The 144,179-nt window shown below is 34.9% G+C and overlaps 8 protein-coding genes across 22 annotated transcripts; 2 read left to right on the forward strand and 6 right to left on the reverse strand.

Annotated features, from left to right (window-relative positions):
* Positions 1-14,536: 14,536 nt before the first annotated feature.
* On the forward strand, positions 14,537-22,449 carry LOC132600728 (short-chain dehydrogenase/reductase 2b-like). 4 transcript variants are annotated; one of them, XM_060314064.1, is made up of 6 exons: positions 14,538-14,828; positions 15,891-15,971; positions 16,094-16,337; positions 16,532-16,609; positions 17,818-18,000; positions 21,817-22,449. In XM_060314064.1, exons 1-6 carry the CDS (start codon positions 14,668-14,670, stop codon positions 22,192-22,194), a joined length of 1,125 nt encoding a protein of 374 aa, XP_060170047.1. In that variant the 5' UTR covers positions 14,538-14,667; the 3' UTR covers positions 22,195-22,449. The 4 variants fall into 4 exon arrangements, with proteins under 4 accessions (XP_060170048.1, XP_060170047.1, XP_060170049.1 ...); XM_060314066.1 differs by having other exon boundaries at positions 14,689-14,828; positions 15,895-15,971; XM_060314065.1 differs by lacking the exon at positions 15,891-15,971 and having other exon boundaries at positions 14,537-14,828.
* A 1,135-nt stretch (positions 22,450-23,584) lies between these two features.
* Positions 23,585-104,984, reverse strand: LOC132600734 (homoserine dehydrogenase-like). 4 transcript variants are annotated; one of them, XM_060314081.1, is made up of 8 exons: positions 104,713-104,984; positions 32,914-32,955; positions 32,694-32,786; positions 28,960-29,000; positions 28,132-28,185; positions 27,881-28,044; positions 26,913-26,982; positions 23,585-24,138 (listed from the first exon to the last, which is right to left on the reverse strand). In XM_060314081.1, the coding sequence occupies exons 1-8, from the start codon at positions 104,840-104,842 to the stop codon at positions 24,013-24,015; spliced, it is 720 nt and encodes a 239-aa protein (XP_060170064.1). In that variant the 5' UTR covers positions 104,843-104,984; the 3' UTR covers positions 23,585-24,012. The 4 variants fall into 4 exon arrangements, with proteins under 4 accessions (XP_060170064.1, XP_060170065.1, XP_060170066.1 ...); XM_060314082.1 differs by lacking the exon at positions 104,713-104,984 and adding an exon at positions 34,093-34,557 and having other exon boundaries at positions 32,914-33,001; XM_060314083.1 differs by lacking the exon at positions 104,713-104,984 and adding an exon at positions 33,749-34,549 and having other exon boundaries at positions 32,914-33,001.
* LOC132600733 (uncharacterized) lies at positions 36,800-43,437 on the reverse strand. Of its 5 annotated transcripts, none has more exons than XM_060314076.1 (4): positions 42,741-43,437; positions 37,909-38,386; positions 37,586-37,827; positions 36,800-37,520 (listed from the first exon to the last, which is right to left on the reverse strand). In XM_060314076.1, exons 2-4 carry the CDS (start codon positions 37,977-37,979, stop codon positions 37,042-37,044), a joined length of 792 nt encoding a protein of 263 aa, XP_060170059.1. In that variant the 5' UTR covers positions 37,980-38,386; positions 42,741-43,437; the 3' UTR covers positions 36,800-37,041. The 5 variants fall into 5 exon arrangements, 4 of the variants coding, with proteins under 4 accessions (XP_060170059.1, XP_060170058.1, XP_060170061.1 ...); XM_060314075.1 differs by having other exon boundaries at positions 40,260-43,437; XR_009567295.1 differs by having other exon boundaries at positions 36,800-37,817; positions 37,909-39,243; positions 39,334-43,433.
* LOC132600730 (agmatine hydroxycinnamoyltransferase 1-like) lies at positions 55,897-57,456 on the reverse strand. The gene has a single exon (XM_060314068.1). The coding sequence runs from the start codon at positions 57,366-57,368 to the stop codon at positions 56,043-56,045; it is 1,326 nt and encodes a 441-aa protein (XP_060170051.1). The 5' UTR covers positions 57,369-57,456; the 3' UTR covers positions 55,897-56,042.
* LOC132600731 (short-chain dehydrogenase/reductase 2b-like) lies at positions 91,964-99,818 on the forward strand. Of its 4 annotated transcripts, none has more exons than XM_060314069.1 (6): positions 91,966-92,259; positions 93,320-93,400; positions 93,523-93,766; positions 93,961-94,038; positions 95,247-95,429; positions 99,186-99,818. In XM_060314069.1, the coding sequence occupies exons 1-6, from the start codon at positions 92,099-92,101 to the stop codon at positions 99,561-99,563; spliced, it is 1,125 nt and encodes a 374-aa protein (XP_060170052.1). In that variant the 5' UTR covers positions 91,966-92,098; the 3' UTR covers positions 99,564-99,818. The 4 variants fall into 4 exon arrangements, with proteins under 4 accessions (XP_060170054.1, XP_060170052.1, XP_060170055.1 ...); XM_060314072.1 differs by having other exon boundaries at positions 92,120-92,259; positions 93,324-93,400; XM_060314071.1 differs by lacking the exon at positions 93,320-93,400 and having other exon boundaries at positions 91,964-92,259.
* Positions 100,918-116,658, reverse strand: LOC132600732 (uncharacterized). Of its 2 annotated transcripts, XR_009567294.1 has the most exons (13): positions 116,440-116,658; positions 115,214-115,364; positions 114,726-114,803; positions 114,147-114,262; positions 113,127-113,180; positions 110,174-110,261; positions 109,954-110,046; positions 106,280-106,320; positions 105,443-105,496; positions 105,192-105,355; positions 104,995-105,095; positions 104,224-104,293; positions 101,403-101,471 (listed from the first exon to the last, which is right to left on the reverse strand). XR_009567294.1 is itself a non-coding variant. In XM_060314074.1 (12 exons), the coding sequence occupies exons 1-12, from the start codon at positions 116,533-116,535 to the stop codon at positions 101,346-101,348; spliced, it is 1,131 nt and encodes a 376-aa protein (XP_060170057.1). In that variant the 5' UTR covers positions 116,536-116,655; the 3' UTR covers positions 100,918-101,345. The 2 variants fall into 2 exon arrangements, 1 of the variants encoding a protein (XP_060170057.1); XM_060314074.1 differs by lacking the exon at positions 104,995-105,095 and having other exon boundaries at positions 100,918-101,471; positions 116,440-116,655.
* A 1,835-nt stretch (positions 116,659-118,493) lies between these two features.
* Positions 118,494-123,856, reverse strand: LOC132600735 (non-specific lipid transfer protein GPI-anchored 2-like). The gene is made up of 4 exons (XM_060314085.1): positions 123,350-123,856; positions 120,428-120,484; positions 119,422-119,466; positions 118,494-118,798 (listed from the first exon to the last, which is right to left on the reverse strand). Exons 1-4 carry the CDS (start codon positions 123,765-123,767, stop codon positions 118,698-118,700), a joined length of 621 nt encoding a protein of 206 aa, XP_060170068.1. The 5' UTR covers positions 123,768-123,856; the 3' UTR covers positions 118,494-118,697.
* A 2,915-nt stretch (positions 123,857-126,771) lies between these two features.
* LOC132599532 (GDSL esterase/lipase At1g71250-like) lies at positions 126,772-134,130 on the reverse strand. Its single transcript, XM_060312880.1, has 5 exons — positions 134,091-134,130; positions 129,908-130,156; positions 128,387-129,013; positions 127,507-127,748; positions 126,772-126,955 (listed from the first exon to the last, which is right to left on the reverse strand). The coding sequence occupies exons 1-4, from the start codon at positions 134,104-134,106 to the stop codon at positions 127,516-127,518; spliced, it is 1,125 nt and encodes a 374-aa protein (XP_060168863.1). The 5' UTR covers positions 134,107-134,130; the 3' UTR covers positions 126,772-126,955; positions 127,507-127,515.
* Positions 134,131-144,179: the final 10,049 nt, after the last annotated feature.

Below are 144,179 nucleotides of genomic sequence, written 5' to 3' on the forward strand. Positions count from 1 at the left end.
TTATGCCATTATGGGCCCTTGATGTTTAGTAAGATTCAGTTATGAGAATAGGGGTGTTTGGTCGCTAGAGGTCAGACTCCCGTCACGGCTCATCGGTTTGGGTCGCGACAGAAACACAAATAGACCTCTAAATACTCTTTTTTTTTTAACTTAACTTCAAATATTATTATTTTTCAAATATCATCCCGTTTATGTTCATAATCTGCCTACTTTAAAAAAGTTACGTGTCTAGTTAAAATACACATAAAATAAAATAGAAAGAATATTAAATATATGGAAGTTAATCTGTAGCAATGAGAGAGTTTTAGCACGTTTTAGAAAAGTCACAAAGAAACCAAAAAAACAAATTTACCTAACGAAAACATCTATATCACTCGAGATGGGAACCACAAAATTGAACCTTCACAGAAAAAGAATATAAGAAAAAATAAAATAAGACATTAATTTTGTTGGACCAGACAAAGCACGTGTAATCATACTAATTGCCACAAAATGGGAATACGCCTTACTCAGGTTATAACTTATAACTAGTAGACTTATCCGCGCGAAGCACGGTCACCAAATATCTCGTTAAATATGGGGAAAAAACTAATTTTGATTCTTGCATATTAAAAATAACTAAAATTTGAATTTTGTAAAATTGAAATACATCTTTAAAATTTCATTGAAAATCAAAACATACAAGTTTTTATTTTTTATTTTTCTCAACATACAAAATTCAAACATCCTCATTCTAAAACCAAGAGTTACCGGAAACCTAAGATTCTGTATCGATAAATAAAAGAAGGAACAAAATCAATTGACATGTCAAATTGTAATTTTGAACTTATAAAGTCATAAAAAGATCTTTACATATCGGTTATTGTTTTTCTCCACTTAGAGTAGCCTTCACTTTACGAAGAACACATGCATCTCTTCATGTTTTTACTTTTCTTTTTTGTATGCACATGTTGCTTACAAATTATTTACTTGGGTTGAACAAATTCGTATATGCTATACGACAAAACCACTTTTATTCATCTTCATAACACATGAGATCCTAGAAAAAGATCGAATTAACTCCTTTTGTTAGGTACCATAAATTCACATTAGATATTAGCTAGGATATGAAAAAGGTTTAATGCCAGAAAATGAATATTTTAACATTTAACTACAATTCTAGTGGAAGATGGAAAGTCAAGCAGTTAGATTTAAGGACTTTCGGGGCTCTTGAAATTGTTAAAATGCAAAAAGTGGGAGTAAAAAAGGAAATAAATAAGAAAAAATTACACGATATACAACCTAAGAAAGATATTGCATGCATCAATTTCTTAAGACCAGAATCATATTATTCTATACATAAATATACTAATACATAACTAATCACATCACAAGTGTATCCTCAATTTAGTAACCAAAAGACAACAAACAAAAGTTATGGCATAAAATAAAATCAACAGAGTCTGGTTCTTGAAACCTTGTTTGGCTCTAAATTACACCTAAAGTACAATGAAACAGAAAGATGAAAGTACTCCATAGTATTTTCTATCTCTTAGGGACCTCATAATATTTCTCAAATTCCAAGTAAAATAAAAGTCGCTCTCCAACAATATAATTGTAAATTCAGTTAAAAAATTATTTTTCAATTAAAAATCTGATAAATACAGAGTTTATACATGAATATACAAAATTAAGATAGAAATCGCTTAAAAAAATAAAATAAAGGAGCATATACAAAAAGTTGGCTCCCAGCTTCGCCACACCAAGATATATATGGCTTGGTTGCCTTCATGCTTAGATTATTGTTGGATATAATTGGATCACTAATCACTCCACAAAAATGAAAGTTAGAGCTTTACCGAAAAACTACAATTTGAGAATCCGAAACTAAACCTTCTTACAGGTTAAGATGTACTGCTGGCCATAATTATTTCTATGCACATAGCATTGATGAGCAGACATAGATTCACATATAAGCATGTTTTGAGTTGTTGGTCCTCTCCAATTCTTTCAAAAAGATTTGTCACGTTCTTTGTTCGTTGAATCAATTCCAAATAAATACTTGAGCAAAGGGTAAAGGAAGGGGAAAAGTTGAGAGTAATCGGTGATGTTTTATGATGAATCAAATTGTGGAAGAAGTGGTAGAAACGTTACAAGCTCACAAAACGGTTCTGGATTAATTCTTGATGGTCAATAATGCCTTTTCTTTTTAACTGAGCAATGAATGTGCACATTTAAGGATTTATTGATAGAGCATTTTTTAATTTTCAGCAAAGATTTTAAGGAAAATGTAAGAGAAAAAGGTCAAAAAAATGACAAAAAAGATAAATACTATTGGAGGTCTAAGAGAGGTGTCACATCACCTTATTTATGCATAGCTTTATATTATATATAGATTAGGGACCCCTTATAATTAATTGCAATAATTAGGCAATATGCCGGTCCTAACTCCTAATCACGATTGTAATTAATAGCATAATTAGTAATATGTGCTTGTCCTAATAAACGCGTACCCACAACTGTCTTAGATGTGGTCTTTAACTTTAATTTTATTTTTGTAAATGAGAGGGTTTACTTTCTTAATGCTCGTTAATTTTGACTAAACTAGCATATTGAATAATCTTGAAATAGCGTAAAAAAGATTGGATATATATATATATATATACTAGTTTGCTTGAGATTGAACAAATATTAAGCCCTCTTCTTTCATTTATTCATATTCCAAATTGAGCTCGGGTCCAGTCCACCGACAGCCTTGAAAATAAATCTTTCTCGATCTGATTCTCTAGAACCACTCCATTCGGTAAAGAAAGCATCTGAAGGGTTATTTTACTTTGGTGATCACACACTGACCCGGACAATCACTAGCTACAGTTCAGGTGATCAATTTTATCCATTGCGTCTAAGCTGATGTATTGTATAATTTCATGATTACAACTTCAAATTTATTAACACCTGTTATGAGTTGACCATATAAGTTAAGTATAATATGAGAATGATAGTTGTACAATATTGTTGCGCAAATATATAAGTATGTGATGCATTATGTGAAGTATACGGATAGATATTGACTTACCGATGAGTAACTTTGCTTCCTCTAATAAGTGGTATATATGTCGAGGGAATACATTTTTTTTTTTTGAAGTCTGTAAAGATTCGCGGCCCAAATGATGGTGGCTGACCCGACCCAGTTGTTATTTTAGTTTAGTGCTAGCTGTGTATATATTTTAGTGAGTTGTATTTTTACATTTGATTTTTTCTATTGTATTGTATAGCCTATAAAAGGACGCGAGATATTTTCAATAACTGATTTTTGCATTTTCTTTTTACATCGACTTATCTCTCTCTCTTCTTTTCCTCTTTCACTCTCATTTCTCTTTTCTAAATTTTCGCAGATTCATCTATAAATCTCAATCTAACATGGTATCAGAGCGGTGTATCGGTATCACTGTTCTCCAATCTATTTAACGATGGTCAAATTGATCGGTGTTTCTAGTGTTTGCTTATTTCATCAGAGTTAAGTTTTTTTTTTTTCGATCGAAGCTCAAAATTGGGTCATTTCTTGATTCTTCTTGATTTTATGTTATGAAGGTTATTAATTGATCGTTAGTTCGTTGAATCAACGATTTTGCAGGAGTTTTTGCGATTTTTTGTGGTAATTTCAAGTTAGGGTTTGCTGTTTTGTCGAACAAGACCTTTCTTCTTCAGGTTTAAGAAGAAGTGTGGTATTTTTTCTCCTTATTGTCTCTAGTTTATCCTATACTAGTGGATATTGCATTGTTATTGTTTAGTTGAGAAGTTGATGTAGTCAATCTGGTGTTGTTAATCGATCTAGTATTGTTGATTGTTGTTTCCATCTGGGTTGTTGTATGTGCTTGTTTAGTTTGAACAATTTAGTTTAGCCTAGTGTTGTTCATTGGGTTTGTTGATTGTTGAACTCACACATCATGGGCAGTGTTACGAATGCAAATGTTGCTAACAGAGTTACGCATGCTAACAGAACTACGAATACTGAGGGTTTTTTCCCTTTCTCTCTCGATCCATCTCATTGTTTTTATGTACACCCTTCAGAAAATCCGAGTACACAATTAGTATTTGTTCCCTTCAATGGCAATGGCTATGTAACTTGGAGAAGTAGTATGTCAACTTCCCTTTCTGCTAAGAACAAGTTAGGACTCATAGATGGAAGGGAAGCCACTCCAACCTCAGACTTACCATACTTTTCCTATTGGGAGAGAAACAATGATATGGTGAAATCATGGATAACCAATTCAGTATCTAGGGAAATAGCCACAAGTGTAATGTGCCTTAAAACTGCTAGTGAGATCTGGAAAGACATTGATGATAGGTTTGGTAATTCTAATGGGTCCAAATACATCCAAATTCAAGAGAAATAACCTGCACTATTCAAAGTTCATCTGACATAGCTTCTCACTCCACCAAACTGAGAACTATATGGGATGCGTTGAATTGTGCCTCTGTAGGGCCAGTTTGCTCTTGTGGTGCTTTATCCAAATTTATAGCTGATCAATAGCTTTTCCAGTTTCTAAATGGCTTGAGTGAGTCTATACTGTCAAAAGCACTATTTTAATGATGGACCTTCTCCCAACTGTTAGTAAAGCTTACTCACTCCTACAACAAGATGAGAGTCAGAAGGATGGACCTTCTGCTCCAAATTTCTCTAGTGACTCTTCTGCTTTCTTTGTTCCCTCCACATCCAAGAAAGATGACGGTTCTCATTTTCCCAACAGCACAACAGTATATAGCCAAAAGGTGAATTTTGATCCTAAAAGAGGTTCAGGGTCTGGTATTACATCAGGGTCTAGTGGTTTGTTTTGCAAGTACTGCAAAAGGAAAAATCACAACATTGATAAATGTTATAGGCTTCATGGGTCCCCAGCTGATTTAAAGTTCACCAAAAACAAAAAATCAGCCAACTTTTTTCAGACTGAGACATTCAATGCACCTTCACTTGTCTATCCACCAGCTGCACCTTCTGCTTCTCAACCCATAGTTGATGTCACTTATGCTCATGGGTTCACTCTAGAACAGTACCAACATCTCTTGACTATGTTCCACTAAAATCAGATCCCTAATGATCAAAATTCAGCAGACAACACTGGATTTGCCCATTTTGCAGGTTTATTAATTGCTTATGCTGCTAATTTTGTAGATTCACATAATTGTGCAAGTTCCCATTTAGGTGTAAATACTTGAATTTTGGACTCAGAAGCTACTAATCACATGAACCCTCACAAACATTTGTTGTATAACCTTATCCAAACCTTTCCTTGTGACCCTTCCCAATGGATATAAAGTTAAGGTGTATTCCACTGGTTCTTTAAGACTCAAAAGCGATATCACCTCACTTGATGTCCTACTTGTGCCTACTTTTCACTTCAACCTCATTTCTATCCATCAACTTATTTGCCAATTAAACTGCATAGCTATTCTAATTAAATTTAACTGTTTTTTACAGGGCCCTTCTCAGAAGAGGCCTCTGGTTATTGGTAAAGTAGCTAGAAGACTATAGTACCTCCATCCTTATGATGCCTTATTTCTAACTATATCTTCCACTTTCACTATTCCTGGTAATAAAGTTTCAAATCCTACTTGTAATATAGTCTCAGATCCTACTTGTAGTATTGTTTCTAATTCTAGTTGTGCTATTGTACCTCTTGTTCCCAGATGTAATCACCCATATATTTCTTCATGTAATTCCATTACTAATATGAATAAAATGGATCTTGGCATCAAAGGCTAGGGCACATGTCCTTTCATAAAATGAAATCTATTTCTTTTATTTCTCCTCAAGTTTCCCCTAAACAACCTTTCTATGCCACATTTGCCCTATGGCTAGGCAACAAAGATAACCCTTCCAAGATAGCACAATTCGTTCTAAGGTTCCTTTTCAGTTGGTACATGTTGATATTTGGGGTCTTTCAATACCAGAACATATAGTGGCTTTAAATATTTTTTTAACTCTTGTAGATGATTATTCTAGGGCCACTTAGACCCACCTTCTCTCATGCAAGAGTAATGCCCTGTCCATTCTTAAAGCTTTTACTTCCATGGTTAAGGTCCAATTTGAATCTTCAGTCCAAACTTTCAGGTCAGATAATGCATTTGAATTAGGTGGTAGTTCTGAAGCTTCTACTTTCTTTGCCAGTCAAGGCATTTTGCATCAAACTACCATTCCTCATACTCTACAACAAAATGGGGTTGTGGAAAGGAAACAAAAACACCTTCTTGAAATCTCTAGGGCTCTTCTCTTTCAATTTCACCTTCCTCTTAAATATTGGGGTGACTTTGTACTCACAGCCACCTACCTTATTAATAGAATGCCTTCACCTATTTTGAACAATCTCATTCCTTTTGAAAAACATCAAAGTCATCCACCTTCTTATACACACCTTAGATCCTTTGGGTGTTTGTGTTTTGCCACTACTCCAAAGACTCGCAGAGACAAGTTCCAACCAAGGTCTGTTTTTTTTTTTTTTTTTTTTTTTTTTTGTCTTTTTGGGCTATCCACCTAGTAAAAAGGGTTACAAACTCCTCAATCTTACTTCCCATTCCATTATGTTTTCAATATATGTTGTTTTTCATGAAAACACTTTTCCATATAAGAATAATACTTCCCCATCAGTGTTCCCTTCTTCATCTATCCCTGATTTTGTGGACATTGCTTCTGCTCTTCTTTCCGATACCACTACTCCTTCTACTATTCCTAATTCCACTTCTAGTCTTATTCAACCATCATTCTCTATGCCTTCTCCTATTGTCTCAAACACTGTTCCATCTCCTTCTGGACAGTCTGCTAGGCCCAAACAACAACCTGCATACCTTTCTGATTATTCTAGTGGTTATGTTCCTTCCAAGGTTTCCCATGGGTTGCATGGACCACAGTTTTATCAGCAGACTACTGGGCATCCTTCCTGGCAGGAAGCTATGACTAAAGAATTCCAAGCTCTTGATGCAAACAACACTTGGGAAATTGTTCCTCTTCCCCTAAATAGGAAGGCCATTCCTTATCAATGGGTTTACAAGATTAAACAAAAAGTTGATTGTTCCATTCAGAGATATAAATCCAGATTTGTCATTGGGGATGATACTCAAAGTGAGGGGATTGACTTCACTGAAACTTTTTCACCTGTCATTAAACTTACAACCATAAAGTGTTTACTCACCCTTGCTATAAAAAGAGGCTGGACTGTTTTCCAGCTAGATGTGAACAATGCTTTCCTTCATGGGGATTTACATGAGGGGGTTTATATGAAGGTGCCACCTGGTCGTGACATTTCCTCTTCTTCTAGCTCTTCACCTTTAGTTTGTAGATTGAAAAAGTCCTTGTATAGACTCAGACAGTGGTTTTCCAAACTGTCTGGAGCCTTACTTTTCATCTCCAAACTGTCTGGAGCCTTACTTTTCATGGGATACACATCCACCAAAAATGACTACTCATTATTTACCAAGTCTGTTTCTGGTTCCTTAATAGTCCAGGCAGTCTATGTTGATGACACCTTTTTGTTTGGTAACAATCTTCATGAGTTGAATTCCCTAAAACTGTTTCTTGATAACCAGTTCAAGATCAAGGATTTGGGATCAGTTCACTATTTTTTTGGTTTATAAATTTCCCCTCATCCTCATGGTTATACATGAATCAGCATAAGTACACTTCTGATTTGCTCACTGAATTCAAATATGAGCATTTCAGTCTTATTTCTACCCCATTGGACCCTTCTATCAAACTCACTTTGGACATGAGTGCTCCTATTGATGATCCTACTTTGTACAGAAGGTTAGTGGGTAAATTGAACTTCTTACAACACACCAGACCTAACATTGCTTTTTCAGTCCAACACTTAAGCCAATTCTTACAAAATCCTCAAGTACCTCATATGTTGGCTAGTTTGCATGTCCTTAGATATCTCATGAAGGATCCTGCTCAGGGTATTTTACTCTCTAGTTCTCCTGATTTTTCCCGCAATGCTTATTCAGACTCAGACTGGGCAACCTGTTCTATGTCTAGAAAATCTGTTACTGTTTTTTTTTAATCACCCTTAGAGGTAGTCCTGTGTCTTGGTAAAGCAAGAAAAAACCTACCATTTCATTATCATCAATTGAGGCTAAATACATAGCACTTAGAAAGGTGGTTGCAGAGATTTCTTGGCTTGTCCGTTTACTTGGTGATCTTGGTTTATCCATTTCCAGTCCTGTGTTTGTATATTGTGACAGTCAAGTTGCCTAAACCTAGTTTTTCATGAATGTACAAAGCATATTAAGATTGATTGTCATTATGTTCATACTTGTTTGACTGATGGCTTAGTTTCATTGCATTATGTTCCCAGTGCTAATCAACTGGAGGCTTTATCTGGTCCTCTTCACTATGGTATTTTGTCCAAGCTTGAAGTGTTCTTCCCTTCCAGCTTGAGGGTGTGTGTGAAGATTTGCGGCCTAAATGATGGTGGCTGACCAGACCCAGTTGTTATTTTAGTTTAGTGCCAACTGTGTATATATTTTAGTGAGTTGTATTTTTACATTTGATTTTTTCCATTGTATTGCACAACCTATAAAAGGACATGAGATATTTTCAATAACAGATTTTGGCATTTTCATTTTACACCGACTTATCTCTCTCTCTCTCTTCTTTTCCTCCTTCACTCTCATTTCTCTTTTCTAAATTTCCGCAGATTCATCTATAAATCTCAATCTAACAAAGTCAAGGGAATACAATTGAAGAGTCAAAACTTCAAAAAACTTAATGAGTATTTCAATAAATAGGTTCAGAAATGAGAAATATGAAAATAAAATAGCTTGCGTTTATGAAATTTGTGGAAAATGTCAAGTAATCTATGGGCGGGGACGCAAGAGTCAATGCCCTAAAGGATTCAATTTCAAGATGATGGTTGCATTGAAACATTTGTAGGAAACAAGCATCAAACATATACAAAGTTAAAATATATGCTCAATTATTCAGGTACCAAAATGTGTATAATTTCAAACGGGTATAGCTTTTGGATATTGAGGTGGCCCCGTTTAGTAACAATTCAGTTAGCATATCGTTACATCATATGTCATACATTATTTCTTATAAAATAATTGTTTTAAACTTTTAAGGATCGGTCGATAATGCTTATTGATATATACTTTTGAAAAAAGAGAGGAGTTAGGAGTTTAATATTGGGAAAAAGCCTCTTTTTTTTTTCTTTGAAAAATTGAGTTAGCTGGGTTGATTCCTTGTTCCCGGTATGTTATGAAAATATTTAGATGACTTTCTTACTTTACGTACAATTTTTTAAGAAAATAACAGCTTAAAGAAAAATAATTTTGTACCAGACGAATGACTTTCTTATTCATGGACAGAAGTCTAGCAACTCTGACTTCATTTTCCTTATACGAAGAACAATATTTTTCCTGCACCATAAAAGACTGAAAAATAAATTAAAAAATCATTTAATTTTTTGAAAATGGAAAACATTTTTCTTCATATAAAACATATAATAAACAGAGACGGAGTCAAGATCCGAAGTTTGTGGGTTCGGGGTTCTAATTTTTTAAAGTTATTGGGTTCTTAATTAATAATTTGTACATATTTGACAAAAAAATTTAATACAAATATATGGTTCGGACAAAAGCTACTGGGTTTGACCGAACCCACATCCGAAGGGCTGGCTTCGCCGCTGATAATAAACATCTTCTTTATGTTATAATTCGTGCGTATTAGATAACCAAAGTCAAGATAAATAAAATGTTTATTGTTAGTTTTTGTATTTGGGGTTCCATCTACAAAACAACCTCCCCCCCCCGCCCCAAAAAAAGAAAAGAAAAACAGACATCTTATATATTTTGGATAAGAATATATATTCTTATAAATTTCTCATGAAAAGACATGCAAACTTCCCGACAAAGGTTATGATGGAATAGATAGAATCCCTCGATCCTTATTCAGAGGTCTTGAGACTTTGAGCCATTAGGATGAAACAAAATCGGTTATACGGAGTGCTTTCCTCCTTAATTTGGCCCTTAGCTTAATCGGCGCAAATTTGAATTAATCGGAGCTCTAGTAAGGTGTACGGATATCGAACATGGAATAAGAGGACATCTGAAACTTGTTTTTTTTCTAAGCAATAAAATCATTAGGAAGAGGAAAGGGGTGAGATTGACCTGACCCATTAAAATCTTTGATTGCTACATGGTTTCAATTTAATCACGTTTCAGTATTTTTTTTTCTTTTTTTTTTAATTAAAAAAACAAAGATATGCACCTACCTCCGATATTGAATTGCGTGAACTTCAATGTTTAAAAATAGAGCAAAAAATACAGTATTATTTTTCTTTAACGATGGAGGGCCATGAAAATTTACGATGCAGAGAAGAAAAAAAATGTGTGGCCTGATACCATGTAGAAACTATACAATCTTGACTTATTTCATTCATTCACCAAGAGAAAATATATATAGGATACAATCTTGAACCCTTGTGAAACAAGGAAACTAAGATCCTAGTGAAACAAGGAAACTAACTAATATATGATAATTAGTGAAACAAGGAAACTAACTAATATATGGTAATTATCTCCCTACAAATATGCTACTAAATAATATCAAATAATACAAAGATAGTATACCGCAATAGAGTTTAACTTGTGTGTATCTTGACTATTACACAGATAATAGTTCCTTCACATCAACACAAGTACCACATATAATTATTCTGCTCACTAAGGCTTAGTTGGATGAGAAAAAATCACTTAATTTTTTTAGTTTTCCATCCAGGACTCCCTATCAATATGGGCCCCGACTAAATTCCGCTTTGCGTTGAAAAGTTCCATAATTGGGGTAAAGCAATTCCTACCGATGACGATTTTATACCCATGACTCAAATCTGAGACATATGATTAAGGATAGAGAATACTTACTACTTTACCTGCACCATCCTTAATGGTATATTTTCTACTTCGACTGATATTAGAAAATACACTTCTATTTATTGGTTCGTTAACAAGGATCACATTAAAGTGAAGGAAATCAAATTAAAACGTTAACCACATGTATTTGACGTTGTTGTCTTTTCCATTATTGGTAAATATTGACTTCTTCTTTTTACCATTTTATTTATATGACAAACTTTGAAAATTAAAATATAATAGTCAAGTGACTTGATTTTTGTTTTTGCCGCGTGGTCCAACATAGTAGGTAAAAGCAATGTTTACTCTCCATTTTTGGTCATGTTTTTAAAAATACGGAAAAGGTCCAAAAATACCCCTAACGTATGGGAGATGGCTCACAAATACCCTCCATCCATCTATTGGTCCAAAAATACCCCTCCATCCACCTATTTGGTCCAAAAATACCCCCAACCTATTTTTTTGGCTCAAGAATACCCCTCAAACTAACACCCTAATTTTGATGGTATTTTTTCAATTTTAAAATGCCACGTGGCTTGTTTTGATTGGACACATATATTATTTAATTATTTTTTTTTTGCATTTCGTGAATAAAAAAACGAAATAGGAAATTAGATTTTTTTTTTTTTTGCATTTCGTGTATTAAAAAAAGAAATAGGATATTTTTTTTTTTAATTTCGTTCATATAAAAATGAAATTGGAATATATATATATTTTGCATTTCGTTGGTATATCTACGAAATAGTATTTTTTTTTTTTTGTATTTCGTTTATTAAAAAACTAAATATGAAAATAATTTTTTTTGTATTTTTGTATTTCGTTTATATAAAAACGAAATAGGAATACATATATATATATATATATATATATATATATATATATATATATATATATTTCATATACCAATGAAATAGGATATATATATATATATTTTGTATTTCATTTATATAAAAACGAAATAGGAAAATAATTATTATTTTTCGTTTGAGGGGTATTCTTGAGCCAAAAAAATAGGTTGGGGGTATTTTTGGACCAAATAGGTGGATGGAGGGGTATTTTTGGACCAATAGATGGATGGAGGGTATTTGTGAGCCATTTTCCATACGTTAGGGGTATTTTTGGACCTTTTCCGTTAAAAATATTTACTAATAATGAAATTTTAAATTTTACAGGTGAGACTTCACGATAACGACTTGAGGTTTCACGTGTGGAATTTAAAACTTTATGACAATAGTTATTTTTCAATTATAGAGGCTGAAAAGTAACAATTTGTGAATTTGCTTTCATGAAAAGCTTAGAATAGTACTTCCTCTCTTTTGTTTTATATGATGGAATTCAAAAATCGAAGTATGATACTTAATTTTCATTGTGAATACAAATGTGGGTTCTTCTGGTCTTTTAAAGATAATAGACATGTATAGTAACTAATACTATAGTAACTATACATGAAGTACTATCATTCACAGTATTGATATTTTTAAATATTTTTAAAATACTCGTGTTATTCAAAATCACGAGTTTAACATTTTTTTAAATAAAGATCATGCATTGATGTTATTGATAATATATAGGCTATATTTACTTGTATTTTATCCCTACTTTGGTGTGTATTAAGTGCGTTAAAGGTGAAAAAGCAGTTATTTCCCATAGCAATCTTCATTGTAATAACAAAAAGCATAGTTATTTACCATAGCAATCTTCATTGTACATAATTTTATTCTATCATATAATTTGAATAGAGGGTGATGTACAGAACACAGTAGTATTGAGAACAAGTTTTTATTCATTTTAAAACCAGATAAATGTTTTAGAGTATATATAATTTATAAAGGATGAATCCTATCTCTAGTACAATGAACCACATATTTAATAAAAATGCATGTCGAGTTCCAATGTATTTTTTTGCGCGGATTGTCTTTTTTTTGGGGTGGTCTTTAATTTTTGTCCCTCAAATTGGTGGTCTTTAATATTTGTCATTCGCTAACACCCAGAGATTCTGGGTTCGAATCCAGGCTCAATTAAAAAAATAAAATAAAATCGCAAGACATAGGTTGGGATTCGCAAGGCATAAGTTTGACTTACGGCAAACTTTTACCCAAAATTAGGCCTTAAGGCAGAGGTTTGCAAAATTCCGGCAAAATATTTTTTTCCCTTAAGGCAGAGTTTGAAACCCAACTTATGCCTTGCAAATTTTTTTTAAAATTTTTGATTAAGCGGGGATTCGAACCTGGAATCAAGGGGCTTTAATGAAGGCCAAAAATTAAAGACCACTGATTTGAGGGCCAAAAATTAAAGACCACCCCCAACGAAGGGCAATCCTGCAAATTGCCCGTCCAATGAGGTGTAAAATGTGGGAGATTTACATAAATAGATCTCATCATTTAAAGGTCATTGATTAAAATTTGTCCATGTTTAGAAAATTTGCAAAAATAACATTGGTAATACACATTGGAAGAATGAAATGTTACCTCTAACAAGTTACGGTCGATGTGACAAAATTTTGGTACAACCTTCCTCCCTACCTATCTTGTTAAATTATTGGTAAATTTTGCTGGATTGACAAATCTTGCCTTGTTTACAAGTTATATTGAGCGTGATACAGTCTTCGTTTAACCTAATTGTTAAATTGTTCGCACATTTATAAGTCTTGTCGGATAGATAAATCTTATCATGTTCACGAGTTATGTTGGGCGGATATAATTTTTGTACATTCTTCGTTCTACCTGGCTTGTTAAAATTGTTCACAAATCTTATGTGAGTAAAAGAACTTGCATATATTATTCAATTATTCACAGTTTTTACCGTACAGACAAGACTTAGATATATTCAACCACTTTGCTGGTTCCTTCTTAGAGCTATAGAAAGTATCACAAATGAAATCATTGTAATAGAAATTTATATTTTCATGTGATAAATTCTTGTTCAGAGCAAGCATGGAATATTCAATTCAAAGAATTTGACGAATTCTTCAACTCATTGAGAAAGGGTTTTTGAGGAATTGTATTATTTTATACTCCCTCTGTTCCATAATAAGTGTTATCTTAGCAAAAAAAAAATTATCCCATAATAAGTGCCACCTTAGGAAATAAAAACATAAATTGGCTAATTTTTTCATCTCTACCCTTATACAAAAATTACAAATTAAATTAACATCTAAATGATGATTGAAAAAAGCCATATAGTAACTTCGTATTGTTGGATTCCCAATATCAAAAGGTTTACTACTTGTGCATGCTCTAATCAAGAGGAAAAAATAGTTTATTTTATTATATAAGGGAAATTTAGTAAATTTCACATTTCATTATTGGTTTCTTAATATGCATGTTTTTTGCTAAGGTGACACTTCTTATTAGACGGAGGAAATATTATATTAAAAGTGTCGATTAATCTGACAGTTCTTATTAGATCAAACAAACAAAATTTGTTAAATATTTGACAGCGGGTGAATTAATTAAATGACCCTCTACAAAATATAAAAAAATCGCCTATGTGTTATGTCAGAATTGCCCATATATAAGAGAGTCATATACCTCTATTCATTTTTGTAAAAACCCTTTTAACAAATTTAAAGGATCACAACTGTTCAAAGGATATTAGAGGGATTATTTCGAACCTTACCCCAAACATAAAGGACCATTTTGTTACTTTCTTGATTTTAGTTTATAGTACAACACTAGCTATTGTACTCTGAGTTTGTTTTCCTTACAATGAAATCCAAAGAATGAATCTTGAAAAAGACAGATGTGAAGGCCCACAACATTTTAGCAACAAAAGATTCTTGAAATGGCTTCATTTGCATTTGGTATTTGTACTAATTTTACTTGTACTACTAGCAATAGTAGTAGTACTATACTCCCATTACACACCAACCCCGCTTGTAGATTGTCATTCAAGAACTCAGTGGTTAATTCTGCAACAAATTCATTCTGTTTTTCTCTTTGCAGGTGAGTCAGCTTTTTATGTTTGAATCTTGAGAAAAATGAGCTTTTCTTGAAATGGCGTTTGATGTTTTAGTATAGAAAGTTTAGTTTACTGTTGCTGGTCAACAAGTTGGATTTCCTATTGGTATTAATGGAAATTTTCACCATTTTTTCTTCTAAGGTACTTGGTAAAAATTAGAAGTGAAAAGACATGAGGTTTATTCCTAAAACTTGGCTTCTTTGCTGATATTGTGATGAACTCGCACTTAAATATTTATACATATCCTAATATAAATATGGAGTCTAAGCAAAAGCTACTAGGTTCGTTCAAACGCGTACCTAATATTGCAGCTCCGCCCCTGATTACCATATGGTTCTGTTTAATTATTACAATGAAAAAAATGTAACAATACATCAGGATGAATGGAGTTGTCCAAAAAGGACTTACTTTTGATCCAAATAAAAGCATGTTTTGTTTATAGTTGTTTTCCTTTTCTTTAGTGTTGCCTAGGAATTAGCATACTCTCAGTATGGCGAGAGATATTCTTTTTTGTATGTCTAATGACGGTGGTGTCCGGGTCAGCAGTTGCCTCCTACAAGTACGGGTAACTCTGTCAATTAAGGCTTAGGTAGCTGAGAAGAATTCATCGTTTGTCTCTGTTAGTTTTCAGTTGATGGTCCCCAAGGTTGTTATTTTAACTTTTGGACTGCTAGCCTATGCCTTGGGGCCCTGTGATAGAGAGGGGTAAAACTCTTCAGCTGACAAAATGATCGCTAAGATTTTGAAACGGTTTCTGATAGAACTTTCTAAAACTTTAAGATGTATTATGTGGTAAAATGGTAGTAGGTTGTGTACTTGAAAATGCCTAAATCTTACCAGTCCGGGCGATAATTTTGCCTCATCAAGGAGCTTATCCCTGTGCTAACTTTACAAGTAAAACTAAAGACAAAAATCGAAATATGCATGGACATATATCATAATAGCACTTAAGATAAAGTGCTCTTACAACAAAATGTAGATCATAACATGAAAATTTAGTCTTTGATAACGCCGATAGAACATGATTATTCGTTGTGTTGATAAAGTCAGAAGGCACTTGCTCAGGCGATCGTCCAACTTCAAAGGGTTCTCGCGATGGCAGTTAATGTAGAGAAGGCACCTGAAAGGTACCTCTTTCTTCCCATCATCTCAGTTTGGTTGAAATAGTTTTCTTTTTTCTTCACCCCACAGGATTCTAAAGGAGAAAAAGTTAGAAACTTTGGACTGAAGTGATGGGAGATGCTTGTAGGTATGCAGTGGTTACAGGGGCAAACAAGGGAATTGGCTTCGAGACCGTCAAACAGCTTGCAAATTCAGGTGTGACGGTTGTCTTAACAGCCAGAAACGAAAAGAGGGGAATGGAAGCAACATCCTTGCTGAATGAACAAGGTTTTCCGAATGTTGTTTTTCATCAGCTTGATGTTCTAGATGCTCAGAGCGTTGAGTCCTTGGCAAAGTTCATACAAACACAATATGGGAGGCTTGATATTCTGGTAAGATTATGAACGAACTGACCAATTTCTCGTGAGAGCTGCTTAGTGTTATTGGAGATATATTTCCGTCTAAGCACGTAGTGTGAGATAAACTTTATATGGTAGCATAAGGTTCAGTGACTTCAGGTGTAGTGCTCTTTATTCGCTATATCTTGAAGCACATAATAGAGAGTTGCTGATATAAATTTCTGCAGGTAAATAATGCTGGAGCTTCTGGAGTTGTAGTTGATGAAGATGTCCTAAGGGCCTTAAACATAGATCCTGAAGACTGGGTAAGATAATTGCTCAGTGCTTAGGTCTTGGTTTATTATGGATTGCACATGGTAATTGAGCGATGTGCGATTCAATCTCATATCTAATTGAAAATTTGGTCCTTAAAATACAATTTCTTACTCTCTCTGTCCCAATTTATGTGGCACACTTTCCTTTTTAGTCTGTCCCAAAAAGAACACCTTTCTATATTTGGAAACAATTTAACTTTATGAGATGATTTATAGCCACACATTTATCTAAAATTTGTTTTGGAATACATATTTCAAAAGTCTTCATTTCTCTGTTAAATTCCGTGCCTAGTCAAGTGGTGCCATATAAATTGTCTAGAGCAGGTCTTTCTTGTATATCCCTCGTGTCGAGAGTTACTTCCTCGAATATCAACGCAGGGAGCCGTCCAAAATGGAATTAATTGTTCTATTACGGAAGTTGGGATCCCACACGCTGGGTTAATTCTTCTTTTGATTTGAGACGAATTCATTTTTCTACGGAAAGTGCTTTTGATAGGGAATAGGGAAAAGCCTTGCCTTATTCAAGAGTAGCCGACTCGGCCTCAGCGGCTTCGTGCCGCACTGGAGTAATCCCCCTTCCCTTTTTTCGGAAGAAGGGTGGGATCGAAGGCGCAATCGGAGCACTAAGATCATGGGGTGAAGGGGAAAAGGCCAATTTGCACCACCATCCTTCCCCAAAGATTCGGTTAGTGTGCATAGACTTCTACTTTCCTTTTTCTTTTAGGAAGAAAAAAGGAGCGGATTAGGTATTATCTGTCTCGCCAGGAAAATGGATATCTCCAGAAAAGATTTTAAGTTCAATGGAGTATTTCGCATTGAAATACCTTAAGAAAAGAAATGATTCGTGGTCGCGAAGGTTAGAGTAGCCAAAGCCCTTGGAATTTTTATTTTATACATTTGAAAAAATCCGTACATGTGCCAACAGTTCATCACGGAAGGACTCACTACGTCGGGATAACTAACTACTTCTAATCTAATATAATAGTCTAATATATCTAATGTAATAGAAAATAAATAAATAGATTGTATCAAAAAAAAAAAAAAGAATAGAAAAGAACGGTCTTTTTTGTATACTTTCCTGGTTTTGTTGCTACGGCGGGCTTTACGCAATTGGTGTCATGCACTTACCATTATTTTTTATGGAGTAATTATTATAATGCTGTAAATCGGATTTACTATATGCTTGTTATTGCAAACAGTTAGCAGGGAAAGCTGTTAATGCCATTCAAGTTGCGATGAAAACAACCTACGAAAGTGCCAAATTATGCTTGGACACTAATTACTATGGTGTTAAGAATGTTACTGAAGCTCTTCTTCCACTGCTTCGAAACTCATCTTCAGCAAGAATTGTTAATGTCTCCTCCCTTAGAAGTGAATTACAGGTAAGTATCACCATCATTCTTATCATTTCTATAAATATCCATGTGAATGCATTTATGAATTTCCTTATAGAATTGCCAGAGCAAAGTTTAGTATCCATTTAGTACAAGCCCGTGTGTATAAATAACTTATCAGCACTTACACAATTCCTGTTCTTCTGTGCTTTTAGTCTTTAGCTTTCGCGCTAGTTTTTTTTGGCTAATATAATATCAGAATCCAACGTTCAATTTGTTTTAGTCATCTAGTTTATCCTTGTTACAGCTTAAACTAATTAAACAAAACCCCATTTGCCCTACACATCTTTGCTAACCACTCTCTTAAGCACCTTCGATCTTTCTTTAGACCATATAATCGCATTGTACCTCTTTCAATGAACAGTGGTTTTTTTAATTTCCACGGGCAGAAATTAAATTTGTTTGGATTATTTCTTTCAAAAAGAAGTAACTTCAAAAAGGATAGGAGGAATTGGAAAGGCGGTGAGTTAATCATTTATTTTCCAATTCTTTGACCTCGTTAAATTTTCTCTGCATGTATGGAAATTGAAGGTTAATGTGCTAAGCATAAATAAAGGGACTGTAGTTGAAATTAATGTGCTAAATTGTAGATATACTAAGCCTAAGGGAGTGACCTTGTGATTGAAGAGTTTGCGCGACAATTTGGAAACCAAGGTTCAAATCCAAGCAGAGTCGATATAAAGTGAAGTCTTTCCATTTGCCTAATTAATGGGGAGCAGAGTTACCCAGTAAATGTGATGATATAAGGCAGCAGGTTGCCTGCACACCATCGTTAAATTAAAAAGAAGAAAGAAAAATAAGTTGCAATTGGAGCAGTAACAACAATTACCCTTTTTTTTTGGAGAAGGTAACAGTAACAATTTCCTTTACAAATTTGATTTCTGTTAAAGATATAATGAGGAAAATCTAGATTTTGTCCTAATGATAGCTTGTTATCTTTCAAGGGATTGTATTTTAATTATTTCAATTAACTTCCAGACCCTACGATGTGGGATTTCACTGGGTTGTTGTTGTTGTTGTTGTTCCAAAGGACAAGAACTTTATAATTCTTGAGTCATTTTCAGTACGAAAACTAAATCCAACAGATATTAGAAGGTTCATATCTTGGATTTCTATAGGAATCTGTTTAGTGAGCCTGAACATTGGAGACCAATCTGGGAGGATGAAGGAATAAAGAAATTGTCGGAGGAAGAAAAGGAATGGGTGGAAGGGCCTTTCACAATGGAAGAACTGGAAGTGGTGATTAAATCTTTTAAAGGAGATAAAGCTCCTGGCCCTGATGGTTTTTACTTATGTTTTTTCCAAAAATGCTGGAGTATAGTAAAAATGGATGTTTGGAGGGCTGTGGATATTTTTTTTATAAAAAGGGCTCTTTGGTCAAAAGTATGAATGCCGCTTTTATTGCTTTGATTCCCAAAAAGAAAGGAGTAGTGGAGGTTAAAGATTTCAGACCGATCGGTCTCTTGGGGAGTGTTTACAGAATCGTTTCTAAATTGCTCACAGAGAGACTTAAGGCAGTCATTAGCAAGTTGGTCTCTCCTAATCAAAATGCTTTCATTAAAGGAAGACAAATAGCCGATGCTGCCCTGGTAGCAAATGAGAGTCTAGATAACTTGTTTAGGAGAAAAAAAAGGGGTGGCTTGCAAGCTTGATTTAGAGAAGGCATATGCTCATGTTAATTGGCACTGCTTACTGTATTTGTTGAAGTTGATGAATTTTGGTGAGAAATGGACAGATTGGATAAGATTTTGCATCTCAACAGTGAAGTTTTCCATTTTAATCAATGGTAACCCTCAAGGATTTTTCAGCTCGCAAAGAGGAATCAGACTGGGAGATCCTCTTTCACCTTATCTTTTTGTTTTGGTAATGGAAATTCTCAGCAACATGTTGAGGAAGGCAGAATCTCTAGGTTGGATTAGGGGCTCAAAATAGGCAGAAATGACCAGGAGGGTATGATACTTAATCATATACTGTATGCTGATGATTCTCTCTTGTTTTGTGAAGCTGATAGAGATCAAATTCTACATTTGAGAGGGGTTCAACTTTGTTTTGAGGCTGTCATTGGGCTAACAGTTAACCTGGCTAAAAGTAGCATCTTTAGCATAAATGTTGATGAGGATATAGAAGAGCTGACAGACATTCTGGGCTGTAAAGTAGAGAAGTTTCCTACTGTCTATTTGGGGCTGCCTTTAGGGGCAAAAAGAAAGGACAATAGCATTTGGCAAGGGGTCATTGTAGGTGCATGAATAAGCTCACTCCATGGAAAAAACAATACCTATCTTTTGGGGGTAGGTTGATTCTTATTAACAGTGTGTTGGATGGGATTCCTACATACACTATGTCTTTATTCAGTATGCCTACAACAGTTGAAAGAAAATTAGACTCTATAAGGAGAAACTTTCTGTGGGATTGAAACCCAAAAAAAAAAAAAAAAAAAAAAAAAAAAAAAAAAAAAAAAAAAAGAAGAGACTCATCTGATCAAGTGGCAAATTGTTATTAAAGAGAAGGATGGTCGACTGGGGGTAAGGAATCTGAAAATGCATAATAAGAGTTTACTTTTTAAATGGCTCTGGTGATACAGTACGGAAAGTGATGAGATTTGGCAGCAAGTTTTGGATGCTATATATGGTGCAAAGGTAGGGTGGAAACAAAATCCTTCACAATTGAAAAGCTGTGGGGGAATCTGGAAGGTGATTAGTAGCTGGTGGGATGAATTTCTACAGTTCACTAGATTGGAAGTGGGAAATGGTAGGAGGATTAAATTTTGGATGGACACATGGTGTGGAAATGAGTTTCAAGAGCAAGTTTCCCGACTTGTTCAACTGTGCTTTGAATGAAGAGGGTTATATTGTAGAGTTTAATTCAGCAACTGGATGGAATGTTACTTTTAGAAGAAATCTAAATGATTGGGAAATAGACAGTTTTTGCCAACTACTTCAACAATTGAACTCATGCTCAATAGAACAAGACAGAGCAGACAGACTAGTTTGGGTCAACAGCAAGGATAAGGCATTCTCAGTCAATAACTGCTACAAAATGTTGTTGCAACAGTTTAGTCAAGGAATTCCTTATTGGCCATGGAAGATGATTTGGAAAACCAAAGCACCTACGAAAGCAGCTTTTTTTGGTTGGTTAGCAGCTAGGGACGCTAGCCAAACACAGTGCAAGTTACAAAGGAGAGGGTTTTCCTTGTGTAGTAGATGCTATTTCTGCAATTCAGAGGAGGAAACAGTTGAACATCTTTTCTTGCATTGCAGATTTTCACGGCAATGTTGGGAGCTTTTCTTTAGCATAATGGACATATCTTTGGTGTTACCAGAGAAAATTAGTAGCCTTTTGGAAGTGTGGCAATCTCAGGAGGTTAAAAAGAGCTTAAAACCAATATGGAGAACTATTCCCAATTGCATAATGTGGACCTTATGGCTGGAAAGAAACAAGGCATGCTTTGATGGGAAGGAGTTACAGATTTCTAGAGCACAAAACAAATGCATTAAAAATCTGTACTTTTGGTGTAATAGCAGTACTATAGATAGGATGGAGAAGTATTTGGACTTTTTGCACTTGCTAGGGGATAATATGTAATATGTATTAAAGAGTTTGCTGCTAGGTGCTGTACTTTTTTTCTGTACTAACTTGATACTTTCTTAATAAAATCTTTAAAAAAAAAAAAAGAAGGTTCATTTTGTTTATCTTTATAGGTAATCAAAGCAAAAATTATAATCCAACTATTACAACACAACAAGATGAGAACATAATATGTTAACATTTCATATTTGTTATCTGAGTTTTTTGTCTCTCATGCAGCGAGTTCCAAACGAGGAGAGGAGAAAGGAGCTTGGAGATATTGAAAACCTGACAGAAGATAAACTCGACAAGATTCTACAGAAATTTTTGCATGATCTGAAACAAGACTCTCTCGAAGTGAACGGTTGGCAGATGATGCTACCAGCATATAGCATATCAAAAGTATCACTTAATGCTTATACCAGAGTTCTTGCAAGAAGGTACCCGAAAATGCGCATCAATTGTGTGCATCCTGGATATGTCAACACGGATATAAACTGGCATACAGGAACAATGCCTGTTGAAGAAGGAGCTGAAGGACCCGTCAAGCTGGCTCTTTTGCCCGATGGAGGACCTTCTGGTTGCTACTTTGATCGTACAGTAGTAGCCGAGTTTTAGATATAACAACAACTATGCCTCAGTTCCAAACAAGTTGGGGTCTGTTGCCAAGTTTTTAATCCGGTGGTGATAAGTGAAAGACACTATTTATTATAGCATCTCTTGGTATTTGGTTGGATTTTTGAGCTGGGTTGGTGTCTGGTGGTTGTATTAGTAGTTGAAATGAGGGAGACAACAAATAAAATTGGTCCTTTCATTTGTTTGTATCACCGGACACTTGTTTTAGAATGAAACATCCTTAGCGTTTTGGTTTAATTTGTTAGAGCCCGTTTGGATTGGCTTATAAGTTGCCTCTAAGCTATTTTCAGTTTTTTTGAGTGTTTGGATGGCCAGCTTAAAGCCATTTTGTGCTTAAAATAAGCCCAAAAAATTAATTGGATTTGTTTGGCTTAACTTATCTAAAGCAGCTTATAAGCTGAAAGCAGCTTATAAGCTAAAAAAAATATGTTGGTGTAGTCCAACTTATTTTTTTTGGCTGGCTTATAAGCTGCTTTTTTTAAGCCCATCCAAACAGGCTCTTACTCCCTCCGGATCAGAAAAAGAGTTCACTTAGCTTTTTTTTCTTGAATACAAAAAAGAGTCCACTTAGCCTTTTTTTCTTGGATACAAAAAAGAGTCCACTTAGCAAATCAAGAAAGAATTAATCTTATTTTTGCCATATTTGCCCCTATTAAGTGTTATATGATCAAATCCCAATGCGTATTTAATAAAGGGTAGTTTAGTCAAATTATCTATTTTTATCTAGGAGTTGGTATTTTCTTAAGGGGTGTGCAAATGACTAAGTGGACTCTTTTTGATCCGGAGAGAGTATCTTTTAAGTAGTTACTTTTTTATGCTTGATATCCTGAATCAAGATTACTATTTGGTTCTCCTCGGATAAAAACCCTTCAAACAACTGATACACATATTCAACTAAAAACGATTGCAGAGTGTTTTTGGTATCACGCAAATATTTTACATTGTTTGGTTGGTGAGTGAAACACATTTTCTGACAAAACATATATATTTAAGTAATATATGAAAGTCTTGAGTTCTAAAGATTAATAGTAATAACGTATAAGTGTTACTTAGAACAAGTAGTATAAAGTTTAAAGTTGATAACTTTTTTTTTTTTTTAATAAAAGAAAACTAACTTTCACCAGTAAGTGGGGAAAGTTATTCTCTGGTAACCAAACACCAGAAAAACATTTTCTGTCGTACCAAACACCCCTCTAACTCGCTTATTTTTCTTGGCATAATTATGATGTTATTGTTGTTCCTTGTCTCTAGCTTTATGAATGCAAAACTAAAATTTCGATGCAAAAGATTCCTGGAGTAAAACATTTGAACAACTAGTTATCTTCATTAACTTTTCTGTTTTAGGATAATGATTATCAGGTAAACTCCGAGATTATATACATCGAAAATCATAATAACTAAGACATGGATCTCTAAAATAGTGATAACATCATGGCCATGTATCAAAATGGGCATTACAAAATAAAATTATAAGCTGAAGTGAAATCCTGAAAACTTGTCCAGCACCAAGGCCAACATTTTGCAGCTATGCCATTCACTCTTTTAATGTCCTCTATATGCAGTAGTTCCATACTTCTTTTTGAATCGTTATGCACTAGTGACAAGAGAGGCGAGAGAATTCGCATTATCATTAACTGTAAACTAACAAGGTACTCTCGTTTGTCAAGAAATTTTTCAAAATATGCATGTGCTAGCTGAAGCCTCATTTCAATCTCCAATCTGGAAGAAGCAGATGGACAAGAAGAGTCGATCTTTCGATCTTTGAGGACCAGATGTTAAATCTCAGTGTACGATACTCAGTTAAGGGAATAAATCTTGAATGTCAAGGATATCAGCTAGGACACCAGCTGCTGTGGTGTCATTTCCTGCTCCAGCACCTTGGATAACCAAAGGTTGTTTCTCGTAACAACGGCTGTATATCTCCACCTGTAGACAAATGAATAGAGATAACTCAATCTTCATGGGCATTCTTCGACAAAAGCAGTCAGTCCAAGGGGCACATTTTAAGATTAAGGCGTAAAATGTACAAAGTTTTGCAGGGCAACACCAGATGATTCGTAAAGACAAATTAAGGCTTTCGCCTGGGAAAAGACCCAGCATTTTGTGACACCAATGCTAACTATGAATAGGCTTCAAGACTCAGGGGTCGTTTGGTTGGAAATAAGTTATCCCAGGATAACTTATCCGGGCATTAGTTATTCCACTCTCCCACGGGGATAAAATAACACTACAATCCCGGGATTAATTATACCGCGATTTTATCCAACCAAACGTGGGATAAACTCATCTCAAATATAATCCCAGGAATTATTTATCCTTATTCCTTGTACCAAACGAGCCCCTAGTGTGTATAAGACATGCACAAAAGATGTCTTCATATTCTAAGAGATGAAAAATAAGTGATGTCTGCATCTTCCAAGAGATAAAAAAAAATAAGTATTCTTCAAAATCATAGCATGATGGTATTATATAGTTACGATATTGGGAGATCGATAGGAGGAGACTCGGAGCACTTTCCACTGGGAGCATTTTTATTTGCCTTGGTGATGGATGGATTGACGCGACAAATTCAAGGTGAGGTGCCATGGTGTGTGTTGTTCGTAGATGACATAGTCTTGATCGACGAGACTCGTAGCGGAGTTAGCTCTAAGCCAGAGGATTGGAGACAGACGTTAGAGTCTAAAGGATTCAGGTTGAGTAGGACCAAGACAAAGTACTTGGAATGCAGGTTCAGTGACGCAGTGTTGTTAAAGGCGAGCGCCATCTCGCCTTTGGCGAGAGGCTTGGCGAAGCGAGGCTGCAGTGCCTTTTATGGCTGTGGCAAGCAGCCCTTCAAAAGGCGCGCCAAAGGCGAGAAAGGCGCTAATGGCGCCAAGGCGAGGCGCCCAGTTATGGCGAGGCGAGATGCCTTTTTAAAAAAAAAAAAGCAATTAAAAGAAGTGGAGGACTTCAATAAAAATAGCAGCTAGGGTTTTTTTTTTTGCCTCCTCCTCTCTTCTCCTTCAAGGTTTCAGGTATGTCTCTTTCTCCATCTTCTTTTTCTTCAGTTCTTCTTCTTTCTTCCTCCTGTATTTTCGACTTCTGCTTCTTCTTCTGTTCTTCTTCTTTTTTTCCGGCGACAACTGCCCTATTTCCGGCCACCTCTGCTTTTTTGTTTTTCCTTCTTCTATTCTCTTGTTCTTTTTCTGTTTTTTCTCCTCTGTTTTTTTACCCTCTGTTTTTTGCTCTGTTTTTTTTTCTCTGTTTGGACCAGTGAGGCAGTGGTTGTTTTGCTCCTATTTTTTCTGTTCAATAATTGTTGAATTGAAATATTTGCTAATATGTTATTGCTAGTGAGATTTTGATTATTTACATATGCAATTAAATATTTTAATTTTTTGGTATTTATTGGCGCCGCACTTTCAAAAGGCGAGCGCCTCGCCGCGCCTTAAGGCGAGGCAGGCCCTTGTCGCCTTTTGTCGCCGCACGCCGTCCAAAACACTGCAGTGACGTACCTCAGGAGGCTGACGTGGAAGTAAAGCTTGGTACCCAGGTCATTCCAAAGAAAGGAGGTTTCAACTATCTTGGGTCTATTTTACAAGGAAATGGGGATATTGACGATGATGTCACACATCGTATTGGTGCAGGATGGTTGAAATGAAGGCTCACTTCCGGAGTGCTATGTGACAAGAAAGTGCCACCAAAACTTAAGGGCAAGTTCTACAAAGTGGTGGTTAGACCGACTCTGTTGTACGGGGCAGAGTGTTGGCCAGTCAAGAACTCTCACGTGCAGAAGATGAAAGTCGCGAAAATGAGAATGTTGCGGTGGATGTGTGGGCACACTAGGAGAGATAGGATCAGGAATGAGGACATCCGGGACAAAGTGGGAGTGACATCGGTGGAGGACAAGATGCGGGAAGCGAGGCTGAGATGACTTGGGCATGTGAAGAGGAGAAACATAGATGCCCCGGTGCGGAGGTGTGAGAGGTTGGCTATGGACGGTTTTAGGAGAGGTAGAGGAAGACCAAAGAAATATTGGGGAGAGGTATTTAGGGAGGACATGGGGCAGTTTCAGATTACCGAGGACATGACCTTAGATAGAAGGTTGTGGAGGGCTCAGATTAGGATAGAAGGCTAGTAGGTAGTCTCGCTTTTTTGTCGCACTAGTAGGCGTAGTTTTACTCTACTTTTATTACCCTTTGATTCCTGCTTTTATGTGTTGGGTCTTGTCTTTCCATGCTGTTTTATCATGATTTCGTTGGTCTTGTTATTTCTCATTTTCGCATTGCTTTGATTTGCTTGTCTGTATCTGACTTTTTTCCCTTATTTTCTTTTGAGCCGAGGGTCTTTCGGAAACAGCCTCCCTACCTTCCAAGGCGGGGGTAAGGTCTGCGTACACTTACCCTCCCCAGACCCCACACTCTGGGATTCAACTGGGTATGTTGTTGTTGTTGTTGTTGATATTGGGCGATCGATTAAATGCACAAAGGCATTAAAAAGGGAAAACAAAATATCAGCAGCATCATGTTTACATCACTACACTAACTGACATCACAAACGAGCTTTGAACAATTAAAAATGTTTTACCTTGATAATCTATTGAACAGTGCATACGATATGGTCGAACACCCACAGCAATTTAAAAAAAGTCCGAATGAAGCAAGAAGAAGAGAGGGACCAAAGAAACAGCAAAACAGGAGGTGAAAGTGCAGAATGCTTACCACATTATCACTTCCCCTTAATCTTCCTAATGCAGAATCTTTTGGAACTTCTTGGGTGCCAACTTCACATCTAAAAATGAGAGATGTTAATGCCATGTACACGGAAGTGCTTTCAATAATTCAATGTTTACATGCAGCAGATCCTTTCTTCTGCGCTATTTGTTTTCAGGTCGAGCTGTTTATAGCAGTTGATTTTGCTAGAACAAATCATAATAGTTCAAAGTAGGACTCGTTTTTGAAAATAGAAACTTTACAACCAATAAACAGGCATATCTATTTTTTTCTTCAATCAACAAGTTAATAGACACTCCACGATGTTGTTCTAAACAATGCAAGAAATGAAACCTCAAACGTTAAAAGGTGAGACCAAACCCCTTAAAAGGAAACCAAAGATACATTCTAAATTTCTAATAGTATGGACAACATAGCCATTTTGCATCCAAACAAAGCCATCATTACCATATGAACAGGTCAGTGAATTAATCAAACAAATCCAGGCAAAGGCATTAGGGTAGAATGAGCCAAATAGTTTTTGCTTACCAATTTTCAAGCTTATAACAATTTTGTCAACATAGGTCTCGAGAAAAATATGATAATTCTGCATAGCCATCTTTCCCATCCCAAATACATGGGAAAAAAAAGAAGCTAATTAATGAAAATATACTATCATTTAAAGATATTTCAATGTTCCCTCATCTATGTCCTTGCAGATTTGCACTTCTAACTTTGAGAATATAATCTTCATGGCTCATCAGTACCTTGATTCCTTACCTACTTTAAAAGTTAGTGGCAGAGAAATCCAGCCATGCTGTTAAAAAGTCATGTAGAGAACTTGCCAGAACACTCCATCAGTGAGCAAGCTTTTCTTTACGCTAGTCGAGGTGCAGTAACACGCAGAACATGATTAAGATAAAAGATCCAGTTGTAATTATTCGATAAGCAAACTAGAAATAAAATGAAAGAATTACCTCGAATCATCAATGAAGCAAACATAACGCAGAACATTCCCATTTGCAGAAGCTTGATTGATCCTATCTTCAATATTCTTATCAAGTAAGGGAAGGCCATTCCGTAGAAAGTCTTCCAGAGGCATCACATCTGGTCCCATTTCTTCAGGATACAAGCTTTCGATCTGAAAAGGCATTTGCAAATGCATCAGGTTTCGGAAGCTAATTAAATTAGTAACCAAACAAAGAGACATAGCGACCCGTATCCTGACCTTCATATCATCTAGGTTAAAATGCCGTCCAAGGAGTCGAGCAAGAATTAGAGCCTGTAATGAAGACAACAAAACAAATTTTGTTATGAGGGATGTTCAACTTCTCAAAATTTCCAGAACCAATTAGAACTAGGAATGTTTCATGAAAGGTACCGAGAAACCAAGTATTAACCTATGTTGCTCGGACTCTCCAAATCTGGTTACACATGGCGGAGGGGTTTGTACAGGTTTTTAGGCTATTTCACACATAACTTTTTTTTTTTTGAGAATGGTAACAGTTACTCTATATATCCACAGGTATACTACATCAAAATATGTAGTTCCCCTTCAAAAGTGTTACAGCTTGTTCCCCTATATTTTTTCTTCTTACAGATAGACTAAAACATCAAAATATCTTCTGTTTGCACTAACATTTCCTGTTTACACCAAATATACTAAAGAGCTAAGCAATTCATTTTGAACTTCTGTAGGTCATTCTTTTTGTCTTCAAAACATCTCTGATTTTTTTAAAGATCAAATTTCAAGTGATAGTGCAAGATACACAATCTATGATATTGTCATGGGTCCATTCTGCTAAATTCCTATACTCATAAATGGATAATTCAGTATAAGAATATCACAGAAGGAAGATACTCCCTAAAAACACTTTCTACAGTGAGCATATAGCAGATGAAACATTATGTCTTAATTATGCAGACTGTAAAACTGCAGGTAAGTTCAGATAAACAAGAAAGATAATGCTTTTCTCATCAAAAATAATTTGGTAATATAAATGGATTGAAATCCTCGGACACTGTAAGTTTAATCAGAAGAAAGATTTTTGCTAACCTTTCTTGCTACATCCATGCCACCAAGATCATCCCGAGGATCTGCGGAGAAGTATAAATACATAAGAATAACTTCATACTTTAAGTATCCTAATGAGAATTGAGATGAAGTCTAGTCTCAGCTTTTAAATTCTTTTTTCCACTAATGCTATTTGGGATGGATGTATGGTTCCTGTTAATTACTGCTCAAAAGTAGATTGCCACTTGACAATGCATTGAAAACATTCATGTTATTTTTTTGTAAGAAAAGGAACCAGGATTTCCTTAGAAGTTCTGGAATGGGTCCAAACAGAATTACGTCTTCACAATGGATTAAAATAGTAATGTATCTCTTTCTTAGATAAAGCACCAAAATCTTGTAAAAGTTTACTTGCTACAAACATTACATCTCATGTACTTACATCCTACCTGTCTCCATCAGACGGTGTAACTTCTTCCCAGAAATTGAAAGTAAATATTTGGATTTTCATCACCTTGGGAGAAGGAGGGACTTGGTAAATTATTCATTCAAATGGATGAGATGGACTCTAATAAACAGACAAGTCCTCTAAAGGATTTCAAATTGATAGAGGCGCAATATTAAGACTAGAACCGTCTTACTGCCAGTTTTGACACAATGTTTAGTAGTATTTCCTCAGCATAAAATATATCCATTCAAAATTAGCAGTAAACCTAAACGTGAAGCAGAAAGGGAAGAAGATCAATTTAACCATCCTTGGACAGTAATGTATCAGAACAACAAATACCATTTTCAAAGGCGATTTTACCTCTCCACCTAATGCATGTCTTGCATCTCGAAACAGCAGGATGAAGAACTAATGGACAAACTTAAGTGTAATGTAAAAGTTGTATCTGTATATGGCCACGCATAAATGTAAGAAGACAAATATCCTAAAAGGTGAACATAAAAGAATTCAGGGTGTAAGACATTTGTCTCATGCATTAGCTTAATCTTTGTAGTTTATCTTATTTCTCACATAGTGTTATTGTCTTGATGAGAATTACACGTGCATTCACGAGTACTTAAATCAGTCGGTGGAGTAGTGTAGCTCTCGTTCCAGCTCATAGGATGTCTGTGACAAGGTTCTTACCATTTTGGAGAGTTGATAACTTCTTTTTAAGTAACTCATCTATGTTTCGTCCAATTTTGGTGATCAAAACCCTACCTAATAACTATTGACAAAAGCAAAAATCGCCAAAACAGCGATAAAGCCCACTTGGGGCTTAAAGCGCACTTCAAGCGTGAGCTTCAGTGGAAAACGCACAATATGAATACAACAACTACGCCCCACTTGGGGCTTAAAGCGCACTTCAAGCGTGCGCTTCAGTGGAAAACGCACAATATGAATACAACAACTACGCCTCAGTTTAAAACAAGTTGGGACGGTTATACGAATTCAAACTGAACATGTTTCTCCATTAAGCACCATTCATCGTAAAAGAGAACACAATATGAAAAGAAAAAAAAAATTAATCTGTGTGCGCTAGCGAGCATAATAGCACGTAAATAGTTAATATGTTAACTTATAATGAAGCAGAAGCCTATCAAATCATCAACTCAATATGAAAGGCTAAAGTATTCTACACCTAATCACTAATATAATCATATTTATCTATGTTACCTTCCTTAATAAAGTTACTTCACTTGTATCACTTAGAATTATATCATTCAATCTCTTTCTTCCTCTAACCCATCAGAAACAATTGCATCTCCTAAGATGACATGTGGAGCTCGATAGGTCAAAGCATTGGTTGTAACAATTCCTGATAGTCTCTTTGGTCGCCTTCTGTAAATTAACATGTCTTCACTCCACGATGCTCTTGCATAATCACCCAAGTTTAAGCATCATCAAACACCAATTCATTTTTTGCATTAGCATTAACATTCACCTCTCCAACCGATCACCCATTACTATGATCAATATAATTCAATGACATTGGATCAATGATACTCCGCAAGTCGTACATGTTTTACTTAACATACATCTGTTTATTCAATCTTTGATGCTCCAACCTATTCCTTTTTTGTATGGGTTATCTGAATGTTAGTATTTCAGCATATTGATTAGCTATGTAAAGAAACCAATAAACAAAAGTATATCACCAAGAGATACTAAATGCTCAAACACGATCTAATTACACCCACACCCAATAAAATGAGTCAGTAAACCCATAATTATAAAGGTTAATTTTTTAAGATAGTTGAATTCTATACAAATTCCACCATTGCCTCCAAAAGCACTGATCCGTACTAAGAACACACTAAGAAGTTTATTCGAGTTCTTTGTTTTTTTGTCTGGCAATCCATATGCTGCAGTGAAACATTCATACTTCACATATTCTTCCCTATGCTTGTTTACAATTTCATTTGACAACTCTACCTCCTTCTTAAGTAACATAACCTGAGACCTCATGATTTTCAACCCACTTCATTGGCCACTAGGCCACACCCTTGGGTGCTTTAATAATTAGTTTTATGTTTAAAATTCTAATTGGTACTCACACTAACTTTTAATTAATGACTGTCTACATAATACTTTTTACCATTGAATGGTGGAACTTATATGGAAAATCAGCTCCCCATCTCCAGAAATTAGCCATTAGAAGTTTGGGTTTAACAATTCATTCTGCTGGGTGTGAGCGTAATTTAAGCGTGTTTGAGCATGTATTTACTCATAGTAGTGTACATCTTATTTATTCGCTTTCTTTGCATAGTTATCAATTAGACTAAATTACTAATGTTAAGATTTATCCATGCAACTGCTCCAAAAAAAAAAAGAAACTGGATTGGAGCATCAATTTTTTTATTTTTTTTTTAGAATGGTAATGTTGTATTCCTCAGCATCAAGGACATGCTGGAGACCTCCATTGGAGCATCAAATATTGAAAGATCTAATGCATGTCAAGTACCAATCGTGCTTTAAAAGTTTGTTCCGACTTACTTAGTGTCATTGATCCAATCTCATTGGATTACATTGATCATAGCAATGAATGGCTGATTGGGAAGTTGGGTGTTAATATTGAAGCAGAAGATAAATTGGTGTTTGGTGATGACAACTTAACTTGGGGTGATGTTGCAAGAGCGTCATGGAGTGAAGATGTGTTGACATATACAGGGTGATAAAAGAGGTAGTCAAGAGTTATTACAACAAATGCCTCAAGCTCTCGGGCTTCACGTTTTTGACGTAGAAGATGAGATTGATGCAGATGAGTCATAGGAAGAAGAGATTGAAGGCTATAATTCAAGTGATACCAATGGGAGTCACCCTATTGATGTAGATTATATAGATGAATATGATTATAATAGTAATTACAAGTAAAATGGGTTTATCTTTTCATATTAAGAATGAAATTGATGATTTGATCAACTTATACTTCATCATAAGCAATATATATTTTAGTATTTATGTGTCTATTACATTCTCTAAATATTTTTTGTGTGTGTCTATGTGTGAGTGTGTACATACATATATTTAAAAAAAATCTTCACATTGCGCTTTTATTTCACTAAAGCCCACGCTTAAAGTGTGCTTTGCGCTGTAAGCCCAATAGGGCTTTATTGCTTTTTTGCGCTTTTCGCTTTGACAACACATAAACAAAAATGTAAGACTCTACATTTATTTATAAATGGATAAATATCATATTTTCAAGAACCTCTTTTCTGTTTTTGTAACTCTATCTTCAGTACTTGTATGGTAATTTTACAATATTAATAGGGTGGTTGCAACTTATCACCTGGTTCAGTGTAGCCAAGGCTTTTAGCAGCAGTAACAACTTGGCTGAATGGCATTCCATCCTCAACCTCACTCATTACATACCCCAGGGTACCTGTTAGATCAAGATATATGGCATCTTACCATCAAATTCTTCTGGTATTTATACTTTATAACGAGCAAGATATAAGGACAATTAATTACATAGCTAGACTAAATGATAAATGGTCATAAAGTATTACCACTCAAACTCCCAATAATACGGTAGACGGGATCTCCTGATGAAATTATGCGATTTAAGGATGTTATGACAGGAAGGCCAGCACCAACCTACCACACAATATACCAATTTCAGACACCTTTGCTTGGCCAAGTATAAACTGAACTACGACAAGTCGACAATACTATCCTTTGTATACCACAGAAGCTAAATTGGATGAATTGGACAAACACAATGCACTACAAATCCCATATCATTGTTCGGGAAGTCAAACAAGAAACACACAGCAATTTCAACATGTTAAAGCTTTTAAAGCAGAAGAGAAAGGTTCAAAGTGCATGAAACATTTAAGAATCTCAAACACAAGTGAAGCTGATTTTTACTAAACTAGTACTTTAGATATCAGATAAACCAAATGACATCCATAACCATACATATGATCACTTATTTGTTTATCCTCAAATGTATATTTATATATACATGCCTAACTACATCCTTCTTTCAGCGAACGGTGGGAGGAAATCCGAGGCAGGGATATTGGAATTTTCATAGTTAAGAGAGTAGGTAATGCCTTCTGATCTGGATGAGCCACTCTAGATATGTAATATGACATTTTTTTCATCATAGCCAGTGAAGAACTCATCCAGCTACTCTGTTATATTTTGGAAGGGGATTGGGGCGAGGGAAGAATACTTAAATAACTACTCCCTCCATCTAGGGGTGGGCATTTGGTATTTTCAAATTTCGGGTTCGGTAATCGGTAATTGAAAGTAGATGCCATATGGATGCAGTATATAGACCTGGCCATTGGTTTCGATCAAATCAAACTTTAAAATTGGGAATGGACTGAAGGTGACCTTTTGGAATGACAAGTGGTGCGCTCAAGAATCTCTGAAGCAGCTATATCCAGATCTCTACATCTTAAGCCAAGCTCAACAGGCTACAGTTGCTGAAATGTGGACAGGTCAGGGTTGGAATTTACAATTTAGAAGATACTTGAATGACTGGGAAATGCCAAGGATAGCAGACTTCTACAACACAGTTGCTCACTTTAACAACTTAACAGAGGAGAGTGATACTTTGGTATGGAAACTTGATAGCAAAGGGTGCTTCACTGTCAAATCTGCATACAGAGACTTGAACTCAACAAATACTCAGGTGGAAGGGTGGCCTGGGAGGATGATTTGGAGAACAAAAGTACCTTACAAGGTAAACTGTTTCTCATGGCTATTAGCAAAGGAGGCAGTTCTGACTCATGAGAATTTGAATAAGAGAGGCTTCCAACAATGTTCTAGGTGTTACCTATCTGGAGAACAAGCAGACAGTCAATCATCTTTTTTTACATTGCAAGTGGACAGACCAGCTTCGGCAGATCTTCGTCAAGATGAGGAAAATTAAATGGGTGAAACCAGGTAACATAAAAGAGGTGATGAAGTGTTGGAACAGAGATGGAAATGCAGCAAAGAAGGAGGAGAGATGGAAGATTTTCCCAGCAAGTATATGGTGGACAGTTTGGAAGGAGAGAAATCAGAGATGCTTCGAAGACAAACAGAGTAGCATGCACAGATTGAAGTTAAATTGCCTAGGATTATACTACTTTTGGTGTAAACAGGAAATGCTAGATCAGACAGTAGATATTTATACAGCTTTAGATTGGTTATGATATAATGTAATAGTCAGGGCAATGTAAGTTGTAACACTTTTGGATGCAGTAAACTAGAGGATATATAGACCAACTGTTACCATCTCCAAAAAAAAAAAAAAAAAAAAAGGGTAGATGTCAAATTAGTTCGGTAATCGGTAAATCAAGCTTCGATTCGGTATGGTATTTGGTAATACCGTATTGAATATGGACGAGATAACTTGTAAATACAAATTCCAAATCTTTTGGTCAATATATAAAAAGAATAATTAAAGACTGATGTACTCTGAAAAACATGGCATGCACCACCGTAACACTTAGAAACTCTAAAACACAAATTAAACTTAATGAATCATCTTTATATTCATAATTATAACAATAATGATGTATACTTCTTCTCAATGAACCACATTTGGCCTCAGCAAGACGTACTCTGAAAGACGTTGTAAGGCAGTCAGAAAGGTGACTGTGTGAGAGTACTGTTGAAATCGTCTTTGAGGCTAAGGATTAAGATCTTTTTTGGGCCGACTATTGTCTATTGATGGGCCTGGTAGTGCTACATATATGGGTTATAATTAGGGGTGGGCCTTTATTGTATAAATAATTTGGTATTCGGCAAATACCGAATACCGTAAGGTATTAATATCTCGTACCAAACCCGAACCAGAGTCCCGCAATTCTGAAATTTTACTCCCGAATACCATATCAAATACCGAACTATCAAATCCCGAATTGCCGAAATCCCCGATTCGGTTCAGTAATTCGAGTTTTGGTAATTTATGCCCAGCCCGAGTATATTTTTAGAGTTACCTTAGCATAGGGAAAGTTTTACGCTCTCTAGTATTAAAGATCCGTAGAATACGGTTGACCTACGAGCTTCAATGTGTGATTAATGTATTATTTGTTTAAAAGCGTTTAGTTTTGGCAAAATGTCATTCATTTCTTTATCATAAACTCAAGAAAATTTTGGCAAAAAATCCCCTTTAAAAAAGGGGGATTTGGGTTTGAAAATCCACATAAGTATTCAACTCACTTTATTGCCAGACTAGGACACACCCGGGATTTCTCCCGAGTAGAGTCGCTTTTATTCTAGTTCTAATAAAATGGGATTAGTACTTATGGGTTTTATATATAGAGAAAATATGGATTATATCTCCGTTTTATATATATTATATATATATATATATATATATATATATATATATATATAAAGGAAAAGAAGATGGTTTTTGTTAAGTTATTATTTTAATCATTTTAGAAGCTCATATACTCAACTCATATTTCGAGTCCTAAACCCGTTATTCTCAAGTCGGTCCAACTAAGTTTTTTCTTTGTTTTGGTCCATAACATTTTAGGCTTCTGGCCGGTCTAAATTAAAGATTCAGATTCTGGCCTTTACAAAAAATGACTCAGATTTTGCTACTTTTTTTTCTAAAAAAAAAAAATGTCCCATTTGACACTTCTTTAAACCAACCGAATAGTCTAAGTTTGCAAATAGCCCCCTTTTTTTTTTTAGTAATTTGCAAAAAAAATAAAATGTTTTTAGAGTCAATTTATCCCTTAATCTCCAATTCCCAATTAATCCCAAAGCAGTAGATGGTTGACGATTTTATTTAAGGCCCAAAACAGACTCCTTATCAAGTTTTTGCTAAGGACGGAAAGTCCAAAACTGTTTGTTGTCCATTTAAATCATTTAGAGTCTGTTTGGAAAGCCACCTGGTAAGGTGTAATTACTAGGGTAGTAATTACACAGCCTGGTAATTATACAGTATAGTAATTACAATGACCTGTTTGTTTGTCAGAGTGTAATTACAGTGTAATTCCCTCTGTCCTGTTTGGTTGGACAAATGTAATTACACAGCTAAGCTAAAAAAAAAACAGATTAACATATAAATAATTTTTACTGTATATATATAAAATATTTATTGTGAGGTATTTAAAATAAATATTTTTCTGCAAAATTATATTAAATAACTATAAATAATATTATTACTTAACCGAATTAGCCGGGCTCTAAAGCAAGCATCTAACACCCAATAAAAAACCAATGTTTTTTTCCAGCTATCAATCAATTTTGCACTATAGCCACAGAAGTTACTATATGTATCAAAACATCTGGTGCAGTTAAAATGCCATAACATTGGATTGACAATATCTATTACAAAATGAATAGAAACTTTACAGTAATGAAGTCAATGAACAGCTTGTTGGACACTTCTTAGATGACTTAAAGATACTTCTAAACAGAGATGGGAAGCCACTTCCATTTCACTGCAAATCCACCCTTCTATTAATATCAAGATACTTATGCACCAGTAGCTTTTATCAGCAAAAAACAAAACAGAAGGAAGAAGAAAAAAGGATATACAATGAAGTTTTACACTGATAAACCTTGCAGCCTTTAATTACTCTACCTCTTACATCTACCTATTTTACAAAATAGACTGGTGGCTATAACCTTGCTTCAAGTGACAATGACCTACTCTGTCCATTTCAACATATGCTATTCTACCTTATTGCTCTAGCATTCCATATCTGTTGAGCTATCCTATCTCTTAGATTGCACATATATTGTTTGTCAACATCTGTCGGTCCTCGTCCAAGTTCTTCTTCATCTGAATCTGAATCAATATCATCCAAATTGTGGGAATCTTCTATTTCCTCTTCCACGTGTTCTTCAAAATATGAATCGTCCCAGTTCCACTTACGAATGAAATTATGAAGTATACAACATGATAGCACAATCCAACCTTGTTTTTTGATGGAATATGGAGGAGGAGTCGTTAATGTAGGGAATCTTTTTTTCAAAACAGCAAATGTCCTCTCCACGACATTTCGAAGCTTTGAATGTCTCAAGTTAAAGAGTTCACGAGCATTTTGTGGTGCTTGTGTTTGGCTCCATTCTCTCAAATGATATCGTACACCACGATAAGGTGCTAGAAATCCCTTTGTATTTGCATAGCCTGCATCAACTATGTAATATCTTCCTACAAAATTACAAGCACCAACTTAAGTAAATAAATAATGGATGTCTGAATTAATGCTAAATTACCATTTTGAATTTTCAACTTATTTTCTGATCTCTCCCAAACAGCATTTCTTAAAACTCTAGAATCTGAAGCAGAGCCTTCCCAACCAGCAAGCACGTATTGAAAGTTCATATCAAAATCTACCACAGCAAGGACATTTTGAGAAAGAACTCCTTTACGATTTCTATATCTTGGTTGCTCTTCCACGGGAATTAATGCAGGAATGTGAGTTCCATCTATAGCTCCAATACAATCCTTCAAAAAGCTTACAATGATTTTAAGATATAGGACAGAACAATTAATAACTTTTAGTTAGTAAAAGTAAATTGTAATGCTAAAAACTAACCTTGAACCAAGGATAGAAAAGTGGATTAGAGGATATTTCTTGCGGGATACTTCTTCCTGCCTGCTTGACATAGTGTTTTCCTAAACGTAGACAAGCTTTCAAGCACTATTTAAAATACCGACTAATTGTTTCTCCTGAATGTTGAAAACGATTTTGCACAACTCTATTCCTCTCATTATGAGCAAACGTAAATACAAATATTGCCAACTGTTCCTCAACTCTAACGGTTCTTGAATCAGTTAATAGACCTCTTGTTTTCATCTCATCTACAAGTTGTAAGAAACATCCAACACTCATACGTAGTAGGTCATAACATCCACGAGGATGTCCTTCAGTCAAATCTTTAATAAAATCTGCTCCAGTTAAAATTGATCGGTGTACTCTTTCTTTTGGTCCAACACCTAAATATTTTCCAATAATGCTAACTAAAAGTACACATTTTGCAAGAAACATCATGAATTGATCTTCATTTGCCATCCTATTTGACATAGAAAAGAATTAATTTTCCAACTGTAATGGCATAAGAAAAAGCATAATACTCTTATAATGTCAACTTGGAACAAAATGTAGCAGAAATTCAAAACAAAAAAGAGATAACATAATATTTTCATGTCAAACTTCAACAAAACATATGATAAGTTTCCAGCAAAACTCTAGGAATATATAATCCAAAAGAGAACAAGATACTAGCCCATAACATTGCTCAAACAACAAAACATGCTTTTAACGACATCACTCAAATAAAGCAAGTTTGCTCATGGCCCATTTCTTCCGAAGTTCTGGAGCCATAGCAGCAAAGAATTCAGCATTTCTCTCATTTATTAGGAGGTCAATAATTTGTATATTCCATTCATCACACAAGCCTAGTTCCAATATCAAAGGCATTAATTTCTCCGCAGACGTGTTTTTTGGTTCATGTTGTAGCCTTATTTGTTCCTCAGCTATTGATGTCCATCTATCAACAGATTTAGCCAAGCTGCTTCCAATAGAGTTTCTAATTCTTTTTGGACGTGATGTCAAAGTTGGTTGCTCAGCTAAATGTCGTTGTCCTGCTCTCTTATCTTGATTAGATGATTGAGTTACTTCATTACTCGTAAAGTTTATATTCTGATCAAAACATCCATGGTCATTGTCCACAAATTGTACATCTTCAGAAGCAGGTGTAGTAACTTTTTCAGCAGTTATATCATCATCGGAAAACTCATTTTGAAAATCCTCAGCATCATTAATTTCACACCCATTCCTACCATCAGCAACGGTATCTCCAAAAATCAAAGCCAAAGTACTATAATCTGGCAGCTTCTTCGTTTTATATTGAGAATCTTTTGGGTGAGCCTATTATATAATCAATAGTCTTAAATCAGAAAAATGAATAACTTAAATTCAAACTCATCTATTGAAAAAAAAAAAGAATATATGACTCACTGCAAGGTACTGCTCCCAGACATCATCTTCAGCATCAACTTTTCGAGTTTCCTCATTCCACCCAAATCCACTATGTTGTATCATTCTCTTCATAGTAGCATATGTTTTCTTCAATGTCCTCATCCTATTTTTCATTTTAGTCTTATCTAACTTGTCCCCGTACAGCTTATTCATTTCTCTTTCTATACCATCCCATCCTTCGGTCGTTAATCCTCCTTGTTGCGTTCTTCCCAACTTAACTTATTCAGAAATAAAATAAATGAAATGTTCGTCTTGAACTTCACTCCATTTGGTGTATGGTTTTCGAACCTTAGGTGGTTGGCTAGTTGTCATCCTACATAAATGAAATTATAAAGGAAAGTTACCTAATTTATTTGTTACCCATTGCTCAAATACAGACAATATTTAAACAAGTTCCCCTTTTGTACTCTAGCTTAACCTATTTGACATTTGCACCATGAAGACTCACAGTATAGAAGCTAATAATTTAAAATACAAAGAATTCCATTCAACCGAAAGCTCACCTCATTGTAGTCAATTAAAACTAAATCAAGTTTTCCCCTAATATCATCCAACGTCATATAGCATCATAAGAACAGTGAGGATCTTGCTAATTTTAGAGCTAAAGAATGTCTGTAGAGCATACCTATGCTTAAAAAAAAAAATGTACATAGATCGTACTGAGATATCTCATCAACATATTTTTTATCAAATAATAATCTACTTGAGACTAGGCTTAGGTAAATAAATTTTAATATTTTAAAAAATTATTTCTTATATTATTATCAGAAATTAGAGAAAATTTTAGTTCTTGAATTCTATTCTTCAGGAACAACATATAGGAGAAAATACAAAGATTAGATACATAAATTAGCTACCAAGAAATCAAATATATGAAATAAAAAAGGGGAAAGAAAAGATCTTACCTGGGGGTTGAAGTGAAGAGCAGCGTTGCTACTTGGTGGAAAGAGAAGATATGTCCTTTTGTTTTCCAGATGAAATAATGACAGGAAAAAGATATCTGAAAAGTTAGGCATGTAATTACATGGTGTAATTACACCCAATTCTCAACCCCCCCCTTGAGAATTGGAGAGTGTAATTACACCCCTCCAATTACACTCAATTCCCTTTTAAGAATGTAATTACCTGGCTTGACAAACATGCCAGACAGTGTAATTACACTCAATTACACCCAATTCCAATTACATGGGTGGCTTTCCAAACAGGCCCTAACAATATTAGCAATTTGGATACGGTTTTAGAAACCTACTGATTTAGTTTTAAGAAATCAGTTCATACTAAATAAGAAATGGTCAAGTTTAAAAATATCTTAGGCGACCTTCCTAAAATACTACGTTTTTCCTACGTTCTAACACGCATAAGGGTTTCACTATTTTACATACTTGTCAAGTACACAATGCAAATAAATATGTAATGTAAAGTTAAAGGGAAGAGTACTTTGCTGCCCGTACTTAGGTTGTAAACTCTCACTGCTCTCTGTCAATTACCCTCGATGTACGCCCACCATTGTAGGGCCCGTACAATTTTTGCAACTCGTACAGTCACCGGTTCAAAGGGAATTTCCATCCCAACATACTCCGTCTTGGTTTCTTAGTCTCGAATCATGAACGTAGCCTAGTTTAAGGTACGAGGTGTTACAGAGTGGATTTAACTTATGGGCCCACCCAAGCCCATCAGTGCCATTTTCACCCATGGCTGGGCCTTCAACATATTAGCCTGCCTTTCCTTCTTCAGACTCGATCAAGAAATGATGTTGGGCCTCTGGCCCAACAAGGATTAATGCAAGTAGAGGGGCCCGAGTGGCCCAGGATTGAATTTTACATGAAACACATAAAAGGATAATGATTAGGACGTGTCTATGTATTTAAACTAAGGCATAGATAGTTCATACTTAAGCAAGATAAATATACAAATCAAATAGATATATGACAAAGAGGAAGTAGAACATTTTTTAGAAGAAACTCAAGCCCAAATCAGATAACGATGAGGAGAGTTCAAGGCCCAGATGAGTTATTTTTAAGTTGAATTAGATAGGCTGGCCCAAACATGACAATATAGGAAAACCATGGTCCAATAACAAGATATAAGGGAAAGAGGCCCAAAATTTAAGCAAATAGCAACAACCCATCAACACTTATAGACCCACATAAGGGATACACCAATTATATACTAAATATACTACTTCTTATACACCTGTGTATATAGGACTGGGTATATCTTGCATATCTAGGTATATTCATGAAGAAAGTCAATCACACAGAATGGAAAACAAGAAGAAAACACATCAAGACCTTTAACCTTTGGAGTTCCATTTGGACTCAGTCAAACAGAATCAGAGAGGAGGGGTAATATACAAGGGAAAACCAGACAATATACATGCTTAGACATGACTTTATGCTACCAAATACCAAACAGTCACTTACAAGTCAAGTATGGATCAGGTCAAGCATCAAACATGCTACATAAGCATTTTGAGCAATTCTGACTAAACAGGATGTCCAAGCTAGCACAATTTACATCAAACTAATCACTTACACAATTAAACAAATTCCTAATGGACAGTATGCTAATGAGGGAAAAGAAACAATATGCTCTTCCATACTTTACATGAGCTCATACAAATGCAAATAGGGCCATACACATGTTGATTTTAACTCATTAGTCTCACCAAATTAACTAAACATATGGCCAGACTCAGGTGATTTAAGCAACAAAATCATGAATCATGCATAAGTAACTACCACAGACTGTACCTCAATACCATTAAACTATACAGCAGGTGTTTTGAACTTAACAAGACTAAGCATGATATATAATACTAAACTAAACATGTAACATACACCAAAATTAAGACATGCTAATCACATCGTTAACAAACTGAACCCATAATCAGACCTATTAGAGTGGACTACTCAATAAGACCATAAACTAAACTTGATTACCTTATACCCTCAACTTGAGACTAATAGCATTAACGCAACTACCTACCATCACATATCACAGACAAGCATGGTATTGGTCCTTGTTAGATTTAAACCAAATGAGATTCAGACCAAACACATAAAACATTATGATACAGGGGGGTAAGCATTTTGGACATGATCAAACTATCAAGACAAATGACATGATTCAAGGCAGGCTAAGACATTTAACTCTACTACATTTAAACCATTTATAGCACCACTTTATAACACTACGACAAATGTACTAACAGGATCATAGTAGGAATACAACAAATGCCCAAGAAAGCAATAGGTAGAAATGGAACCAAACATATACTTAATAAAATTTAAGACTAATAACATAAGCTAAAACATAATCAACCACAAATAACTAAAAGAAACAGAACAAAAATGCAAAAAAAAAAAAAAGGAAAGGGGAATTACCTTTCTTATGTACAGCCTTTGAATCAAGATTTGGACTTGGAAGACTTCTAGGCCTCCTTTCCTCAACCCCAAATTGCTCAAACAGCCACCAAAACCCACACAAGAACAGAAAATAAACTTTAAAATTTGACTAAACTCGAACCCTTAAAATCTAAAAGCAAATTGCTTATAAATTTAGGTATTTCGAGTATATGCGTGAATATGTATGATATTCTGTCTGTAAATTTATTGGATTGGGGCTCTTTATATAGAACCCCCAAATTCATGAGAAACCCTAGTTCCCCGATGTGGGACTGTGTCAAAACCCTCAATACAACATTCAACGAATACGATTTAAAGTAGATAATATACCAAGGGTCAAATTTGAACCCTAACGGATCGATCTACTTAGTTCCGCACGAACTAATAAAATTCATGGATTCAAAATCGCAACAAGATAAATTCCATTAAGGAATTGGTCCTTGGCTGAGCAGAAAAGCAAAAGAAAGCGAGGAATGAATTTTTTACCTCTTTGGTTGGTGAGAGAAGGCAAGAGCATTAATTGCTCTTGCACGAAATGGCCACACCATCCTGTGGTAACTTTGACTCGCCTGAAAATTTTTCATTTCCGGTAAGAGGAGACGTAGAGCGATGATAATCGCTTGCGGCGGCTAGGGTTCCTTACCCTTTTGCCCCTCAAGTGTGAAATGAGACCCGAATAGGTCTTTGGTATCGATATAAAGCTATTGGGCTGGGTCTGGTCCGATTTGGACTACACATGTATATGTATACGGGGGGGGGGGGTAAACATGCAACTCTTTAACAGAGTGGCCGAAATTGAGACCATGCCCATTTAATTGAACATTTCAATTGTGACCAGTTTGCAACTAATTGACCAATTGAGAGCTAAATTGCAAAACTGACCTTAGTTAAATTAAACCAATGAATTTGGCTATCTTAATTAAGGCCATAATTGAGTTAATCAAACAACTAGGGGTTATCTTTGCAATAATGACCTGAATTGGGTTAAACCATGGAAATTGATCTTCAATTAAGGTTATAATTAAACTAGCAATTTATTATTTCAATTGTAGCCACTTCTAGCCATATAACAAACAATTTATGGAATTAACCACAATTAAACACTTAATTAATTATGATAATTACCAATTTAGGCATTGAGGGGTAAAATGATTAATTCGTTCAATTAATCAAATTCCTTAGATTAAACGGAGTAAAATACTCGCTAATTGATTTCTAATAATTTAAATAAATAATTATTTTAAATTATTTCCTTGATTAAATTTAGCAAATATATCCTATTTGTCGCAAAATATGTAAATTAATTTCTAAATGACTTATAATGTTATAGAAATTATTTTACCAAATAAGAATGGTAAAATATTATCTAACTAATTTTATAAAATCATTTTGACTTCTAAAAATACATAATTCACTCTGTTTAATATCCAAGGACTCTGGGTAATTAAAATAAATTATGGGAGGTCAAAAATTAGGTGTCAACAACTACAGCATCATAATCATGATATATAACTAACCATCAATATCCTATATCTCAACACAGCGACGAGCCAACAAGTACATAAAACAGATAAGTCTACAACGCAATGGGGTGGCTAGCCCCCAAATCATACAACAAGGCCCAACCTAAGGCAAAATCTATCCCAAACTTCATACCCGAAGGTTTACATGCATTCTCTGATAATATCATCTAAACATACACTTCGCTAATCGAAGTCTCACCATAAGGTAAACCGCAACCTACCTGTAAAGCCAAACAGCAAACTCGAATGATCTAACCTTAGTCTTTCCCATCCTTTGTGCCTCGTGATAGTAAAAGTCTAATCATATCCGAATAGGGAATTAGAATCAATACTCACAACCTTATTTCTATTCAAGTCCCAAATTCTAACTCATGGAATGGGAAAACGAGCCTTTCAAGGGTAAAATAGGAAATTTGAAGGCTAAATATGAAATTCATACTCTAGGTGATCAATTCTCATCAAACATTAGCTAGATTAACTCATAGATTAGGGAAATTCGGATTCTAGATGAAACTCCCAAATTTGGTATAAACCCTAACTTAAAATCCCACAAATTGGTCACTAGTAATGAAGGAATCATGCTTATGTAGTTACTAATCAACAATTTCAACCTTAATCAAGCCGAATCCACCAACAATTCAAGGTTTTATAATCAAAAACTCATTAGAGGAAGAAACCCCAAAACTCTCTTTAATCTTCAAGTGAATCACCAATAATGGAAGGTATAAGCTTATCAACAATGAATTCATCAATTTTCTATGGTTAAACTAACCAATTTCATCATCAATTCCCATTAGGAAGGCTAAACCCCTTTAAAGAAGAAACCATAAAAACCCCCATTTTATTCATCATGTTCTATGAATTTACTACCATGGATTCATACTTAGGGCAGGTAAATGAAAGGAATAGAGATTAGGGAACTTACCCTCAAGAAAAATCGGACCCAACTCTCCACAAATCGCCTCCAAGATTCTAAGGAATTGTTATATTAACAATGGGAGGAATAAGGGTTTCAAAAGCGAATTTAAATAAGAAACTGCCCCATCGGCCCCTTTTGCGGCACCGCTCTCGCGGTCAAGAGGCCGCCCTTGCGGCACCGCTATTGTGGTTCCACCACCGATTTTGCGACTACCTGACACCAGAAATTTTTGGTGTCTTCCAAACTTGGAATCGACACCCAGAACCTCCCGGACACAAACCAAATATGCATACACATGTAAAATCGTGCTACGAACTCACCCGCGCACGGAATTCTTAAAAGAAGCCTCGTTGAACAAGTCAACCCCCAAAAGCCTAAGAGCAACTTTCCAACCCATGTCCCAAAATGCAACCGAGTGCATTGGGAACCGAACCAAACCCACCAATCAGTCACAAATGATCATTCGGACCTCTCGGAATTGACGAATTTTCGAAAAATGTCCGTTTACCCAAAAGTCAACTATGAGTCAAACGGTTTTCACTTAAAAGCCAACTTTTCCAAAAGTCACATCACAACTCACTCTCATGCCTAGGGAACCGTGCCACCTGTCCCCGCAGGTCAAAATTTACTAATAAAGCTCGGGGATAGGTCAACAGGGGCAAAATGGTCAAAATGTAATAACGACCAAATGGGTCGTTACAAGAAATGATATAAATTCTTTAGCTAATCATTGAGAAGAGGGGAAAACCTTGAAATGTGGTGGTATGATGTATATGATTCCTCCATTTTAATGAAAGATTTCCGATCCGAGTTATGATAATGAAAAAACTCGGCAAAATACATCAAATCACCCTTAAACTATACCCAAAATGTCAATATCACACCCAAATTATACAGGCGACCTATTACACACCTGAACATCTAAAAATTGAATTTATTTGCACCCTGCAAAGCATTATACCACTTTTGCAGTGTGTGGTGTTCCACACGCGCATCCACGTCAGCGCCACGTGGAAATAAAATAAATTTTATTACTTCCAATACTGTTTCTTTTTTCTTTTCTCTATTTTTTTAATTTACACTATTTTCTTTTTCCTTAATTTGGGGAAGAAGATTTAGAGAAGAACGATGAAGAAGACGTAGATGCAGAGACAAACAAAGAAGAAGAAGATGTAGAGAGCAAAGGCAGATTGCAAGTTGAAGCTTGAATTTCAAGAAGTGTAGTACTGGAATCTTACCTCAATTTGTTGATTTTACTGGATTCAATAGATCTATGGAAATTGTTGGATGTAGATTGGTGTCTTTACAGCTAGAAGAAAGGAAAAATTCTGGCAAGCAGCTGCTACTCTTGCATCGCCACTCTGGGAGGACGACAACTCCGGTGGTTTTGGTGGAAGGTGATGAAATTGATGATGGTGATCGACAATTTCAGTGGTGGCGGTGGTGCTGCTATGGTATTTGGTGATGGGTGTTGAAATAGGTGATGGTGGTGTTGTGACTTTTGGTAGTGGAAGGTTTGGTAGTGGTGAAATTGGTATGATTTTGGAAGGGTGGGGTTCATAGGGGTAGTGAAATCTATGGTGGGTGTGTACGGATTTGATTGTGGATAGTGAAAAAGATTAAGTTGGTGAAGTTGTAGTAACATGGTGAATTTTTTCTCTATGGATTGATGAAGAATTGTGAAGATCATTATGAATTGATGAAGTTGTTGTAGAGAATTGTGATTAAAAAAAATGAAGTAGAAAGAATGTAGGGTGGGTCGTGAAGAAGAAGAGAGGGATGTGGTGGTGGTGGTGATGAAATGGAGGAGAGGCGGGTTTGGGTGGTGGTGGTGAAAATGGAGAAGAAGAGTTGAAAAAAATCAGTTTTTATTAAATTAAAAATTATTTTTACTAACTTCACTCTCCTATTTATTAATTATCATTACTTTTTGCCACGTCAGCTTATAAGGTGCAAATAAATTCAGTTTTTAGATGTTCAAGTGTGCAATAGGTCGCCCGTATAGTTTAAGTGTGATATCGACATTTTGGGTATAGTTTAAGGGTGATTTGATGTATTTTGCCAAAAAACTCTTAGAAAACATCTCTCCAATAAGCTTTTATTCAACAACAACAACAATATGTCCAATGTAATCCCACAAAGTAGGGTTTGGGGAGTGTAGAGTGTACGCAAACCTTATCTCTATCTGAGAAGGTAGAGAGGTTGTTTTCGAGAGACTCTCGGCTCAAAGAAAGAACAAAAAGATGCAATAACAACAAGGCAAGAACAATAGGAAGATAATAAGGTAACAGAGGCTAAAGAAACAACATATAGTAATAAAAATATAAGAATAAGAACAAAGCGAATACAAGGCTAATGCTAAAACTCTAGGAATGGAAAAGAAATGTGCGCGATTATATAGCCACTACCTTTCTACCCTAATTCTCGACCTTCATACCCTTCTATCAAGGGTCATGTCCTCAGTAAGCTGAAGTCGAGCCATGTCTTGCCTAATCACCTTACTCCAATACTTCTTTGGCCTATCTCTATCCCTTCTCATGTCCATAACGATCAACCTCCCACACCTCCTTACCGGGGCATCTGTACCTCTCCTCCTCACGTGCCCGAACCATCTCAGCCTCAATTCCTGCATCTTATCCTTCGCGAGGGCCACTCCTACCTTGTCCCGAATATCTACATTCCCAATCTTATCTCTCCTGGAGTGCCTTCACATCCATCTTAACATCCTCATCTCTATTACTCTCATCATCTGAACATGGGAGTTCTTGACTGGCCAACACTCAGCCCCATATAGCATAGTTGGTCTAACCACCACTCTGAAAAACTTATCTTTAAGTCTTGGCGGCACATCCATATCACACAAGATACCGAACACGGCAATACTATGAGTGACATCCTTTATTCAACACGAATTCTAATTCAATGGGACCTTCAAATAATTATTAGATACTAAGTGGAAAATAAAATATGAGGGTGGGGGGTTGAATTAAATAGCAATAAAATTTTAATGCATTTATGACGAGTGAGACTGATCAGTAATGTGAATCTTGAAAGCATATGCCAGACATTACCCGGTTCTATCTCGTTCGCAATTATTATACAGCAACAACGTGGAGTCAGAGCTGTGAGACAACCACTTCATGATAAAATCACGTGAAAGCCATTAGGAATAAATTAGAGGCCTCAAAGCCCCCAACGAAAATGACACACGAACACACAATGTTATGTGGTCTTCTTCTGTATATTTTTATGGACAAAGGTGCAAATATACTCCTTAATTTTGCGATTTGGAAAAGATATATCCCCCATTATAAAAATGGCATAAATATTCCCCTACCTTTACAAAATGGTGTAAATATACTCTTTTTGCTGATGGATTTTTAAAAAAAAATTATTTAATTTATTTTTTATTTAAAACAAATACCACGTGACTTTAAAAAAAGTCTACTCATTTTTTTTTTTGAGTAGCCATATTTTTCTAAAGCCACATAATAATTTTTTTCTGTTGGGTCGGGTTTGGTTTGTTGAAAAAAAAATGGGTCGACTTATTCTTTTTTATGGCACGGAGATATTTTTTAAACGAACCAGACCCGATCCACCAGAAAAAAATTATCATGTGGCGTGAGAAAAATATTTCTACTAAAAAAAATGGGTAAACTTTTTCTTAAAGCCACATGGAATTTTTTTAATTAAAAAAATAAGGTAAATAATTTTTTTCTAAAATCCTGTTTGCGAAAATGGTATATTTGCACTATTTGTGTAAGGGCAGGGTATATTTGCATCATTTTGTAACGACAAGGGTATATATACACCACTTTTTAAACGGGGGTATATCTGTTTAAATCCCAAACTTGAGGGGTATATTTGCACATTTGCCCTATTTTTTATTTTTTAAGACAAGTGAGTCCTAAACATTACTTTCATATAATAATAATAATTGTAATATTATGTTAGAAATTTTACTAAAAGCGGGCTAACAATAACTTGATTATTGTGGTTTATTAATCGGACTATATAGATATAACTGGTGCACATGACTTGAGTCGATTATATTAGATTTATTGATGTGGGCTGACAATATTATAGGCTCTGTTGAAAACATAATAAAGTATGTTATGGGGAGACTTATTAGGTCAAGGCTTGATGCCTATAAATAAATGGTTAGGTCTCTCTCACCTCCTTAAACTGAAGGCAACCAACCCATTCAACTGCCAGTAATAAGAGAAGCAATGAGAGTAAGACGTAGTTAAATGTTTCACAATTCTGACTTATGAAACCTGCTTATCCATTTATGAAAAAGTGAGTCTTAATCTCATTTCTGGTGGTGTTCTTAATTTATGCAATATTCCTAAGACTGTTATAAATTAACTTACAAGTGGTACATCTCATCTCTCATAATCAATAAATTTTACGTTCTCATACACTAATTCTTTTAGTTGAGGTGGTATGAGTACGTTCCCTCCATTTTTAAATAGAATTTCCGAGTTTGCACCCGAAAATAGAAAAAATATATGAAGTATTTTTTTTTAATATATGAGCTACACAGTATAAATCTAGACTAGTCATACCCAAAAATAAATACAGTACTGAACAAAAAGGGAACTAATTGGAAATAGAATTGTAGACAAGTATTCTCCAATCACTTAAAAATCAGAAAATGCAAACTTACACTATGCATTCGTGATTGGTGAAACGCAGCTCAAAAGGAAGTAAAAAGTAGTAGTAATACAAATCACATGCTCTAATAACCAAAGTTTAAATATTTTATCAAGAAAATAAGAGCCCAAGACTTTTGTAACCCCAAAATAAATTTTTGGAACCAAAATAATTCATTAAAAAAAAAGAACGTAAATAGGCTTCACGCACAGATTATGTGCGTAAAAGGACCAAAGTGTAGTTTTACACTAAAGTCCTTTTACGCACAGAATATGTCCGTAAAAGAGCCAAATACCCCACCCCAGCCTTTATTCTTTAGAAATCAAACTGAAAATTAAGCTTTTCTCCATACTTTGACTGAAAATTAGTCACGTTTCAAAACACCGGAATATAAATATTTTATATAGAACTTAATATTTTTTTTAGCGTACAATAATGTCGGCTCATTACATCAGGTATACCTATATGTTTGGATCGTCGTTTTAGGGGTTATAAAGTGCTCCGAAGTAAGTTTGGAAACTTGTTATCTTTAAGTTTTTTTTGGTACTTTGACCGAAGATTAGTCACGTTTCAAAACGTCGGAATATAAATATTTTATATAAAACTTAATATTTTTTTTAGCGTACAATAATGTCGTCTCATTACATTAAGTATACATATATGTTTGGATCGTCGTTTTAGGGGTTGTAAAGTGCTCCGAAGTAAGTTTGGAAACTTGTTATCTTTAAGTTTAATTGTCATATTTTATAGGGTTTTAATTAATCTAGGACCTCGCATGAGTTATTAATAATCGACAACAAATACTAAAATAACTAATTATCATTAAAAAAATAATACCCAAAAATATATATAATATTAACATAAAATGTACATTTTATTTATAAATACACAATCTCCTAACGCCTAAGGCCAACCCCACCACCCTCACTATCATCAGGATCCTCTCTCCTCCTCTTAATGATAGGATGATCTATGCCATGATCATCATTTCTTCCCTTCTTCAGGTCCTGGGTGAAAATATGCTTCCTGTAGGAGATGATGGCGGTCGAAACCTCAGTAGCCTCAGTAGATGACTCAATCGGAGGAGACTGGACCACAGGAGCAGAAGAATGAACCTGAAATAACATATAAACAATTTAATGTTTCATAAACTAAACATGAAATAACATATAAACAATTATTTAATAAATTATTTCTTTGTAAAAAAAACAAACCTGTATGTCGACGGCCTCCTGAGATGGCTGGTCAGAGGGCTCCTTAGCTGGTTCCTCAACTGTATCCTGAGCGCTACCCAGAGCTGTAGCTGGAGGTGGAGACGGGTCAATCTGGATAGGCGGAGACGGGTCCACAAGCGCAGAAGAATGAACCTATAATACATGTAAATAATTTAGTTTAGATTAATAAAATAATTAATTAATACATTATTTTATTGTAGAAAAACAAACCTGTGTGTCGACGGGCTCCTGAGATGGCATGTGAGAGGGCTCCTGAGCGGCCCGCGGAGCCGGAGATGCAGATGGTGTCATAGGCCCGGCTGTAGAACGAAGAAAGTAGTCATCGAAAATAATATCCAAGTCCTCATCTCCGCTTCCCATATGCAGATCACCAACTGGCACCTGCGGAAATGATGCCCAAGGATCATAATGTGGGAACATCTCTGGCGTATATCCAGGTCTCTGTGAAGTCGACGGCCTGGAAGAAGAAGGGGTATCTGTAGCCGACGGAGCCTGACGGGCTATATCGTCAGGCTCATCTACTAGACCTCTGCCAGCCCGACCACCTCCGCCAGCCACATCACCTCTGCCAGCCTGACCACCTCTGCCAGCCCGACCACCTCTGCCAGCCAGATCACCTCCGCCAGCCCGACCACTTCTGCCAGCCCGCCCACCTCTATCAGCCCTACCACTCACAGAAACACCCTCTGGTACATCCTCATCGACACGATGCCACTCTTGTGCCTGTGTCATACCAGTGTCGGTAAGATGAACTATCCGTGCTGCATATGCCGCTATCCCGGAGTCGGTGGATTTCGTAAGGGGAATGCTCTCATGGCGTATCATCAGAGTCATCCATAGCTGCATATATTTACAAATTTTAAGAATTGAATAAATTCATAAAGTAATACATAATAAGACGACGATTGAATAAACTTACCAGCGCCTCGTACGCTCCTGAGAGTGATGCATATCCTCGGCCATCAGGACGAGGCATCGAGGGGTTGGCAATCAAGGAGCGATTGATATGCATGTACCAAGTCATGTACTCATGGATCAGAGTGTCATGTCCGACCGCCGCTAGAGTCGTCATCCTCACATTCCATGCATTGACTTCCTGGTGAATATGCGCCCGCCATGCCGCACTGTCGATCGAACGCTCGTCCCTGGTGTAGTGATAGTTCTCCCAATGTGTAGCCGCGGGTATGTTCTGCACATGCCCAAACTGCCGTAATACACGGTCGGGTGCGTGATGCTCAACGATATCCATATGGATCAATGGACACCGTGCAGTCCACATGTGCTCACCAGCCCTACAAAACGCCGGCAGCTGACCCAAAATCTAATCATACGGCGTCCATATGAAAGCCTATAATAGGATTTCAACTAGTTAACAATAAAAGACTAACAAAAATAACAAACTAATGTTAAATTAAAAAAACTTACCTCGGTCACCGTCATGCGGTCCAACTGATCCCTAAACAAGAGAATGACATGGTGCGTCTCCACACCTCTGGTACAGCCCCGCGACCATCTCCGTACGTATGGCATATCTTCAGCAACATAATCATCGGGAGGGTGAGCAGCTATGGGCTGAAAAGGTCTCAACCTAGTCCACACCCATATCTGTCATAGTCATCAAAAAAATTATTTATCAGTCGTCGTTTCGAAAAAATATATTTAGTGTTTTATCTACACACACTTAAATATATTACCTGAAGAAGAGGGCTAAATGCAGCGACCTCAAGCCACTCGCCCATAGAGGCTCGATCAAATCCTCTGTACATGTAAGCCAGGACAGCGACGCCCCAACTATAACATCCCAGCTACTCTAGGTCCTCAATAAAGAGCAGATACCTAATGCTCATATCTGCACCCGACGTGTTCGGGAACATGATGCCCCCGAATATGATGAAAAGATATAAGCGAGCATGTCGGTCAACATCAGCCTGTAGCGTCGCCTCGCTAATCGGATGCTGCAGATCTACGAGGCGCAAGTGAGCATGAAGGGAGGACCGCAGTAACCGACTCCGTCCACGCATATCCCCCTGTAGAGGCTCGAAACCAGTGAGCCTAGCCATCTCCTGACGATACGGCAGCATCTCCGGAGGCTCCACTCTATACAATGCCTGTCCATCAATCTGTAGACCATAAATCACCTCGACATCCTGTAGGGTGATGGTAGCCTCGCCAATGCGGAGATGAAATGTATGGGTCTCCAGTCGCCAGCGCTCAATCATAACTGTCACTAAAGCCCTATCGTGCACAAACCGACCAACCTCGATGCACCGGTAGATACCGCCCTGACATAGTATATCTATGACACGGGGATGTGAGGGAATAGCCTCTAGAATATCTCATGCTGACTCCCCCAAACGGGTACGGACCACTCTATTAGAGGATACTGGTGCATCCCATACATACCCTACCTCTCTGTTGTCGAAGGGTCCCGGCTCCATGGTAGTGTCCTATTTATTTTAGGCATTTTAAATTAATCATTAATAAATGAAGTAAGGATTAAAGTGGTATATTTTTAACGCATTTTAAATTAATCATTATTTTTTTAATTAATCTCTAATACGTAGTATTAGTTATGTAATCTTTTACCGAGAAATTATACAAAGGATTGAATCCTAAACTAAGGATTTTCAATTTCTAATTAGCAAATAAATAAATTAACAATTAAAGATATAAAGATTAATAATTAACAAATCAAAAAATTAACAGTTAGCTAGCAAACAATTAGCATATAATTAATAAATAAACAATTAACTAACTAATCAAATAATAAAAAATTAATTAGCATATAATTATTAAATAAAGCGAGAAACTAACTAATCAAATAATTAACAAATTATTAACAAATAAACAATTGGCTTAACAAAAACTAAAAAAATAATTAGCTAGTCTAACAATTGAAATAACTAATCTAACAATTACCAAATACTAAATAAGCAACTAATAAACAATTAACATTTAGCAACAACTAAACAAAAAACAAATTAAAAAAATGAAAATACGAGCTGAAAACAACCCTTTTGCGCACAAAAAAGGTGCGTAATTTTTTTTTTTTAGTCCATATTCACACAATAGTAATGCTTAGGTTAATAAATTAACAATCAACAACAAATGAAGAAAAGAATTAAAAAAAATGAAAAACGGGCTGAAAACAGCCTTTTTACGCACAAAAAAAGTGCGTAAAATTATTTTTTCGCTCACATAGTAATGCTTAGGTTAATAATGTAATAGAAAAATGGTAGTGAAGTACCTAGATTGACGCTTTGATTTTGAGTTTTTGAATTGAATTATACGCCGCTTTATTGCGAAGAAACTTATTCCTAGACTTCAATATACCACTTTTGGGTTGGAAATCAACAAGAAAATGATGTTTTTGATCGCGTGGGACCTCGGAAAGGGACCTTTAATGGTTGATTTTCGTTTTATTTTTCGAATTCGGGGGGGCCAGTGGGGAAGACGACGGGCTCGATATATTTGACTCTTTTACGCACATAGAGCCTGTTTGGATGGGCTTATGCCTATAAGCTGCAAACAACTTATAAGCTAAAAAAAAAGTTGGGATAGTCTAACTTATTTTTTTTTTGGCTTATAAGCTGTTTTCAGCTTATAAGCTGCTTTAGATAAGCTAAGTCAAATGGGCCCAATTATTTTTTTGAGCTTATTTTAAGCACAAAATGACTTTAAGTTGGCCAGTCAAATACTCAAAAAAGCTGAAAACAGCTTATAAGCAACTTATAAGTCAATCCAAACGGGCTCATATTCTGTGCGTAAAAGGACTTTAGTGTAAAACTACACTTTGGTCCTTTTACGCACATAATCTGTGCGTGAAGCCTATTTACGTTTTTTTTTAATGGGTTATTTTAGTTCCAAAAGTTTATTTTGGGGTTACAAAAGTCTTGGGCTCATAAAATAATAGTCCAAAAAGTTACTTCATTTGACTTTTCAAATAGTGTAGTAATTATGTCATTGTAATCAGTGACGGAGCCAGAATTTTCATCTAAGGGATTCAAAAATATGAAGTAAATACACGAAGAAGCCAAGGTGGTTCGACATCTATTATATATACATAAAAAAATAATTATAACCTTATATATACACTATAATTTTTTACCGAGGGGTTCGGATGTACCTATGTAACTAGCCTACCTAGCTCCGCCCCTGATTGTAATGGTAACATGCAATAGATGGATAAAGTATAAATGCATTGAATCTTGTGTGGAACTTCAGTTTCTTTGTACTGCGACGTAGGAAAATTGATCGGGGTAGACAAACTCATTTAAAAAAAAATAAAAAAAATACATCAAGTGAAATAATTTCAACCAAGAAAAGTGGTGCATGGTTCTTTATAAATTCCTTTTCTCTTTCAAAAGTTTTTCATAGCTCATAAGTGGGGGCCAAATGACTTCAATTTCCAGTGTTTCACTACATGAAAATCAAACATGAAGGTTTTGTCAAAGAAGGAAATAGCCTACGCCAGTGAGGGGGGAAAAAAATCTTTCTATCCTTCATAAAAGTTTTGGGTTCAATCTTTAGAAAATAATATACTGGTAGCAGTGACGGAGCCAGGATTTCCGCCGAGGGAGTTCAAAATATAAAAAAGTAAACATACGAAGAAGCCGAAGGGATTCAATATCTACTATATATATATAAAAAATAATTTTAATCTTATAAAAATAGTATTTTTTTCGGCCTTAGACAAGTATTCTCCAATCGGACACCAAATATAAAACCAAAATAATAATAAAAAGGAAGAAGGAAATGACCCTGGGAATATATAGAAAAACAACCAAGCACTCTTTCATCACTTAATAATCAGAAAGTGCCAAACTTACATTTATTCTCCAAGATATACTGAACATCAACATGACAACGCACATAATAAAATAAAAAAATCAGTGGAAAAATTAATAACCAAATTGTTAATAGGCTACAAACAACACAAGTTTGCTTCTCATTTTGCTTTCAAATCAAGAGAGTAGCAAATTTCCTTGAAATTTGCCAAGTTGTCTTGATATACAGCAATAAAAGCATCAATGCTTCCATCTCCAATAAATGATGGCACAAGAAACACCAGCCCTTCTATTGGATAATAAGAAGGCATGAACACAAAAGGGCAACCAGTACCAAAATCCAAGTCATAAAATGGAAACCTCAACCAACTCTCAACTTCAAAATTGGGATAATATGAATCTTTCTCGATGTCTGCGCTTGGGATTAAATCTTGTGTGACTTTGTGATTTGCAAAGTCAATAAATGACTTGAAATACTTGTCATCTACTTTAGTAATTGCATCATGAATTATGTTTGTTGCATACTGAAGTGGCTCATCTAGTAAGTCTTTCACTTTTGATGTTGGAAATGCCCATAGAACTAAGTTGCCAAAAAATTCATCCGGAACTCGAGGTATAATTCTTCTACGTCCATCGACCGAGATTCTTATTTGGGTAGTTTGTAACGCATCTAGTCCGCGTGATTTTGTAATGACCCTCCATAAATGGGCCATTAGACTTTCGAACGTGCTATAAGCCCACCCTTTTCCATTCATGAAAGAGGCGTTCGCCTTGAGTTTCCCTAGGAACTCAAGTGTGAAATGGACTTTGTGCACGATTATGGTTTTCTCTTTATTTTCATTGTTGACGTTGACCAACGACTCCTCCTTGTTTACTAAATTGGACACAAACTCGGCCCCCACATGGTTGTACTCGATGAGTGGAGGGTCCCGTGGGCGGAATATAGTGCGGTCATTCAATGGGAGGGGAGTAATTTCGACCCTGCGGCAAGCTTGACCCCACGAGACGAAGAAGTTACTTGCCGCGTGGCCATCAGCTATCATGTGGTGGCCGGTGAAACCAACCACCATGGAGCCACACGTGAACCTCGTGACTTGAACTTGGATCAACTCCACTACATCCTTTAAGCTAGGATGTAAGGAGAGCATAGAAGGGGAAGGTTTTAAGGGCAACACTTCATCCAACGTGGCGTCCATAGATGCCTCGATGAATCGAACACCCTCGTCATTGAGAAAAACCCCACGGTTCCCCTCCTCGTCTTCACCTATTCGCCCGGCCCATTCCCTATAAACCGCTAAAGTTTTTCGAAGTCCCATTTCAATAATGGAAGTTGGAGGGGTAGGTGGCCTATAGGCATAAATCAAAGCCATTAGAGTATCAAATGTGATATTGTCAAAGACATTGAAAGGAATGTGAGTTGTAGTTGAAGGTGGAGTTCCTTCATACAAAGGCTTGATGATTCTTGAACTCTCAATTTTCACATTCATGGTTACTAAGTTTTTTTTTTTTTTCGGTGCTTTCTGTATAGGGGTTTTTTTGTTTTTTTTTGTTTTTGTGATGTCAAAATTCAAGGCGCTAGTTGGCTTTTTATATAAAAAGATGACACCCTTTATTTGGGGGGTCCATTATTTTTTTTTTTTTTTGAGAAGTACAATCAAATAGAAGAAATGTTTTTTTTTTTATTTCCTCAAAAAGATTGCTTTAAATATTGGCAACAATTAGAAAGTTTGGCTAGCACTTGTAGATGGAATAACTGTAGTTTTGTACTCCACTAAAATGCCAATTCCAAAATCACGTGTTTGAATTATCACCTCAAAGCCACCTCCTTCACCAACTGCATGTTACATTCACAAACTATCATTTGAATATTCACGAATAAAAATTTAAAATTTATCTTTTGCGAAATATAAGTTAGAATATACGTGTTCTCGTGGTTATAATTTAAACTCGGGATTGTCTTTAATAACACGAAATGGTCTAATTGTCTTTAATAGCACGAAATGGTCTAACTTTTCCCAATTAAATACTCCCTCGGTTTCATTTCATTGTCCAATCAAAAAGCATTTTCTATTTTCCACATCTACTTGCAGAAAATTGTGTCTGGCCATTTTTCAAGTGGGAGGGGAACATAAGAAATTAAGAGAGTTGCTAAATGGCCACAATAATTTGACCCAAATTTGGCCACATTTTTGTAAAAATCATCATAACCTCTATTGTACAATTTTAAATTAAGATAAACTTTGAGAAAAAAAGATAGAAATGACATTAAGTAAGCATAAATTATTAAATTTGTCCTAAATAATCATATGAATTTATCTCATTTGGGTCATTGTGGCCAAAATAGTGTGGCCGAAAGACCTTTTCGATAAATTAATACTAATTCTATCAAAATTTGATTTCAGCCCTATGAAATAAATAGTGCTCGTTCAGAGTGCAATGCTCCTCATAGAAAAAACTTTTGTTACAATTTTCAAAATATAATCATCATAACAGATCACAAGCGTTCATTTTTGACAAACTTATTAGATCGAAACTGTTCAAACGTATATTATTTAAGGGATCCTTTTAAGTATATTCGCAAACATAAGATAACATTTTATCATTTTCTCTATATATCATTAAAGATACGAAATTACACACACAAACATATGTATATGTTACCTTCTAAACGTGTCTCAAAAAATTCACTTACACCCCTAAAATTTACAGATATTGATTTCCTTACCCCTCCTATTGCATGCAATTGACCAAACTTATATCAGCAATAGAGATGGAGTAATACAATGTGTCAAACTTAAATGGCTAGCACAGTTTGCTATATTTTTTTTTCCATCCGTTGTTAGGTACTTATATATTTTGAAACCTGACTAATATAAAATTTCGATAAAAAATTCCACTTTAATGGGTAAATAGTGGGGATGCTTAGGTTATGCATCAAGTTTAGAAATAATACATTGGAGTTTTCTTAATCCGTTTATAAATCCATTAAAATTAAGACTTTGGTTTTAGTGACATCCCGAAAAGAAAAAATTTGAAATGGAATCCAGAAAAGAAAATTTTAAAAATATTAGTATAACAAAATTGAACAGGAAAGCCAAACAACATAACACGTACTATCACCAGTGGTGGAGCCAGAATTTTCACTAAGAGGTGTTAAAATATAAAGAAGTAAATTCAAGAAGAAGCCAAGAAGTGTCAATATGTAATATATATACATAAAAATAAAAAAATTACCTAGTTACACAGTGTAATTTTTCGACGAAGGGGTGTCAGTTGACACCCCTAAACTACATGTGGCCGCCACTGACTATCACATAAGCTTTCGTACATGATTAGCCAGATACAAGTCTAATACAAACACATCTCAACCTTAAGGTTAGTGCAAATTCAGAAATTTTGCTAAGCATATTCAAAATTTAGTTTACACTAAATAAAAGGAATAAAATTTAACCTATACGTATAGTTTAATTATTTTATAAAAGGTGTTCCACTGCCGGTTATTGTTCCAAAACACTGAAAATTGAGTAGAACATAAAATTTTAAAACTGAATCAAAATTTGGATTTCAGTTATTTTAATTTGTAAGATCATACGAATGATAACGCTCTCTAGCTAGTGTCCAGTAAGGGAGGAAAACCATAAAAGGTTGTGGTAGGATGCGTAATAACATTTCTCTTATTTTTAATCAGAGGTTTCAGATCTGAATCTTGATAATGAAAAAACTCTTATAGGGAATATTTTTTCTTTAATGGACTTCACCCAACGCGGATTTGAATTAGTTGGAACCTTAAAATATTAGCGGATACTGAGTGGAAATAAAAAGGAAAAAAAAAAGGGTGGGGGGGGGGGGGGGGATAATGAAAAAACTCTTATAGGGAATATTTTTTCTTTAATGGACTTCACCCAACGCGGATTTGAATTAGTTGGAACCTTAAAATATTAGTGGATACTGAGTGGAAATAAAAAGGAAAAAAAAAAGGGGTGTGGGGGGGAGGGGAGAGAGGGGAGGAAAGGGGTGGGGATGGAATTGAATAAGAATAAAATTCAATTTAATGTGATTATGACAAGTGAGACTAATGAAATGTGAATCCCCAACTACCATGAATTATTTTATTCAATTCAAGATTTTAATACATAGTTTTTGCTCTAAAAGTAGCGGTATAAAGCAAGTTAATCCCTCCTAAAAATATCTTCCATTCGGAGTTAATAGGAAAAGTAATATTCTTCTTTTCATCCCTCCTATAAATATCTTCCATTCGTTTTTTTTTTTGTTTTTTTACAAGAGTCTTAATTCCGTTGAAATTGTAAAAAAGGAAGTGATTACTCTCTCTATTCTAATCTATGTATATTATTGCTTTTCATTCATTAAATACGCAACTTTTCAATTCCAATATATGACATATTAAGATCATAAGATTCATAGGGTGTTATATTTTACTCTTCCTCAAATTTTTTTGGTTTAGAAGAACAAATGCAAACATTTTCGTTATTTTTTAATCTTTTACTATCAATATAATAATAATAATAATAATAATAATAATAATAATAAAACGGAGTTAATATTAGATAGTACTATGCGGAAGAAATCTTTAGCAATGATGAATTTAAGATACTAAACCAAGAGGAAGTTTTAGAACGTTTTGAAAAAGTCACAAAGAACTTTACCCCACATTTTTTTAATAATAATTTTACCTTTTTTCTACTTTTCTTTATAATATTACAAATTAATTATTTAAATTATTAATACGTCGGATAATGTAACAACATAAAATGATCAATGTCGTAACATTATATAATATAATACTCGCCATGAAATAATGTGTTAGAACCATTCAAACAATCTGTGAAAGCATTGAATGCTGGCTTTATTTTCATCCACTCTTTTTTACACGTTCTAGCACATTAATTATATTACCGTCAGTCACTTCTGTATCGGGATTGAAATAAGAAGACGTCATGCGGAAGCTAACAATTATAAACATTAACAACGCTAAATCAGAAACAAAGAGTTATACCTAGAGAAGCATAATATTTTAATATGTCAATTGACCTACATATGAAAAACTAATATAAAAGAAAGTATAAAACTATCGAAAGAATGATCTCCTCCCTTAAAAGACTCGTTAATACTAAAGAACTACTTCGTGAATGTTATTGTGTTATTGTTTGAGAAGAAAGGACATTCAATTTATGAAATTCCAAAACTTTCCGTCCATGAAAAGAATTAGTATTTCTTTTTTAAAGAAATACAATTATGGTAAACTCTGGTATTTAAGGTAGAAAATTCAGGACAAACTCTAGTAATTTCTTTGTATAGTATATCCATATTGTTATTTTTAAATACAATGTTTGTTTTGATTATACTTAAATTTTATTGCATTGTATCGTTAAATCTATCGTTTTGTAAAATAACGTCTCATTTTGTATGAGGACTGATCTAGTGTGATCGCGTCGTTACTTTATTTTATTTTTTCATACATTGTTATTACTTATTACTAAATGATTTTGTTTTAATCTTTACCCTACCCATTTTTTTGGTTAATATAATAACTTTACCCTGTCCTCTATTTTTTTATAATATTATAATTTATTTTTAAATTACTGAAGCATGACGTTACTTAAAACAGAAAACGATTTAGTATCCTGACATTATGTTGATCAAAATAATATAATATAATATAATACTTGTCGTGAAATAATGTGCAGCAACCATTCAAACAAGTTGAGAAAGGATTGAACGGTGGCTTTCTTTCACCTACTCTTATTTAGATGTTAGTACTAGCGAGAGAGCATATTATCACCAGTCATTTCTTTGTCCTTTATTTTAAAAAAATGCAGTCTCTACTCTCCACATCCTGTAGAAAAATGATTGGTCATTTGCCTATTGTGAGGGGAACATAGTGAAAGAATTGTCCACGTTATCATGGAAGGCTGTGATAAAGTGCTAAGGGGTTGTTTGGTTTGAAGACAAGTTATATTGAGATCAATTATTCTGATATTATTTTTTATTGGCTATTTGATAAATTATATTAAAAATAACATGCATTGCATAGTTTCCAATAAATAGTTGTTTGTTTACAGGAATATCCTTCAGTCTGACAGGCAAAGAGGGGTTTGAGGGACCTAGGGGTATTTTTGTCATTTCGTTGTTTTCTCCAGGAATTGGTAATCCGGTACTATTATTCCATCCTCTTGAAGTTTTAAGTTATACTATGGAGTGGTCTTTATGTTATACCGGAATTAGTAACCAAATAAAGAATAAGACAGTTTAAATTTTTTTATCCCAATTATGTCTATACAACATACCAAACGTTCCCTAAGTACTCGTTGGGATTAGAACGAATTCATATTTGGAGACGAAGATTTACCTTTTTATGTTAATTATTCCCCTACCCAAAATGAGCTAGTTATTTTATTCATTTCCTTCAAAGCGTATGACACTGAGAAAATTATACAAGAATACAAGTGATAGTGATAGGAAATGCTGAATCTTCAAAGCATAAACCAATGGGAAGACTTGCCCTTTTCACAAAGAAGAAGTAGAGACACGGCTGTCTCATTAATCGACTCCCCAACTACCATGAATTATTTTATTCAAATTTAAGATTTTAATATAAATTTTATACACTTTAAAAGTAACGTTATGAAGCAAAATATATTAACTAAATCAATATCAAAAGGACATGATAAAAAAAAATTACGAGAATCTTCTTCTCTCTCTCATTTTTTTTTCACCCAATGTTCAGTACCTGTATTGAAGTCGCGACTAATTTAGATTCGAGCGCATAAAGTTCATTTAAAGGAAAAGCGCTCCTTAACAAAAAAAAATCGTACACAGAATCGAATACGAAATCTCCGATTAAGGATGGAAAGACCCTACGCATCTACCACAACCCTTATCGGTAGAATCGTCTCTTTATCCATTCGATTTTTTAATGACTCCAAGAGAACCATAATATAAAAAACCTGCTCTTTCTTGGTTGAAGATCATTAGTTGTTTTCCTTTTATTTTAATTAGTTTATAATTACAACCTTCGGATTTCATCTTTTATATAGATAATTAGAATTAATTTAATTTAATTGACGGTTGATCACAAGTCCATGTGGGTTCGACATCTAATTTCTAAAATTACTATATTTTTAATAGTGATGTCTCCCAAGTGTCCCTCTTTGTCTTCTCTTAGATTTCCAATCATTACACATCATAAAATCAATTAATCATGACTAATTCTATTTTAGTTTTTTTTTTTCCCCCTTCCATTTTAGGAGGATTTATAGTGTTTTCACACTTCCCCTCCAGTGTGACTCGAACCCAGGACCTACCGGTCGTGAGTGAAGGTGCTTAATCACTGAGTCATCCCTCACTTGTCCTATTTTAGCTTTAAACTTTTGCTGCCACGTTTTTTTCACTTCTAAATTCCTTGTTCTTTTTGCTTCTTACTTCATCCAATTTTGCTATGATATCTTCATCTTCGCAACGACGTAGTTTTCACGTAAAGTATCTAAATTCAACGGTAACACACATGTATTAGTTCGTAATGCAAAATTAATAATTAGTTAGGTGTGTTTAGCTTAATTCGTCCTCTAAACAACATAAAACATGGGTAATATACGGCGGTTAAGCGTATAAATACGCCTAACATTAGTTACATAAAAGAAAATAAGTAATTGCTCACTTCATTTTAACATATGTGTTCTTTTTAAATTAATTTATAGAAGAATGTCACTTTCTATAGTTAATATATACTACTAACTCTTTAATTTCAATATCTGATCACTTGACATGTTAAGAATCACACGAGTATACATTAGACACATATTTAATTTAAAATCACAAGTAAAAAGTTTTCAGGAGTGGTTTGTCCATAGATATTGTATAAAAAAATTTGAAATAATATTTGAAAATTATTTCAACTATGTGATTGTTGATTAAACTGACCGATTATTTCAACTTGAAATATGAAATTTGAAATCTGAAAAATAGATTTTCAATTATGTTTTCACTTCGAAACACAAATAGACCTCTAAATACAACTTAACTTCAAATATTATTATTTTTCAAATATCATCACGTTTATGTTCATAATCTGCCTACTTTAAAAAAGTTACGTGTCCAGTTAAAATACACATAAAATAAAATAGAAAGAATATTAAATATGTGGAAGTTAATCTGTAGCAATGAGAAAGTTTTAACACGTTTTAGAAAAGTCACAAAAAACAAAATTACCTAACGAAAAGGCTTTAGCACGTTTTAGAAAAGTCACAAAGAACCCAAAAAACAAAATTACCTAACGAAAACATCTATATCACTCGAGATGGGAACCACAAAATTGAACCTTCACGGAAAAAGAATATAAGAAAAAATAAAATAAGACATTAATTTTGTTGGACCAGACAAAGCACGTGTAATCATACTAATTGCCACAAAATGGGAATACGCCTTACTCACATGTGGTTATAACTTATAATTAGGGACCCCTTATAATTACTTGCAATAATTAGGTAATATACCGGTCCTAACTCCTAATCACGGGCAATTGTAATTAATAGCGATAATTAGGACACTTGCTATATTTTTTTTTGTTTTCATCCGTTGTTAGGTACTTTTATATTTTGAGACCTGACTAATATAAAATTTCGATAAAAATTTCCACTTTAATGGGTAAATAGTGGTGATGCTTAGGTTATGCATCAAGTTTAGAAATAATACAATGGAGTTTTCTTAATCTGTTTATATATACATTAAAATTAAGACTTTGGCTTTAGTGACATCCTGAAAAGAAAAATTTGAAACCGAATCCAGAAAAGATTTTTTTTAAAATATTAGTGTAACAAAATTGAACAGGAAATCCAAACAACATAACACGTAATATCACATAAATCTTCGTACATGATTAGCCAGGTATACACCAGTCTAATACAAACACCTCTCAACCTTAAGGTCAGTGCGAATTCAAAATTTAGTTTACACTAAATAAAAGGAATAAAATTTAACCTATATGTATAGTTTAATTATTTTATAAAAGGTGTTCAACTGCTCTCTATTCTAATATATGTATATTATTGCTTTTCATTCATTAAATACGCAACTTTTCAATTCCAATATATGACATATTAAGATCATGTAAGATTTATAGGGTGTTATATTTTACTCTTCCTCAAATTTTTGGTTTAGAAGAACAAATTCAAACATTTTTGTTATTTTTTAATCTACGATCAAATTAATATATATATATATATATATATATATATATATATATATATATATAATAAAACGGAGTTAATATTAGATAGTATTATGTGGAAGAAATCTTTAGCAATGATGACTTTAAGATGCTAAACCAAGAGAGAGTTTTAGAACGTTTTGAAAAAGTCACAAAGGACTTTACCCCACATTTTTTTAATAACAAATTTACCTTTTTTCTACTTTTCTTTATAATATTACAAATTTATTATTTAAATTATTAATACGTCGCATAATGCAACGACATAAAAATTAAAATGATCAATATCGTAACATTATATAATATAATATAATACGCGCCATGAAATAATGTGTCACAACCATTCAAACAATCTGTGAAAGCATTGAATGCTGGCTTTATTTTCACCCACTCCTTTTTAAACGTTAGAGCACATTAATTATATTACCATCGGTCACTTCTAAATCGGGATTGAAATAAGAAGACGTCATGCGGAAGCTAACAATTATAAACATTAACAATGCTAAATCAGAAACAAAGAGTTATACCTAGAGAAGCATAATATTTTAATATGCTAACTGGCCTACATATGAGAAACTAATATAAAAGAAAGTATAATACTATCGAGAGAATAATCTCCTCCCTTAAAAGACTCGTTAATACTAAAGAATTACATCGTGAATGTTATTGTGTTGTTGTTTGAGAAGGAAGGATATTCAATGTATGAAAGTCCAAAACTTTTCGTCCATGAAAAGAATTAGTATTTCTTTTTGAAATAAATACAATTATGGTAAACTCTGGTATTTAAGGTAGAAAATTCAGGACAAACTCTAATAATTTATTTGTATAGTATATCTGTATTGTTATTTTAAATACAATGTTTATTTTGATTATACTTAAATTTTATTGCATTGTATCGTTAAATCTATCGTCATGTAAAGTGACGTCTCATTTTGTATGAGAACTGATCTAGTGTGATCGCGTCGTTACTTTATTTTATTTTTTCATACATTGTTGTTACTTATTACTAAATAATTTTGTTTTAATCTTTACCCTACCTTTTTTTTTGTTAATATAATAACTATATCCTATCCTCTATTTTTTTTTATAATATTATAATTTATTTTTAAATTACTGAGGCATGACATTACTTAAAACAGAAAACGTTTTAGTATCCTTAACATTATGTTCATCAAAATAATATAATACTTGTCGTGAAATAATGTGTAGCAACCATTCAAACAAGTTGAGAAAGGATTGAACGGTGGCTTTCTTTCATCCACTCTTTTTAAGATGTTAGGTGTCGATTGGTGCATGGTAGGCTGGGATATCCCAACACTAATTTTTTGTATCATATTTGGTAGGAAGTATAAATTTATCCAGAGATAAATTTATACCTCCTACCAAACATAGTACAAAATGAAGCATAATCCTAAGAGTGGGATATCTCACCTTATCCCACTTATCTCGGAATTATTTTATAACATCTTTTAAATAGTATAAAATAATTCTAAAAAATTGAATAAATTAATCCCGAAATTATAATTTTGGGATAATTTTAACTACCTACCAAACGAGCACTTACTACTAGCGAGAGAGCATATCATCATCAGTCATTTCTTTGTCCTTTATTTAAAAAAAACAAAAAAATGCAGTCTCGACTTTCCACATCCTGTAGAAAATTGATTGGTCATTTGCCTACTGTGAGGGGAACATAATGAAAGAACTGTCCACGTTATCATGGAAGGCTATGATAAAGTGCTGAGAGGTTGTTTGGTTTGAAGATAAGTTATATTGAGATCAATTATGCTGATATTATTTTTTATTGGCTGTTTGATATGTTGTATTAAAAATAACATGCATTGCACAATTTATAATAACTAGTTGTTTGTTTATAAGAATATCCTCCTGACAGGCAAAAAGGGGTTTGAGGGACCTCAGGGGTATTTTTGTCATTTCGTTGTTTTCTTCAGGAATTGGTAATCCAGTACTATTATTCCACCCTCTTGAAGTTATAAGTTATACCATGGAGTGGTCTTTATGTTATACCAGAATTAGTAACCAAACAAAGAATAAGACAGTTTAAATATTTTTATCCCGGTTATGTCTATACAACATACCAAACGTACCCTAAGTACTCGTTGAGATTAGAACGAATTCATATTTGGAGACGAAGATTTACCTTTTTATGTTAATTATTCCCCTACCCAAAATGAGCTAGTTATTTTATTCATTTCCTTCGAAGCGTATGACACTGAGAAAATTATATAAGAATACAAGTGATAGTGATAGGAAATGCTGAATCTTCAAAGCATAGATGAATGGGAAGACTTGCCCTTTTCACAAAGAAGAAGTGGAGACACGGCTGTCTCATTAATCGACTCCCCTTTAAAATTCTGATTTTTTTTTCTAAATAGAAAGATATTAACTTTTTGAAATTGACTAAAACAAAAAGTGCATTATATAAATTGAAATGGAGAAAGTATCATTTTAAGATTTATAGATACTAATTAAAAAATATATAATAATTTTAATCATAAGAATATTATTTAAATTAACTGTCATTTCTATGTAAAGGTCTCAGTTAATAATCTACTAGGTGTAATAGTAAGGGCAAAAAGTAATACTTTTCAATTTTTAAATCGTCAAATATTTTAAAATAACTCAATCTGTCCTGATGATTAAAATTTGAAAATAAACTACTAATTTTATAATAAAATATGTATTTAATATTGAACAAATGATTTCATCACTATAAATAGATATAGATATGACCTATTAACATACTTTTGTGTCACGTCAATGGATAATGAATTTACTTTGAACAAATCTAGGCGTAGGTCATAGGAACCCCACAATTTCTTAATTTGCGATTGTCAAACGTAGACAAGTTGGATGAGGTAATTGGTATTATCCCTTTAATTTTCTGGTTGGTAATATAAATTTTATATACTTTAAAAGTAACGTTATAAAGATAAATATATTAACTAAATCAATATCAAAAGGACATGATAAAAAAAAAATTACGAGAATCTTCTTCTCTCTCCCATTTTTTTTCACCCAGTGTTCAGTACCTGTATTGAGGTCGCGACTAATTTAGATTCGAGCGCATAAAGCTCATTTAAAGGAGAAGCGCTCCTTAACAAAAAAAAAAAAAAATCATACACAGAATTGAACACGAAACCTCTGATTAAGGATGGAAAGACCCTACGCATCCACCGCAAACCTTATCGGTAGAATCTTCTCTTTATCCATTCGATTTTTTAATGACTCCAAGAGAACCATAATATAAAAAACCTGATCTTTCTTGATTGAAGTTCATTAGTTATTTTCTTTTTATTTTAAATCAAAGCCATTAGAGCATCAAATGTGACATTGTCAAAGACATTGAAAGGAATGTGAGTTGTAGTTGAAGGTGGAGTTCCTGCATACAAAGGCTTAATGATTCTTGAACTCTCAATTTTCACATTCATGGTTACTAAGTTTTTTTTTTTTTTTTTTTGGGTGCTTTCTCTAGAGTTTTTTTTTTCTTTTTTTTTTTTTCTGACGTTAAAGTTCAAGGCGCTAGTTGGCTTTTTATATAAACTAGACGGCCTATGCCCGTGCGCAACAGTTTAGATTATAGTGCATCTATGTGTATGTAGTTGGCTTTGAATAGTGATTATATATATATAGTATATATTATGTTCAAAACACGATTAATATAACATTGTAGTTTGTGCTCCGTATCTAAAATTTTATTATATTAATGTTTGGTAAATAAGTGTTGTAAGCACTTGTTTTCTGTCAAAATGACTGAAATACCCTTAAAGCTGTTAACACCATAATAAGTTGATTTAAAATATTTTTAAACTCTAAAGTTGATTCAAATCAAAAGTAATTTATATTTTAAAATCACTTCCACTATAAAATGTTTATTTAAGTTAATTTTTTATAAATACATGTTACTTAAGGGGGGTGCATGAGCTAAAAGAGACACTTATTTTGAAATGAAGGGAGTAATATCTTCTTGATTTATTTCATTACCAGTGAAGTTGCCCGCGCTTCGCGCAGGTACGAAAGACAATGATTTTACAAATTGACACTTTTGAGTTTTTTTTTTCTTTTTTTTTTTTTAGAAAAGAAGAAAATAATTTCTCATATAACCTGGATTAATCTTATATTTATTTTAATATTTTCTTTTCTTTTTCTCTTTGAGTTATACATTTGACTTCAATAACCATTCAATCCAAGTCTAGGAATAATAAAAAATAAAAGTAAAATATGTTAAGAAATATTTGGAGAAATGCAATGTCCGATGTTGGACTTCATTCCAACTTTTTCTCCCTTTATAATGTTTTATCCTTTATCTCCTATGCGTTCTTATAATGTTTTATCCTTTTATCTCCTGTGCGTATCTCCTATGCGTTTTCATTACTTATTCTTTCTCTTACTCCCCTATTTTTTTGCCTCACGTTTACAGAAATCTTTATTTTTCGTTGTAAAGACAACGTAATTATATAGGAATTAACACTAACACTAGAAGCAATTTCTTCGAAACCAACGAACTTAGATACTAAAATGAAAACACAAAATCAGTGATTTACAACGAGCTTATCATCACTGATTCTACTGAGAGTTTCAGCGTAGAAAAAACACAAGTATGCAGAAAAAATCCACACGCAAGATGAAATAAAGCTAAATTACAATTTGTAGAGCAAAATCAAAGAATAAGGAAGAAGAATACCTTAGATCAGTAGAAACTTGAAGAACTCAAGCGATTTTCAACATTAATTTTAGATTTACAACCTTACATTTTTTAAGAACTCAGCGATTTGGGGAAATTTTAGAGAGAGAAAGAGAGTGAGTGTGGGAGTGAAGAAAGTTCTGGGTTTTGTAGAAGATGATGAACAGAGATCGTGGAGGCTGCGTTGGTGTAGAAGAAATGAGAACAAATCGTGAATTTTAGGGCTTTAGCTAAGAGGGTATTTTGGGAATTAAAATAAAATATAAGGGATATAAAAGTAATTTTCATGGTCAACGAAAATGGCTTTAAGCCCTAAAAAAAAAAGTTAGGATTTCCAACTTTTCATTTTTGGGTGACTTTAAGCACTTTATAACTTAAATTTAGCATTTTAAGTTGGTAGCCAAACACTACAATAAGCTAAAAAGGGCTTATAAGTTGATTTGACCAACTTATAAGCCCATCCAAACGGGCTCTAATTCTATTTTAGCTTCAAACTTTTGCTGCCACATTTTTTTCACTTCTAAATTCCTTGTTCTTTTTGCTTCTTGCTTCATCCAATTTTGCTCCAATATCTTCATCTTCGCAACGACGTAGTTTTCACGTAAACAGTGGCAGACCCATGTATAACTTTTGGGTGCTCCAGCACCCATTAAACTCAGTCACGGAGTGTATAGCTGTATAAAAAATATAAAGGAAACAGATATAAATAGTTAATAGAACACCCCCGAACTCAAAATTCCTGGGTCCAGCACCCCCGAACTCAAAATCCTGGGTCCGCCACTGCACGTAAAGTATCTAAATTCAACAGTAACGCACATGTATTAGTTCGTCATGCAAAATTAATGATTAGTTAGGTCTATTTAGCTTAATTCGTCCTCTAAACAAGATAAAACATGGGTAATATACCGCGGTTAAGCGTATAAATACGCCTAACATCAGTTACATAAAAGAAAATAAGTAATTGCTCACTTCATTTTAACATATGTGTTTTTTTAAAATTAATTTATGGAAGAATGTCACTTTCTATAGTTAATATATACTACTAACTCTTTAATTTCAATATCTGATCACTTGACATGCTAAGAATCACAAGAGCATACATTAGACACATATTTAATTTAAAAGCACAAGTAAAAAATTTTCAGGAGTCGTTTGTCCATATATGTTGTATCAAAAAATTTGAAAATTATTTCAAATATGTGATTGTTGATTAAACTGACCGATTATTTCAACTTCAAACATGAAATATGAAATTTGAAATCTGAAAAATAGATTTTCAATTATGTTTTCACTTCGAAACTGTTACATCCCTCGTGTTCATTGTAGTAGGACCCATGGTTTCCTAGTCGGGTATGCCCTTGGAATAGAGACCCGAGTCCGAGTTTAGAGGTAGAAAATGTCTTACCCTGTGTACGAGGGTACTAGCAGATATTCCTGGCAATTTATAGAGTTAGAAGTTGAACGAATCGAATTGACGTCACCTGAACTGAATTAGAAAAACCTGCAGGACACCAGTCATGATCGACGGGTCGTCGAACCTGTCGACGGGCCGTCATTGTGCGGCGTCTACAGGGTTCCGCAGCCATGCATTCTGCAGGCGCAGGTCGACGTGGACCGTCGACACGTCGACAGGTCGTCGACCCGCTCGTCGAACCGGACCACTGAAGCATTTAATTCTCTGAGTATAAATACGTGGTCCACGACTTTATTTCATATTTCTCCCATTCACAGATCAGAAAACCCTAATATTTTTATCTCCCAACATTTATGGCATATTAGTGAAGATTTGACAAGACTCGGACCCCGTAAACCCGAGCTTGTGAAGAAGAAGGTTGTTTCTAGGGTTTCTCCAAGAATGGGGAGCTTAGTGAGTTGAAGTTAAAGTGATTCTTGGGATTCTTGACCCCTCAAGGTATGTAAATGATTCCTACCCTTGTATTTGTGTTTACTATCAAGAGTTTTAGTGATTTTAGGTAAAGAGAAGGTATTTGTGGAATTGATAGATTGATGGAGGGCAAGGTAGTGACATGAAACTATTTTAAAGAAATGATTGGGGATGGATTTACGTGTATTTGGATATATATATATATAGGTGTTATCATTGTAAGCTTATAAAGGAGATAGTCGTCTATAATTCGTTAAGCTTTATACGTGCTCGGGGATGATTAGTAAGCAAGGCAAGTAGCCTAATTAAGGCTTATGTTATCGTAATTGTAGATTTATAAGTTCAGAAAGTAGAAGTTGGGCGATTTGATATACGTCAAGGTATGTTAAGGCTATTCCTTCTTTTCTTTGGCATGATCCTATGATGTGAATCGATAACGAGTAAATGATTTTCCATATAACTCTATTCTTATAAGCACTAGGAGAAATACAGTTTTGATGTTTCCATATCCCGGCTATGGTATTTCCCTATATGGAGATCCTGTGATTTCATGTCCTAGTAGTATGAGTTCAGTAAGGCCCATGAGAGGCCAATTGTCGTTATATTGTTTTGAGAATCCGTTCGTTCAGTTCTATTTGTACTATGCATTCACTTTCAGTTCTCATGAGTACGAGCGAAAAGCACACTTGACAGGGGGTGAGGGTGCGACCTGTGATATTACGTTTTATATGTGAAAGGCACGCTTGACAGGGGGTGAAGGTGTGGCCTATGAGTGGTCCATGAGTGGCCTATGATGTTGGGGTATATATACACAGGTGAAAGACACACTTGACAGGGGGTGAAGGTGTGGCCTGCGATGTGGCAATGAGGTGTGTACCCACTAGATATATATGTATATAGATGCATGTCCATGCTTTCCGACATACAGATTTAGTCAGACGCAAACAGATAGTAGTTTATACATATTCATGCAGATAGTCATTTCAGCTTATGAGTTCAGATCTTATTCATGATTTTTATATATATATATATATATATATATATATATATATATATACATGTTGTCTTTATGCCTTACATATTCAGTACATTATCCGTACTGACTCCCCGTTGCTCGGGGGGCTGCGTTCATGCCCGCAGGTACAGGCAGACAGGGAGGTGGTCTAGCTTAGTAGGACCCTTATCTAGCAGAGATTAGTGCACTCCATTCGATCTGAAGTGGCAGTCTATTTTGGGTAGGCCATTCTTTTAAGATGTATATATAGATGGGTACGATGGGGCCCTGTCCCGTCCTTTCTACAGCTTTTATTCCAGTAGATAGTTGTATGTAGTGGTCAGATGATGTCGCCTTGTCGGCTTTTGTTCTTTTGTGTACAATATATGTAGCAGCCTAGATGGCTTGCACTGTTTTTTCGCATGTTGTGTGTATATATATGCAGATTGTACAGAGTTCTGATGTTCCCTTTTTATGAGATCAGTTTATGCCATTATGGGCCCTTGATGTTTAGTAAGATTCAGTTATGAGAATAAGGGTGTTTGGTCGCTAGAGGTCAGACTCCCGTCATGGCTCATCGGTTTGGCTTGTGACAGAAGTGGCATCAGAAAGAAAATACACCCTTTATGATCACAGGCGATGGAGTACTCAGGTATCGAGGTAGATTGTGTGTCCCTAGTGTTGTAAGACTCCGTCAGCAGGTTATGGAGAGGCACATTACTCCCGCTATTCTATTCATCCAGGCTCAACAAAGATGTACCATGATCTCAAGGAAGTTTATTGGTGGGATTGTATGAAAAGAGATATAGCAGAATTTATCGCTCAGTGTCCGAATTGTCAGCAAGTCAAAATAGAGCACCAGAAGCCTGGAGGTCTATTGCAGGCTATGGAAATCCCAACATGGAAGTGGGAGGAAATTAATATGGACTTTATCACAGGCTTGCCTTGTACTCAGCGGAAGTATGATTCGATATGGGTCATAGTTGATAAGCTTACAAAGTCAGCTCATTTTCTGCCTGCCAGAACTACTTATGCAGCCGAGGATTATGTGAAGCTTTATCCTAAGGAGATTGTATGACTTCATGGTGTTCCCACGACCATTATTTCAGATAGGGGAGCACAGTTCACAGCTAAATTCTGGAAGTCTTTTCTGCAGGGATTGGGGACTCAAGTGAGTCTTAGTACTGCATTTCATTCGCAGACAGATGGGCAGGCATAGCGTACTATACAGACCCTTGAAGATATGCTTAGAGCTTGTATACTTGACTTTCGAGGCAGTTGGGATGATCATTTGCCTCTCACTGAGTTTGCTTATAACAATAGTTACCATTCCAGCATTCAGATGACTCCTTATGAGGCTTTATATGGGCGGAGATGCAGATCGCCCATAGGATGGTTCGATGTCGGGGAGAATCAGTTAGTAGGCACAGACTTAATTCAGCAAGCAGTTGATAACGTAAAAGTTATTAGAGAGAGGTTGCTGATAGCTCAGAGCCGACAGAAATCCTACGCAGATAATCGACAACGTAAGCTAGAGTTCAAGATGGGCGACTGGGTGTTCCTGAAATTTTCGCCTATGAAGGGAGTGATGAGGTTTGGTAAGAAGGGTAAGTTGAGCCCTCGATATATTGGGCCATATAAGATCATTCGTATAGTGGGTGCAACGGCATATGAGCTAGAATTGCCTTCGGAGTTAGAGTCGGTGCATCCAATATTTCATGTATCTATGCTTCGTAAGTGTATCAGAGATCCTTCAAGAGTGGTACCAGTGGGTGATATCTAGGTGACCGAGCAGTTAGCGTACGAAGAAGTTCCAGTGGCTATAATGGACAGATAGGTCCGTCGGTTGTGGACCAAGGATGTAGCCTCCGTTAAGGTCTTGTGGAGGAATAAGAATGTTGAGGAAGTAACTTGGGAAGCGGAAGAGGCAATGAAGACCGAGTACCCGTATTTGTTCCCAGCAGTACAGGAGGTTCAGTCTGAGGCATCATCGCTTCCAGGTATTATTTCATTTCAGTTATCGTGATTGGTCGTGTGAGGCCATAGTATTGTGTGTTATAGTATGTGGCCCTGTGTGGCATTATTTTGGGTTGTTGCGTGTAGGGTGGATTGGTATAAGTACAGAGGAAACTCTGCCGAAATCTTTATAACCTAAGGATTGTTCGAACATTCGAGGACGAATGTTCTTAAGGGGGAGAGAATGTTACACCCCTCGTGTTCATAGTAGTAGGAACCATGGTTTCCTAGTCGGGTATGCCCTTAGAATAGAGACTCGAGCCCTAGTTTGGAGGTAGAAAATGTCTTACACGTGTATGAGGGTACCAGCGGATATTCCTGGCAATTTATAGAGTTAGAAGTTGAACGAATCGAATCGACATGATCTGAACTGAATCAGAAAAACCTGCAGGACACCAGTTGTTATATCCCGTATTTTTGAACCTCGGAGCATCTGTTGGGGTGGGGCCCACATACCGAGATTTTTTTTTGGAACATCTGAAAAGTCATATGAATCACATATGTAAAGTTAAACACAACTCATGAAGTACCTTTGGACCAAATCAAAGTGGAAACCCTCCAAACGAATATTTTTAAGAAAACGTTTTCGGGTGACCTGACTTTGGGGGGCAAAAAACTGTATTGTAAGTTTGGAATTTCGAAAATACCTTAAAATAGAAGTTGTAGATAATTGAATTAGCTTTCAATCCATAGGTCGTGGGTTCCTACGTGACGTCGGTACAAGGAGTTATGAACGTTTTAAGGTCGAAAGGTCAGTGGGCTAGGCCCAACTCGGGACCAACCGAGTTGGCCCAAAAAAAAAAAAAAAAAATTAGGCCCAATGTTTAAGGGGTGGCCGGCCAAGTGAGGCCCAACCCATGGCTTTAATGAATATTTCCATGTGCTAATTAATTATAAAGGGATCACTATCCCTTAGAAGGTTCAAGAGACTTAGAAGAGAAAGAAGAGCAAAACAAGAGCAAAAAAAAGAAGGCATTTCGGGTTTGGTGTGGAAAATTCACCACCAAAAATCTTGCTCCTAAAATTTTTCTTTTGTGGTTTTCCTACTAAGTTAAGGTTCCTTTGTAACTTGGTATAGTTGGATTGGAGTGGGGAGCATTAGAATCACCAAAGTGATCACATCTCCAAGTGAAGAAGACTTGAAGAAAAGGTAAGAATTTCTACCTTTTTATTGTGTTATGAAGTTTTGATTGTGTTGTAGTATATAGAAATGTGTTGATTGTATGGAAAAATGGAAGTTTGCAAAGTGGGTGTGTGTTGTAGGTGTGTAGCCGTGGGTATGCACAATTGTATAGCCACAATGTGTTGAATTTATGTTATATTCTAGTTGTGATTGTGATGAAATGCATATGGGAATTGAAAGTTGGATGAATTTAGTTGATATTGGAAAAAATAGGCATATGGTCGTAGGGTGTATATGGTTTGGGATAGAAAGGAATTGAGTTGTTTAGTGTGTTAAAGTGTTGTTGTGATGTTTGTAATGTAAATGAAGTTAGAATGATATAAGTTTGTATTGAATTGGAATGTAGAAACTTATGTCGTTTTAGTATGATTTTCCGACATTAAGGAAATGAAGTTGTTTGGTTGCTAATAGTGATGATCATTGATGAATTTGGAAGTTGGAAACTTGTTATGAAATTGTATGCCAAAGATTTGATGTTTTGCATAAGTTAAGACTTTGGCGGAAAGTTGTATATTATGTATATCGAGTGTATATCTTAAGGCAAACGATATGAAATGTATCTAGAACTATATGGTGATGATCTTGATTGTTGATGACTGTGAAATTATTGATATTAGTGGAAGTTTGTATTGAAATGAACGTTATGTCAACTTGTGAGAAAAATGTCTAGTTGAAGGATATTTGTGTTCTTAATGTTCTTTGTTGATGTTAATGTTGTCGTTTGGGTTGTTGTTGATGATTTCTAGCCGAGTTGAATTCTCGGGGTGCCATATGTATAGGGGAAGTGCTGCCGAAATTTCGGTAGCCAAATATGCTTAAAGTTGTAATAATGGCATTAATAACTCACAATTGGTAAACTTGACCAATTGCAGTTTTTCGACGAAACGGGAAGTGAGTTTGGAAAGGCTTAAGGGGCGTGAAAGGTATGTAAAGCAAACCCAATTCTTCCCTTGGCATGCCCTTAGTGTATTAGGGTCGGATCCGGGCCTCGAAGGACCTCTTGGCCCTCGGAATCCGCAAGACAAAATTTCAGTTTTTCTTTCAGTAGAATTGAACCATTTTGATACGCTTTTTCTGAAATTATGCAATTTTGCTCTAAATTATTCATAAAGTCATAGAATGTCTGTATAACCTTTTTAGGTGATACCATAAGCTTAGAGGGCATAATTTGAGCCCGCCGCCTTATTTGTCCCGAGGCGGGCCCACTATTCCCGGTTTTGCCCTTAATGTGTTAAAGCTTCCATTTTAAGCGATTTTTGAAAGAAATGTTTTAATTACCCTACTAATCGCTTAACGAATATTATTTTAAATATTCTGTTAAATATTATAAATTATTTTGACACTCGGAATGACTTCGGGAAAGTTATACTTCTGTAATTTATTATGATATCCGAAATACATTTATTATGATTCCGTCCGACTCCATTGGATTGGTTTGTCTTTGATACGCTTCATCGAGTCTTTGAAAACATTTATGATATTTTTAAATTGCATTAGTCTCTCACTACTCCATTCGTGGATGTCCCAATGTTTCCCACACTGAGCCCGGGCCAGGATATGTTGTCAAGCGTAATTCTCTGCATTGTTCGCCGCGTCCCGATGTGAGGGGGCAGGTATACGCGTACATGGGTCTGTGGAGTATGATGTGCCATGTCCGCCTATTCTGATCTGATCTGTTATGGCCATTTTGATATGATATTATATGATACGGGGCCACGCCCCTTTTCTGATTCCTCTGTATTGTGGCACCAGTGTCGGGAGGGTGATCACGTTCTGTCTGCCGAGTCCCGTGGCAGGGATCGGATATGATATGACATATGTTTCTGTACACATTCTGTCTGATTTGGAAATATGCATTTGACACTCTGGATTTTGTACCCATTTTCTGTAATCATTATGATTTGACTTCTGTGATTCCGCTTTACATATTCAGTACATATTTCGTACTGACCCCCTTTCTTCGGGGGCTGCGTTTTCATGCCGCGCAGGTACAGACGACAGGTTTGCTGATCCGCACGTTTAGGATCCCATTTCTGCTATTTTGGGGCGCTCTCTTCTACAGAGCCCATCTTTTGGTACAGTCTGTCACTGCTATCTGGATATGTACTTTGTTCAGGGTATGACGGGGCCCTGTCCCGTCTTATGATTATGATATGTTCTGTAGAGGTCTGTGGATACATCTGTGTGGGTTCTGTACATATGTTTGGGATGTTTTGTTTTATGATAGCCTTATCGGCTTCTGTGTGCCAAGTCTGCTCTTCGGCTAAATTCTGTAGCATCCTCTAATGTTATTATTATATTATTATTCTGATAATATGCTAATTTGGGTATCGGGTACGTATAGGTGCCCAGCTAGGGCACTGGTCGCGGCCCACGGGGTTGGGTCGTGACACCAGTCATGATCGACGGGTCGTCGAACCTGTCGACGGGCCGACATTGTGCGGCGTCGACAAGTTTCCGCAGCCATGCATTCTGCAGGCGCAGGTCGACGAGCACGTCGACAGACCGTCGATGGGTCGTCGACCCACTCGTCGAACCGGACCACTGAAGCATTTAATTCTTCGAGTATAAATACGTGGTCCACGACTTTATTTCATATTTCTCCCATTCCCAGATCAGAAAACCCTAATATTTTGCTCTCCCAACATTTATGGCATATTAGAGAAGATTTGACAAGACCCGAACCCCGTAAACCCGAGTTTGTGAAGAAGAAGGTTGTTTCTAGGGTTTTTCCAAGAATGTGGAGCTTAGGGAGTTGAATTTAAAGTGATTCTTGACCCCTCAAGGTATGTAAATGATTGCTACCCTTGTATTTGAGTTTACTATCAAGATTTTTTGTGATTTTAGGTAAAAAGAATGTTTCTATGGAAGTGATAGATTGATGGAGGGCAAGGTAGTGACATGAGACTATTTTTAAGAAATGATTAGGGATGGATTTACGTGTTTGGATACATATAGGTGTTATCATTGTAAGCTTGTAAAAGAGATGGTCGTCTATAATTCGTTAAGCTTTATACGTGCTTGGGGATGATTAGTAAGCAAGGCAACTAGCCTAATTAAGACTTATGTTATCTTAATTGTAGATTTACAAGTTCAGGAAGTAGAAGTTGGGCGATTTGATATACGTCAAGGTATGCTAAGGCTATTCCTTCTTTTCTTTGGCATGATCCTATGATGTGAACCGATAACGAGTAAGAGAGTTTCCATATTACTCTATTCTTATAAGCACTAAGAGAAATACAGTTTTGATGTTTCCATATCCCGGCTATGGTATTTTCCCTTATGTAGATCCTGTGATTTCCTGTCCTAGTAGTATGAGTTCAGTAAGGCCCATGAGAGGCCAATTGTCGTTATATTGTTTTGAGAATCCTGTCATTCAGTTCTAATTGTACTATGCATTCACTTTCAGTTCTCATGAGTATGAGCGAAAGGTACACTATTTATTTTAGTTTAGTGCTAGCTGTGTATATATTTTAGTGAGTTGTATTTTTACATTTGATTTTTTCTATTGTATTGTACAGCCTATAAAAGGACGCGAGATATTTTCAATAACTGATTTTTGCATTTTCTTTTTACATCGACTTATCTCTCTCTCTCTTCTTTTCCTCTTTCACTCTCATTTCTCTTTTCTAAATTTCCGCCGATTCATCTATAAATCTCAATCTAACATGGTATCAGAGCGGTGTATCGGTATCACTGTTCTCCAATCTATTTAACGATGGTGAAATTGATCGGTGTTTCTAGGGTTTGCTTATTTCATCAGAGTTAAGTTTTTTTTTTTCGATCGGAGCTCAAAATTGGGTCATTTCTTGATTCTTCTTGATTTTATGTTACGAAGGTTATTAATTGATCGTTTGTTCATTGAATCAATGATTTTGCAGGAGTTTTTGCGATTTTTTGTGGTAATTTCAAGTTATGGTTTGTTGTTTTGTCGAACAAGACCTTTCTTCTTCAGGTTTAAGAAGAAGTGTGGTATTTTTGTCCCTATTGTCTCTAGTTTATCCTATACTAGTGGATATTGCATTGTTATTGTTTAGTTGAGAAGTTGTTGTAGTCGATTTGGTGTTGTTAATCGATCTAGTGTTGTTGATTGTTGTTTCCATCTGGGTTGTTGTATGTGCTTGTTTAGTTTGAACAATTTAGTGTAGCCTAGTGTTGTTCATTGGGTTTGTTGATTGTTGAACTCGCACATCATGGGTAGTGTTACGAATGCAAATGCTGCTAACAGAGTTACGCAGGCTAACAGAACTACAAATAACAATAACAACAACAACAACAACCCAGTGAAATCCCATAACGTGGGGTCTGAGGAGGGTAGAGTGTACGCAGACCTTACTCCTACTAAGGTAGGACGGCTGTTTCCGAAAGACCCTCGGCTCAATAAAAAAGCATAAAAAGAGGTCAGATAAGGCTAAGAGATTTAAAGCGATATGGAAATGAAATAACGCAAGCGACACAGATAACATAGGATAATCAAAGCAAAGGAAATAACAGATAATATCAGAAATCAGAGCACAAGAAATTATACTGCGATAATGCGACTACTAATAAGACAGGATAACGAGACTATCTACTAGCCTTCTACCCTAATCTAGGTCCTCCAAACCCTCCTATCTAAGGTCATGTCCTCGGTAAGCTGTAACTGCGCCATGTCGTGTCTAATTACCTCTCCCCAATACTTCTTCGGCCTACCCCTACCTCATCTGAAACAATCCATGGCCAACCTCTTACACCTCCGCACTGCGGTATCTGTGTCTCTCCTCTTCACATGCCCAAACCATCTCAATCTCGCTTCTCGCATCTTGTCTTCCACCGAGGCCACTCCCACCTTGTCCCGAATATCCTCATTCCTAATCCTGTCACTCCTGGTGTGGCCACACATCCATCTCAACATTCTCATCTCGGCAACTTTCATCTTTTGAACGTGAGAGATCTTAACTGGCCAACACTCCGCCCCATACAACATAGTCGGTCTAACCACCACTTTGTAGAACTTGCCCTTAAGTTGTGGTGGCACCTTCTTGTCACATAGCACTCCGGAAGCAAGCCTCCATTTCATCCACCCTGCCCCAATACGATGTGTGACATCATCGTCAATCTCCCCGCTGTCTTGCATAATGGACCCAAGATACTTGAAACTACTTTTCTTCTGGATGGCCTGGTACCAAGCCTCACTTCCAAGCCAGCCTCCTGAGGTGCTTCATAGAACTACAAATACTGAGGGTTTTTTCCCCTTTCTCTCTCGATCCATCTCATTGTTTTTATGTACACCCTTCAGAAAATCCGAGTACACAATTAGTATTTGTTCCCTTCAATGGCAATGGCTATGCCACTTGGAGAAGTAGTATGTTAACTTCCCTTTCTGCTAAGAACAAGTTAGGACTCATAGATGGAAGGGAAGCCACTCCAACCTCAGACTTACCATACTTTTCCTAGTGGGAGAGAAGCAATAATATGGTGAAATCATGGATAACCAATTCAGTATCTAGGGAAATATCCACAAATGTAATGTGCCTTAAAATTGCTAGTGAGATCTGGAAAGACATTGATGATAGGTTTGAAAATTCTAATGGGTCCAAATACATCCAAATTCAAGAGAAATAACCTCCACTATTCAAAGTTCATCTGACATAGCTTCTCACTCCACCAAACTGAGAACCATATGGGATGCGTTGAATTGTACCTCTGTTGGGCTAGTTTGCTCTTGCGGTGCTTTATCCAAATTTATAGCTGATCAACAGCTTTTCCAGTTTCTAAATGGTTTGATTGAGTCCTACTATACTGTCAAAAGCACTATTTTAATGATGGACCCTCTCCTAACTGTTAGTAAAGCTTACTCACTCCTACAACAAGATGAGAGTTAGAAGGATGGACCTTCTGCTCTAAATTTCTCTAGTGACTCTTCTGCTTTCTTTGTTCCCTCTACACCCAACAAAGCTGATGGTTCTCATTTTCCCAACAACACAACAGTATATAACCAAAAGGTGAATTTTGATCCTAAAAGAGGTTCAGGGTCTGGTATTACATCAGGGTCTAGTGGTTTGTTTTGCAAGTACTGCAAAAGGAAAAATCACAACATTGATAAGTGTTATAGGCTTCATGGGTCCCCAGCTGATTTCAAGTTCACCAAAAACAAAAAATCAGCCAACTTTGTTCAGATTAATACATTCAATGCACCTTCACTTGTCTATCCACCAACTGCGCCTTCTGCTTCTCAGCCCATAGTTGATGTCACTTATGCTCATGGGTTCACTCTAGAACAGTACCAAAATCTCTTGACTATGTTCCACCAAAATCAGATCCCTAATGATCAAAATTCAGCAGACAACACTGGATTTGCCCATTTTGCAAGTTTATTAATTGTTTATGCTGCTAATTTTGTAGATTCACATGGCTGTGCAAGTTCCCATTTAGGTGTAAATACTTGAATTTTGGACTCAGGAGCTACTAATCACATGACCCCTCACAAACATTTGTTGCATAACCTTATCCAAACCTTTCCTTGTGACCCTTCCCAATGGATATAAAGTTAAGGTGTATTCCATTGGTTCTTTAAGACTCAAAAGTGATATCACCTTACTTGATGCCCTACTTGTGCCTACTTTTCACTTCAACCTCATTTCTATCCATCAACTTATTTGCCAATTAACCTGCATAGCTATTCTAACCAAATTTAACTGTTTTTTACAGGGCCCTTCTCAGAAGAGGCCTCTGGTTATTGGCAAAGCAGCTAGAAGCCTATACTACCTCCATCCTGATGATGCCTTATTTCCAACTATATCTTCCACTTTCACTATTCCTTGTAATAAAGTTTCAGATCCTACTTGTCATATAGTCTCAGATCCTACTTGTGGTATTGTTTCTAATTCTAGTTGTGCTATTGTACCTCTTGTTCTCAGATGTAATCACCCATATATTTCTTCATCTAATTCCATTACTAATATGAATAAAATGGATCTTGGCATCAAAGGCTAGGGCACATGTCCTTTCATAAAATGAAATCTATTTCTTTTATTTCTCCTCAAGTTTCCCCTAAACAGCCTTTCTATGTCACATTTGCCCTATGGCTAGGCAACAAAGATTACCCTTCCAAGATAGTACAATTCATTTTAAGGTTCCTTTTCAGTTAGTACATGTTGATATTTGGGGTCCTTCAATACCAGAACATATAATGGCTTTAGCTTCTTTTTTTTTAACTCTTGTAGATGATTATTCTAAGGCCACTTAGACCCACCTTCTCTCATACAAGAGTAATGCCCTGTCCATTCTTAAAGCTTTTACTTCCATGGTTAAGGTCCAATTTAAATCTTCAGTCCAAACTTTCAGGTCAGATAATGCATTTGAATTAGGTGGTAGTTTTGAAGCTTCTACTTTCTTTTCCAGCCAAGGCATTTTGCATCAAACTACCATTCCTCATACTCCACAACAAAATGGGGTTGTGGAAAGGAAACAAAAACACCTTCTTGAAATCTCTAGGGCTCTTCTGTTTCAATCTCACCTTCCTCTTAAATATTGGGGTGACTTTGTACTCACAACCACCTACCTTATTAATAGAATGCCTTCACATATTTTGAACAATCTCATTCCTTTTGAAAAACATCAAAGTCATCCACCTTCTTATACACACCTTAGATCCTTTGGGTGCTTGTGTTTTGCCACTACTCCAAAGACTGGCAGAGACAAGTTCCAACCAAGGTCTGTTTTTTTTTTTTTTTTTTGCTCTTTTTGGGCTATCCACCTGGTAAAAAGGGTGACAAACTCCTTAATCTTACTTCCCATTCCATTATGTTTTCAATATATGTTGTTTTTCATGAAAACACTTTTCCATATAAGAATAATACTTCCCCATCAGTGTTCCCTTCTCCATCTATCCCTGATTTTGTGGATATTGCTTCTGCTCTTCTTTCTGATACCACTACTACTTCTACTATTCTTGATTCCACTTCTAGTCCTATTCAACCATCATTCTCTATGCCTTCTCCTATTGTCTCAAACACTGTTCCACCTCCTTCCGGACAGTCTGCTAGGCCCAAACAACAACCTGCATACCTTTCTGATTATTCTAGTGGTTATGTTCCTTCCAAGGTTTCCCATGGGTTGCATGGACCACAGTTTTATCAGCAGGATGTTGGGCATCCTTCCTGGCAGGAAGCTATGACTAAAGAATTCCAAGATCTTGATGTAAACAACACTTGGGAAGTTGTTTCTCTTCCCCTAACTAGGAAGGCCATTCCTTATCAATGGGTTTACAAGATTAAATAAAAAGTTGATTGTTCCATTCAGAGATATAAAGCTAGATTTGTCATTGGGGATGATACTCAAAGTGAGAGGATTGACTTCACTGAAATTTTTCCACCTGTCATTAAACTTACAACCATAAAGTATTTACTCACCCTTGCTATCAAAAGAGGCTGGATTGTTTTCCAGCTAGATGTGAACAATGCTTTCCTTCATGGGGATTTACATGAGGGGGTTTATATGAAGGTGCCACCTGGTCGTGACATTTCCTCTTCTTCTAGCTCTTCACCTTTAGTTTGTAGATTGAAAATGTCCTTGTATGGACTCAGACAGTGGTTTTCCAAACTGTCTAGAGCCTTACTTTTCATCTCCAAATTGTCTAGAGCCTTACTTTTCATGGGATACATATCCGGCAAAAATGACTACTCATTATTTATCAAGTCTATTTCTGGTTCCTTAATAGTGCTGGCAGTCTATGTTGATGACACCTTTTTGGCTGGTGACAATCTTCATGAGTTGAATTCCCTGAAACTGTTTCTTGATAACCAGTTCAAGATCAAGGATTTAGGATCAGTTCACTATTTTTTTGGTTTAGAAATTTCCCCTCATCCTCAGGGTTATATATGAATCAACATAAGTACACTTCTGATTTGCTCACTGAATTCAAATGTGAGCATTTCAGTCCTATTTCTACCCCATTGGACCCTTATGTCAAACTCACTTTGGACATGGGTGCTCCTATTGATGATCATACTTTGTACAGAAGGTTAGTGGGTAAATTGAACTTCTTACAACACACCAGACCTAACATTGCTTTTTCAGTCCAACACTTAAGCCAATTCTTACAAAATCCTCAAGTACCTCATATGTTGGCTAGTTTGCATGCCCTTAGATATCTCATGAAAGATCCTGCGCAGGGTATTTTACTCTCTAGTTCTCCTGATTTTTCCCGCAATGCTTATTCAGACTCAGACTGGGCAGCCTGTTCTATGTCAAGAAAATCTGTTACTGTTTTTTTTATCACCCTTAGAGGCAGTCTTGTGTCTTGGTAAAGCAAGAAACAACCTACCATTTCATTATCATCAGTTGAGGCTAAATACAGAGCACTTAGAAAAGTGGTTGCAGAGATTTCTTGGCTTGTGCGTTTACTTGGTGATCTTGGTTTATCCATTTCTAGTCCTGTGTTTGTACATTGTGACAGTCAAGCTGCCTAAACCTAGTTTTTCATGAATGTACAAAGCATATTGAGATTGATTGTCATTATGTTCATACTTGTTTGACTGATGGCTTAGTTTCATTGCATTATGTTCCCAGTGTTGATCAACTGGCAGATATCAAGGCTTTATCTGGTCCTCTTCACTATGGTATTTTTTCCAAGCTTGGAGTGTTCTTCCCCTCCAGCTTGAGGGTGTGTGTGAAGATTCGCGGCCTAAATGATGGTGGCTGACCATACCCAGTTGTTATTTTAGTTTAGTGCCAACTGTGTATATATTTTAGTGAGTTGTATTTTTACATTTGATTTTTTCCATTGTATTGCACAACCTATAAAAGGACATGAGATATTTTCAATAACAAATTTTGGCATTTTCATTTTACACCGACTTATCTCTCTCTCTCTTCTTTTCCTCTTTGACTCTCATTTCTCTTTTCTAAATTTCCGCAGATTCATCTATAAATCTCAATCTAACAAAGTCAAGGGATATAATTGAAGAGTCAAAATTTCAAAAAGCTTAATGAGTATTTCAATAAATAGGTTCAGAAATGAGAAATATGAAAATAAAATAGCTTGCGTTTATGAAATTTGTGGAAAATGTCAAGTAATCTATAGGCGGGGACGCAAGAGTCAATGCCCTAAAGGATTCAATTTCAACATGATGGTTGCATTGAAACATGTGTAGGAAACAAGCATCAAACATATACAAATTTAACATGTATGCTCAATTATTCAGGTACCAAAATGTGTATAATTTCAAACTATGGTATAGCTTTTGGACATTGAGGTGGCCTCGTTTAGTAACAATTCAGTTAGCATATCGTTACATCATATGTCATACATTATTTCTTATAAAATAATTGTTTTAAACTTTTAAGGATCGGTCGATAATGCTTATTGATATATACTTTTGAAAAAAAAGAGGTAGAGTTAGGAGTTTGATATTGGAAAAAAGCCTTTTTTTTTCCTTTGAAAAATCGAGTTAGCTGGGTTGATTCCTTGTTCCCGGTATGTTATGAAAATATTTAGATGACTTTCTTACTTTACGTACAATTTTTTAAGAAAATAACAACTAAAAGAAAAATAATTTTGTACTAGACGAATGACTTTTCTTATTCATGGACAAAAGTGTAGCAACTCTGACTTCATTTTCCGTATACGAAGAACATTATTTTTCTTGCACCATAAAAGACTGAAAAATAAATTAAAAAATCACTTAATTTTTTGAAAATGGAAAACATTTTTATTCATATAAAACATATAATAAACAGAGGCGGAGCCAGGATCCGAAGCTTGTGGGTTCGGGGTTCTAATTTTTTAAAGTTATTGGGTTCTTAATTAATAATTTGTACATATTTGACAAAATTTTTAATACAAATATATGATTCGGACAAAAGCTACTGAATTCGGCCGAACCCACATCCGAATGGCTGGCTCCGCCCCTGATAATAAACATCTTCTTTATGTTATAATTCGTGCGTATTAGATAACCAAAGTCGAGATAAATAAAATGTTTATTGTTAGTTTATGTATTTGGGGTTCCATCTACGAGACAAACCCCTCCCCCCCCCCCCCCCCCACACACACACAAAAAAAAGACATCTTATATATTTTGGGTAAGAATATATATTCTTATAGATTTCTCGTGAAAAGACATGCAAACTTCCCGACAAAGGTTATGATGGAATGGATAGAATCACTCGATCCTTATTTAGAGGTCTTGAGACTTTGAGCCATTAGTATGAAACAAAATCCGTTATACGGAGCGCTTTCCTCCTTAATTTGGCCCTTAGCTTAATCGGCACAAATTTGAATTAATCGGAGCTCTAATACGGTGTACGGATATCGAACACGGAATAAGAGGACATCTAAAACTTTTTTTTTTTTTTCTAAGCAATAAAATCATTAGGAAGAGGAAAGGGGTGAGATTGACCTGACCCATTGAAATATTTGATTGCCACGTGCATGGTTCCAATTTAATCACGTTTCAGTATTTCGTTTTTTTTTTTTTAGGAAGAGGAAAGGGGTGAGATTGACCTGACCCATTAAATTATTTGATTGCCACATGCATGGTTCCAATTTAATCACGTTTCAGTATTTCGTTTTTTTTTTTAGGAAGAGGAAAGGGGTGAGATTGACCTGACCCATTAAATTATTTGATTGCCACATGCATGGTTCCAATTTAATCACATTTCAGTATTTCGTTTTTTTTTTTTTTTAGGAAGAGGAAAGGGGTGAGATTGACCTGACCCATTAAAATCTTTGATTGCTACATGCATGGTTCCAATTTAATCACGTTTCAGTATTTCGTTTTTTTTTTTTAAAGATATGCACCTACCTGCGCTATTGAATTGCGTGAACTTCAATGTTTAAAAATAGAGCAAAAAATACAGTATTATTTTTCTTTAACGATGGAGGTGTGTTCGAGTTTAACTTGGGTGTATCTTGACTATTGCACAGATAATAGTTCCTTCACATCAACACAAGTACCACATATAATTATTCCGCTCACTAAGGCTTAGTTGGATGAGAAAAAATCACTTAATTTTTTTAGTTTTTCATCAAGTACTCCCTATCAATATGGGCCCCGACTAAATTCCGCTTTGCGTTGAAAAGTTCCATAATTGGGGTAAAGCAATTCCTACGGTCCTACCGATGACGATTTCATACCCATGACTCAAATCTGAGACATATGATTAAGGATAGAGAATACTTACTACTTTACCTACACCATCCTTAATGATATATTTTCTACTTCGACTGATATTAGAAAATACACTTCTATTTACTAAATTAAATCGTTAACAAGAATCACATTAAAGTGAAGGAAATCAAATTAAAACGTTAACCACATGTATTTGACGTTGTTGTCTTTTCCATTATTGGTAAATATTGAGTTCTTCTTTTTACCATTTTATTTATATGACAAACTTCGAAAATTAAAATATAATAGTCAAGTGACTTGATTTTTGTTTTTGCCGCGTGGTCCAACATAGTAGGTAAAAACAATGTTTACTCTCCATTTTTGGTCATGTTTTTAAAAATATTAACTAATAATGAAATTTTAAATTTCACAGGTGAGACTCTACGACAACGGCCTGAGGTTTCACGTGTGGAATTTAAAACTTTATGACAATAGCTATTTTTCAATTATAGAGGCTGAAAAGTAACAATTTGTGAATTTGCTTTCATGAAAAACTGAGAATAGTACTTCCTCTCTTTTATTTTATATGATGGAATTCAAAAATCTAAGTATGATACTTAATTTTCATTGTGAATACAAATGTGGGTTCTTCTGATCTTTTAAAGATAATACACATGTATAGTAACTAATACTATATTAACTATACATGAAGTACTATCATTCACAGTATTGATATTTTTAAATATTTTAAAAATACTCGTGTTATTAAAAATCACCTTTGAGTTTAACATTTTTTAAAATAAAGATCATGCATTGATGTTATTGATAATATATAGGCTATATTTACATGTATTTTATCCCTACTTTGGTGTGTATTAAGTGCGTTAAAGGTGAAAAAGCAGTTATTTCCCATAGCAATCTTCATTGTAATAACAAAAAGCATAGTTATTTACCATAGCAATCTTCATTGTACATAATTTTATTCTATCATATAATCTGAATAGAGGGTGATGTACAGAACACAGTAGTATTGAGAACAAGTTTTTATTCATTTTAAAACCCGATAAATGTTTTAGAGTATATATAATTTATAAACGATGAATCCTATCTCTAGTACAATGAACCACATATTCAATAAAAATGCATGTGCACTAATTAAGTAATTTAATTATTATCTATAGTATCATAATATTTGCATTTTAATCGATATGTAACATGTTCATGAACCAAAGAACTGAACTCACACAATAGTTCCTAACTTTAATTATTGCTTAGAAATACTGCTTATTGCTCACTTTTAGGTCCTACTTTGAAAAATAGTCATTCTCACGAAGTGTCAGATCTTACATATCAAATTCAATGACACTGTCTTTAAATTTTACATGTAAAATTTGAAACTCCATAATAATAAATATATTTCAATTACAGAAACCCGAAAAATGATTGTTCATGAATTTTATCCCTTTATTGCCGCTGCATCTATAAATGGACCAAACTCTTACATGTTTTTCCTTTAAATCAGGTTGGTCTTCAATTTTTTATCTTTAGCAAACGAACTTATGCCTAGTCGGATGTAAGTTCTTTAGAAACTGATGTCATGCCAAGGCATAATTTGTGAGATATTATGCTACAAAAATACAAACTTATGTCCCGCAGTTTTTTTATTTTTTATATTTTTTTATTATGAGGGACATAAATTAAAGACCAGCACAAATTAAGGACCGAAGTGCAAATGCCCCTAATTTTCTTAGTTAAGAGACCAAGTCTGCTGAAAGTTACTGGGCTCATGTCGAGTTCCAATGCATTTTTTTTGCGCGGATTGTCTTTCTTTCGGGGTGGTCTTTAATTTTTGTCCCTCAAATTGGTGGTCTTTAATATTTGTCGTTCGCTTAACACCCAGAGGTCCTCGGTTCGAACCCAGGCTCAATTAAAAAAATAAAATAAAATCTCAAGACATAAGTTGGGATTCGCAGGGCAGAAGTTGATTTTCGCAAGGCATAAGTTTGCCTTAAGGCAAACTTTTACCCAAAATTAGGCCTTAAGGCAGGGGTTTGCAAAATTCCGGCAAAATATTTTTTTCCCTTAAGGCAGAGTTTGAAATCCAACTTATGCCTTGCGAATTTTTTATTTTATTTTTTGACTGAGCGGGGATTCGAATCTGGAACCAAGAGGCTTTAGTGAAGGCCAAAAATTAAAGACCACTGATTTGAGGGCCAAAAATTAAAGACCACCCCCAACGAAGGGCAATCCTGCAAATTGTCCGTTCCAATGTGGTGTAAAATGTGAGAGATTTACATAAATAGATCTCAGCATTTAAAGGTCGTTGATTAAAATTTGCCCATGTTTTAGAAAATTTGCAAAAATAACATTGGTAATACACATTGGAAGAATGAAATGTTACCTCTAAAAAGTTACGGTCGATGTGATATAATTTTGGTACAACCTTCATCCCTATCTATCATGTTAAATTATTGGTAAATCTTGCTGGATTGACAAATCGTGCCTTGTTTACAAATTATATCGAGCGTGATACAGTCTTCGTTTAACCTAATTGTTAAATTGTTCGCACAGTTACAAGTCTTGTCGGACAGATAAATCTTATCTTGTTCACGAGTTATGTTGGGCGGATATAATTTTTATACATTCTTCGTTCTACCTAGCTTGTTAAAATTATTCACAAATCTTACGTGATTAAAAAAACTTGCATATATTATTCAATTATTCACAATTTTTACCGTACAGACAAGAATTTATATATTCAACCACTTTGCTGGTGCCTTCTTAGAGCTATAGAAAGTATCACAAATGAAATCATTGTAATAGAAATTTATATTTTCATGTGATAAATCCTTGTTCAGAGCAAGCATGGAATATTCAATTCAAAGAATTTGACGAATTCTTCAACTCATTGAGAAAGGGTTTTTGAGGAATTGTATTATTTTATACTCCCTCCGTTCCATAATAAGTGTTACCTTAGTAAAAAAAAAAATTAGCCCATAATAAGTGCCACCTTAGGAAATAAAAACATAAATTGGCTAATTTTTCCATCTCTACCCTTAGACAAAAACTACAAGTTAAAGTAACATCTAAATGATGATTGAAAAAAGCCACATAGTAACTTGGTATTGTTGGATTCCCAATGTCAAAAGGTTTACTACTTGTGCATGCTCTAATCAAGAGGAAAAATAGTTTATTTTATTATATAGGGGTAATTTAGTAAATTTCACATTTAATTATTGGTTTCTTAATATGCGTGTTTTTTTGCTAAGGTGACACTTATTATGGGACGGAGGGAGTATTATATTAAAAGTGTTGATTAATTGAAAATTATGACTTTTAACTGATTCTAGTTTAGAAAATGAGAAAAATGGTCCCTTACGTTTAAGGGTAAGTTCAAAGTAGTCTTTTAAAAGTATGCTTTGAATAGTTTTGGTCAGTCAAGTTTGCAAAAGTTCACTTTTAGTCCCCGTCAATATTTAACAAATTTGTTTGTTAGATTTAACGGGAACTCACATTCTAAGGTATAATTTTTATAGTTTTTGCTACTTTTGGTCTATTTTCATAGTGCGCTACAAAATGTTATATGTAATTTCTATTATGTTTGGTCTAGTTTTTAGTGTCTAGTCCTAGTATAATTTTTGTGTAGCAATTTCTAGGATTTGATGAGACTTTCTTGATGTTCATGGTTTAATATTTTTTATTTGACAGTTCTTATTAGATCAAACAAACAAAATTTGTTAAATATTTGACAACGGGTGAATTAATTAAATGACCCTCTACAAATATAAAAAACCGTCTCTGTGTTATGTCAGAATCCCCATATATAAGAGAGTCATATACCTCTATTTATTTTTGTAAAGACCCTTTTAACTAATTTCCTCGAACAGAAATGCTCACTCTTAACAAATTTAAAGGTCACAACTGTTCAAAGGATATTATTTGGAACCTTACCCCAAACATAAAGGACCATTTTGTTACTTTCTTGATTTTAGTTTATAGTACAACACTAGCTATTGTACTCTGAGTTTGTTTTCCTTACAATGAAATCCAAAGAATGAATCTTGAAAAAGACAGATGTGAAGGCCCACAACATTTTAGCAACAAAAGATTCTTGAAATGGCTTCATTTGCATTTGGTATTTGTACTAATTTTACTTGTACTACTAGCAATAGTAGTAGTACTATACTCCCATTACACACCAACCCCGCTTGTAGATTGTCATTCAAGAACTCAGTGGTTAATTCTGCAACAAATTCATTCTGTTTTTCTCTTTGCAGGTGAGTCAACTTTTTATGTTTGAATCTTGAGAAAAATGAGCTTTTCTTGAAATGGCGTTTGATGTTTTAGTATAGAAAGTTTAGTTTACTGTTGCTGGTCAACAAGTTGGATTTCCTATTGGTATTAATGGAAATTTTCACCATTTTTTCTTCTAAGGTACTTGGTAAAAATTAGAAGTGAAAAGACATGAGGTTTATTCCTAAAACTTGGCTTCTTTGCTGATATTGTGATGAACTCGCACTTAAATATTTATACATATCCTAATATAAATATAGAGTCTAAGCAAAAGCTACTAGGTTCGTTCAAACGCGTACCTAATATTGCAGCTCCGCCCCTGATTACCATATGGTTCTGTTTAATTATTACAATGAGAAAAATGTAACAATACATCAGGATGAATGGAGTTGTCCAAAAAGGACTTACTTTTGATCCAAATAAAAGCATGTTTTGTTTATAGTTGTTTTCCTTTTCTTTAGTGTTGCCTAGGAATTAGCATTCTCTCAGTATGGCGAGAGAGATTCTTTTTTGTATGTCTAATGACGGTGGTGTCCGGGTCAGCAGTTGCCTCCTACAAGTACGGGTAACTCTGTCAATTAAGGCTTAGGTAGCTGAGAAGAATTCATCGTTTGTCTCTGTTAGTTTTCAGTTGATGGTCCCCAAGGTTGTTATTTAACTTTTGGACTGCTAGCCTATGCCTTGGGGCCCTGTGATAGAGAGGGGTAAAACTCTTCAGCTGACAAAATGATCGCTAAGATTTTGAAGCGGTTTCTGATAGAACTTTCTAAAACTTTAAGATGTATTATGTGGTAAAATGGTAGTAGGTTGCGTACTTGAAAATGCCTAAATCTTACCAGTCCGGGCGATAATTTGCCTGATCAAGGAGCTTATCCCTGTGCTAACTTTACAAGTAAAACTAAAGACAAAAATCGAAATATGCATGGACATATATCATAATAGCACTTAAGATAAAGTGCTCTTACAACAAAATGTAGATCATAACATGAAAATTTAGTCTTTGATAACGCCGATAGAACATGATTATTCGTTGTGTTGATAAAGTCAGAAGGCACTTGCTCAGGCGATCGTCCAACTTCAAAGGGTTCTCGCGATGGCAGTTAATGTAGAGAAGGCACCTGAAAGGTACCTCTTTCTTCCCATCATCTCAGTTTGGTTGAAATAGTTTTCTTTTTTCTTCACCCCACAGGATTCTAAAGGAGAAAAAGTTAGAAACTTTGGACTGAAGTGATGGGAGATGCTTGTAGGTATGCAGTGGTTACAGGGGCAAACAAGGGAATTGGCTTCGAGACCGTCAAACAGCTTGCAAATTCAGGTGTGACGGTTGTCTTAACAGCCAGAAACGAAAAGAGGGGAATGGAAGCAACATCCTTGCTGAATGAACAAGGTTTTCCGAATGTTGTTTTTCATCAGCTTGATGTTCTAGATGCTCAGAGCGTTGAGTCCTTGGCAAAGTTCATACAAACACAATATGGGAGGCTTGATATTCTGGTAAGATTATGAACGAACTGACCAATTTCTCGTGAGAGCTGCTTAGTGTTATTGGAGATATATTTCCGTCTAAGCACGTAGTGTGAGATAAACTTTATATGGTAGCATAAGGTTCAATGACTTCAGGTGTAGTGCTCTTTATTCGCTATATCTTGAAGCACATAATAGAGAGTTGCTGATTAAAATTTCTGCAGGTAAATAATGCTGGAGCTTCTGGAGTTGTAGTTGATGAAGATGTCCTAAGGGCCTTAAACATAGATCCTGAAGACTGGGTAAGATAATTGCTCAGTGCTTAGGTCTTGGTTTATTATGGATTGCACATGGTAATTGAGCGATGTGCGATTCAATCTCATATCTAATTGAAAATTTGGTCCTTAAAATACAATTTCTTACTCTCTCTGTCCCAATTTATGTGGCACACTTTCCTTTTTAGTCTGTCCCAAAAAGAACACCTTTCTATATTTGGAAACAATTTAACTTTATGAGATGATTTATAGCCACACATTTATCTAAAATTTGTTTTGGAATACATATTTCAAAAGTCTTCATTTCTCTGTTAAATTCCGTGCCTAGTCAAGTGGTGCCATATAAATTGTCTAGAGCAGGTCTTTCTTGTATATCCCTCGTGTCGAGAGTTACTTCCTCGAATATCAACGCAGGGAGCCGTCCAAAATGGAATTAATTGTTCTATTACGGAAGTTGGGATCCCACACGCTGGGTTAATTCTTCTTTTGATTTGAGACGAATTCATTTTTCTACGGAAAGTGCTTTTGATAGGGAATAGGGAAAAGCCTTGCCTTATTCAAGAGTAGCCGACTCGGCCTCAGCGGCTTCGTGCCGCACTGGAGTAATCCCCCTTCCCTTTTTTCGGAAGAAGGGTGGGATCGAAGGCGCAATCGGAGCACTAAGATCATGGGGTGAAGGGGAAAAGGCCAATTTGCACCACCATCCTTCCCCAAAGATTCGGTTAGTGTGCATAGACTTCTACTTTCCTTTTTCTTTTAGGAAGAAAAAAGGAGCGGATTAGGTATTATCTGTCTCGCCAGGAAAATGGATATCTCCAGAAAAGATTTTAAGTTCAATGGAGTATTTCGCATTGAAATACCTTAAGAAAAGAAATGATTCGTGGTCGCGAAGGTTAGAGTAGCCAAAGCCCTTGGAATTTTTATTTTATACATTTGAAAAAATCCGTACATGTGCCAACAGTTCATCACGGAAGGACTCACTACGTCGGGATAACTAACTACTTCTAATCTAATATAATAGTCTAATATATCTAATGTAATAGAAAATAAATAAATAGATTGTATCAAAAAAAAAAAAAAGAATAGAAAAGAACGGTCTTTTTTGTATACTTTCCTGGTTTTGTTGCTACGGCGGGCTTTACTCAATTGGTGTCATGCACTTACCATTATTTTTTATGGAGTAATTATTATAATGCTGTAAATCGGATTTACTATATGCTTGTTGTTGCAAACAGTTAGCAGGGAAAGCTGTTAATGCCATTCAAGTTGCGATGAAAACAACCTACGAAAGTGCCAAATTATGCTTGGACACTAATTACTATGGTGTTAAGAATGTTACTGAAGCTCTTCTTCCACTGCTTCGAAACTCATCTTCAGCAAGAATTGTTAATGTCTCCTCCCTTAGAAGTGAATTACAGGTAAGTATCACCATCATTCTTATCATTTCTATAAATATCCATGTGAATGCATTTATGAATTTCCTTATAGAATTGCCAGAGCAAAGTTTAGTATCCATTTATTACAAGCCCGTGTGTATAAATAACTTATCAGCACTTACACAATTCCTGTTCTTCTGTGCTTTTAGTCTTTAGCTTTCGCACTAGTTTTTTTTGGCTAATATAATATCAGAATCCAACGTTCAATTTGTTTTAGTCATCTAGTTTATCCTTGTTACAGTTTAAACTAATTAAACAAAACCCCATTTGCCCTACACATCTTTGCTAACCACTCTCTTAAGCACCTTCGATCTTTCTTTAGACCATATAATCGCATTGTTGTACCTCTTTCAATGAACAGTGGTTTTTTAAATTTCCACGGGCAGAAATTAAATTTGTTTGGATTATTTCTTTCAAAAAGAAGTAACTTCAAAAAGGATAGGAGGAATTGGAAAGGCGGTGAGTTAATCATTTATTTTCCAATTCTTTGACCTCGTTAAATTTTCTCTGCATGTATGGAAATTGAAGGTTAATGTGCTAAGCATAAATAAAGGGACTGTAGTTGAAATTAATGTGCTAAATTGTAGATATACTAAGCCTAAGGGAGTGACCTTGTGATTGAAGAGTTTGCGCGACAATTTGGAAACCAAGGTTCAAATCCAAGCAGAGTCGATATAAAGTGAAGTCTTTCCATTTGCCTAATTAATGGGGAGCAGAGTTACCCAGTAAATGTGATGATATAAGGTAGCAGGTTGCCTGCCCACCATCGTTAAATTAAAAAGAAGAAAGAAAAATAAGTTGCAATTGGAGCAGTAACAACAATTACCCTTTTTTTTTGGAGAAGGTAACAGTAACAATTTCCTTTACAAATTTGATTTCTGTTAAAGATATAATGAGGAAAATCTAGATTTTGTCCTAATGATAGCTTGTTATCTTTCAAGGGATTGTATTTTAATTATTTCAATTAACTTCCAAAGGACAAGAACTTTATAATTCTTGAGTCATTTTCAGTACGAAAACTAAATCCAACAGATATTAGAAGGTTCATATCTTGGATTTCTATAGGAATTTGTTTAGTGAGCCTGAACATTGGAGACCAATCTGGGAGGATGAAGGAATAAAGAAATTGTCGGAGGAAGAAAAGGAATGGGTGGAAGGGCCTTTCACAATGGAAGAACTGGAAGTGGTGATTAAATCTTTTAAAGGAGATAAAGCTCCTGGCCCTGATGGTTTTTACTTATGTTTTTTCCAAAAATGCTGGAGTATAGTAAAAATGGATGTTTGGAGGGCTGTGGATATTTTTTTTATAAAAAGGGCTCTTTGGTCAAAAGTATGAATGCCGCTTTTATTGCTTTGATTCCCAAAAAGAAAGGAGTAGTGGAGGTTAAAGATTTCAGACCGATCGGTCTCTTGGGGAGTGTTTACAGAATCGTTTCTAAATTGCTCACAGAGAGACTTAAGGCAGTCATTAGCAAGTTGGTCTCTCCTAATCAAAATGCTTTCATTAAAGGAAGACAAATAGCCGATGCTGCCCTGGTAGCAAATGAGAGTCTAGATAATTTGTTTAGGAGAAAAAAAAGGGGTGGCTTGCAAGCTTGATTTAGAGAAGGCATATGCTCATGTTAATTGGCACTGCTTACTGTATTTGTTGAAGTTGATGAATTTTGGTGAGAAATGGACAGATTGGATAAGATTTTGCATCTCAACAGTGAAGTTTTCCATTTTAATCAATGGTAACCCTCAAGGATTTTTCAGCTCGCAAAGAGGAATCAGACTGGGAGATCCTCTTTCACCTTATCTTTTTGTTTTGGTAATGGAAATTCTCAGCAACATGTTGAGGAAGGCAGAATCTCTAGGTTGGATTAGGGGCTCAAAATCGGCAGAAATGACCAGGAGGGTATGATACTTAATCATATACTGTATGCTGATGATTCTCTCTTGTTTTGTGAAGCTGATAGAGATCAAATTCTACATTTGAGAGGGGTTCAACTTTGTTTTGAGGCTGTCATTGGGCTAACAGTTAACCTGGCTAAAAGTAGCATCTTTAGCATAAATGTTGATGAGATATAGAAGAGCTGACAGACATTCTGGGCTGTAAAGTAGAGAAGTTTCCTACTGTCTATTTGGGGCTGCCTTTAGGGGCAAAAAGAAAGGACAATAGCATTTGGCAAGGGGTCATTGATAGGTGCATGAATAAGCTCACTCCATGGAAAAAACAATACCTATCTTTTGGGGGTAGGTTGATTCTTATTAACAGTGTGTTGGATGGGATTCCTACATACACTATGTCTTTATTCAGTATGCCTACAACAGTTGAAAGAAAATTAGACTCTATAAGGAGAAACTTTCTGTGGGATTGAAACCCAAAAAAAAAAAAAAAAAAAAAAGAAAAAAAAAAGAAGAGACTCATCTGATCAAGTGGCAAATTGTTATTAAAGAGAAGGATGGTCGACTGGGGGTAAGGAATCTGAAAATGCATAATAAGAGTTTACTTTTTAAATGGCTCTGGTGATACAGTACGGAAAGTGATGAGATTTGGCAGCAAGTTTTGGATGCTATATATGGTGCAAAGGTAGGGTGGAAACGAAATCCTTCACAATTGAAAAGCTGTGGGGGAATCTGGAAGGTGATTAGTAGCTGGTGGGATGAATTTCTACAGTTCACTAGATTGGAAGTGGGAAATGGTAGGAGGATTAAATTTTGGATGGACACATGGTGTGGAAATGAGTTTCAAGAGCAAGTTTCCCGACTTGTTCAACTGTGCTTTGAATGAAGAGGGTTATATTGTAGAGTTTAATTCAGCAACTGGATGGAATGTTACTTTTAGAAGAAATCTAAATGATTGGGAAATAGACAGTTTTTGCCAACTACTTCAACAATTGAACTCATGCTCAATAGAACAAGACAGAGCAGACAGACTAGTTTGGGTCAACAGCAAGGATAAGGCATTCTCAGTCAATAACTGCTACAAAATGTTGTTGCAACAGTTTAGTCAAGGAATTCCTTATTGGCCATGGAAGATGATTTGGAAAACCAAAGCACCTACGAAAGCAGCTTTTTTTGGTTGGTTAGCAGCTAGGGACGCTTGCCAAACACAGTGCAAGTTACAAAGGAGAGGGTTTTCCTTGTGTAGTAGATGCTATTTCTGCAATTCAGAGGAGGAAACAGTTGAACATCTTTTCTTGCATTGCAGATTTTCACGGCAATGTTGGGAGCTTTTCTTTAGCATAATGGGCATATCTTTGGTGTTACCAGAGAAAATTAGTAGCCTTTTGGAAGTGTGGCAATCTCAGGAGGTTAAAAAGAGCTTAAAACCAATATGGAGAACTATTCCCAATTGCATAATGTGGACCTTATGGCTGGAAAGAAACAAGGCATGCTTTGATGGGAAGGAGTTACAGATTTCTAGAGCACAAAACAAATGCATTAAAAATCTGTACTTTTGGTGTAATAGCAGTACTATAGATAGGATGGAGAAGTATTTGGACTTTTTGCACTTGCTAGGGGATAATATGTAATATGTATTAAAGAGTTTGCTGCTAGGTGCTGTACTTTTTTTCTGTACTAACTTGATACTTTCTTAATAAAATCTTTAAAAAAAAAAAAGAAGGTTCATTTTGTTTATCTTTATAGGTAATCAAAGCAAAATTATAATCCAACTATTACAACACAACAAGATGAGAACATAACATGTTAACATTTCATATTTGTTATCTGAGTTTTTTGTCTCTCATGCAGCGAGTTCCAAACGAGGAGAGGAGAAAGGAGCTTGGAGATATTGAAAACCTGACAGAAGATAAACTCGACAAGATTCTACAGAAATTTTTGCATGATCTGAAACAAGACTCTCTCGAAGTGAACGGTTGGCAGATGATGCTACCAGCATATAGCATATCAAAAGTATCACTTAATGCTTATACCAGAGTTCTTGCAAGAAGGTACCCGAAAATGCGCATCAATTGTGTGCATCCTGGATATGTCAACACGGATATAAACTGGCATACAGGAACAATGCCTGTTGAAGAAGGAGCTGAAGGACCCGTCAAGCTGGCTCTTTTGCCCGATGGAGGACCTTCTGGTTGCTACTTTGATCGTACAGTAGTAGCCGAGTTTTAGATATAACAACAACTATGCCTCAGTTCCAAACAAGTTGGGGTCCGTTGCCAAGTTTTTAATCCGGTGGTGATAAGTGAAAGACACTATTTATTATAGCATCTCTTGGTATTTGGTTGGATTTTTGAGCTGGGTTGGTGTCTGGTGGTTGTATTAGTAGTTGAAATGAGGGAGACAACAAATAAAATTGGTCCTTTCATTTGTTTGTATCACCGGACACTTGTTTTAGAATGAAACATCCTTAGCGTTTTGGTTTAATTTGTTAGAGCCCGTTTGGATTGACTTATAAGTTGCCTATAAGCTATTTTCAGCTTTTTTGAGTGTTTGGATGGCCAGCTTAAAGCCATTTTGTGCTTAAAATAAGCCCAAAAAATTAATTGGATTTGTTTGGCTTAACTTATCTAAAGCAGCTTATAAGCTGAAAACAGCTTATAAGCTAAAAAAAATAAGTTGGTGTAGTCCAACTTATTTTTTTTGGCTGGCTTATAAGCTGCTTTTTTTAAGTCCATCCAAACAGGCTCTTACTCCCTCCGGATCAAAAAAAGAGTCCACTTAGCCTTTTTTTCTTGGATACAAAAAAGAGTCCACTTAGCAAATCAAGAAAGAATTAACCTTATTTTTGCCATATTTGCCCGTATTAAGTGTTATATGATCAAATCGCAATGCGTATTTAATAAAGGGTAGTTTAGTCAAATTACCTATTTTTGTCTAGGAGTTGGTATTTTCTTAAGGGGTGTGCAAATGGCTAAGTGGACTCTTTTTGATCCGGAGAGAGTATCTTTTAAGTAGTTACTTTTTTATGCTTGATATCCTGAATCAAGATTACTATTTGGTTCTCCTCGGATAAAAACCCTTCAAACAACTGATACACATATTCAACTAAAAACGATTGCAGAGTGTTTTTGGTATCACGCAAATATTTTACATTGTTTGGTTGGTGAGTGAAACACATTTTCTGACAAAACATATATATTTAAGTAATATATGAAAGTCTTGAGTTCTAAAGATTAATAGTAATAATGTATAAGTGTTACTTAGAACAAGTAGTATAAAGTTTAAAGTTGATAACTTTTTTTTTTTTTTAATAAAAGAAAACTAACTTTCACCAGTAAGTGGGGAAAGTTATTCTCTGGTAACCAAACACCAGAAAAACATTTTCTGTCGTACCAAACACCCCTCTAACTCGCTTATTTTTCTTGGCATAATTATGATGTTATTGTTGTTCCTTGTCTCTAGCTTTATGAATGCAAAACTAAAATTTCGATGCAAAAGATTCCTGGAGTAAAACATTTGAACAACTAGTTATCTTCATTAACTTTTCTGTTTTAGGATAATGATTATCAGGTAAACTCCGAGATTATATACATCGAAAATCATAATAACTAAGACATGGATCTCTAAAATAGTGATAACATCATGGCCATGTATCAAAATGGGCATTACAAAATAAAATTATAAGCTGAAGTGAAATCCTGAAAACTTGTCCAGCACCAAGGCCAACATTTTGCAGCTATGCCATTCACTCTTTTAATGTCCTCTATATGCAGTAGTTCCATACTTCTTTTTGAATCGTTATGCACTAGTGACAAGAGAGGCGAGAGAATTCGCATTATCATTAACTGTAAACTAACAAGGTACTCTCGTTTGTCAAGAAATTTTTCAAAATATGCATGTGCTAGCTGAAGCCTCATTTCAATCTCCAATCTGGAAGAAGCAGATGGACAAGAAGAGTCGATCTTTCGATCTTTGAGGACCAGATGTTAAATCTCAGTGTACGATACTCAGTTAAGGGAATAAATCTTGAATGTCAAGGATATCAGCTAGGACACCAGCTGCTGTGGTGTCATTTCCTGCTCCAGCACCTTGGATAACCAAAGGTTGTTTCTCGTAACAACGGCTGTATATCTCCACCTGTAGACAAATGAATAGAGATAACTCAATCTTCATGGGCATTCTTCGACAAAAGCAGTCAGTCCAAGGGGCACATTTTAAGATTAAGGCGTAAAATGTACAAAGTTTTGCAGGGCAACACCAGATGATTCGTAAAGACAAATTAAGGCTTTCGCCTGGGAAAAGACCCAGCATTTTGTGACACCAATGCTAACTATGAATAGGCTTCAAGACTCAGGGGTCGTTTGGTTGGAAATAAGTTATCCCAGGATAACTTATCCGGGCATTAGTTATTCCACTCTCCCACGGGGATAAAATAACACTACAATCCCGGGATTAATTATACCGCGATTTTATCCAACCAAACGTGGGATAAACTCATCTCAAATATAATCCCAGGAATTATTTATCCTTATTCCTTGTACCAAACGAGCCCTTAGTGTGTATAAGACATGCACAAAAGATGTCTTCATATTCTAAGAGATGAAAAATAAGTGATGTCTGCATCTTCCAAGAGATAAAAAAAAAAAAGTATTCTTCAAAATCATAGCATGATGGTATTATATAGTTACGATATTGGGAGATCGATAGGAGGAGACTCGGAGCACTTTCCACTCGGAGCATTTTTATTTGCCTTGGTGATGGATGGATTGACGCGACAAATTCAAGGTGAGGTGCCATGGTGTGTGTTGTTCGTAGATGACATAGTCTTGATCGACGAGACTCGTAGCGGAGTTAGCTCTAAGCCAGAGGATTGGAGACAGACGTTAGAGTCTAAAGGATTCAGGTTGAGTAGGACCAAGACAAAATACTTGGAATGCAGGTTCAGTGACGCAGTGTTGTTAAAGGCGAGCGCCATCTCGCCTTTGGCGAGAGGCGTGGCGAGGCGAGGCTGCAGTGCCTTTTATGGCTGTGGCAAGCAGCCCTTCAAAAGGCGAGAAAGGCGCTAATGGCGCCAAGGCGAGGCGCCCAGTTATGGCGAGGCGAGATGCCTTTTTAAAAAAAAAAAAGCAACTAAAAGAAGTGGAGGACTTCAATAAAAATAGCAGCTAGGGTTTTTTTTTTGCCTCCTCCTCTCTTCTCCTTCAAGGTTTCAGGTATGTCTCTTTCTCCATCTTCTTTTTCTTCAGTTCTTCTTCTTTCTTCCTCCTGTATTTTCGACTTCTGCTTCTTCTGTTCTTCTTCTTTTTTTCCGGCGACAACTGCCCTATTTCCGGCCACCTCTGCTTTTTTTTTTTTCCTTCTTCTATTCTCTTGTTCTTTTTCTGTTTTTTCTCCTCTGTTTTTTTACCCTCTGTTTTTTGCTCTGTTTTTTTTTTCTCTGTTTGGACCAATGAGGCAGTGGTTGTTTTGCTCCTATTTTTTCTGTTCAATAATTGTTGAATTGAAATATTTGCTAATATGTTATTGCTAGTGAGATTTTGATTATTTACATATGCAATTAAATATTTTAATTTTTTGGTATTTATTGGCGCCGCACTTCAAAAAGGCGAGCGCCTCGCCGCGCCTTAAGGCGAGGCAGGCCCTTGTCGCCTTTTGTCGCCGCACGCCGTCCAAAACACTGCAGTGACGTACCTCAGGAGGCTGACGTGGAAGTAAAGCTTGGTACCCAGGTCATTCCAAAGAAAGGAGGTTTCAACTATCTTGGGTCTATTTTACAAGAAAATGGGGATATTGACGATGATGTCACACATCGTATTGGTGCAGGATGGTTGAAATGAAGGCTCACTTCCGGAGTGCTATGTGACAAGAAAGTGCCACCAAAACTTAAGGACAAGTTCTACAAAGTGGTGGTTAGACCGACTCTGTTGTACGGGGCAGAGTGTTGGCCAGTCAAGAACTCTCACGTGCAGAAGATGAAAGTCGCGAAAATGAGAATGTTGCGGTGGATGTGTGGGCACACTAGGAGAGATAGGATCAGGAATGAGGACATCCGGGACAAAGTGGGAGTGACATCGGTGGATGACAAGATGCGGGAAGCGAGGCTGAGATGACTTGGGCATGTGAAGAGGAGAAACATAGATGCCCCGGTGCGGAAGTGTGAGAGGTTGGCTATGGACGGTTTTAGGAGAGGTAGAGGAAGACCAAAGAAATATTGGGGAGAGGTATTTAGGGAGGACATGGGGCAGTTTCAGATTACCGAGGACATGACCTTAGATAGAAGGTTGTGGAGGGCTCAGATTAGGATAGAAGGCTAGTAGGTAGTCTCGCTTTTTTGTCGCACTAGTAGGCGTAGTTTTACTCTACTTTTATTAACCTTTGATTCCTGCTTTTATGTGTTGGGTCTTGTCTTTCCATGCTGTTTTATCATGATTTCGTTGGTCTTGTTATTTCTCATTTTCGCATTGCTTTGATTTGCTTGTCTGTATCTGACTTTTTTCCCTTATTTTCTTTTGAGCCGAGGGTCTTTCGGAAACAGCCTCCCTACCTTCCAAGGCGGGGGTAAGGTCTGCGTACACTTACCCTCCCCAGACCCCACACTCTGGGATTCAACTGGGTATGTTGTTGTTGTTGTTGTTGATATTGGGCGATCGATTAAATGCACAAAGGCATTAAAAAGGGAAAAAAAAATATCAGCAGCATCATGTTTACATCACTACACTAACTGACATCACAAACGAGCTTTGAACAATTAAAAATGTTTTACCTTGATAATCTATTGAACAGTGCATATGATATGGTCGAACACCCCCAGCAATTTAAAAAAAGTCCGAATGAAGCAAGAAGAAGAGAGGGACCAAAGAAACAGGAGGTGAAAGTGCAGAATGCTTACCACATTATCACTTCCCCTTAATCTTCCTAATGCAGAATCTTTTGGAACTTCTTGGGTGCCAACTTCACATCTAAAAATGAGAGATGTTAATGCCATGTACACGGAAGTGTTTTCAATAATTCAATGTTTACATGCAGCAGATCCTTTCTTCTGTGCTATTTGTTTTCAGGTCGAGCTGTTTATAGCAGTTGATTTTGCTAGAACAAATCATAATAGTTCAAAGTAGGACTCGTTTTTGAAAATAGAAATTTTACAACCAATAAACAGGCACATCTATTTTTTTCTTCAATCAACAAGTTAATAGACACTCCACGATGTTGTTCTAAACAATGCAAGAAATGAAACCTCAAACGTTAAAAGGTGAGACCAAACCCCTTAAAAGGAAACCAAAGATACATTCTAAATTTCTAATAGTATGGACAACATAGCCATTTTGCATCCAAACAAAGCCATCATTACCATATGAACAGGTCAGTGAATTAATCAAACAAATCCAGGCAAAGGCATTAGGGTAGAATGAGCCAAATAGTTTTTGCTTACCAATTTTCAAGCTTATAACAATTTTGTCAACATAGGTCTCGAGAAAAATATGATAATTCTGCATAGCCATCTTTCCCATCCCAAATACATGGGAAAAAAAAGAAGCTAATTAATGAAAATATACTATCATTTAAAGATATTTCAATGTTCCCTCATCTATGTCCTTGCAGATTTGCACTTCTAACTTTGAGAATATAATCTTCATGGCTCATCAGTACCTTGATTCCTTACCTACTTTAAAAGTTAGTGGCAGAGAAATCCAGCCATGCTGTTAAAAAGTCATGTAGAGAACTTGCCAGAACACTCCATCAGTGAGCAAGCTTTTCTTTACGCTAGTCGAGGTGCAGTAACACGCAGAACATGATTAAGATAAAAGATCCAGTTGTAATTATTCGATAAGCAAACTAGAAATAAAATGAAAGAATTACCTCGAATCATCAATGAAGCAAGCATAACGCAGAACATTCCCATTTGCAGAAGCTTGATTGATCCTATCTTCAATATTCTTATCAAGTAAGGGAAGGCCATTCCGTAGAAAGTCTTCCAGAGGCATCACATCTGGTCCCATTTCTTCAGGATACAAGCTTTCGATCTGAAAAGGCATTTGCAAATGCATCAGGTTTCGGAAGCTAATTAAATTAGTAACAAAACAAAGAGACATAGCGACCCGTATCCTGACCTTCATATCATCTAGGTTTAAATGCCGTCCAAGGAGTCGAGCAAGAATTAGAGCCTGTAATGAAGACATCAAAACAAAATTTTGTTATGAGGGATGTTCAACTTCTCAAAATTTCCAGAACCAATTAGAACTAGGAATGTTTCATGAAAGGTACCGAGAAACCAAGTATTAACCTATGTTGCTCGGACTCTCCAAATCTGGTTACACATGGCGGAGGGGTTTGTACAGGTTTTTAGGCTATTTCACACATACCCTTTTTTTTTTTTGAGAATGGTAACAGTTACTCTATATATCCACAGGTATACTACATCAAAATATGTAGTTCCCCTTCAAAAGTGTTACAGCTTACAGCTTGTTCCCCTATATTTTTTCTTCTTACAGATAGACTAAAACATCAAAATATCTTCTGTTTGCACTAACATTTCCTGTTTACACCAAATATACTAAAGAGCTAAGCAATTCATTTTGAACTTCTGTAGGTCATTCTTTTTGTCTTCAAAACATCTCTGATTTTTTTAAAGATCAAATTTCAAGTGATAGTGCAAGATACACAATCTATGATATTGTCATGGGTCCATTCTGCTAAATTCCTATACTCATAAATGGATGATTCAGCATAAGAATATCACAGAAGAAAGATACTCCCAAAAAACACTTTCTACAGTGAGCATATAGCAGATGAAACATTATGTCTTAATTATGCAGACTGTAAAACTGCAGGTAAGTTCAGATAAACAAGAAAGATAATGCTTTTCTCATCAAAAATAATTTGGTAATATAAATGGATTGAAATCCTCGGACACTGTAAGTTTAATCAGAAGAAAGATTTTTGCTAACCTTTCTTGCTACATCCATGCCACCAAGATCATCCCGAGGATCTGCGGAGAAGTATAAATACATAAGAATAACTTCATACTTTAAGTATCCTAATGAGAATTGAGATGAAGTCTAGTCTCAGCTTTTAAATTCTTTTTTCCACTAATGCTATTGGGATGGATGTATGGTTCCTGTTAATTGCTGCTCGAAAGTAGATTGCCACTTGACAATGCATTGAAAACATTCATGTTATTTCTTTGTAAGAAAAGGAACCAGGATTTCCTTAGAAGTTATGGAATGGGTCCAAACAGAATTATGTCTTCACAATGGATTAAAAAAGTAATGTATCTCTTTCTTAGATAAAGCACCAAAATCTTGTAAAAGTTTACTTGCTACAAACATTACATCTCATGTACTTACATCCTACCTGTCTCCATCAGACGGTGTAACTTCTTCCCAGAAATTGAAAGTAAATATTTGGATTTTCATCACCTTGGGAGAAGGAGGGACTTGGTAAATTATTCATTCAAATGGATGAGATGGACTCTAATAAACAGACAAGTCCTCTAAAGGATTTCAAATTGATAGAGGCGCAATATTAAGACTAGAACCGTCTTACTGCCAGTTTTGACACAATGTTTAGTAGTATTTCCTCAGCATAAAATATATCCATTCAAAATTAGCAGTAAACCTAAACGTGAAGTAGAAAGGGAAGAAGATCAATTTAACCATCCTTGGACAGTAATGTATCAGAACAACAAATACCATTTTCAAAGGCGATTTTACCTCTCCACCTAATGCATGTCTTGCATCTCGAAACAGCAGGATGAAGAACTAATGGACAAACTTAAGTGTAATGTAAAAGTTGTATCTGTATATGGCCACGCATAAATGTAAGAAGACAAATATCCTAAAAGGTGAACATAAAGAATTCAGGGTGTAAGACATTTGTCTCATGCATTAGCTTAATCTTTCTAGTTTATCTTATTTCTCACATAGTGTTATTGTCTTGATGAGAATTACACGTGCATTCACGAGTACTTAAATCAGTCGGTGGAGTAGTGTAGCTCTCGTTCCAGCTCATAGGATGTCTGTGACGAGGTTCTTACCATTTTGGAGAGTTGATAACTTCTTTTTAAGTAACTCATCTATGTTTCGTCCAATTTTGGTGATCAAAACCCTACCTAATAACTATTGACAAAAGCAAAAATCGCCAAAAAAGCGATAAAGCCCACTTGGGGCTTAAAGCGCACTTCAAGCGTGAGCTTCAGTGGAAAACGCACAATATGAATACAACAACTACGCCTCAGTTTAAAACAAGTTGGGACGGTTATACGAATTCAAACTGAACATGTTTCTCCATTAAGCACCATTCATCATAAAAGAGAACACATTATGAAAAGAAAAAACAATTAATCTGTGTGCGCTAGCGAGCATAATAGCACGTAAATAGTAAATATGTTAACTTATGATGAAGCAGAAGCCTATCAAATCATCAACTCAATATGAAAGGCTAAAGTATTCTACACCTAATCACTAATATAATCATATTTATCTATGTTACCTTCCTTAATAAAGTTACTTCACTTGTATCACTAGAATTATATCATTCAATCTCTTTCTTCCTCTGACCCATCAGAAACAATTGCATCTCCTAAGATGACATGTGGAGCTCGATAGGTCAAAGCATTGGTTGTAACAATTCCTGATAATCTCTTTGGTCGCCTTCTGTAAATTAACATGTCTTTACTCCACGATGCTCTTGCATAATCACCCAAGTTTAAGCATCATCAAACACCGATTCATTTTTTGCATGAGCATTAACATTCACCTCTCCAACCGATCACCCATTACTATGATCAATATAATTCAATGACATTGGATCAATGATACTCCGCAAGTCATACATGTTTTACTTAACATACATCTATTTATTCAATCTTTGATGCTCCAACCTATTCCTTTTTTGTATGGGTTATCTGAATGTTAGTATTTCAGCATATTGATTAGCTATGTAAAGAAACCAATAAATAAAAGTATATCACCAAGAGATACTAAATTCTCAAACACGATCTAATTACACCCACACCCAATAAAATGAGTCAGTAAACCCATAATTATAAAGGTTAATTTTTTAAGATAGTTGAATTCTATACAAATTCCACCATTGACTCCAAAAGCACTGATCCGTACTAAGAACACACTAAGAAGTTTATTCGAGTTCTTTGTTTTTTTGTCTGACAATCCATATGCTGCAGTGAAACATCCATACTTCACATATTCTTCCCTATGCTTGTTTACAATTTCATTTGACAACTCTACCTCCTTCTTAAGTAACATAACCTGAGACCTCATGATTTTCAACCCACTTCATTGGCCACTAGGCCACACCCTTGGGTGCTTTAATAATTAGTTTTATGTTTAAAATTCTAATTGGTACTCACACTAACTTTTAATTAATGACTGTCTACATAATACTTTTTACCATTGAACGGTCGAACTTACATGGAAAGTCAGCTCCCCATCTCCAGAAATTAGCCATTAGAAGTTTGGGTTTAACAATTCATTCTGCTGGGTGTGAGCGTAATTTAAGTGTGTTTGAGCATGTATTTACTCATAGTAGTGTACATCTTATTTATTCGCTTTCTTTGCATAGTTATCAATTAGACTAAATTACTAATGTTAAGATTTATCCATGCAACTGATCCATATCAAAAAAAAAAAAAAAAAAAAAAAAAAAAAACTGGATTGAAGCATCAATTTTTTTTTTGTTTTTGAGAATGGTAATGTTGTATTCCTCAGCATCAAGGACATGCTGGAGACCTCCATTGGAGCATCAAATATTGAAAGATCTAATGCATGTCAAGTACCAATCGTGCTTTAAAAGTTTGTTCCGACTTACTTAGTGTCATTGATCCAATCTTATTGGATTACATTGATCAAAGCAATGAATGGCTGATTGGGAAGTTGGGTGTTAATATTGAAGCAGAAGATAAATTGGTGTTTGGTGATGACAACTTAACTTGGGGTGATGTTGCAAGAGCGTCATGGAGTGAAGATGTGTTGACATATACAGGGTGATAAAAGAGGTAGTCAAGAGTTATTACAACAAATGCCTCAAGCTCTCGGGCTTCACGTTTTTGACGTAGAAGATGAGATTGATGCTGATGAGTCATAGGAAGAAGAGATTGAAGGCTATAATTCAAGTGATACCAATGAGAGTCACCCTATTGATGTAGATTATATAGATGAATATGATTATAATAGTAATTACAAGTAAAATGGGTTTATCTTTTCATATTAAGAATGAAATTGATGATTTGATCAACTTATACTTCATCATAGGCAATATATATTTTAGTATTTATGTGTCTATTACGTTCTCTAAATATTTTTTGTGTGTGTCTATGTGTGAGTGTGTACATACATATATTTAAAAAAAATCCTCACATTGAGCTTTTATTTCACTAAAGCCCACGCTTAAAGTGTGCTTTGCGCTTTAAGCCCAATAGGGCTTTATTGCTTTTTTGCGCTTTTCGCTTTGACAACACATAAACAAAAATGTAAGACTCTACATTTATTTATAAATGGATAAATATCATATTTTCAAGAACCTCTTTTCTGTTTTTATAACTCTATCTTCAGTACTTGTATGGTAATTTTACAATATTAATAGGGTGGTTGCAACTTATCACCTGGTTCAGTGTAGCCAAGGCTTTTAGCAGCAGTAACAACTTGGCTGAATGGCTTTCCATCCTCAACCTCACTCATTACATACCCCAGGGTACCTGTTAGATCAAGATATATGGCATCTTACCATCAAATGCTTCTGGTATTTATACTTTATAACGAGCAAGATATAAGGACAATTAATTGCATAGCTATACTAAATGATAAATGGTCATAAAGTATTACCACTCAAACTCCCAATAATACGGTAGACGGGATCTCCTGATGAAATTATGCGATTTAAGGATGCTATGACAGGAAGGCCAGCACCAACCTACCACACAATATACCAATTTCAGACACCTTTGCTTGGCCAAGCATAAACTGAACTACGACAAGTCGACAATACTATCCTTTGGATACCACAGAAGCTAAATTGGATGAATTGGACAAACACAATGCACTTCAAATCCCATATCATTGTTCGGGAAGTCAAACAAGAAACACACAGCAATTTCAACAGGTTAAAGCTTTTAAAGCAGAAGAGAAAGGTTCAAAGTGCATGAGACATTTAAGAATCTCAAACACAAGTGAAGCTGATTTTTACTAAACTAGTACTTTAGATATCAGATAAACCAAATGACATCCATAACCATACATATGGTCACTTATTTGTTTATCCTCAAATGTATATTTATATATACATGCCTAACTACATCCTTCTTTCAGCGAACAGTGGGAGGAAATCCGAGGCAGGGATATTGGAATTTTCACAGTTAAGAGAGTAGGTAATGCCTTCTGATCTGGATGAGCCACTCTAGATATGTAATATGACATTTTTTTCATCATAGCCAGTGAAGAACTCATCCAGCTCTCTGTTATATTTTGGAAGGGGATTTGGGGCGAGGGAAGAATACTTAAATAACTACTCCCTCCATCTAGGGGTGGGCATTTGGTATTTTCAAATTTCGGGTTCGGTAATCGGTAATTGAAAGTAGATGCCATATGGATGCAGTATATAGATCTGGCCATTGGTTTCGATCAAATCAAACTTTAAAATTGGGAATGGACTGAAGGTGACCTTTTGGAATGACAAGTGGTGCGCTCAAGAATCTCTGAAGCAGCTATATCCAGATCTCTACATCTTAAGCCAAGCTCAACAGGCTACAGTGGCTGAAATGTGGACAGGTCAGGGTTGGAATTTACAATTTAGAAGATACTTGAATGACTGGGAAATGCCAAGGATAGCAGACTTCTACAACACAGTTGCTCACTTTAACAACTTAACAGAGGAGAGTGATACTTTGGTATGGAAACTTGATAGCAAAGGGTGCTTCACTGTCAAATCTGCATACAGAGACTTGAACTCAACAAATACTCAGGTGGAAGGGTGGCCTGGGAGGATGATTTGGAGAACAAAAGTACCTTACAAGGTAAACTGTTTCTCATGGCTATTAGCAAAGGAGGCAGTTCTGACTCATGAGAATTTGAATAAGAGAGGCTTCCAACAATGTTCTAGGTGTTACCTATCTGGAGAACAAGCAGACAGTCAATCATCTTTTTTTACATTGCAAGTGGACAGACCAGCTTCGGCAGATCTTTGTCAAGATGAGGAAAATTAAATGGGTGAAACCAGGTAACATAAAAGAGGTGATGAAGTGTTGGAACAGAGATGGAAATGCAGCAAAGAAGGAGGAGAGATGGAAGATTGTCCCAGCAAGTATATGGTGGACAGTTTGGAAGGAGAGAAATCAGAGATGCTTCGAAGACAAACAGAGTAGCATGCAGAGATTGAAGTTAAATTGCCTAGGATTATACTACTTTTGGTGTAAACAGGAAATGCTAGATCAGACAGTAGATATTTATACAGCTTTAGATTGGTTATGATATAATGTAATAGTCAGGGCAATGTAAGTTGTAACACTTTTGGAGGGGGACTACACTTTTGGATGTAGTAAACTAGAGGATATATAGACTAACTGTTACCATCTCCAAAAAAAAAAAAAAAAAAAAAAAAAAAGGTAGATGCCAAATTAGTTCGGTAATCGGTAAATCAAGCTTTGGTTCGGTATGGTATTTGGTAATACCGTATTGAATATGGACGAGATAACTTGTAAATACAAATTCCAAATATTTCGGTCAACATATAAAAAGAATAGTTAAAGCCTGATGTACTCTGAAAAACATGGCATGCACCACCGTAACACTTAGAAACTCTAAAACACAAATTAAATTTAATGAATCATCTTTATATTCATAATGATGTATACTTCTTCTCAATGAACCACATTTGGCCTCAGCAAGACGTACTCTGAAAGACGTTGTAAGGCAGTCAGAAAGGTGACTGTGTGAGGGTACTGTTGAAATCGTCTTTGAGGCTAAGGATTAAGGTCTTTTTTGGGCTGACTATTGTCTATTGATGGGCCTGGTAGTGCTACATATATGGGTTATAATTAGGGGTGGGCCTTTATTGAATAAATAATTTGGTATTCGGCAAATACCGAATACCGTAAGGTATTAATATCTCGTACCAAACCCGAACCAGAGTCCCGCAATTCTGAAATTTTACTCCCGAATACCATATCGAATACCGAACTACCAAATCCCGAATTGCCGAAATCCCCGATTCGGTTTGGTAATTCGGGTTTCGGTAATTTATGCCCAGCCCGAGTATATTTTTAGAGTTACCTTAGCATAGTTTATTCAGGGAACCTGGATATACTTTTTTCATTTTTATTTAACCATCCGGCATCTGAAAACCACAGGTCCAACTAATCGGATTCGTGCAAGGGTAGGCTCGCTAAGGGAGTAAAGTGTTCCCTATCAAGAGATTCTCCATTCTCAAGGCTGAAACAAAGACCCCTGGTTAAGGATGGAGGGACTACAACCATCCCACCACACGCGTTGGTTATAAAGGGATCTGGATATACTTGTGTTTAAATTCTATATGACAAGAGAAGAAGTTACAAAATGGAACTGGCCGCCACAGCAATAAGCTTAGTATAGAATGTTGATATCAGAAGACCACCAGGGTTTCAGCAAGCTTTCTGGTCGTACTGCATTGAAAAAAAAAAAAATCTTCTACCTAAAGTACCCTTACGCTAGAATAATCGCATAACCTATCAATCTAAAATCTTCTGTTTCTCCAGCATTCCAGTTCACAAAAGAATTTTACACGCAATAGAACAAGAGAACTTACAGTTGACTCGTGTCTAAGGCGACGAGGCTGTGACACCAACTTGTCATAATCATCCTGCAAATATGGGGAAGACAATCAATAAACAAAACAAAATAGTCACCATGTTGAGAGGAAAGCCTTTTGTAATCAGTTAGTGCAATTGCCTTACAAATTAAGAAGATGAAAGGTGACAAGCGTGGAAAGGTGATTGACCGGTAATTCTGAATGTTCCCAAGATATGCAGTGTTAGCTTATATCCCATGTCCCCCACCCCAACTTTGACCCAGTCTTGCAAATCTTGGTGACCGTAGAAAACATAATAAGTAAGCATGCAATGAATCAAAGTAAGAAATAATCAAGTATTTCTTTTCTTGGGAAACTGACTTTAACTTTAACTCTGTTGAATTGTATGATCATCTCATCCAAAAAGTTAAGCTGCTAGAGGGGTTGCACCTTTATTTATTTAACTCACAGGTGTGCCTGATTCTTTTCTATAGGCCAACTCGTCAAGCACATGGAACTTTTTTATTTTTCTAATGAATAGTGATGGTGAACCTAAACCCAGACCTCTGTCTGCTCTGCTGCCATAAATAATTAGGTAGTCACCTCATTCAAAAGTTAAAACTTTTTTTTTTTTTTTTTTATGAAGTTTAAATTATTTAGATAGATCACACCTGTTTACTTAAATATATCTTCAAAAGCTCTATATACATACATATTAATAGCATTTGAGTCAGTTTTCATTCTTTTCTCATTTAACATCTCTTGACAGTTTTCAAGATTAAACACAATTGGAATAGATCATTTACTGCTCTGTACGTAAGCATGCATATGGTTGCTAAACAATAAGAAAATGACAGCCATGGACATTATCTGCTACATTTTTATCCTTCAACTGCCAGTGGTACATTCAATGGATGAACCACGTGTCCACGTCTACATTGTGCCACAATAACTATTTGGTTTCATCTCTTTATGCACTATTACAATACTTAAGCTACAAATTGAAAGAAATTAATGAGAATAAAAAGGGTCGGTTACCATTGGCACAGTGACAGGCTTTTTGTTAGCTAGCACCACACAACAACCAAAACCTACAACCTGATTTAGCACTCCAATAGTCTCAGCACTAGCTGAACAATCAACAAATGCTAAACCTGCCACAGTTTGAAATTCAATCAAAAAGGCTGATTGTGAAAGAACTCCCAAAAAACTAACATCTTGATACAAGCACTATCTTATGCCTTCACGTACAAAGAATTTCAGCAAGTGCAATAAATGTAATAAGCAAGAATAAAATGTATTTGGAACTCATTTCCACCCAATAAAGAAAAAAACTTCCTTCCGCACAGCAAAATGGACTAGTAATTCTGTCTGACCGCAAAAAAACTCAACAACTTTACTATACTCATCAAAGCATTTAAAAGTCATGTGGAAAATTTAATAGTAGGAGCTGATATAAATGGATTAACCCATACGGCATTAAGTTAACAGCTAGGCATTATTACTAATCAAACTTCTTAAGGAGATTATTCCTCCACTAGTAAAGATTAGACGATAATATAACAAGCAGACCAACCCCAACAATCCCAAAATAAACGTCTTGGACATGCCACGAACCTGTAGATTTGCCAAGAACACCACCAATATCAATTGCTTTCTGTATAACTTCCGGACCGGAAAACACTTGGCATACACCTACATGTTAGAACAGAATATCCCCTTTCTGTTATTTAGAACACATACAAGTAAGTGTATGTAGAAATGCATATATAATAGGGAAAATTACAGCCAAGTAATATTCAGCCTCTAGATTACAAAATATGCACACAGTGTATAGGTAGTGTATACTTTATACTAAATGTACATATACTATACATATAATATACATACCTATACACAACATATCCAGCCGAAGTGTATAGGTAGTGTATACTTCAGCCATGTTGGTAAACCAGTTCGTCAAAGGGTACACTTACGTAAGTTTCCTTATATAATATTCTTATGTTTTACCCAAAAAAACTCATCTTTTTGTCACTTTACAAATATGCACACCAAATAACTTAAACTTCTTTAAAAAAAACACAGCAAAAATGGTGAAATGTTACCAAAATCTTGAAGCGTCTGCAAATAAGAGCCATTGGATTTGACCCGACAAACTTCTAGAAGAAATGAATCATCCAATTCTGTAGTGAGAACATCAGGTGCAACCACCAAAGATTTGCTATCACACACACCCACAACTCGCAAATGCACCCCCTGTAAGTATCACCCACCAAAACCCATGAAAACACATTGATACCATTAAATTGCTTGATTTTCTATAGTTAGAAAAACACTTAGGGGTCGTTTGGTACGAAGGACAAACATAAATAGTCCTGGGATAAGAATTTAGCAATTCCTTATCCCTTGTTTGGTTAGTAATCATGGGATAAGTTATCCCAGGAGTAAAAATAGTGCTGGGATAACTTATACCTGCCATAGGGTGGAATAAGTTATCCCGGGATAAGAAAGAAACCTCTTCTTTTTAGAAATTATCCAATGTATAATACTTTTAGCCCAACATACCAAACAGTCAATAAAAAATAACTCCAGAATAACTAATCCCAGCATAACTTATCCCAGCGTAATTTGTTTTTGAACCAACCGACCCCTTAGGGTGTGTTGGTATGGAGGAAAACATTTTTCCAAGTTTCTCATGTTCGGTTGGTCAAAATTTTTGAAAAACATTTTCTTTAGGAAAACAAACTCCTTAAAAATGAGGACACGTCCCACAAGTGGCATTCCGCATTGATTGTCTCCTCCGCACCCTCAAACTCACCTCATCTTCACCCCCACCCCCATAATGTTGTCTAGATTATATACAAATGCTTTTAGGACTTTATTTTTTGCTTATGTACCGAACACACAAAAATAAGTAAGAAACTCACTTATTTTCCTGAAAAACACTTTCCTTCATACCGAACACACTCTTTAAGCTCCCGTTTGGTCATAGATTTTGAAGTCAAAACTTGAAAAATTTGAGTTTTTGAAGTTGTGATTTTTGAAACTTGAAAGTTGTGCTTGGACATGTATTTTACTTAAAAAAAATAAAAAAAAATTGAAGTTTTGTGAGTGGCAGTGAAATTTTTGAAATTTGAAAATATTATGAAGATAAATTTTCAAAATCTGATCAAATTTCATGGCCAAACGCTAGCTTAGAATCTTGAATTTTCTATCACACTCGCAAATGCAACCCCTATGAGTATTACCAACAAAAATCTAATAAAACACATAGAAAACAATTAAATTGCTGATTTTTTTAAAGTGAGAAAAAAAAAAACAATTTAATTACCTGTTTGGCATGAAGAGATCGACAAGAAACAATATGTTGAAGAAGTTGCCTACCAACTCCTCCACAACCCATCAAAAACAATGCTATTTTTTTCATCTTTTTTGATAAAAAAAAAAAATGCAACTCTTCAGTTTTTTCAAGAATCTTGAAATGTTTCAATCAATGGGGTTTTTGGGTTTTGGAAGAATGTCTATTTTTCTTAATGTTTTCGTGTTTGACATATCAACCCCCCTCCTGCCCTTTTTACTCCCTCCTTTCACTTTTATTTGTCCACTTTGAATTTTTTTTGTTGTTTAAGAAATAATAAATAAGGTTTATAATTTACTAATATACTTATATTAATTGGTGCATATTTTTATTAGATTTGAAAAATGATTTAAAGTGATTAATTAATACTATGGGTAAAATAGAAAAAAATAAATTGTATTTTCTTGATATGCTAAAAGTGACAAGCAAAAGTGAAAATTTATTTTTAGAATAGTGAGCGAGTAAAAATGAACGGAGGGAGTATTTTTTAATGATCTTTAAATAGCTGGTCGAATTTACTGCTTATTTTTTCTAGACGGTATACATTGATTATACACGGCTTTTACTTGGGTAGAGCTAGCGCTTCGGTCACAAATTGTGCTGAAATTAGTAGCTTTGGTCCTAGAAAATTTAGTCAATATGTATCAATTATTTATTTAAAGCCAGTAACTTTAAGGGGTTATTTGGTTGGGAAACAAGTTATCTCAGGATTAGTTATTTCACCCTCCCACATGGATATAATAACACGACAATCTTGGGATAACTAATCCTGGTAATTATACTGCGAATTTATCCCAATCAAACGTAAGATAATTCATTTCAAATGTAATTCCGAAATTATTTATCCGTTATCCTCGTACCAAACGAGATGACTAGAATCTTCGTAAGATTCAAATTTTCGCTCCTTTCTCTAGCTATACACTGATTATAACATGAATTATATATGTATCGACGAGAAACAATGTGTAGCAAGCTATAACTCCTCCACAACCCATTAAAAACAACGCTATATTTTTCATCTTTTCTAACTTTGGATTTCCGATTTCCCTTTGGAACTCTTTTTTTTTTCTTTTCAAGATTCTTGAAATGTTTCGATGAATGGGGTTTTGGGTTTTGGAGGAAGGTTTGTGCGTACACTTTGGTTCTAATTATTTTTTGTATGTGACATATTAGATCCATTATTTTTTTTTTTTTTTTGACAATTAGATCCATTATTTTTGCTTACAAAAGATTTTGACACAAAATGTCACATGTTCTATTTATGTGACATTTTGTTTTGTTCTTTGTTTTTTTTTTTTACCCATTAAGAATGATATATTTTTATAAGTAGAAAGATGTGACTTTAACTTTTATATTTTTTCACAATGAGTTGATTTATAGCTACATAAATGTATATTTTCAAAACAACAATTCTCAAACTAAATATCTTTACATAAATTGTTAAACATCCTTTCATAAATTGGAATGGGAGTGACTACTGATTTTAGTAATAAATGTTTTCTTTTAATTTCTCATTTGATGCTCAGTATCTCCTTGGAGCTCGATCAATCTGGATTCATACCAGAAAGTCCAATTTTGGAGAGGATAGTGCTTGCATTTTGAGTTATTGGCGCCAATACTATTCTTGGTTGCATAGTAAAAAATCCTTTTTTTTTGTCCAAAATTAGTAAAACTAACAAGTACTTGATAAACGGAGTCATCCAAAAAGAAAAGGGGTAGAAGGATATTATCATGAGTTTAAGTTATATATATTGCTAGCTAGTGTAAAAAAATTGCCCTTTCAGATAAATCAAATGAAATCGACATGTAAGTCTTTCTTGATATGAAATTCATAATCCTAAAAATAAACTACATTACCTACTGCAACAGATAAAAATAACTTGATGGTATAAAAATTTATTGTACGACGATGTATTATCATGTATATATAGTAACTTACTGCAATATGTTACAAAACTGGAAGCAAACAAGTGGCAAATCTCAAGTTCTTAACAAATAAATTAAGAATTTAATGCAGAGAAAAGTCATAGGTAAAACATTACAGAATATGAAAATATGCAAACATCGTCAATATCACTAGAAAAATTCAATATCTGTCGAATTTCTCAAATCAACAACGATTTGAACGTGGAAAATTTAAAGATAGTGAGAATTACAAAACAGAAATTCAATTCTAATAAGAGAATTTATTAATGTCTCTACCAAGAATAATTCCAAGTATTGTTGTTGAATCAGAAAATAATTGTGAAAAGCATAATTCCCAAGCCAAGAACCAATCGCATCTTGAAAAATGCCATAGTTGGAGCTGCATTAGGGCTTGAAGCAAAACCTCCTAAAAGAGAAATAAATGTTAATTAGTAATTTTGGTTGATCAAGAATATTTTACTGGGAAAACAGATACATAATTAATACTAACAAATATAATAATTCATCTGTCCTATTTCTTGTGTCACTATTATTTTTGGGGAAGTCAGACAGTAGGTAGAAAAAAAACAAAGATTGCACCTTCGAAAACTTTTTCAAAATATAGTTTAGTTATACGGTGGGATAATTTTTTGTTAGTTTTTTATAGATGAGTTTTTCAAATTTGAAACACTGGTCTTCAAGTGAATTTTGTTTTTCCACTTGCAAAGCTTCAAATCTTTTTAAAGTGAAATGCATGTCCGAACACACATTCAGCTTTCAAATTACCAGTCTTCAACTTCAAAAATCCATATTTCAACTAAATCCATGTGTAAGCGCCTACTTAATATCCACAGAGACCACAACACGATTTTAAAAGTTTAAATTATATATATATATATATATATATATATATATATATATATATATATATATATATATATATATATATATATATATATCAGAGTAAGAAATAAAATTATTTCTTTTAATTGTTGCAATACTTTATAGAGAGCAAAGATAACTATAAAAGTAAATTACAAATAAGTTTACCAGGTGATGCAGCAGGACCTTCACCACTTGTTGTAGTAGAGCTTCCTAAACAAATAAATAAAGGTTAATTAGGAATTTGGGTTGATCAAATAGTTTACTGGGAAAAGAAACATATAATTAATACTTAAAAATAATAATTTACCTATCCTATTTTATCGGTCACTATTATTTTAGAAAGTCAAACTATACGTAGAAAAAAGATCAGGAGATTAAAAAAATTGTGCATATAAGGGAAACAAAAAAGTTCATATTAATACCCGTAGAGCCAACGACATAAATTTATTTGGATGCATGATTTCAAGTCAACGTTTGTTTATAAAATTTACATAAAGCTTCCAACTTCAACTTCATATCATGATTTCAAATTTCAAATTATCAAAAAGTAGGGTTCAGATTCTAAATCGTGAATTCAATTTTTTTAATGTAAAACTTGATCCATAAGTTTATATTTGAAAGAAAAAGATCCATAAGTTGGTAGATATATTTTCTAAATGTAAAACTTGACTCAAAGTTACAATGTTAGTTCATCTTCTCGGTCATCTGATAGGAAAATGGATGTTCGACGTGAAGAGATTGTTTGTACCATGTGGGAGGATTATAGTATTAAAGATTAGTTACACTACAACTCATGTTTAATTTTCCTTTTTATTAAATTAAAGTTTGATCAATAGATGTTGTATTTTTTACCAAGGTCTTCTGGTAATGTATTAGCTTTGTTATAAACAGTGGTTTCCTCATTTGGTAAAGATTGTTAGGAATTTGGAAAGTTTAGATAGTTTTCACAATTTGTGGGTTTTTTATGTTTTAGAGAAAAAATACAACTTAAGAAATCCAAATTGCATGTCCAAACAAAACTTCAACTGCAAATTAACCTGATTTCAAATCATATCGAAACAGAGTCTTAGTGTATAAGAAGTGTCCTAAAGCTATTTTTCTTTGTTTGTTGCAATACTATTTACAGAATAAAGATATAAATATGAAAGTAATTAAGTACAAATAACTTTACCAGGTGAAGAAGCAGGAACTTCACCACTTGTTGGAGCTGCAACTGGTATACCCAAAGCTATAAAACAAAACAAAAAAAAAATTAAAATAATCTGTCAGGTCAAATTTGAAGTTTAATTTAGTACACTTTCAAGATAATAGCCCAAAAAATGGATTAAAAAAAAGGAAGTTTATAAAATATTACTTTTCTTTCCTATGCGGTTTGTAGAAACTACATAAACAATAAATTATTTGATATTCAAATCTAATGATATGAATAATTCGAATTCACGTCATGTAAAATTCATTTAAAAGAGAAGCTTCTATTAGGAACTTTTCCAACCTGTCACATTTATCTATTTCTCCCAATTTACAATTATACTCTTTCCAATTTGAGACATCAAAACATTACTCCCTCCATTTCATAATAAGTGACTCTTTTAGCTCATGCACATCCTCTAAGAAATTGCTCACTACTAGAAAATTAGAAATATTTTTACCAACTTACCCTAATTATATATGTTTTAAGTTAACATGGGGTATTGAGTAGTAATTAATGAATCTTGATTATTTAAACAAGGATAATTTTGAAAGAATCTGCTCAAAATATTCTTGAAATCCTAAAATGTCACTTATTTTGAAACAAAAGAAAAAACCTAAATGGTCACTTAATAAGGAATGGAGGGAGTAGTAAATACTACCTTTGTTCCCTTTTACTAGTCCACTGTTCCATTTATACTAACATTAAATTATCCCTTTTACTTCTCCATCTTAGCAAGTCAACAGAATATTGTTTTTCGATTTTACCCATATATTAAACAACTACTCCATTTCCTATCAACTTATTTAAGTACTACTTATCAAATTCAGATTTCTAAAATATAATTAATTTGGGCAACTTAGTGAAATAATTACTTAATAAACAATTTCTTAAGGCAAGTATAGAGTTAATATTGGACAAAAAATGAATGGACACAGTATTATTACTTTTAAATTGTTAAGATTTATTTAGTTAAATAGATCGAATTAATAGTATCATATTATCTCCAGCAATTTAAAATTTTCAACAATGGGGAATAAGATGGAAATAATGGTGTATTCATTGATTTTTTCAATGGGACTGTCAATATCTAGTGATATTTGCGAACTGAGACTACAATTAATGAGGAGCAATAATGCGGCGACCTCACAAAATTCAATGTCCTTTTAAGAATTCAAAAAGTTTTCAGAAAATTGTGGCAGGGCAGCAAGTGATGAAAGTTTATCTGAAATTAATGTTTATATCAAATTATGCTAACTTATCATAATTAAATAATAAACAAAGGTGAAATGAATTATTTAATTATGGTTTAGTAATAAGAATGTATGTTAGGTATATCCCTCTCCGGTAGTATCCTCTAGAAAAAGGAACCTTTCCTTTTTTCAAGCAATTTCGGGTTAAAAAGATGTGAAAGGGTGTTTATCTCTCTAAAAAAAGTACGTTTCAAAAAATGAAGTGGGATAGAAGAAATGTCACAATTGAAGTTCTATTTGTGTATTTATTATTAAGTATCCCTTTATTCATAATTAAAGGTCTTAGATTCTTTGTCATTGAAGTAGTATTGTTTTTAGTCGAAGCATTTTACCCTCAAAATGAGATTTTCTAATGTAAATGTGAGTTAGTCATGTCCTAAAGCTAGTAGCCAACTCCGGATCGAAAACTAAAAAAACAAGTTTCTCACAACTAGTTTAACAGATTCAACCGCTAGTTCTAAGGAATTATTGTTATACTACCCCATATCCCATATGTATAATTATGTGAGTTGCAATTAGGGGTGTACAAAGCAAACTGATAAGCTGCACCAAATCGATAAATCGAGTCAAACTGAGAAAAAACCCGACTAGTGATTTGGTTTGACTTGGTTTGGTGTTGAATAAAAAAATCCGACCATAATTGGTTTGATTTGGTTTTAGCTAAAAAAAGTCAAATCGAACCAAACCAACCTGACATTACATATATTCAATTTTTGAATATTTTATACATAAAAATATTTATTTGTAATGTAATTTATAAATATTTCTTAAATTTTTTCATAGTTTTTTGTCTTTTATCGTATTATTTCAAGCTTGAACTTAAAAGTTTTATATCCCATGAATGTTAGTAACTCAAATAAAGTCTAAATCAAAACCAACCCAACAATCATGCTAATAAAAAAATTCAATGCTAACACTAGGAATGACAATAATGTTGGATATTTATTCTTTAGTCTTGCATAATTGGTTTGAGAGAGTGAAAATACATAACTTAATTTTTTTCTTTGTCATATAATTAACACTTATTAGCCATACTTATTTTAGCACGACTTAGTATTTTTAGATTATGGTCATTTTTTATGGCTTATTAATTAGCAATATTTATTTTAACCGGTTTTATTAACATTTTTTGTTGAATATTTTAATACAATGTCATCACTCATCCCACATTTGTGTATTTCTTAAGAAGCACTTTAATTGTATACTTGTATCTTATTAGGACTAAAGAAATATTTGAAGTAAAAGTTATATGTTTTGTATGAAGACTTTTTACGGAAAAAACCCGAAAAACTCAAGAAAACCGAATAACCCGAGAAAATCTGAGGTTGAAAAACCCGAATTTTATTAGTTTGGTTTAATTTATAAACACAAAAATCCGATGCAATTAGTTTGATTTGGTATTTGAAAAATCCGAATCAATCCGGTCCATGTACACCCTAGTTGCAACCAAGTAACTTGAGGTTGTGGTGGGGTCGAAATTTCACGTTCCAGTTTTTGGAATCGAATAGTAAGGCTCTACCCTCAATTTATAATTTTCTGACACAAATTCAAATCAGTCGAGCCACAAAACAGATACTAGACATCGAATGAGAAACATCGAATGAGAAACAGAAAGAAAAAAAGAAAGAGTATAATATGAGAAAAAAGGTACCTGCACAAGTGCTAACCGGTGGAGTTTCCAAACTGCACATAGTAGGCAGTTTTAGGGCCCTATTGACATCAATTTGGATACCAACTTTATCAGGATCACCAAGCAACTGGCACAAGCAAATTGGGTTACTATCCAATAATCCAGCAAGTGCAGGGCAACACTCTTTATCTGGCTTAGTCAAATTGCTACCTTGTTCTACAAATGTCAAGCAACTTGACATGTTCGCCAACACCGTCATACAATCCATTCCACCCGAGGTCGAGGGCCCAGCTGCGGCCGGCGACATTGCCATCGATGGCGACTCTGCAGTCGCCATCGGTGGCATTATTTGCGCGACGGCGGACGGCGTTCGTGTCGAAAATAGAGAGATGAGGAGGAAGAGGAGAAATGTGGTGGTAAGTTTGGTTGTTGAGGCCATATTGATTGTGTGTGTTGTGATAGAAATGTTGTGTGTGCAATGGCAAATATAAGTGTTTGCAGTGTACGCCTATGTGATATAAAGATGTTGTAGTAGTACAATTACTATGAGTATTATTTATTATTCAGTGGGAAATGTGATATAGCTAACCTTTTAGGTAGCCTCAAAAATTTAATTTTCCAGCACCTACTACCAGACTATGTTTTAAATTCTTGACTCTCCTTTTTTTTTTTTGGGGGGGGGGGGGGGGGGGGGGACGGTTGGGGCCGTGGAGGGTGATTAGGAGTAGCATATTTGACAAAGCATCTCGAAAAGTCAAAAAAATGTTTTTTGTTGTTGCTTTAAAATGCTTATTTTAGAAAGTTGAGTTGTTTGATTAAGCTTATAAGAAAGAAAAAATATTTTTGAGTAGTAGCATAACCCCTTTTTTAGAAGTTAAAAAGTAGCTAGCTTTCGTCAAAAGCATTTTTGGAACCTTGGTCAAGTGCAAATTACTGCTTTAATATTAACATAAGTGTTTTTCAAATTGATTAGCTACATAAAAATTGTAGAAGCACTTCTGATTAAAAAAAATTCAAAACAAGCAAATTTTGAAAACTGAACCAAACACATTATAAGAAAAAGGAAAAGTGCAATTGGAAAATGATCCTCAAGCCAAACAAGTCAAACATAACAAGAAAATATCAATTTCTATACCAATTTAGGGCACAAAAATATTGTCTCTATCTGAAAAAAATCAAAGTCGCACCAATGAATGTTTTTTTGGGCTTTTGGTCCACACTTCAGGGTGATCAATCAATGAAGTGTTCTTATGGTAAAGGGTAATTGATGTTCCTTATAATGAACGGCCAACACACTGATGCGTCAATGAGTTGAGTACTATACAAAACACAAGGAAACTTTTTAGTTATACCACTAAGAGATGTCACGGGATGAATAAAATTAGCTGCAAAACTAAAAATTTAGTTAAGGGAATATTCAAGTAATGTTTAACTTATATATACGTTGTATAATTATTTAGATATACAGTTTAGTTTTTCTATGAAGATTTTTTAGGTGACCATCTCAAGGATATGTGGCTCCGCCACTTGATGAAATCCTTCCATTGTTAACCAAGGTCTCATGTTCGAGATGTAAGAATAGAGAAATTTCTAAGAAAACATTTACCTTGCAGAAATGAGCTTTATGCAGTGCGAATTTAAATTAGTCTCGACTAATGTTCACCCAATATCTAATGTTAAAAGGAAAAAAAAAAAAAAAAACTTGTAGCTAGCTATCACATATATCATTCCACACAGGCAATTGACCAAGAAAAAAAAAAACGAGAAAGTGTACATTACCCCACTCACCCAACCAAAAAAAGAAAGTGAATAAGGTAAGGGGTTGGGAGTACGAAAACAAGAAGAATGTGCCATCATATGGGAAAATACGTAAGTAGCATGGCATGCACGTTAGAGAAATAAAGCTTCATGCACAAGTAGCTGGATTTTTGTTTCACTAATTGATCTTTTTAAAACTTTTAGCTCTACCTTTTCTTGCAATACTAAGCATATTTTTGTTTATTAAAGGTGGTTATATATATATGTCTGTGTGCGCATTATATATATTGCGATGACCAGTAACTGGTCCGGGACCGGGAGAATGATCAACCACATATTAAAGAAAATGCTTATTTGTGGTTGTCATTTTTTTTTTTTTTTTGGTCAATTTGTGGAGTGGCGGTTTCTGTAAACGCCACAATTACATTTGGCACAAGCAATTGTGTGTATAGAATATGTATTTCAGTTAGTGACATGAGAGAGGTCTTCTGTATGGACGTATACGCATGCCAGGTATTATTTTCATTTGTATATAATTTTACTAAATGTACTAGTTTTTCACCGTTGGATATAATGACAATAACTCTGTCTCCATCGCGAAAAAATTAGGGTAAAACTTCATAAATTCTCATCGACTATATCGTTCTATTTAAACTCATCTCAGTATGTATATGCTACAGTTGGATATGAAGGAGAAAAAAATAACTCACCTACATGATCATTATTAGCTGGACAATTTGCCTATGCACAACAATTATAGTCATATAAGTGTAATTAGGTTTTGAAACTTTAATTTTAAGAAAGCTTCAGTGATTTAAAAGCCCCAGCAAAGTTAGCTAGGGGGCATAGCTAATTGTCATGCAAATTATTGAATTGTTTTTTTAATTTCCACATTATTTAATGTGTTAGTCAATTATATTGGTATTTGCTTGTACAGGGAATAGTCCTTTAATTTATTGGCACCATGTGAAATTTAATATGTCAGCTGTCCACAAGGTCTTAATCCCACAAGTTCTTGCAAGCTGGAATTGGATGTATATATATGCTTTATAAAGAATGTAATAATTAAGCAATTCCCTTGAAATATTAATTAATTAAAGAAAAAGCATATAAAAAGAACGATAGAATATGGAAGCATTTAATTGTTGTGAAGATGAGATAAGAGAGTTGTTCATTTCTTCGTCTTTTCTTGTTACGTCTAGAAAATATTGTCACGTGAATGTTTTTTTCTTGTTTATATAAGAAAGGAGTTATTTATAACTAAGCATGTGGAAGCATTTAATTGTGTTTTGAAAAGGTCGGAAAGATGATTTATTTGTTCTTCGGAGAGGAAAAAAAATACTCAAATATGGTCCCATGAGTATTTAATTTTTATAGCTTAATATTGAATTTGAATTTAATTGATCCTTCATCTCTGATGATTGCCACATACAACAATTATTAAGTTTGAATGCATTATTATTTGATTTGTTATTTTTCTCAATCTTAGTTAAACGCTCGAAATTTGTTAAGAGATGCTTGAATGCAGTTTATACATAGATTCTTGAATTCTTGATCTTCATATCTCTTTTGTCTCTTCTTGTTATGACTTCTGCTGCTGTCAAATAGGCATATGCCCCTTTATGTAGGTATGAGTTAAAGAGCTTTTTAGCCTTCGAGAAAGGTTAATGAGACCGTTTAACTTAGTTGGTTGAACAATATTGATAGGCATAAGTGTTGAAAAGCACTCAAGTGTAGAAACTTATTAAAAATAGGTATAAGTACATTCTTGGATGGAAATATTGAACCTGATAAAAGCATTTATTGTGTTTGGTGAAAAGTTGTTAACAAGTAGCAACTAGCACTTCAATGTTAAAGCGATTTTACTGCCTGCATAAATAAAATGTAAAAAGTATCAGAATGACGAAAACAAAGTGGATTGGAGTTAAGAGTTTGTCGTTTGGGAAGGGTATTTCATGGAATTACAAATGTAATATGAATGAAATAATAAAAATCAAAACTGCTTATAACTTATAAGCCAACCAATTTATGAAGTTTGGTTTGTTTTGGCTTATAGTTCTTACCAACCGTAAATAAGTCAAGAGTGCTTATAACCTAGTCAAATCTGACTTACATATAAGATTATCCAAACACCCTCTATATATAGACAAGTCAGATGAACTCACCCAAACTGAACATTTTATTATGTACATTTTCTCAACTCAATTTGTTTCTCATCATCCAACATATTGCTGAGTACAAAAGTAACGCACAACCCATTTTCATCTACTTTAAACCTAACCAAAAGTGTGGTTATCCTAAACCTCTTCTCTCAAAGTCTTGAACCAAAGAAAAAGATTTCTAAGTACAAGTAATACTACAGAGTACACACTGGAACTCTCCAGAATGAGAAAAAACAGTGCTAACTAGGCACAACTGACTTGTGTTTTCTAGTATGAAGAGGATCCCAATGCCTTAAAAGTGATCGGACGACAAATGGAAGGCAAAGGATTGCCGGACCATGCTGAATTTGCTAGCAAGATATTCACAGCTTCAGTGGGGTTATATAAATCCCACCATACGTGACTTGAAGCTCGGGGGCACGCCATATCGGGTGACAGGCAGCCTTTCGTACCGCCATATTTGCCTATCCCACAGCAAGCACTCTTTGCATCCGAAAAACCTGCAAAGATTTTCACAGCAGGCTGAGATTAGTATAGCAAGAAAATAGATAATGTATGAACAAAAATCCAAATTTTGGACAAGCAAAATCAGAACTATATAGGATCAGAAACCTTAAAGCAAGCATGATCGAGAGAGAAAAAACAAAAGGAAAAAGGGAGTATGCGAGGCACACAGATAGAAATGTGAAAATTTTAATGAAGTTCACATAGTGGAACAACCAAAATCGTATGTGGAATATCGAGTCTGATGAAATTCCAAATCGTATGCGAAATAACATAATATGAAATCCTTAAAACAAAATTGCTTTTTTTGAGGATCAAATTATTGTCCATGTCCAATATGCAGTGAGAGAATTGTCTAAAACTTAAAATAAGATGTCCACTACAGAAAAAACATCTAGTCCAGTATGAGCCAAAATTATGTAATCCTGATCATAAGTTGCTTTAGATTGGTTCAAGCTGATCAAGTAAATGAAGATTGTAACAATGAGAACAGTCAATGAGATGCAAAATCAGAGATGTAGCAACCAGCAAAAGATTATGCAGAAAGCCGCGAATCTTGTACTACTTCAATGGCTAAGCAGATCATCAGAAAGGCTTTTAATTTTGACAAGTATATGAAGCACTAATCACATACCATAGGCTTGAGGATGAAAAATGAATTCCATCATTGCTCGGTAAGTATCACAGAATATGACTTGGGCGCCTTGCATTTTGTGGTTAAGGTCAACAATTTTCTGCTCTAGCCTTGTATTATATTCCAAAACTAGTAAGTTGACATCGTTCTCACATCCCAATTTATCGCCAACAGTTGAATTGTACCTTATGCTCATTACGCTCGGTGAACATCCCAAAGGCAGTATGCCCATGCATACAATCTTCCTAGCATTTGCATCATAAAGGTTCTCAATGACATTTATCATTTGGTCAACCAAAACACGTGTGAAATTTAGGCCATCGTATCCAGGACTTGTTGCATATTCATCATCAACCAAGTAGTTGATGAGATCATCTTTTCCAAAGGACAAGTAGAAAAGGGAGGATTCAATTAGACTTTTGGCAGTATCTTGGCCTAGCTGAAGCTGTAGTAATTGGATGGTCTCGAATGCTTGGCGGAGTTGTTGGTTGAGGGACTGGTAGCTTCGACTTCTAGGGTACATGATGGTAGCTTGTGCAGCACCGAAATTCACTCCATTTAGAAGATCGTCGATCGATCCATTCTGACTGTAGAACGGTTTGACATATTGCAAGCCCATCTTCTTAGCTGCAGCAATTGGAGGTCATTTTCATCAAACTTCAGCGCTTTTAAGCCAGACTAATTATGACAGAGAACTCAATAAATCACAAGCTTTTGAGAAAAACAAGATGCACAAACAAATTTTCAGGCTTATTACACAAGTATGAACTTCCAAACTGGAACATTTCTATGCCCTTAATTCGTGCTGGGGCTTATCCAATCATTAGGATATCATCACCAAAGTTCCAAGATATCATAAGAGAAACTCATTTCTTGGAAAATGATGTTCTTCTCAAACCAGAAGAGAAGTAACCAATTTCAACCTAAGCCTCATAAAGGAAAGACTTACAACAGTTTGTTTATCAAATTGACCCACCGGGCCCCGTTTGGCCATAGATTTGGTTTCAAATTTTGAAATAATATTTGGAAATCATTTCACATGACTGTTCATCAGATAGATTCATTATTTCAACTTCAAACTTGAATTATAGAATTTGAAGTTTGAAAACAGGTTTTAGGAATTTTTAAGTTTTACTCACGAAACTTCAACTTTGTTTTCATGCACAAACACAACTTCAACTTCCAAATATCCTTTTTCAACTTTTAACTCCAAATACTACGGAGCACCTTTTTTCCAAATCATGTCCAAACGCCTTAAAACAGAAAAAAGATTTTCCAGCATTTCTGCTGTTTCCAAAAGCAGAACAAGAACACCAAATATTCACTTACCCATTTCTAAAAGAATTAGTTAAGCTATCCCCTCCACCCCCCCACCCCCACCCCAAACCAAATACTCAAGAAACTGGGAATTCAAGCATTTCTTGAAACTCTCGTCACACAATCCCAAAAAAGTATCACAGAGAAATAACATAACACCAAATAGAAAAACAAAAGCCAACAATTAAGAGAGAGAGTACATACCAAGAAGTTGAGGAAGAAGAGTTTGATCAGAGCCATTACAAGGATGCAATGACAGATTTTGATGCAAAATTGGATAAAATGGAGTGTTATCACCACAATCAACTGAAGAATCACCTAAAATATACATAGCTGTTACTGATGATGGCCACCAAGAACCATTTGTAAACACCATTTCTTCATTTCCATTACACAAATTCATCATTACAAACAACCCCACATAGTAAATTGTTCCAAGAACCCAACTTTTGCCTTCTAACAACCACATTGTGAAAGGAAAAAAATGTATTTCTTGGTTCGTTTTGTTTCTACACTGCTAGTAGTGTTTTCTTGGCAAAGTTTAACTGAAAAGTACTAGTTTTTGCCACTCAAAACATTTGTTAAAGGGTTAATAATACTTTTTGTCCCTTAGTTATTGGTATATAGTTAGGCCTGTTTGGTACGCGGACTAAGTTATTCCGATATTATAATTTTTGAATTATAATTTATGGACTAATTTATATCAAGCTTGATGGAATAAGATGGGTTATTCAAGATTAAGCTTCGGATAAATTTTATATCTTGTTTGGCTGGAAGGATAAATTTATCTTAGGATACCTTTATACCTTTATACCAAACGACCCCTTAGTTCCTATAATATATGGTTAAATACATTAAATTTTCAATTAGTTGAATATTATAATTTTAATTCTTTTTAACCGTTTTCATTATTCAATTGCTCATGTGATGTGTTACTATTACTTTTGGGCGGGTTGAGTCTGGGTCGGGTTTTAATTTTGTTTAGGAATGGTTTTAATTTAATTTGGGTTGGTTTAAGTTGGCGGTGTTGACCTCTAATTGCATTCCACATGTAAAATCTGGTATTTTGGAGCCAACCATTTGAGTTGTTAACGGTAAGTGACATGAATAAAACATTTCGGTACGGCAATAGCATAACTGAGCCATTTCAAATATTCAATGACATATTTGAGTTTTTTCCCTATATTATTTTCTCCATGAAGGGACCAACAACACAATTTTGTTTAATTAAAGGTTAAATATGTTGAATCATAATAACACAAATACCAAAAGCAAAATTTATCAATAATTAAGGACCAAAAGTATTATTATACCTTTCTAAAAAATAAGTACTTACCTTCCGGTATATTTGTAATAAAAGAAGAGTGATTAACTTTTTATGATTATTATCCTCTGTTTTTGCTGCTTTATGGTTTAGTTATAAATTTTAGAAAGTGCTTTTAACATGGTGAAGCTAACCAGTGTTTGAGGTCTAGGTTTGAATTTAGGGTATAAAAATGGGGAAGCTCAAGTAAATGTACCTTTTGGCCTTCTAGTTTATTGGATATGGTCGAAGTATACACTGTCTCTACACTTAGATTGTATATTATTTGTCTAGATATGTATATATTTGTATACATATATATATTATATATATACATATGTATACTATACGTATTACAAAGTTACAAATAATACTTAGAAAAGCTCATTATTTTCTTATAATCATGACATTAGGAATGTAGTAAATTTTCTTTTCAAATTTTAATGTTTTTGGCTAAATGACAGTAGAACTTTGTATGATAGTTTAGAACTTTGAATTAAATTACTTAAATCTTAACATCTACCAAAAAGTTTTTTGACAACAAGAATGAAGGTATTGTATTGCAACAAATGACTAACATTTTATTAACTTCAAAGATCCTTTCCCAAGTTATATAATCAGACATGCGACGACTTTTACATACAGAGCTATAACTATAAATACGTATGAAGAGAAACAAAACAATTTGTATCGAGTTATTCATGATATGCAGAGAAACTGTTTCTCTGCATATGATGAATTTAATAACTCGATAACAACTTTGCATATGACTACTTTGCCGGTCAACGGCGTGAATTGATTATCGCTTTCCGATCAATGTCGTCGATTATTGTTTCCTCATCAACGATATAGTCGACAACACACACACGCACACAACACACACGACACAACATCCTTTTTGAATCATCTTCTTCATTCTCGTTCAAAAAATAAAAAGCATGTCTGAAAGCTCCGGTCGCAACTCCTTTTCATCTTGGATAACCACCATTCCTCCCATTGAATCTCACGTTCAAATTAGTGATGAGTTTGGGTTTCCGAATACAGAAACTCAAATTCAAACATCAACCGATGAACTTGTATCTAATTATGGTGGCGGGGAGTCCCTAACTGCCTGGAAGGTAGCGGATCCTGGCGATGAATTCATGTATCCAATTCTATTTCCTGGTGATAAGTTCATTCTACCTGTATCAAATGCAATGTCGACCGGTGGTGAAATCCAATTTAATGCGATTAAGTGGGATGATGACGGAGGTTATTAACTTGGATAATGCTTTCATTCCACTTAAAATTGCTCCTAGAAATGAAATCAACGACTACAATATTGTTCCGGATGAAGAGGAAGTGGTCATTGATCATGAGGAGAATAATATGATTTTGATTGATTGTGAAAATGATATTATTGTTCCTACTAGAAAGGATATCGATCAGGAGGATGATAAACCTTTTAAGTGCAAAATGACATGCCTAAACCTTGCCGCTGGCACGTCATCCTCTGGCGGTCTCTTCAACTTGAAGAAACCTAAGTTCCCGAAGAAACAAAAGAGGATTACATTCCAGGAAGGATTAGTACATAACGGCCAATGGAAGGGATATATAATTGTTAATTACGACGTCAAGGCTGTAATAAAATCAACATGCCAAATTGTGTGACCTCATTTATGAAAAAGCTAGTCGAGCATCCAATCAGAAGTGGGCGACAATAGAAGAAATGGTCAACTTTAAGAGGAAAGATTTAGAATTTATTCTCGGGGAGAACGACAAAAAGGAAAAGAAAGTAACGAAGAAAAATGAATAACTTATTTTGAATTTAGCAGACACCGATAAACCAAACTTTTGAAAACCCATAAGAGCTCCTTATCTCATTTAACTACGACATAAAGTGATAACCAGCTTTGGGGATAAAACAACGGAACACAGACAAAAATAACTATCTCAAATTTGCAGGGAAAACCTCATTGGTCAAGAGTCAAGACCCATGAATACAACAAGGGAAATGATATCTACCACAAAGAAAGTAAACATACTCTTAAACCTCATAGTAGTTGAACAAGAAAATGCAAATAGTATTTGACCAATCATTTTTGTTAAAGAGTCCACATCAGATGAAAAAGGGATGGGTGGTCTCCTTATATGGGCAATCCTTCCTTCATGAGCTAGCTTTTGGGGTTGAGTTAGGCCCAAGATCCATTTCTTTATACGATATTAGAACACGCAAAGGTCCTAGGATTGAATCTGACCGCCACCCATTATCAAAAATAATTTCCACGTGCTTGGTCCATGAAAAAAATCAGGCCCGCACGTGAGGGGCCGTGTAACACCTCGTAAAATCCATACTAAACCATATTTATGACTCAGGAGGTTAGAAACCCAAGAAGGAGAGTGTTGGAATCGAAAATATGTTTCAGTTCAGAAAACCCAGCGTTACGCCACAAGGGACGGACCGTAACGTGTGTTACGGACCGTCGTTCATACCGTAACGGGTAAGGCTTGAAAAATCACCGTCTCGTAACTTGGACTGAAGGACGATTCATCGTTACGGACCGTAGCACATGCTACGGCCCGTAACAGGTCGCCGTAACCTAACCTCAAAAAATTAGACCCTCACTGGAATTTTGACACACGTTACAGTCCAGTGTTACGGACCGTAACACGGTTCGTAACAGTGCCACGACTGAGACAATTAAAAGACGGGAAATTCAGTTTTATTTCATAAGTCTCATTCCTCTCAAGCCCTAATACGAAAGTACTCTCCTCTCCAACCTCAAGAACTCTAAGGTAAGCAAGTTCTACCCATTCCAATCAAATTCTATCATGTATTTAGATAATCTAAGATAGAATTCATTTTTCTTAACCTAGAGTTTTCATGAAAACCCACAAATAAGGTTTGAGACACAGGCTTTTGGATTCTTCTCAGAATTCAGACTTTTGGATTGAGGATTGTGAAGCAAATAAGGTATGTGAGGCTAACTATATACGTTAGGGAATGTTCATGATTCTCCCGCTCATTCTTCGTACTTATCAGTAAATTGAATTAGAATACAGTTTAGCCCACATAGTAAATTGTTCCAAGAACCCAACTTTTACCTTCTAACAACCACATTGTGAAAGAAAAGAAAAATGTATTTCTTGGTTCGTTTTGTTTCTACACTGCTAGTAGTGTTTCCTTGGCAAAGTTTAACTGAAAAGTACTAGTTTTTGCCACTCAAAACATTTGTTAAAGGGTTAATAATACTTTTTGTCCCTTAGTTATTGGTATATAGTTAGGCGTGTTTGGTACGCGGACTAAGTTATTCCGATATTATAGTTTTTGAATTATAATTTATGGACTAATTTATATCAAGCTTGATGGAATAAGATGGGTTATTCAAGATTAAGCTTCAGATAAATTTTATATCTTGTTTGGCTGGAAGGATAAATTTATCTTGGGATACCTTTATACCAAACGACCCCTTAGTTCCTATAATATATGGTTAAATACATTAAATTTTCAATTAGTTGAATATTATAATTTTAATTCTTTTTAACCGTTTTCATTATTCAATTGCTCATGTGATGTGTTACTATTACTTTTGGGCGGGTTGAGTCTGGGTCGGGTTTTAATTTTGTTTAGGAATGGTTTTAATTTAATTTGGGTTGGTTTAAGTTGGCGGTGTTGACCTCTAATTGCATTCCACGTGTAAAATCTGGTATTTTGAAACCAACCATTTGAGTTGTTAACGGTAAGTGACATGAATAAAACATTTCGGTACAACAATAGCATAACTGAGCCATTTCGGATATTCAAATGACATATTTGAGTTTTTTCCCTATAATATTTTCTCCATGAAGGGACCAAAAACACAATTTTGTTTAATTAAAGGTTAAATATGTTGAATCATAATAACACAAATACCAAAAGCAAAATTTATCAATAACTTAAGGACCAAAAGTATTATTATACCTTTCTAAAAAATAAGTACTTAGCTTCCGGTATATTTGTAATAAAAGAAGAGTGATTAACTTTTTATTATTATTATCCTCTGTTTTTGCTGCTTTATGATTTTGTTATAAATTTTAGAAAGTGCTTTTAACATGGTGAAGCTAACCAGTGTTTGAGGTCTAGGTTTGAATTTAGGGTATAAAAATGGGGAAGCTCAAGTAAATGTACCTTTTGGCCATCTAGTTTATCGGATATGGTCGAAGTATACACTGCCTCTACACTTAGATTGTATATTATTTGTCTAGATATGTATATATTTGTATACATATGTATACTATATATATATATATATATATATATATATATACTGTGTACATATTTTAAAAACTAAATAGTCAAATGGTATTTAATTGTAATTTTTTCATAACAATATTCTCTTAGGGAATGTTTAATGGGTCTTACGTAACACATATTCAAATTAATTGGATTCTTAATATTTGCACCAAACACCGAATGAGCAAAGAAGTGTTTGGTCTCAACTTTTATATCTTCTTAAGATTATTAATGTTTTGTTTGTATGTTCACCTTTTATTTTTTTAATATGTACGATTTCAAGTATTATTTCGTAAAGTTAATTGAGCATTCTCATATAAAACAAGATGTAGAACTTTTAATAGCGGTAAAATTGTCTCTGTTTGATCTAAGATAGGCAGGGCTAGGGGCACAAAGGGTTTATTCGGACCCCCTTAATAAAAAGAATTACAATGTTAAAATTATTTTTTATGCATATAGTAAACGTTGAGTTCTTTTGATTTTTTCTTGTGTGTATTTTAATAGCGTTAAGTAAAAATACTGGCTCCGCCACTCTACAGGTCATTGTTTCAAATTATAAAATGTGCTCCTTGTGTCAAGGTAAATTGCCTAAAATGACAACCCTTTTTTAGGATGTGGCCCTTCCCCATACCTATGTAAACGCGAAATGATTTGTGCATTCAAATGCCCTTATTGTCTAAGCTATCGTCTCAACATAGATTAACTTGAAAACAAAGAGTTTTTGAAGGTGAGAGGGAAAATGGTTTTTGAAAGTAGAATTTGTGTTTGGACACGCTTGAAACTTAGAAAAAATTATCTTCAAAAACTGGTCACGTTTTATAACTAAACAATATTTTTTAAATATTTTTTTAAAAGAAGTACAGAAAAAAAAAAAAAAACTTTTGGCCAAGGGGGAGCTAAATATAAAGATGGTGATATTGAGTCCAGAGCAATCACATTTTGCATCTTAAGAAATTTTCGTTTATTATTCTACAGTCACAATTTACATCTTATTTTTTTTTTCTTATTCTCTTCTGAGGTATCCTAAGGTAGGCTTTGGAAGCAAAATATATGTGAACCATCTGTTTTCTCCTAAGACCATACATGCCATGAGACTTGAATACTTACAAGAACATGTCATTAAATGTAAAATAAGGAGAATAAATTATGATAATTAAACAAATAAACTATACAATTACACATCAAACGCCACCCCCTCACCCCTCCCTTGCACCCCCAACCCCCCCAAAAAAAAAAAAAACTTCCCTCTTCTCTTTCCCGCCCCAATAAAATGCTTAAAATGTGAAAGACAAGAAAATGACAGATACTAATTTTTTGTTCTTAGTCAAGTGGATGTAAGCAAACTCCGTAGAAAGAACAGAAAAGGGTCAGATATGCCCCTGAACTAATGATATTGCACAATAATGTCCGTCATTTAAAGCTTGGCATGACGTGCCCCTACCGTCCAATAGGTGTGCCATTCATGCCCTTAATTTGATTGAAGAAAAAACTCACTTTCCCCAATTATAAGACCCAAATAACTAAGATACTATTTTGACTTATCTATTGTATCAATAATGATGAAAAAAAAAACATTAAAGCAAAAAATTAATTTAATTTGATAGAGAAGACATCAAATTTAAAATTTGAAATTTAGGGTGCTTGAAGTCATGAAAGTAGTTAATTTTTTTTTATAGGAATTGAATTGTGTCGAACAATTTGAAATATTTCAAAATACGGAGAGTGTCATATAAATTGAGATATATGGAGTAATTCACTATATTTAGAGACAAGATTGCCCATCTTTTGTTCATCCTAATTCCTAGCGTACTACGGTACCAAACAACCATTTTCAAGTCTTTTTAATATAAATTTTTATAATTATCTTGTATAGTGACATAGGAATGCATTAAATCCTTTTCATTTTTATTTCAATATCTCAAGTCATAGTTAATTTTAATTCGTCAGCAAATGTCTTCTTATGACCACTAAAAAATTACTATACGTATTACAAAGTTACAAATAATATTTAGAAAAGCTCATTATTTCCTTATAATCATGACATTAGGAATGTAGTAAATTTTCTTTTCAAATTTTAAAGTTTTTGTTAAATGACAGTAGAACTTTGTATGATATTTTAGAACTTTGAATTAAACTACTTAAATCTTAACATCTACCAAAAAGTTTTTTGACAACAAGAATGAAGGTATTGCATTGCAACAAATGACTAACATTTTATTAACTTCAAAGATCCTTTCCCAAGTTATATAATAAGACATACGACGACTTTTACGTACAGAGCTATAATTATAAATACATATGAAGAGAAGCAAAAAAATTTGCATCGAGTTATTCATGATATGCATATGATGAATTTAATAACTCGATAACAACTTTGCCTATGACAACTTTGCCGGTCGATGGCGTGAATTGATTATCGCTTTCCGATCAATGTTGTCGATTATTGTTTCCTCATCAACGATATGGTCGACAACACACACACAACATCCTTTTTGAGTCATCTTCTTCATTTTCGTTCAAAAAAACAAAAAGCATGTCTGAAAGCTCCGGTCGCAACTCCTTTTCATCCTGGATAACCACCACTCCTCCCATTGAATCTCACGTTCAAATTAGTGATGAGTTTGAGTTTCCGAATACGGAAACTCAAATTCAAACATCAACCGGTGAACTTGTATCAAATAATGGTGGCGGGGAGTCCCTAACCGCCTAGAAGGCGGCGGATCCTGGCGATGAATTCATGTATCCAATTCTATTTCCTGGTGATAAGTTCGTTCTACCTGCATCAAATGCAATGTCGACCGGCGGCGAAATCCAATTTAATGCGATTAAGTGGGATGATGACGGAGGTTATTAACTTGGATAATGCTTTCATTCCACTTAAAATTGCTCCTAGAAATGAAATCAACGACCACAATATTGTTCCGGATGAAGAGGAAGTGGTCATTGATCATGAGGAGGGTAATTAACTTGAAAGATCCTTTCCCAAGTTATATAATAAGACATGCGACGACTTTTTACGTATAGAGCTATAGACTACAAATACTTATGAAGAGAAACAAAACAATTTGTTATCGAGGTATTCATGTCGGCATATTATGAATTGGATGACTCGATAACAAATTGTTATTTTTCTCTGCATGATCATGAATAACTCGATAACAAATTGGAAATTGAAATACACTGTATAGGCTTGTCACCTGCTTTGTTGGAATGTTTTGAAGGAGAAAAATCCTTTAGATTAACTTCTGATTTATCTAAAGGTTTTTTCTCTTTTAACCAAAAAAAAAAAATGTTTTTTCTCCTTTACGACATTCCAAAAAAGTTTTTCATTTGTATTTTACGTTTACTTTTCGATGTATCACTGCATTATCATTTGATTATGATAGTGTCAAAAAATTTAACTTTTAATGGAATATTTTAGTTGGTTTTAACCTTAAAGAAAGTCCTGAATATTTTTTCTAGTCTAATTTTAGTTACTTTCTAAAATCAAATTTCATAAAGGTTCGTTTTTGAATCGAAGTCTCGTTATTGCAGAGTCCACGGTTTACTACAACTAGGGTAATTAAGTATGAAGTATACTTACAAATCATTGATTACTAAATATACCACAAAGAATGGACAGTTAATTTAAAAAGATAGTCATATTATAGACAATTAATTTAATAAGTATACAAACAATATGAGTACCTCTTTTTGTTTCTCTTATAGTTTCCCAAAATTTCCACACGTTAAATGTGGGAAAAATGATAAATTTGGCTCTTTATATTTGAGATAGGTTCAAAGTAGTCCCTTAGATATAATCTTTAACGGTTTTAATTCTTTAAATTTGTAAAAACAAAAGAGTACTTTTTGATTTTCGTTATTATTTTAACAAATTCAGCTCGTTAGATTTCAGGAAAATCATAAAAACAAATTTAACCAGAAATATCAGAAAAGTCTTATCCAATTCTAAATGCAACATAGAAAAAACTGCATGTGCCATAAAAAAAAAAAACATCAGAAATTGCACTTAAAAAAAATGCATCAGACTATAAAAATAGATCAGTTCTAATAAATACTACACCTTCAAATATGAGTTCCCTAAATTCTTTTTTAAAAGTTTCAGTCAAACTAACCGACATAATTTATTAAATATTAAATGAAGAAAAAATATTCATTTTTGACAGACTTGAAGTACTGAAATTATTCATTTCAAAGAAGTAGTTCTGCATAATCCACTATCTTTGATTCAAAACTTGTATTTTTACTTACACATCCAGTTTAAATATATATAGATAGTTTATCAAAAACCAAATAAATTACATTTTCTAAAATTGACTTAATTCCATGAATGACACTCATGTTTTAAGAATTGCCTAATAAAGTCACTTTTTTTTTGGGGGACTAGAATACTACTCAACTATCACTATTTTTCCTCAAAATATAATAAACATCACAAAAAACTCTCATTCTCTCCTAATTGACATGCCAAGTCACATTAAACCTCTATTTTTCAATAATAAACTTACTTTACTCATCAAACCCATTTAACCTAATTGAACTCAACCCATATCTTCTGCCCAATAAAACATGATCCTGTTAAAAAAAAAAAAAAATCAAAAACACGTAACTTTTACCCATCTTGAGATCAGAGGAGAGAAAACGTGGCTATAAATTAAAAGAACACACAAGTGGATTGTCTTGTACATTACACAAAGCTGGTTAGTTCTGACATACATCGGTTAATAAGTTTTAATTTTATGGCTCTGATTTAATTCTAGAATGTTTTAGCAATCAGAACATAACTCCATGGTCGCTCATGTAAATAATGTGTAGGAGATGGGAGGATAGGAGCCTAGTAACTACAATTACAATTAAATTGTTATATATTTATTTGCAATTTCTTATTCCGTTGAGAACGAGTAGGAACAGAATACACCATTCCGAGAAACTACATGGTTCAAATTGATAGAAACAAATGGTCATCAACTTACATTTAAATTGATTGAGATAAGTCACATGTAATTTTATCAACAAAACTTTACTTTTAGAATCATAATCACTTAATATCCAAATTTCTACCACGAAGCTATGCACATCCAGAGAGATTCAACCTTGCAGGCATTTACTAAGATTCGTATAAATCTGTGTACACTAACACAACATATACAGCGCATATAAAAAGATTCTGAACTAAAGACAAAGGAAGGTTTATTATAACCTAAAAAGTGATTTTCTTTTTATTGTAGTAGCTTAATAGAAAATATAGTTTAATTTCTTTGTAACTTTTTAACTGTGTCATGTTTGATCAGTTATAAAAAGTGGGCTGGGTTTGGTTAAATGGGTTGATGAGTTAACTAAGTTTATTATTAAAAAATAGAGGTTAATGTGACATGACATGTCAATTAGGGGAGAAAGAAATTTTTGTGGTATTTAGTATATTCTAAGGAAAATAGTGATAGTTGAGTAATATTCTAATCCTAAAAGAAACACAAATGACTTTACTAGTCTTAATTATGTATGAGACTTTATTCCCCATCTCGGGCAAATATGTGAACCTCTTCATCAGCTTCTTAGGAAAAATCCAGTTCCATGGGGTCCCCAAAAAAGCCAAACAGTCCAGAAAGTTATAACAATCTTTCAAAATTACCATGTCTAGGTATACCATATCTAGATGCTTTTATGATTGTAGAAGCAGATGCCTCCGAAATTGGGTACGGTGGTATCCTTAAACAAAAGCTCTCTCCTCAATCAGCAGAATAATTAGTACGCTATTGCTCCGAGATTTGGAATGGATCAAAAAAAGAATTATAGTATTATTAAAACAGAAATTTATCTATAATGCTATGTATCACAAAATTTCAAGATGATTTAATAAATAAAGTATTTTTATTAAGAGTCGATTGTAAAGTAACAAAAGATATTTTACAAAAAGATGTTAACAATTTAGTTTCAAAACAAATATTTGCAAGATGACAAGTATTTCAAATAGAATTTATAAAAGGAGAAACAAATTCTTTACCCGATTTTTTAACCAGGTCATTTCTACAAGTAAAACAATAAGACCCGCTTACTCCCCCAAACTAACCAGACATCAACTTAAGCAGTTATCCAACAAATACACTGTATTAGCAGATTTTCTTGCCTTACCACAACCCAGTACACCTTCAAAAGAACCCATAACCAGTCAAACCAAATTACAGCCCTTGACACCCACCAAAACAGCTAGTACACCTACAGTTATAAAAACGAAAGACAGTTATTGCATGAAAATCCCAAGCAGTTATTCTGAAGGAGTTGCCCAGCCGCAGGTATCCCCGAAAAAATTGACTTTGTTACAATCAGGTCATTACTAGTTATAACAATAGAGAAAAGACATTTGGAGTTCAGTTAAAATTTTATTATACCAACCGTAATTATGTGAAAATAGATAATTCTGTGAAGACTAGAGATTATTATGAGTATATACTATCAGAAACAGATTTCATAATAGTTGAAAATCATCTTAAAGATAAAAGTGATCCTAATAGCATTATGTATTCTAAATTTACTATTAAAAGGATCTTAAGTCCAGCAGATTGGCCAGCAGATCATTTGCATACTCCGATCCCGTTTCCAAAATGATACGAATCGATTTGGGGGAATTACCAAATCAATCACAAAAACACGGAATTAAAGGATAACAAGAAATTGGGATGAGAATTGAAGAAAAGGGGATGAGAAATAGAGGATAAAATCTAGACCCTAATGATAATGAATCTATGGACAAACCTAAGTATATGAAACCTAGACCCTTCCAATTGGATTCAATCAAGAGAACCTAAGCTATCTGAAATCAAGGCAAGAGATATTCAAATGAAATCCACAAATGAACAACTCTTCATGAAATCAATGGAAATGAGGTTCAAAACCAATAATGGAATCCACCATTAATTATCCTAAATCCTAAAGGCTATTAAGCCAAACAAACTATCACTCATTTAGAGTATTCAATACATAATTCATGCAATCTACCTAACCAAATGAAAGACAAGCTATATATACAAGCTAAGTAAAGAAGGCTAATATGCAATTACAATGCTACCCTTAATGAAGTAAGAGCCTTGTTTGGCTAGTCTTCTTAGTGTAGTCTTCAATTCAAGGATTGACCTTCAATGGCCAAACACGCCCCTCCTTGCATAGATGGCCCCTAAATTAACCTTGCATGCATGACCTTCTTTCCAAATGTCATCTTTCCAATCACTTTCATGCACATGACTAGATATGTGATCAACTATATCAACATCATCACTAAATTGAGGGGCATTAAGCACAACACACAAATTCTCAATTAGTGGACTACCATCAGAACCAAATTGATCTAGACATATACCCACACTAGTTGGACACAAATTGATCTTACTAGAAGAGTCAATTCGGTCATCTCTAGGATCAATTAGTGGGTGAGCTATCACATCACGTGACAATGTACTAACATACAAATCACAAGTGTCAACACTAGGTGAACACAAATTGATCTCACAAGAAGAATCAAGATGGACATCAATAGGATCAACTAGTGTTGGACCACCCATATCAACGACATTGTCAACAATCAATGAAGACTCATTAAGATGGTCACAAGGTAAAGTCTCATTAAGCTCAAGTAAGGACAAGCTATCATTCACACTCAATTTAACAACATGATCAATCACATCATTTGGAGTGTCAAGTTTAGCTATTTTACCTTGAAGTTCACACAAAGTATCTTCTTTACCGTAGTTCTCAACTTGGGAGCCCACTTGCTCCTCCGGGATGCTCTCAACTACCTCATGATCTTTCAAAGTTTGAGGTTCATCATTTGGTTTGCTTCCATGAATACCTGCACCATCATTAGAACAGCTGGAGAAGAAAGAAAAGTTATAAGAGTTAGAATGGGGTTGTGACAAATCCCTCACATCACTCCTCACATCCTCTTCTTTGCCACTCTAGAGTTGTCACTTTTCACTCCTTTATTCCTCTCAATACTTTCTCTCTCAATTTCATGGGAGTTGGGGCAAGTGTTAAGTCCTCCTTGGGAAGGGTTAGGGAAACCCTCCACTCCACTCTTTTCTTTCGCCTCACAAGGATTGGTTTTCTTCTTCATGCGTTGCTCCTTGAGTAAGTGTTCCTTCATTAGGTGTAGATGCTCGGTCATCACTTTGATACATTTGTCTATTTCTTCCCGTTGTGAATGAAGGGAATCACTTCTCACTTGAGGCCTTGCACCTTCTCTACTTTCTTCACCTATCATTACTTCCCTCCTACCTCCAACATTATAACCATATTGAGAACATGGCACATTTTCATTAGGATAAGAAGTATGATTAATGTTATTTCTTGGAGTAGGAAATGCATCCTCCTTTCTTCTCCTATAACGACTCCTACTTTGTCCAACCCACACACTTATTCCATCTTGCTTAGCATAGAAAGTTTCATAAGACAATGTACATGAATACCCACTAGAAGACTCTTCACAAACTTCATATTCGAATTCATTACCTTCCCTAAAGTATTCACCACAAAGCGCATAACTATAAGGTTCATATTTATCACAACTTCCCATTTCATGTAAGTCTCCATCAATTGGCTCATGGTGTGTAGCATTAGGCTCTTCATATCTCGCGTCTTCACCATAGGACTCTTCTACTCCTTCATCTTTTACATAAGACCCATGAGATCCACTCATCTCATTATCACGACCAACCAGTGATAAGTTGGTATTTTACCAACTTATCTCTTCTTTAATCTTATATTTTTGCTATGTTTGCTTGAGAAAATAGTGCATTTAATATCATTTACATCTATTTTACGGGTTTTATATGATTTAGAAGTGATCGGAAGAAACCAAGTGAAAATAAAGTCAAAAAGAGGCCAAATTGGACAGATTTGCAAAACTGGACAGTTTTGCAAAAACGGGACAG

The sequence above is a fragment of the Lycium barbarum genome, chromosome 6 (genome assembly GCF_019175385.1).
Source record: "Lycium barbarum isolate Lr01 chromosome 6, ASM1917538v2, whole genome shotgun sequence".
NCBI classification, from domain to species: domain Eukaryota; kingdom Viridiplantae; phylum Streptophyta; class Magnoliopsida; order Solanales; family Solanaceae; genus Lycium; species Lycium barbarum.

Bases quoted from the DNA above. Each gene is read 5' to 3' on its own strand.
- LOC132600735 (XM_060314085.1), bottom strand. From the start codon at position 123,767: ATGGCCTCAACAACCAAACTTACCACCACATTTCTCCTCTTCCTCCTC. The intron at 120,485-123,349 runs GTACCTTTTTTC...TTTGTTTTATAG, and splicing joins ACCGGTTAGCACTTGTGCAG to CTTTGGGTATACCAGTTGCA. The intron at 118,799-119,421 runs GTAAACTTATTT...TTTCTCTTTTAG, and splicing joins AGGTCCTGCTGCATCACCTG to GAGGTTTTGCTTCAAGCCCT.
- LOC132600730 (XM_060314068.1), bottom strand. From the start codon at position 57,368: ATGAATGTGAAAATTGAGAGTTCAAGAATCATCAAGCCTTTGTATGAA.
- LOC132600732 (XM_060314074.1), bottom strand. From the start codon at position 116,535: ATGAAAAAAATAGCATTGTTTTTGATGGGTTGTGGAGGAGTTGGTAGG. The intron at 115,365-116,439 runs GTAATTAAATTG...TGATACTTACAG, and splicing joins GATCTCTTCATGCCAAACAG to GGGGTGCATTTGCGAGTTGT. The intron at 105,497-106,279 runs GTTAGCAAAAAT...TCTTCATTACAG, and splicing joins GCATGGATGTAGCAAGAAAG to GCTCTAATTCTTGCTCGACT.
- LOC132600733 (XM_060314076.1), bottom strand. From the start codon at position 37,979: ATGTCAAGCAGGCAGGAAGAAGTATCCCGCAAGAAATATCCTCTAATC. The intron at 37,828-37,908 runs GTTAGTTTTTAG...AATCATTGTAAG, and splicing joins TTTTCTATCCTTGGTTCAAG to CTTTTTGAAGGATTGTATTG. The intron at 37,521-37,585 runs GTAATTTAGCAT...GTAATTTTGTAG, and splicing joins TAAGTTGAAAATTCAAAATG to GAAGATATTACATAGTTGAT.
- LOC132599532 (XM_060312880.1), bottom strand. The intron at 129,014-129,907 runs GTATGTACTCTC...CAATTGCTGCAG, and splicing joins TCTTCTTCCTCAACTTCTTG to CTAAGAAGATGGGCTTGCAA. The intron at 127,749-128,386 runs GTATGTGATTAG...AAATCTTTGCAG, and splicing joins TTTTCATCCTCAAGCCTATG to GTTTTTCGGATGCAAAGAGT.
- LOC132600731 (XM_060314069.1), top strand. From the start codon at position 92,099: ATGGCTTCATTTGCATTTGGTATTTGTACTAATTTTACTTGTACTACT. The intron at 92,260-93,319 runs GTGAGTCAACTT...GTGTTGATAAAG, and splicing joins TTCTGTTTTTCTCTTTGCAG to TCAGAAGGCACTTGCTCAGG. The intron at 93,401-93,522 runs GTACCTCTTTCT...AGATGCTTGTAG, and splicing joins GTAGAGAAGGCACCTGAAAG to GTATGCAGTGGTTACAGGGG.
- LOC132600728 (XM_060314064.1), top strand. From the start codon at position 14,668: ATGGCTTCATTTGCATTTGGTATTTGTACTAATTTTACTTGTACTACT. The intron at 15,972-16,093 runs GTACCTCTTTCT...AGATGCTTGTAG, and splicing joins GTAGAGAAGGCACCTGAAAG to GTATGCAGTGGTTACAGGGG. The intron at 16,610-17,817 runs GTAAGATAATTG...TATTGCAAACAG, and splicing joins ACATAGATCCTGAAGACTGG to TTAGCAGGGAAAGCTGTTAA.
- LOC132600734 (XM_060314081.1), bottom strand. From the start codon at position 104,842: ATGGGAAAGATGGCTATGCAGAATTATCATATTTTTCTCGAGACCTAT. The intron at 28,186-28,959 runs GTTAGCAAAAAT...TCTTCATTACAG, and splicing joins GCATGGATGTAGCAAGAAAG to GCTCTAATTCTTGCTCGACT. The intron at 24,139-26,912 runs GTAAGCATTCTG...ATTTGTCTACAG, and splicing joins TAAGGGGAAGTGATAATGTG to GTGGAGATATACAGCCGTTG.